The 140,920-nt window shown below is 52.5% G+C and overlaps 7 protein-coding genes and 2 pseudogenes across 7 annotated transcripts; 5 read left to right on the top strand and 4 right to left on the bottom strand.

Moving 5' to 3' along the window:
* The first annotated feature begins 971 nt into the window (after positions 1-971).
* Positions 972-1,904, top strand: LOC135999686 (olfactory receptor 14J1-like). The gene has a single exon (XM_065653246.1). The coding sequence runs from the start codon at positions 972-974 to the stop codon at positions 1,902-1,904; it is 933 nt and encodes a 310-aa protein (XP_065509318.1).
* Positions 1,905-10,114: 8,210 nt separating this feature from the next.
* LOC135999685 (scavenger receptor cysteine-rich type 1 protein M130-like) lies at positions 10,115-27,556 on the bottom strand (annotated as a pseudogene).
* A 2,288-nt stretch (positions 27,557-29,844) lies between these two features.
* LOC135999684 (olfactory receptor 14C36-like) lies at positions 29,845-35,344 on the bottom strand. The gene is made up of 2 exons (XM_065653244.1): positions 34,449-35,344; positions 29,845-29,890 (listed from the first exon to the last, which is right to left on the bottom strand). Exons 1-2 carry the CDS (start codon positions 35,342-35,344, stop codon positions 29,845-29,847), a joined length of 942 nt encoding a protein of 313 aa, XP_065509316.1.
* A 10,968-nt stretch (positions 35,345-46,312) lies between these two features.
* On the top strand, positions 46,313-47,239 carry LOC135999604 (olfactory receptor 14A16-like). Its single transcript, XM_065653168.1, has one exon. The coding sequence runs from the start codon at positions 46,313-46,315 to the stop codon at positions 47,237-47,239; it is 927 nt and encodes a 308-aa protein (XP_065509240.1).
* A 15,439-nt stretch (positions 47,240-62,678) lies between these two features.
* LOC135999683 (olfactory receptor 14A16-like) lies at positions 62,679-63,605 on the top strand. The gene has a single exon (XM_065653243.1). It carries the CDS (start codon positions 62,679-62,681, stop codon positions 63,603-63,605), a length of 927 nt encoding a protein of 308 aa, XP_065509315.1.
* Positions 63,606-72,206: 8,601 nt separating this feature from the next.
* On the bottom strand, positions 72,207-86,244 carry LOC135999566 (scavenger receptor cysteine-rich type 1 protein M130-like). The gene is made up of 14 exons (XM_065653131.1): positions 86,178-86,244; positions 79,861-80,175; positions 78,579-78,887; positions 78,046-78,360; positions 77,203-77,529; positions 76,804-77,118; positions 76,142-76,456; positions 75,698-75,748; positions 75,299-75,613; positions 74,850-74,885; positions 74,427-74,564; positions 73,517-73,612; positions 72,690-72,842; positions 72,207-72,460 (listed from the first exon to the last, which is right to left on the bottom strand). The coding sequence occupies exons 1-14, from the start codon at positions 86,242-86,244 to the stop codon at positions 72,207-72,209; spliced, it is 3,006 nt and encodes a 1,001-aa protein (XP_065509203.1).
* Positions 86,245-94,019: 7,775 nt separating this feature from the next.
* Positions 94,020-94,946, bottom strand: LOC135999681 (olfactory receptor 14A16-like). The gene has a single exon (XM_065653242.1). It carries the CDS (start codon positions 94,944-94,946, stop codon positions 94,020-94,022), a length of 927 nt encoding a protein of 308 aa, XP_065509314.1.
* A 10,425-nt stretch (positions 94,947-105,371) lies between these two features.
* LOC135999589 (olfactory receptor 14J1-like) lies at positions 105,372-106,398 on the top strand (annotated as a pseudogene).
* A 15,510-nt stretch (positions 106,399-121,908) lies between these two features.
* Positions 121,909-122,835, top strand: LOC135999680 (olfactory receptor 14J1-like). Its single transcript, XM_065653241.1, has one exon. The coding sequence runs from the start codon at positions 121,909-121,911 to the stop codon at positions 122,833-122,835; it is 927 nt and encodes a 308-aa protein (XP_065509313.1).
* Positions 122,836-140,920: the final 18,085 nt, after the last annotated feature.

Genomic DNA, 140,920 nt, shown 5'->3' with positions numbered 1-140,920 from the left:
GGGCTGGTCAGGAGCTCTTTTGCTCCTGCTCTGCAGGTGGCTGCTGGGGGTTGTCTGCTGGGCAATGATCGGACTGTCCCTTTAGCACATCCCATCTCCAGGAGCCCTGACTCTGCTCTGCCTGTCCTGCTGGGCTCACCAGCTGCCCCCAGAAAGGCCCAGCTCTGCTGTAGGATGCCAGGAGTGCTGAGCCTTTCCTTGGGGTCCGCACTCTCCTGCCAGAGTCCTTTGCTTCTCTGGGTGACGGGTCGTGTCCTGCTCTCTCCATCACATCTTCACCGCTGGGCTGGGATAGAGAAGAGTTTGCAGATCTGCCCTTTCTAAAAGGCTCTCCTGCTCCAGTGTGAGTACAGTTGTTTGGATTACTTAGATTAATTTGTGTCTGAAGTCATTTTCATGGCAGCACAAGGTGGAGCACAGGACAGATGAGTGCAATCCTGATGGACACTTCTGCTGTCTGAGTCTGCTCTGAGCCAAAGAAAGCTGAGGTTTTTGCCTGTCCTGTCTCAAGCCTCTTCACATTTTCAGTCACAGAAATGAGTATTTCTACCCCTAAAAAAACCCCACTCACCTGATGTGGTGGTGGAAAATAAAAAAACACACAAAAAAAATTTATAAGGACAAGCTAATTGTCTCCTCTGCAGCCAAAGCCCTTGACAGTCATGAGCACAGATATTAAACTTTTTCGTTGAAGGTGAATTACATCTGCCATTCCTTGTGAATGTCAGAGCTGTCACAAACCAGCTCCCATGTCCCCACTGCAGCAGAGCAAAGCTGGCTGCTTGGCAGCACACGGGCAGAGGTCCTGCTCCTCACAGCACACTCAGCCAGCACAGACCATCTATTGGGATATCATCTATTGGGATGATATCTTAAAAAAATGATGTGGCTTTGCTAAGAGCAGTCTGTCCTAATTTTAAGTTGCTTTTTTTTTTTTTTTTGAACGGAGCCCACATGCCAACAAACAGCAAATGTCCAACAGCAGCTCCGTCACCCAGTTCCTCCTCCTGCCATTCGCAGACACACGGGAGCTGCAGCTCTTGCACTTCTGGCTCTTCCTGGGCATCTACCTGGCTGCCCTCCTGGGCAACGGCCTCATCATCACCACCATAGCCTGTGACCAGCACCTCCACACCCCCATGTACTTCTTCCTCCTCAGCCTCTCCCTCCTCGACCTGGGCTACATCTCCACCACTCTCCCCAAATCCATGGCCAACTCCCTCTGGAACACCAGGGCCATCTCCTTTTTGGGATGTGCTGCACAAGTCTTTATGTTTCTCTTTTTCATTTCAGCAGAGTATTCTCTGCTCACCATCATGTCCTATAACCGCTACATTGCCATCTGCAAACCCCTGCACTACGGGACCCTCCTGGGCAGCAGAGCTTGTGTCCACATGGCAGCAGCTGCCTGGGCCACTGGGTTTCTCAATGCTCTGCTGCACACGGCCAATACATTTTCACTGCCACTGTGCAAGGGCAATGCTGTGGGTCAGTTCTTCTGTGAAATCCCACAGATCCTCAAGCTCTCCTGCTCACACTCCTACCTCAGAGAAGTCAGGCTTTTTGTCATTACTGTATTAGTAGCATTTGGCTGTTTTGTTTTCATTGTGGTGTCCTATGTGCAGATCTTCAGGGCTGTGCTGAGGATCCCCTCTGAGCAGGGACGGCACAAAGCCTTTTCCACATGCCTCCCTCACCTGGCCGTGGTCTCCCTGTTTGTCAGCACTGCCATGTTTGCCTACCTGAAACCCCCCTCCATCTCTTCCCCATTTGTGGACCTGGTGATGGCCGTTCTGTACTCAGTGGTGCCTCCAGCAGTGAACCCCCTCATCTACAGCATGAGGAACCAGGAGCTCAAGGATGCCCTGTGGAAATTGATGACTAGATTTCTTCTGAAGGTATAAACTGTCTCTATCTTCTTCTACATAAGAGTTATAGTCTACCTCGTTGCAGGTTCATCCTGTCTGCAGTATTTTTTTCTCTAGTTGTGTTTTTTTCTTATGATAATCTTGTAATTCCATTTTTAATTCACTGCTGCTTTTCTTTTCTCATTGAGTGTCTGTATCAATGAGGAATCATGCTCTGTGTGTTTAAGCAAAATAAAGGGCCCTTCAGCAAATTGTTTTCTGCTGACATCCTAACTCCAAGGCCTTTTTGGAGCTGCAGGGAGAGTTCCTGTGTGCATGGTTGGAAGGGAAAAGAGGTCTCGCATGGCAGCACTGCCAGGAAGCAGCAGAACTTGGTCTTCCGGAGATGTTCTCGTTCCACTCCCACACTCTCCTTCTCATCCCTTGTGTTGGTGCAAGGCCTGAGTGCTCTGGCAGCTTGGTCACCGTCCTGCTGTGTGTCAGTCCTGTGAGCGCAGGCAGGGACAGGCAATGGGCACTGCTGTGACAGAGCTGGCCACAGAACAGCCTTTCCAGAAAGAACGGTCATCTCCTGAGGGCAGTGCATGATGGTTTATATCTTCTTGCAAAGTTTCTCTCAAGCATATGGCTTCAAAAGTGGCCCACAGATGAAACACCACTGTGCAGCTGCACAGTGTGTGTGTGCAGGGCTGGGCACACAGCAGTGTCCTCTCACAGCCAGGCCTCCTGCCAGAGACCTGCAGGACCAGCAGAGCAGGGTCTGGGCTGTGCCCGTGTGCACTGGACACCCCTTTGGAAGGAGCCTCAGGTCAATCATCATGCACTGGCCCCTCACAACCACCATTTCCTGCACTGGCCTCTCACCCCACCTCAGAGTTCTTTGTCCCTCTATGGAATTACTCTGAATGAGTAGGTCAGAGGTTCATGTTTGCATTGTACAGATGACATGTAAGTACACACATCATGTACGTGAGGTGACATGAACCCGAGTCAGCACAAACACCATCAACTATTCCTTGGGTTTCCACGAAGGCCTGTGAGACAGACAGTTTATTGAGGTCACATCAAGTTGGGACTAATATCCCATAGGTAACCACCAGAATGCAGCACTGGGATGTGCTTCCTTGAGCCAATGCCCATTCCTAATGATGAGGGACGTCAAAGAAGAACGCAGAACATGATCACACACCATGGGGCTGAGGTGCCTCCCATCCTTTGGGAATAGGAACAGGAGGCCAGAGAGACACTGTGACTCCTGTATCTGCCTGTAAAAGGGAAAGTGTCTGACCCTGAATATCTCAATGTGTTTTAAGAGTCCACGAGGCCAGCTCAGATGTGGGTGCCTGACAGAACCCTGATATTTCTGTGTGTGACTCCAGGGACTCCCAGTGGCCCAGTGAGATTCATCTCAGCTCCCTTGGGCAGGCTCATCGCGAGTGTCCCTATTTGCTACATCACCTTTGCCATCTCCATCACATGCTGTTCTACACAGTCCTACACCTGCCCCTCTTTCCCTGTGGCAAATTCTGAATTGTGGTGTCAAAAGTGCCAGAGTAATCAGAGAGGTTCAGAGGTCTCTTAGAAAGGCAGACATCAAACCCATCTTCAAGAATGGCAGGAAGGAGAACTGGGAGAATTACAGGCTGGTCAGCCTACGTCTGTCCCTGGGAAGGGGATGGGCCACATCCTCCTGCAGCCATTTCCAGGCAGTCGAAGGACAAGGAAGGGATTGCTGGACCCAAATGGCCAGGGGAAAGAAAGGCATGTTGTGTACATGGAGTTTTGCAAGGCCCCAGACATGGTCTCCTGTGGTGGCCTTAGAGCAGATTGGTGAGGTCTGGGATGAAGATGTGGATGTTTTGATGGGTGGGAAGTTGGCTGGATGACCAAGCCCAAATATCATCAGTGGTACAAAGTCCTCTGTTTAGCCAGTTTCTAGTGGCATCCCTCAGTGATGAGTACTTGGGGCAACACTGGTGAATGTGTTTATTCTCCCCCTGCATCGTGTCACGGAGCACATTTTCAGCTCCTTTGTGGATGATGGAAAGCTGGGCAGAGGCCTAGAACAACCTCACCTGGTGGACCCTGCCCTGAGCAGGAGAGTGAGACAAGATGATGTTCAGAGCCTTCATCAAACCTGAGGTATTATATGATTCAATGAATTTTTACCTTGGAGAAGTGTTTGAAGACAGAATATGTAGTCCTTATCAGTTAGAAGAATGAATCCTGCCTGCAATTGCTAACCTAAAATATGTAAATCCTCTCAGTTTTGGTCACTCTGCTCCTCTAACAAAGATTAAAGTGACTTTTAAAACACCTGATCAGAACGTGCAAAGAATACTGTCCTTGCAGTGCAGACACTCTGGAGCCCGCACAAGTAGTTGAGTCTTGTTTTAACATCTATCTCAAGACTGTTACATAAAGTGTCCTTTAGCAGAACTTTTCTCCTTATACGCTCACTATAATACTAAAATATGCATCCCTAGGATGGGAAACCCAGGCTCAGCCCGGGACCCTTCCTCAACGAGCATGCATGGTGATAAAATAACTATTTCTCACCATCAGAGCTGAAGAAAAGACTAAAAGGAGTTGGCCTGTGCAGGGACAGGAGTTGGATGCGATGATCCTTATGGGTCCCTTCCAACTCTGGACATTCTAGGATTCTATGAAACACTAGGTCAAAAGTCCATGTTTTCATTGTACAGATGAGTTGTAACCATACACATCACGTGCATGTCCATTGTGTGCATGTGGTGAAATGAACCCAAGTGAGCACAAATGCTATCAGCTATTCCTTGGGGTGCCATAAAGGTCAGTGGAACAGAGATGTTGTTCAGGGGTCTCTTGCAAGATGTGTTTTTGTAGGATTCCATGAATCTTTTCCTTGGAGAGCTCTTTCAAGAGAGAATTGACAGAGGAAGAAGAAAAAGAAAACAACAAAAAAAAAAGACAGAAGCAGAGATATAAAATACACCAGTGTAAATACAGCAGCTCCTCTGGGGAACGTTTCTCCACTCAAACCCTTGATCGGAAATCTATTAGATAAATTTGATGAAAGCAGCTTAGTTTTATCTGCTCACACACTGGACCACAAGGAGGGTGATGGCTGGGTACGATGTCATGTGCTCAGCTGTGTCTCAGGAACTCATAGTCCAGTAGGAAGCCAATGGCTGTGGAGGGGACTGTGAGGTCACTTGTGCCTCTGCAGGGGATACATCAATAGCAGGAACATGGCTGGGAAAGGGACCGGGAGGTCACACATACGAGACAAGCAATCGGGCCCAATCAGCATGATTTATGAAAGGCAAGTCCCACTTGACCAACCTGATCTCCTTCTATGTCAAGGTGACCGGCTTAGCAGATGAGGGAAAGTCTGTCGTGGGGGAGTGAATCCGCCACACAGGCTGTGGATGTTGTGTACTTAGACTTGAGTAAAGCCTTTGACACTGTATCCCACAGCATCTCCTGGAGAAGCTGCAGCTCATGGCCTGGATGGTGTATCTGCGATGGATAAAGAACTGGCTGGAGGGCTGGGCCCATAGAGTTGTGGTGAGTGGAGCCAAATCCAGTTGGTGGCCGGTCATGAGTGGTGTTCCCCAGGGCTCAGTATTGGGGCCAGTTCTGTTTAATCTCTTTGTCAACGATCTTGAAGAGGGGATCGAGTGCACCCTCAGTAAGCTAGCAGATGACACCAAATTGAGTGGGAGTCTTGGCCTGCTAGAGGGTAGGAAGGCTCTACAGCTGGATCTAGACCAGATGAAATGATGGGCTGAGTCTAGTTGTTTGAGGTTTAACAAGACCAAGTGCCAGGTCCTGCACTTGGGTCTCAAGAACCCCAGGCAGCACTACAGGCTGAAGGGAAGCGTGGCTGGAAAGCTGCCTGGCAGAGAGGGATCTGGGGGTGTTGATTCACAGCAGCTGAACATGAGCCAGCGTGTGCCCAGGTGGACAAAATGCCACCAGCATCCTGGCATGCATCAAGAGAAGCGCAGCCAGCAGGACCAGGGTAGCTATCATCCACTTGTAGTTGGCGCTTGTGAGGCCCCCACCTTGAATCCTGAGGTCAGATTTGGGTCCCTCACTATAGGAAACACCTTGAGGTGCTGGAGCAAGTTCAGAGAAGGGCAATGGAGCTGGTGAAGAGGCTGGAGCAAAAGTCTGATGAGGAGCAGCTGAGGGAACTGGGGCTGTTTAGTCTGAAGAAAAGAAAGCGGAGGGGAGGCCTTCTCACTCTCTACAACTGCCTGAAAGGAGATTGGAGTACGGAGGGTGTTGGTCTCTCCATGTCTGTCCTGTACTGAGGACCCCAGAGCTGGATGCAGGACTCCAACTGGGGCCTCACCGGAGTGGGGCAGAATCCCCTCCCTTAACTTGCTCGTCATGCTCCTTTGGATGCAGCCCAAGATGTTTGGCCATCTGGGCTGCAAGCGCACATTCCCAGCTCCTGTCCAGTCTTTCACCCACCAGTATCCCCAAGTCCTTCTCATCAGGGCTGCTCTCCATCCCTTCATCCCCCAGCCTGTAATGATAGCGAGGGGGTTGCCCCAGCCCAGGTGCAGGACCTTGCGTATGGCCTTGTTGAACCTCAGGAGATTCAAATGGGCCCACTTCTCGAGCTTATCCAGGTCCCTCTGGATGGTCTTCTGTCCCACAGTCATATCAGCAACACCACTCTGGTGTTATCCGCAGACTTGCTGAGGGTGCACTTGATCCTACTATGTCATTGATGAAGATATTAAACAGTACTGATCCCAGTATGGACCCCTGAGGGACACCACTTGTCAGCAGTGGTCATCGTTGCATTGACCACCACTGTCTTGGTGCAACCATTGAGACAGTTCCTCACCCACCAAACAGTCCAGCCATCAAATCCATATCTCTCCAATGTAGAGAGAAGGATGTTGTGAGGGACCGTGTCCAAGGCTTTACAGAAGTCCAGAGAGATGACATCCATAGCCCTTCCTTTGTCCACTGATGTAGTTACTCCATTGTAGAACACCACTGCGTTAGTCAGGCAGGACTTGCCCTTGGTGAAGCCATGCTGGCTGTCTCAAATCACCTCCCTGTCCTCCTTGTGCCTTAGCACAGCTTCTAGGAGGATCTGTTCCATGATCTTCCCAGGCACAGGTAAGAGGCTGACAGGTCAGTAGTTTTCAGGGTCCTCCTTTCTACAGCAGAGGAGAGAAACACTGCCACACAGTGCAGCTTGGAATGTGGAAACTGGACATGAGAAGGAACAAATGTCACTCAAAGGGTAGTGCTGTGGTACAAGAAATCATTCAGAAGGAGCATGAGTTCAGTCCACCACCTTGTGTTTCACGGAACAGAGCATGGGAGTGGAGACACATCAGTCAATGTACGGAAATACCAGGGTGAGAGCAAGGGGAGGAAGCGAGATGGGTGTCTGCAGCCTGCAGGGAAACAGAAGCAGCTGTGGGACAGTGTAGGACAACCTGTGGTGGAGATGGCAAAGGGCACTGGCAAGGCTGGATGTCACCAAGAGAACCCAAGTCTTTGTCCCCTTGGCTATGGCAATCATCATGTTGTCCTCAGGCACTGGGGGCACCTCATGGCCTCCTTGCACACCCCCAGGAAGGCTGGGAACTGTCACACCATTGTCCTTCACTCAGCATCACACAGCCCACATCCCCCTGCCCCAGGAAGAGCCCTGAGCAATGGGTGAGGGACAGGATCTGCCTTCCCAGGGGCTGGGGGTCAGGCCTTGGCCTCTCTGCTTCATCCAACAAAACCAGGCTTTTCTCAGCACCTCAGCTGCCTGCACATGACCCTTTGTTTATCTGCCATCATGGCCTCCAATTCTCTGCTCTAACGAGTCCCTGGGGAGGCTTTGCTGGTACTTGTCCTCGGTGGAACTCATTAATACTTCAAGGTACTTAGTACTTATTTCTTCTGACTTTGACTTCTGGAAAGGTTTCTGCAATCTTTTCTCAGCACCTGAGGTTCAAGGACTCAGCACCAAATGCACCATGGGGTTCATTACATTGAAGAAAGCTCTAAGAAACCATGTCTCTTATTGTAATTGTCTTCTAGTATTGTACAGTTAATTGGAGGGGTTGCCTATTGTAGTTTCGGAGAGTGATTTCAAAAACCTTCTAATAAAAATTACTATTTTTTTTTTGTCAAAGGGTATAACTTATTTTTTTTCAGTGTGGAGAAGAGGTGATTGCAGCATTATCTGATATTGATCCAGGGTCTCTGCTAAGGAGGTCTGGACTGGTTGGAGAAGCTGTCCCTTGAGGTCTGACACTGTGTGGACAACCTTGCTCCTCACCTCCCCAACCCCATCATTTCTCTCATTGGCCACCTGGGACTTGCATCCCTTTTCCTTACACCAGACTTCTCCACTGCAGGCTGCAGCTGGATGTTCGGGGCAGAGCTGAAGTAGCTCAGCTGGGAGAGCATCAGACTGAAGATCTAAAGGCCCCTGGTTCATCCCTGGGCTTCACAATGATTTTCTCCCTTTGACATTTGCGGAGCCCATCTGCCTTCTTCCATCCTGCCCTGGCCCTCCTTGCACCTCCAGCTCTTGCCACAGCACTGCCCATGCCCTGTACCTGCAGATCTGTGGGTCAGAAGGAGCCTTCTTCTTGCACCACAAGTTCCCACCTCTCCCTGGGCAGGAATCTCTATTCAGTGCTTTTTTGGGGTGATCTCCAGCTGTTCCTCCTTCTAATCAGCAATCAGGATCTCTCTTCTGTGAGGCCTCTGCAAAGACCCTGTCTCTCTCCTCTTCGTCATTCTCGATGGTGCACAGACTGCTCCCCTCATACACCTCCTTCCCTGGACCTCAGTTCCCAGACTGGAGCATCCTGACCACCGTCCCACCCAGTCCCAGGGCTGGGCACTCTCCTGAGCTGAGGTGTGAGTGGCAGCATCCTCTGTCTGGAGGTTTGTCACAGCTGGGCCTCTGATGTGCCAAGGGCAGCTGGCAAAGCCGTGCTGAGCTTCGTCCCCTGGGGAGCGTGGGCACCGGTGTTGTTCAGTCACAGGCTGTCCTGAGCAGAGTTTTGTGCCTCCCCGCTTTGCCCTCCTGCTGCAATGTTTGATGAATCACAGACACGCTCCTCTCTGGGCATCAGCAGAGAGATACAAGCACAGGGGAATCTGTCTGAGGCCCCACATGAACATCCCTCTGCATCAGTTCCTCCCTGCTGCCAGGGCACAGGTCAGGACAGAAATACCAGCAGTGGCTCCCCTGGGGTCTAGCTTGGAAGTCACCAGCCATCACACTGGGACTCCCAAACAGCCCCAGCTCTACCACTGAATGTCATTTTTACTTTTACTTGCATTTCCTGAGCACTGCACAAGCTGCTGTGCTCTCCATCCTCTCAGCCCAGAGCCAGGGCTCACAGCACAAGTGTCTCAACTGTCCCCCGTTTCCATACCCAAATATTCCAGGGAAGTTGGGTTTTGTTGTGACTGAGAACAACTGAGAGGAGAGGGACAGACTTTATGTCCAAGCAAAGTTACTGTCTTTTCAGCTTTGAGAATGAGCTTGAAAATGTTTGGCTGCAGGGGTAGTGCCTGCATGACTGTTACTGCTCCAAAAGAGTCCTTCTAGGTTCTTGCTGAGCAAGAACAGGAGAGTCATTGATGAAGATGGGCTTCGGGGACCCATGTGCCTCCTGACCATTGCAGGAGGAGATCTGTGGGCCATCATCACCTCTGTGGCCATCTGGAGTTTAAAGGGCACCTTGACCACCTTAGGGTTCACTTCTGCGGGGTCACAGCCCAGGACTTACCCTGATTGGCAGCTCTGTCATGGCCTCTGCGCTGTGGGACCAGCCTGGCCCAGGCAGGGCCTGGGGGAAAGAGCAGCTGGGAGATCTTGGAGTGAAGAAATGGGCACTGGGGTGCATCATGGCACCTATTAGAGAGCCATTTTGACTAGAAACTGCCTGTGGCAAAGCAGGATGGGAACGTCTCTGTCAGCAGGATTATTCCACAGGGACCACGGGCTCTACCAGCCCCACAGCCTGACCCCAAACCTGCTGTCCCTGAGACAAACCCCTTCCCCACCGCCATGTCTTTGTTCTCTGCTGCCCCTGAACAAACTCAGGAAGATTTCTTGATGCCTAGGCAGACACAAACCAGATCCCGGCTAAAGTCCACTGAGACTTTTAATGAGAACAAATATGATGCACAGTGTAAAAATAGGAAAAAAATGGAGGAAACTCTGGGCCGTTTTTGCTGCCCATGGGCAAAGGGAGACAGTTCCCCGGTGCTCACGGCTCTCCCAGCTGCACAGACCTCTCCTCCCTCCCGGCTGCACCCACCTGCACAGCAGGGATGGGCTCTCCTGGCCGGGGGCTCAGGGATTGCTGTGCACCCAGCTCTGTCACAGCCTTTGTGTCCTCACAAGGATGTGCCAGAGAGATCTCTTCAGCATCATCATAGCCCATGCTCCCCGGGGACAGGGACGAGGTGTCTCCTTCAGCTCCAGGGACCCCGGCACTTCTCTGGGAGCACAGGCTGCCCCCTGCAAGCAGCAATGCAGGACATTGCAGTTCACTCCATGGGGTCTGTGCATCACCTTCCTCCCTGCTCCTCACCACATTCAGCTCCTTCTCCCACCCTTCAGTCCCTCCATGGGAAACTCGTGGGGCAGGATTCCCCTTCCCAGGAGGTTTATGTCTCAGTATAGCAGCAACTAGGGTGTGAGCAGGGATGGCATCCCAGGAACCAGCAGCGCTGAACTTCCCTCTCACCTCTGGGTGCATCCCTGGGTCCTGCTCCCTCCTCTGGCACCCTGGGCACTTCCCAAGCTCCCTGTCCAGGGCCATCGTCCTCCTCAGGGTGAGAAACCTCCCTGGCATCATCATAGCCCTCTGCTGGGTCATCCCCATGCGGAACAAGAACATCTGAAAAGAGAGGGGAGCTGGTGACAGTGAGAAGATACATCCTGCAGAGCAGAGGATGGGAGGCACTGGTGTTGGCAGCAGCACAGGAGACCCTCATGTCCTCCCCATCTGACAGTGACACTCAGTGACACCTCTGTCCATCACTTGTCTGCAGGCAGATCAGCCCCTTCCTGCTTCATTACCTGGTGCTGATCCCAGACCATCCTCCTCCTCACGGTACCCAGGGTAGGGCTGCAGCTGGGTCAGGGACTGCTCTGAAGAGGAGCCTGGAGAGATGCGCAGCGGGTGTTATGGAGCGAGCCCACTGACCTGGTTCGTGGCCAGCACTGCTGGGGAAGGGGGACCCACAGAGCTGGGGCTGCATGGGGAGGAGGGCTGGGAATTCACCCTGCTCCCCTGGGACAAGCTCTGTCTCAAAGGTGCTCCCAGAGCTGCCCCAGGACAGCTCATCCCTCACTGGTCAAGTGGGGTGCAGGGGCAGGAAGAGAGGGGCTGTCCAGCTGCGATCAGCAAAGCTGGTTGGGAGGCAGCTCCTCTCCCGGGCCCAGGACCTGGGTGCTCTCCCCACAGACCACAGAGCCCCAGCACTGCAGGGACCACGGGCTGGGGGCTTCAGAGGATCAGCCCTGGGGTGGGGCCAGGGGAAAGGGTCCTGCAGATGTGCCCACACCCACCTGAGCGACCAAACCTCGCCTGCTTCTCCTGCACTGGGCTGTAACCGATCTCCTCATACACGGCCTCAGGGAAGAGCTCCTGGGCTGTCCTGGAGCCTGGGGACAGAGGCAGGGCTGGCACAGGGACAGGCAGAGAGGCGATGGGACCCCACTGTGCTCCCCCAGACCTGTTCCTTGGCCCAGCCCAGGACTGTTCCAACAGCACAGCCCCACTGTGCCGTCCAGGAACAGCTGCCACATCCCCAGTGAGGGCCACATCACTGTGGAGATGATCTGGGGCAGCATCACACCCTTGGAGACAGCGCCCAAGCCCCTCTGGCCCCTGGGTCATCCCCCCTTGTCTGACCCCAGAGCAGCTCACATGTTTCCTCTCCACCTGGAGCTGACCCCTGTCTGCCCCATGAGTCCATAGTAGGGCCCCAGCCTTACCAAGGGCAGGCAGGGCTGGGCAGAGGGTCAGCCTGGGGCCTGACACCGTGGAGATGGGCCCTGCTGCTCTGTGTTCCTCCTGTCTTGTTGTTTGCCCCAGGGCACCCTCCAGCACTACCCAGAGCACTGCTAGCCTTGGCCATCTCCACCAGGATAACATCTCCTCCAGGATAACATCTCCCCAGGACAACATCTCCCACAGGATAACATCTCCCAAAGGATAGCATTTCCCCAGGATAACATGTTCCCTGGTCCTGCTCTGCCATTTCTCTCCTTGCCCCATCTCTTGCTCCCACCACCTCTGGGCTCTCTCCACCCCTTGCTGCTGGTGCCCTATGGCTAGACAGTCAATGAGGTGCGTGGAACAGGTGGCAGCACACAGTCTCATCCCCTCAGCTCTGCTTGTGCCCCTTACTGACCCCCCACAGCACCCACAGCCCTTCCAGGAGGCATCACTGGGACCTCTGTGGAAGGACCCACCTCTGCGCCCAGCCCTGGCTCTGAGCACTTGCCCGGCCAGCAGGGCCAGGAGCAGGCAGAGAAGGGCCCCCAGGATGATGCAGATGATGACGGGCACTGAGATCCTCCCATTGACAGCCGGACGGCCCCGGGTGGGATCTGCATGGGCAAGAACATGGAAGAACAGCACCAGCCTTGGGAGAGGTGGAGGCAGCACCAGTCCTGACCCCCATCACACAAGGCAGCAGGGAGTGGAGGGCCCAGGGGGAGAGTGATGGAGAAGCTTCCACCCTGCTGAGTGCATTACAGCCCTCCTCAACCCCCACACAAACACCCCAGTGCCTCCTCCTGGGAGTTTCACACTCCAACAAGGAGCCCCTTCCACCCAACTGTGGGTCAGAGTCTGGCCCTAGGATACCCTGCCCTGGGGGGAGGACAAGTTACCTGCTTGGGGTGGGGATACTGCTGTCCTGGGTGCAGCTGCAGAGGAGGAAAAGGAGATCCGGGCTGAGAGGGTGGGAGTGCTCCCCTCCAACACACCCGTGTCTGTCTGTAGGTGTCCCTGACACATCCTGCCCAAAATGCCCCTCCTGTAGTGCTAGAAAGGGACCCAGGACAGGGCCCGTGGCCTCTGCTCTGGGTGGCAGGCAGGGTGGCACAGGCAGCCCAGGGGATGGCCCTGGAGCTGCAGGGCCCCACAGGCAGTGGCCCAAGGACATCCAGTTCCACCGAGGCTGCTCCCTGCTTGGCACCAGCCTGCTGCACCCCACAGGAACATTCCTGCTCTCGGGAGCTCAGGGGCTGTGCCAGGACCAAGCGGGTGAAAGGCCTTCCCCAGCTCCCTGCCAATACCCGAGCAAGGGGTCCCAGCCCCAGCTCACCCGAGCAGCGCACGGCAGCATCTTCCTTATGCCAGCAAGCACGTCCGTCCCCAGGCCGGGCCCAGCAGTCCTGCAGAGACGACTCCGTCCCCCGGCACTCCACCCGCTCCAGCCAGATGGGGCCTTGCCCCACCCCAAAAGCAGCCTCACGCAGGGCAGACACCGCGGGGCCACAGCCCAGCTGCCTGCACGCCACCTGGGCATCCTGCATGTCCCAGGAGTCATCGCACACTGTCCCCCAGGAGCCGTGATGCCAGAGCTCCACTCTGCCCGAGCACCCGTCCTCGCCTCCCACGGCACGGATCTTCTCCCTGTCTGGAGAAGGCAAAGAGCTGCCATGGCACTCAGACAGCAGAGCCCTGCCAGGCAAGAGGAGCACACAGAGGAGCAGCTCCCTACCTGTGCAGCTGGTGGAGTTGGGGCACGGGGCCAAAGGCTCTGGGGGCATTTCTGGGCGTCTCCCTGAAGAAGGAAACACTGTGGTGAAGGGGCTGGCTCGGGGATTGTGCAGAAGAGAGCGGGGCTGAGCTCTGCTCGTGCCTGTGTGTGCCATCTTGGTCACAGAGCAGCAGGGGGTGTCCATGGAGGGGAGGCTCCTCTGAACCCCATCTGGTCTCTGCTGAGACCTCACTTGGAGATGTCACTGCCTCCCCCAGGCACTGCTGGGTGGCAAGTGCTGCTGGACGTGTGGGGCTCTGAGAGCTGTGGTCACGTTTGTGCCACCAGCAGCAGAAGAGTCTGACATGGAAATGAAAACTCCTCCAAGCTCTTTCTCTGCATTTGGCTGTGCCCAGAGGGGAGCAGAAGCTGGGGTGACACCGGACCCGAGTCGCTCAGAATTACCATTGCAGGTGATGTAGGTCTCATCTCGCAGGTCATCGCATGACTGTGGGTCCCAGGGAGCAGAGGGACACTGCCAAAAAGAGATGTTTTTCTCCCCACACTGCACGTAATCCAGCCAGGCAGGGCCAGACACCCTGCCATAGGGCAGGCCTGTTTCCAGGGATCCTCCGTCCCCACAGCCCAGCTCCTTGCATGCCAGTGACACCGTGTCAGGAGTCATCGAGTTGGAGCAAACACTCCCCCACGTCCCGTTGTAGAAAACCTGCAGGCGCCCGGAGCAGCCGTCACTGTTCTCCAGCCTCAGGGCCATGAACTCTGGGAGGAAAGGCAGCAAGAGGAACAGGCTGGTCTGGGGCTGTGGGAGCCAGGACACCTCTGCGCTCCCCAGGCCGCCAGCCAGGCAGGGCAGGGCCAGCAAGTCCCCCTTGCAGCCAGGGCAGAGAGAAGTCCCTGATGGACACACAGCCCTGCTCTCCCCACTCACCCTGGGGGACAGCTGAGCTCCCCAGGGACCCCAGTGGGACTGAGGGCACCCGTGCATGGGTGTCCATAGGCCGGGCTCAGGCAGGGGCTCAGCCAGGGACAGCCTTGGACATGCCCGGCTTTCCCTGCATCCCAGCCTCTCCAAGAGCCAGGATCCCAGCACATCTCCCAGCACAGACCTGAGCAGATGACGCCCGCGTCCTCTTTGTGCCCGCAGTCGTGCTGCCCCCAGGGCCCGGCAGCGCAGTCCCAGAGAGCAGCTTCGGACCCAGAGCAGTTCACACCGTCCAGCCAGATCTGCCCGGAGCCTTCCCCGAACTGAGCGGAGCCGGCCGCCTCCACCGCCCCTCCGCAGCCCAGCTGGTGGCAAACGACGGCAGCATCAGACAGGTCCCAGCCATCGTCACAGACGGTCCCCCAGCTGTCCTGGTAGTAGATCTCCACTCTCCCTGCGCAGCGCCCGGACCCGTTCACCAGCCGGACCCGCCGGCTCCCTGCAGTGGGGAGAAACCCCAGGTGCTGTCAGGGGGTGGCTGCCCCCCACCCCATCATCTGGGGGCTCGTGCAGCACCGCTCACCCCAGCAAATGACTCCCACGTCCTCCACAACCCCTCCCAACAGCACACTCCCGGGCAGGGAGGTGTTGCAGAGGGTCAGGCTGGCCTCGTGCCCTGCGCACCGGACCCCTCGCAGCCCCACGGGGCCCGTCCCTCGCTCAGGCTTTGGGGGGTTGTAGGCTTTTTCTGCCTCTCCACACCGCAGCTGCCGGCACACCACGCTGGCCTCCTGCACGTCCCACTGGTCGTCCAGGACTCTGCCCCACGTCCCGCGCTGGAAGATCTCCACTCGCCCGTCGCACCGGCTCCCTCCGCCCACCAGCCGCAGGGACGCAGAGTCGGCTGGGCCTGGGGACAGCAGAGGAGCCACAGCCATCAGCGGCACCGGGCAGCACGGCAGCCTCCAGGGAGGAGGGCAAGGGGGGATTGTCCGACCAGACAGGACAAGATTGAGCCCTGTGCTGATGAGAAACCAGGGCAAAGCCCAGGCCCTGTCTGCAGCTCACAGCCAGGTCTGCTGCTGCTGGGTGGTGGGATGGGGCTCTGCAGGGCTCTCTGTGGGGATGGGATATGGCTGTCTGCAGCCACAGGGATGGAGCAGAGCCCCACTGACCTGTCCTGGGCTCATCCTATGGAGCACAGGCCTGGCAGTGGTGCTGGGGCCCGAGGCGCTGCCCTGGGGACAGGTGTCTGCCTCTGTTCAGACCTCAGCTCTCCCAGAGCAGAGCGGTCAGTCTGAGCAGGGAAAGCCCCCCAGGGATCCTCCAGGGAGAAATTCAGCCTGGTGCTGCCATGGGACCCAGCTTTGGGTGGCCATGTCTCCCACAAAGGGAAATGGAGCTAATGCACCATTTTCCCAGCACTCACCTGAGCAAATGACAGCAGCGTTGTTCCCGTGGGAGCATGGGGAGGCCCCCAGGGTGGTCACTGGGCACTGTCCCAGGTGGGCTTCAGTCCCGTCACAGTGGAATGAGTCTCTCCAGACAGGGCCAGTTTCTCTCCCAAAATACTCTCCTCCAGGAATGGACTCAGCAAACCCACAGTGGAGTTGACGACACAGAACGTGGGCATCAGAGAGATCCCAGCGGGAGGCACAGAGGGTCCCCCAGGTCCCCAGCACCTGGACCTCCACCCTCCCTGCACAGGCTGTGCTGCCGTTCACCAGCCTGAACGCTGTGTACTCTGGGGACAGAGGAGGAGAGAGGGTGGGTTGGTGCTTTTGTAGCCTCGGTAGTCAGCGGAGAGTCCAAAGGGACAGATGCCTTTCTTCTCCTTGTGCATGGTTTTTGTGCTGGAGACGGTGCAATGATCCCTCCTGTCCTACACCCACCCAGCCTGGTCCTTCCTCTGTTCCCAGACCCCTGGCACAGCCCCAGTGTTCAACACCCCACCCTGAGTCCTTACGTGTGCAGCTGACAGCAGCGCTGTTCATCTGGGTGCAGGCCTGGTCCCGGGAGGACCCCGTGGGGCAGGAGGACAGGAGGGACTCATTCCCCACACACTGCAGCTCTCCATCCCACATGGGACCAATCCCTTCTCCAAAGTGACCTCCTCCAGACACAGGCAGGGCCACGCCGCACTGCAGCTCCCTGCAGACCACCTCAGCAGCTTTGGGGCCAAAGTGGGAATCACAAACAATTTTCCACTGGTCCCCATCATGGATCTCCACACGTCCTGAGCAGCGGCTCTTCCCTTCCACCAGATGGAAAAATCCTGGAAAAAAAAACACCAAAACACCTGGGAGTTCCCAGAGCCCTCTGGCAGTTAAATGCCCATGTCCCATATCGCCTCCGGGCAAGCCGTGGCCAAACTGCCTATTGCACATGCCAGAGGAAGCTGTTGGGGAAGGGCTGGTGCCAGAAACTGATCCAAGACTCCTCCTCCCCTTGTCTACACCACCAGAGCACCCGAGGTGTGTGTCTGCCACACACTCACAGCCACAGGTGCTGCTCACACAAAGGGCTCCCACACAAGCTCCTCTGTGCTGCCTGGCACGGTCCCCCCAGCACCGCAGCCATATGAGCAGTTGGGGTCCAGGAGAACTGGCCCAGATGATGACAAAGATGCAGCTGCTCAGCCCCTGCAGAGCTTGGGCCAGGCAGGACCATCATCACCTGGGTGCAACCAGAAACGCACTCTGCTCCCAGGGGTGTTTCTGAGTGTTGGAAGGTTCCTTTTAGGTGGGAGATATCCCAGAGCACAGATATGGAGCAACTGTTATCATGGCTGGCGCTCTCCAGAGCCCTCCGCTGCCTGCTCGAGGGGGATGTTCTCATCCAGGGACACCGTGCTCAGCCCAGGGGTGCACAGGTCCCAGGCCAATGGCCACGCAGGGCACAGGAGACCCGCATGTCCCCCTGGCCTCACGCTGCCTCAGAGGGTGACAGCAGCACGGATGAGAGTCATTAAGTGCTGGCAAAGACCCTGTTTCATGGGTCAGTGTGGGGAGCTGTGGGCAGGCAGGAGGGGTTGGGCAGCTGGTCAGCGCTGCCTGCATGGGGTCCTGTCCCCACAGGTATGTCACAGCTTTCCCCAGGGACCAGTTACACCAGCAATGACAGTCCCAGCTCAGCAGCATGACTGGCCACACTAGGCCCAGATCTACCGTGTTTGTTTTTTGCTGAGAGCACCGACATGTCACTTCTTGCATCCCAGCCCCAAAGTTAGGTATTAGGCTGACCCCTTACCTGAACACGTCACTCCAGCATCGAGATGGTGACCACAGTTATGTTCACCCCATCCTGCATGTTTGCAGTCAGACAGGGCAGATTCGGTGCCATTACAGCCGACGTCATCCATCCAAATGGGGCCAGACCCTGCCCCAAAGTGTCCGTACTGAGGAGCTCCAACAGCAGACCCACAGCCCAGCTGCTTACAAACCACTGCTGCATCGTTCATGTCCCAGTAGTGACCACACACAGTCCCCCACTGTTCATGCTGTTTCACCTCCACTCTCCCAGCACAGCGCCTGCCGCCATCCGCCAGCCTCACCTCCGCAGCACCTTGAAACACTGACACAGGACCAGTCAGATCAGCATCACACCCCAGCACTGTGGGTGTCAGGATGGGATCCCCCTCCTGTCCAGACTGTCCCCAATATGGTTCAGAGGTCCTTTGCATCCCCACGGGCTGTGCAAGGCCGGGGTGACCAGCTCCAGCCCTCCGGGGACATTTGTGACCCCAGAGCTTTCAGCACGTCCTTCTACCATTACAGACCCTTCAAGCTGCCCCTGGCTCAGACCCACCTAGAGCACCCACTCCTCCCAGGCCAGCACCCTAGGAAGAGACCTGTCCCTAGGGATTCCCAAGCACACTCTGCTGTTTCTCCCAGGGTCCCCAGCTCCCCTGGACCACAGTCCGCCCTGGGCACCTCCCACATCATCATCTCAGGCCTTTGTGTATCCCCTGTAGAGCAACATGTTGATCCCAGGGAGCCCTCCCAGCCCATGGCCCCTCTTTGTCCTTGGGCGTCAGCCCAGCCCTGCCCTTCTCTATGATCCCAGGAACGTCACATCTCTGCCAGCCTGTGGGAACAGATGCCCTAGTTCCCTTGTCTCCACAATCACAAACTGTCCCATCCTCAGGCAGAAGCTCTCCCCGGTGTTCAACACCCCACCCCGAGTCCTTACGTGTGCAGCTGACAGCAGCGCTGTTCATCTGGGTGCAGGCCTGGTCCCGGGAGGACCCCGTGGGGCAGGAGGACAGGAGGGACTCATTCCCCACACACTGCAGCTCTCCATCCCACATGGGACCAACCCCTTCTCCAAAGTGACCTCCTCCAGACACAGGCAGGGCCACGCCGCACTGCAGCTCCCTGCAGACCACCTCAGCAGCTTTGGGGCCAAAGTGGGAATCACAAACAGTTTTCCACTGGTCCCCATCACGGATCTCCACACGTCCTGAGCAGCGGCTCTTCCTTCCCATCAGACGGAAAAATCCTGGAAAAAAACACCAAACAACATGGGAGTTCCCAGAGCCCTCTGTCAGTTACATGCCCACGTCCCACATCACCTCCAAGCAAGCCATTACCAAAGTGCCCATTGCACATCCCAGAGGAAGCTGTTGGGGAAGGGCTGGTGCCAGAAACACATCCAAGACTCCTCCTCCCCTTGTCTACACCACCAGAGCACCCGAGGTGTGTGTCTGCCACACACTCACAGCCACAGGTGCTGCTCACACAAAGGGATCCCACACAAGCTCCTCTGTGCTGCCCGGCACGGTCCCCCCAGCACCGCAGCCGTGTGAGCAGTTGGGGTCCAGGAGAACTGGCCCAGATGATGATGATGACGCCGCAGCTGCTCAGCCCCTGCAGAGCTTGGGCCAGGCAGGACCATCATCACCTGGGTGCAACCAGAAGCTCACTCTGATCCCAGGAGTGTTCCTGGGGTGTTGGGAGGTTCCTTTTAGGTGGGAGATGTCCCAGAGCACAGAAATGGAGCAGCTGTTATCATGGCTGGCGCTCTCCAGAGCCCTCCCCTGCCTGCTCGAGGGGGATGTTCTCATCCAGGGACACCGTGCTCTGCCCAGGGGTGCGCAGGTCCCAGGTCAATGGCCAGGCAGGGGGCAGGAGACCCGCATGTCCCCCTGGCCTCACGCTGCCTCAGAGGGTGACAGCAGAAGAGACGAGAGTCAGTAAGTGCTGGCAAAGACCCTCTTTCATGGGTCAGTGTGGGGAGCTGTGGGCAGGCAGGAGGGGTTGGGCAGCTGGTCAGTGCTGCCTGCATGGGACCCTGTCCCCACAGGGCTGTTACAGTCCTGTGCGATGTCTCAGGACCAGCCCGTGCATGCAGTGATGCAGAAGAAGCAGCCAGAGTCAAGCAGTTGCCGAGCTCCTTAAGCCTCACAGATCGGGACCACACAGCCAAGCCCTGGGGTTGGGTCGCGAGGGGCCGTGTGCCGCCTGCTCCTCTGCCCAGGGCCCAGCGCTCGTGCTCTCCATCAAGAAAATTCCTGAAAAGTGCCCTCATCAAGATTCGCATGTCCCTGAGGAAGAACATCCCAGCGTGACCAGCCATCTCATGCTCTTCCTCCAAGGTGTGGGGTGCCGGCATGTTCCCTCTTGGTGTTTCCAGCTCAGGGATCCTCAGCCTTGTTGGCTGGGATCTGGCAGAATGAGTGGGAACCGACAGACACCAGCAGACACCCCAGGGCAGGATGGAGGATTCATGTGCAGCCCAAGACACCAGCTGAGGTCGGGCAGAGACACTGTTGCAGGGTTAGTTCACTCTGGGGTAGGTTCCTTCTGGGCTTTCCCAGGGACTGGGAACATGAACAATGACAGTCCCAGCTCAGCAGTTGGACCAGCATCACTGGCACGTTCTCTGGCTCATGCTTTTTGTTCCCTGAGGGCACAGCCAGGTCCCTTCCCCCATCCCAGCCCCAAAGGTGGGAACAGGTTGACTTCTTACCTGAACACGTCACTCCAGCATCAAGACGGTGATCACAGTCATGTTCACCCCATCCTGCATGTTTGCAGTCAGACAGGGCAGATTCGGTTCCATTACAGCCGACATCATCCATCCAAATGGGGCCAGATCCTGCCCCAAAGTGTCCGTACTGAGGAGCTCCAACAGCAGACCCACAGCCCAGCTGCTTACAAACCACTGCTGCATCATTCATGCTCCAGTAGTGACCACACACAGTCCCCCACTGTTCATGGGGTTTCACCTCCACTCTCCCAGCACAGCGCCTGCCGCCATCCGCCAGCCTCACCTCCGCAGCACCTTGAAACACTGACACAGGACCAGTCAGATCAGCGTCAAGCCCCAGCACTGTGGGTGTCAGGGTGGGAGTCCCCTCCCCTCCAGACTGTCCCCAATATGGTGCAGACGTCCCTTGTAGCCCCATGGGTTGTGCAAGGCTGGAGTGAAGAGCTCTGCTGGGTCATTTGTGACCCCAGAGCTTTCAGCACTTCCTTCTACCCTGATAGACCCTTCAACCTGCCCCTGGCTCACACCCACCAAGAGCACCCACTCCTCCCCAACCAGCACCCTGACAAGAGACCTGTCCCCAAGGATCCCCAAGCACAGGCTGCTGCTTCTCCCAGGGCCCCCAGCTCCAATGGACCACAGTCCGCCCTGGGCACCTCCCACATCATCATCTCAGGCCCTTGTGTATCCGCTGTGGAGCAACATGTTGATCCCAGGGAGCCCTCCCAGCCCATGGCCCCTCTTTGTCCTTGGGCATTAGCCCAGCCCTGCCCTTCTCTGTGATCCCCAGGAATGTCACATCTCTGCCAGCCTGTGGGAACAGATGCCCCAGTTCCCTTGTCTCCACAAGCACCAACTGTCCCCTCCTCAGGCTGGAGCTCACCCCGGTCTTCAACACCCCACCCCGAGTCCTTACGTGTGCAGCTGACAGCAGCACTGTTCATCTGGGTGCAGGCCTGGTCCTGGGAGGACCCCGTGGGGCAGGAGGACAGGAGGGACTCATTCCCCACACACTGCAGCTCTCCATCCCACATGGGACCAACCCCTTCTCCAAAGTGACCTCCTCCAGACACAGGCAAGGCCAGACCGCACTGCAGCTCCCTGCAGAGCACCTCAGCAGCTTTGGGGCCAAAGTGGGAATCACAAACAGTTTTCCACTGGTCCCCATCATGGATCTCCACACGTCCTGAGCAGCGGCTCTTCCCTTCCACCAGACGGACAAATCCTGGAAAAAAAACCACCAAAACACCTGGGAGTTCCCAGAGCCCTCTGGCAGTTAAATGCCCATGTCCCATATCGCCTCCGGGCAAGCCGTGGCCAAACTGCCTATTGCACATGCCAGAGGAAGCTGTTGGGGAAGGGCTGGTGCCAGAAACACATGCAAGACTCCTCCTCCCCTTGTCTACACCACCAGAGCACCCGAGGTGTGTGTCTGCCACACACTCACAGCCGCAGGTGCTGCTCACACAAAGGGATCCCACACAAGGTCCTCTGTGCTGCCTGGCACGGTCTCCCCAGCACCGCAGCCGTGTGAGCAGTTGGGGTCCAGGAGAACTGGCCCGGGTGATGATGAAGCTGCAGCTGCTCAGCCCCTGCAGAGCTTGGGCCAGGCAGGACCATCATCACCTGCGTGCAACCAGAAGAGCACTCTGATCCCAGGGTGTTCCTGGGGTGTTGGAATCTTCCTTTTAGGTGGGAGATATCCCAGAGCACACATATGGAGCAACTGCTATCATGGCTGGTGCCTGTCCAGAGCCCTCCGCTCCCTGCTCAAGGGGGATGTTCTCATCCAGGGACACCGTGCTCTGCCCAGGGGTGCACAGGTCCCAGGCCAATGGCCAGGCAGGGGACAGGAGACCCGCATGTCCCCCTGGCCTCACGCTGCCTCAGAGGGTGACAGCAGCACGGACGAGAGTCATTAAGTGCTGGCAAAGACCCTGTTTCATGGGTCAGTGTGGGGAGCTGTGGGCAGGCAGGAGGGGTTGGGCAGCTGGTCAGTGCTGTCTACAGGGGATCCTGTCCCCACAGGGCTGTTACAGCTTTCTCCAGCGACCAGTTACACCAGCAATGACAGTCCCCGTTCAACAGCATGATTGGCCACACTCGGCCCAGTTCCAGCATGTTTGTTGCTCCTTATGGCACAGCCAGGTCCCTTCCTGCATCGCAGCCCCAAAGTTAGGTATTAGGCTGACCCCTTACCTGAACACATCACTCCAGCATCCTCAGCATGATCACAGTTATGTTCACCCCATCCTGTGTGTTTGCAATCAGCCAGGGCAGATTCAGTGCCGTTACAGCCGACATTATCCATCCAAATGGGGCCAGATCCTGCCCCAAAGTGTCCGTACCAGTGAGCTCCAACAGCAGACCCACAGCCCAGCTGCTTACAAACCACTGCTGCATCGTTCATGCTCCAGTAGTCATCACACACAGTCCCCCACTGTCCCTGGTGTTTCACCTCCACTCTCCCAGCACAGCGCCTGCCGCCATCCGCCAGCCTCACCTCCGCAGCACCTTCAAACACCAACACGGGATGAGTCAGGAGAGCGCCGAGCCCCAGTGCTGCAGGTCTGGGGGAACCTCCTGCCTGCACTGAATCAGAGGTACCAGGGTGGGAGCCCCCTCCCCTCCAGGCTGTCCCCAGAGCAGCGCGAGGGTCCCTTCTGTCCCCACAGCTGCGCAAGCCTGGGCGTGCCCACGTTCAGCACTGCTGGTTCATTATCCATCCCACCACACAAGGCACCTCTTCCCACCCCAAAGGCCACCTGACCCCCACCCATACCCACCCACACACTGCCCAACCCTGCACTGGGCACCCGCTGCCCCCAGACCAGCACCCCTTGAAGAGTCCCGTGTACCCAGGGCTGCAGCTTCCCCTGCAAACCACCTGCCCCAGCACCATCCAAACCCGGCCCAGCCCCAGGGCTTTCCCTGTTCCCACTGAGACCATCCACAGGACCACACATCCCCTCCTCTCCTGGTGTCAGCCCAGCCCCTGCACTGGGCCAGGCCCCCCAGGAAGGACGTCTCCCTACTGCAGATGTCCCCATCCTCTTCTCTCTGCAGGGCACAAACTGCCCCCGTGGGGTCAGGGCTACCCTGGAACAAGGGGTGCTGAGCAGCACACAAACCCTCTGGGGCACCCCAGAGGTTGGCAGTGGCCTGGGGATCTCTGGGTGCTGCCATCACCAGTGAGGCCACCACTGGCTCCAGAGGCAGAGTGCTGGGAATAAGGGGGCCCAAAATGGTACCCCAGGACAGGGTGTCTGTGAATCCAGCCAGGCACAGGCTGCCCTGAACACTGGAGCCATGGAAAAGGAGATTCTCCCACCAAGACAGGCACAGGGAAGGGCACAGGCTCCATGGATCTGAGCACCTTCTGCCCCTTGTCTCAGCAGCACCTGCAAAGAAACCCCATTCCCAGACAGATCCCCATGACCACACTGGTACCCGCTGGCCCTGGGCGGTGGGACAAGGGAGTCAGCACTTACCCCTGCACAGCTGTACCCAGAGGAGCAGCCACAGCGTCTGAGGGGACAGGAGTCCCTCTGTGCCCATCCTGAGCCTCCTGCCCTGATGGCGCATCCCTCTGTGCCGCACTCCCTGCCACAGCTCCAGGGACTCGTGGGAACAATGATGACGGGAGGGCAATATATCTCTGCAGATGTCCCCCAGCTACAGGAGGAGCCAATCGAAGCAGCAGCACCTTTTTAGACATTATCGGGAGCTATCTCCCCTCCGACACAGCCCAGTCCTCCAATGAACTTCTCCAGTGCCATTCATGACCATATATGAGGGACGGCTCCGCTGCAGGTGTCACATCACTGTGCTGGTGGAACGTCACAGGACAGGGCTGGTTGTAGTGGGGCAAACAATTTTTTACTCCTTGAGCCCTGTGGTGGGGACCAGGAGCACCGAGCATGTCCTGTGACAGACTATCCAAGAGCTCGAGGTAGGGAGCGTCCAAACACTCCTGTGCTATAAGACCCATGGGGCTGCGACTGCACCGGGGCTGTGTCAGGAAGGGAAGGAAACGGCCCCTGTGACAGACCCCACAGTGCTGGGAGCAGCAGCTGGGAAAGGGCCTTAGCCCAGGGCAGAGCCCCATCCCAGGAGCGCTGGCTCACCCACCGCTCCCTGGAGAGCCCACGGAAGGTCCCTCGCAGGCGCTGGAGCTGGGACACGTCCCTGTCCTGGCAGCAGACGTGCAGCCCAGGGGCTCAGACGCGTCCCTGCCTGTCAGTGTGTCACCGAGGGGCCGTTATTCCCCACGGGTGGATCAGAGCTGCAGCCTGCAGGTGCACAAACCACAGCCCCCGCGCTCCCCCCGCGGCGCCCGGGCAGGAAGTCTGTGGTTTCCTCCGGGCGCCGTGCCCGGGCACATCCCTGCGGTGCCCCCGAGCCACCCCCACCCCGACGGCTGCAGCCAGGGCTGCAGGGGCTGCTCCTTCGGCCTCGCAGACACGGGGCCGGGCAGCTCCGGTACCTCGTGGGGACCCTGTGACAGCACATGGACGGTCTGCACCGAGCTCCATGGCCATGGGGTGTCACCGGTGACGTGAGCACTGCACCCTCCTACTGCCAGTGCTGGGTGTGCATGGGTTATACTGACAGTGACCTCACACCTCTACTGCCACCGCTGTGTGCTCATTGGTTATACTGACAGTGACCTCACACCTCTACTGCCACTGCTGTGTGCTCATTGGTTATACTGACAGTGACCTCACACCTCTACTGCCACTGCTGTGTGCTCATTGGTTATACTGACAGTGACCTCACAGCTCCTACTGCCACCGCTGTGTGCTCATTGGTTATACTGACAGTGACCTCACACCTCTACTGCCACCGTTGTGTGCTCATTGGTTATACTGACAGTGACCTCACACCTCTACTGCCACCGCTGTGTGCTCATTGGTTATACTGACAGTGACCTCACACCTCTACTGCCACCGCTGTGTGCTCATTGGTTATACTGACAGTGACCTCACACCTCTACTGCCACCGCTGTGTGCTCATTGGTTATACTGACAGTGACCTCACACCTCTACTGCCACCGCTGTGTGCTCATTGGTTACACTGACAGTGACCTCACACCTCTACCGCCACCGCTGTGTGCTCATTGGTTACACTGTCACACGTGTGTGTGCCCTCTATGGACTTCTGCTGACAATGGCTCCAAAAAGCTGAATTTGGGTGGGGTATAAATATGTTTTTGTGACATCAGGAGCACCCACACGAGCCATGTGTCTGTTCCTGGCCCATCTACTACTCAGCCACTGGTGATGTCATAACATCTATGTCTGATATGGGCCTGCTCCTGGCCTGTTGGCTATTCAGACACCAATGACCACAAAACCACCTACATGAACTATGGGCCTGCTCCTGGCCTGTTGGCTCTTCAGACACCAATGACCGCAAAACCACCTACACAAACTATGGGCCTGCTCCTGGCCTATTGGCTCTTCAGACACCATTGAGTGCAAAACCACATACACGAACTATGGGACTGCTCCTGGCCTGTTGGCTATTCAGACACCATTGACCGCAGAACCACCTACACAAACTGTGGGCCTGCTCCTTCCCTATCACTGCTCAGGCAGCAGTGACATTACAAGCACCTACACATGCCATGGGCCTACTCCAGGCCTGTGAGCTACTCAGGGCTGACTGACTCAGACACCTGGTGACCTCCCCAGCACCTGTAAGGACGTGCACCTGGTCCTGGCCCATCAGCCATTCAGCCAGGACTGACATCACAAGTACATCCCAAGCCACGTTTCTCCCTCTTGCCTTCAGCTCCTCAGGCACCAGTGACCTGACCACGTCACATCCACCCACTTGCTGTCTGCTCGCCTGCGAGACACAAAGGCACAAGTGACCTCACAAGCTGTGACACAAACTGTGTGCCTGCGCTGGGCCTGTCAGCTGCTTGGGTGTCAGTGACCTGCAACCACTTACACAATCGCTGAGTCAGCTCCTGGCCTGTGATCTACTGAGACACCAGGGACCTCACCCGCACAACCTATTTGCTCTGTGCACATGTTGGGGGTGACCCCATCTGGCAGCGCCCACCCAATCACTTGCTCAATCCCCAGCAGCGGGATGGGGGAGGGAACTGGAAGGGCAAAAGCAAGAAAGAATATCTCATGGGTCAAGATAAAGACAATTTAATAAGTGGAGAAGTAATCACTCAGAGCAGGAGATATATATGCTCAACCTGTCTCTGAGCAAAGGATGTTCTGAAGAACACACCTGCCTCCTCAGTTCTATTGCTGACCATGAGGTCATATGGTGTGGAATATCCCTCTGGTCAGTTGGGGTCAGCTCTCCTTGCTTCGTCCCCTCCAGCCTCTTGCCACCTGCAGCCTCCACACTGTTAGGGCAGAGGGAGAAACAGCGAAGGCCTTGAGGCTGTGCCAGTGCTGCCTAGCAACCGCTACAACATGAGTGTTGTCAAAGCTGTTCTGGGCACCATCAGCAGGGGCTGTGAACAAGAAAATTAGCTCCATCCCAGGCAGTACAATCTCCACCCGTTATTCCATACCATGTGCACTCTGCTCAGGTCCTACAGTGTTCAAGACATTGACATCCACCACCACCCCCTTCCCCACCCCAGACATGACACACACAGCACACTGGGTTTGGCTGGTGTGGCTCAGGTGGACCTGGGCAAGTCCCATCACTTCTCCCCTCACTCAGAGCAGTCTGGAACATTCAATCAGGTTATGAACCTAAGGACAAGGAAACCTATTTATCACCAGCCTGCACCCCACAGTGGCCTTACAGGCAGCTGGGTGACCCCCACAACCAGGGAGGTGCCTCTGTTTGGCACCTCAACATCCGATTTGTGGTTCATGGGTTCATTGGCAACATCTTCTGCTTCACGTTGTCTATTTTGAGATCCTCTTCGGGTCTTTTCCATATTGTCCCCATGCACATGTTCTTCTGAAGCTGGCATTTTGTCCTGGGTTTCCATGTTCACAGACAGTTTGCCTGTGTTTTGCAGCACCCAGAAGAGCTCAGAGTCTGACCCAGTAATCCCGCACGGCATGTCCTCCTGGTCTGGGCTGGGATGTGGGGGCCGTCCAGTCCAGCCCACAGGACTGGGCTTTTCCTTGTATGTGAAAGGATCTGTGCTGAGGGCCCCTCAGTGGCCTCCTGGGGGAGGACATAGCCCTTGGGCATGATCCAGCTTGTCTGTGTCCTCCCCACCTGATTGAAGTTCCTCCCCAGACATCTGTGGGCGGGTTCTGGACCAGGTAAAATGGGGGATGTCGACCCATCCTTATACTTTTCTTTCTACTCTCATTTAAAATCTACTTCTTCATTCCATTAGATCTTATTAAAGAAGGCATTATCCATTTTATATGTACGTTATAATGGCTATGTATATTTAATTTCTCTGGTTTTATACATACGTATATATCTATATATAATGTGTATACTCTTATACACATGTACAGAGGCATATATACATTTTAAATACCATATTTATTCATAAATAAAACAAAATAAAATAAAATAGAACAAAAAAGTAAAAATACTGGCTGCTCATGACTTGGACAGGCATACTCCTTGCTGGGTAAAGAACTGGCTGGAGGGCTGGGCCCAAAGAGTTGTGAACAGAGTCAGATCCAGTTGGTGGCTGGTCATGAGTGGTGTTCCTCAGGGCTCAGTATTGGGGCCAGTTCTGTTTAATCTCTTTATCAATGATCTGGACAATGGGATCAAGTGCACCCTTAGTAAGTTTGCAGATGACACCAAGTTGGGTGGGAGTGTTGATCTGCTGGAGGCTGGGAAGGCTCTACAGAGGGATATGGACTGGATGAAATGATGGGCTGAGCCCAGTTGCCTGAGGTTCAACAAAGCCAAGTGCCAGGTCCTGCACTAAAGTCATAACACCAGCAGGTAACGCTACAGGCTCGGAGAGGAGCAGCTGGAAAGCTGCCTGGTGGAAAAGGACCTGGAGCTGTTGGTCAACAGCGGCTGAACCTGAGCCAGCAGTGTGCTCAGGTGGCCAAAAAAGGCCAATGGTATCCTGGCTGGTATCAGCACTAGTGTGACCAGCAGGACTAGAGAAGAGATTGTTCCCCTGTCCTGGCCACTGGTGAGGCTGCAGCTCAAATCCTGGGGTCAGTTTTGGGCACCCTACAGCAAGAAAGACTTTGAGGTGGTGGAGTCAGTTAAGAGAGGGACAACAAAGTTGATGAAGGGTCTGGAGCACAAGTCAGATGGGGAGCGGCTGAGGGAGCTGAAGCTGTTTAGCCTGGAGAAAAGGAGGCTGAGGGGAGACCTTATTGGTCTCTGCAACTACCTGAAAGGAGGTTGTAGTGAGGTGTGGGTCAGTCTCTTTTATCCAGGTAACAAGTGATAGAACAAGAGGAAATGGCCTCAAGTTGTGCCAGGGAATGACTGGGTAATAGAAAAAATTTCTTCATGAAAAGGATTTTTGGGCATTTGAACTGGCTGCTCAGGGAAGTAGTTGAGTCACCATCCCTGGAGGGTTTTAAAAGACATGTAGAAATGGGGCTTAGGGACATGCTTTAGTGGTGGACTTGGCAGTGTTGGGTTTATGCCTGGACTCTATCATCTTAAAGGTCTTTTCTGACCTACATGATTCTATGATTCCATTATTCTATTATTTTATGATTCTTCTGTGCTTGTACCTACACACAAATACAGATTTTCTCATATAAAAAGACAGATGACAGATATCTGATAAGATCAGTGCAAATTTGGCCATCCCAAATGGGCACATTACACTGAAGCTTTTTACCCTGCTTTTCTCCATCAGGCAAGTGTCGCCAAAACCTCAGAGTGGGATTCACTCTGTGCCAAGAGTAAGAAGTGGCATGGACAGTTATTGGCAGGGAGCTTTTGGGGCCCTGGGCTGTGTAAGACAAAAATAAAGTGTTTCGAATGCTGTAGGTTTCCATATGATGGAAATGTTGAGAACATTTTTTTTTGTTTTAAGCAATAAAAAATAGAATGAAAGATGTAGAGTGAAAGACAAGTCTTATTGCAGATTTAGGCTTCAAATATATCTGGTGTTGTTAACCTCCTTCCTTTGTTTTGCCTTGTTTTACTATACTGATCTCTGGGGGATTTTATGTTCTGCCTTTGTTTGCAAAGGCAAGTGTTCATAACGTTGGGCTGGGATGCAGTTACAGGGACAGGGGTGGGTGGTGCCAGTGTAGGTGCCCTGGGACCCTCTGCCCAGGCTCCAGCTGCAGCTTCCGAGGGGCTCTGGTCTCCAGCAGGTTCTCTGTGACAACGACCAGTCCAGACCTGGACTGCAGAGACACTGGCTCCTCTGGAGGTGGCCCTGGATACTTGTGGTCAGGAAATGGAGCTCGCCCTGAAAATGTGAGACATTTGCACACGTCTTTAAAAGCAGGAGCAGGAAATCATCAGCTGAAACAATTAAATACCTTAAATAAAATATCAGTGTTTTCCCATGAGATCAAAATGAGGCTTTTCAGCATGTGCATTAAGAGCAAGAGGAGAACTTCTCATCTTCCACTAGATTTGCCTTGCCAGCACTCTCTCTGTTAGGCTGTGCATCTGATCTCCCTCATCTTTCATGTATTTCCACCCATCCTAACTAAACTGACCATGTCTGAAGTCACATTTCCAGCAACTAATCTACACACAAGCACTTGCGATTGCTCTCTGGATTTCCCTTCCCCTTACTCTTTGATCACTCAGACATCTCTCAACAATCCAGTTGCTGCTTTCAGCTTCAAGGAGGTAAAAGCTTCCTTGTCTTTTGGTAGTCTGTCTAATTCTGTCTTTAGCCAACTCTTTTATTGTGTTTATTTTGTAATTCATTTCTGCCTAAAATATTTTCTCATGGTTATGCCTTGTGAATGGTGAATCTCATTGGTGGCAGTTTGTCCTTGGCATACAGTTGAGGAGTGTGTTTTCTTTTAATCATGAATCTTATCAGTTTTATTTTGTTTGTTCAAAAGGAAAGAAAAGTCCCTCTTTGCCTGTGTGCAGCCAGGTCTCCAAGGAGAGCAGGTGGGAGCTGGTGCAAAGGAGCTGGAACATCCAGCTGCAGACTGCAGTGGAGAAGTCTGGTGTAAGGAAAAGGGATGCAAGTCCTAGGTGGCCAATGAGAGAAATGATGGGGTTGGGGAGGTGAGGAGCAAGGTTGTCCACACAGTGTCAGGCCTCAAGTGTCAGACCTTCTCCAACCAGTCCAGACCTCCACAGGAGAGACCCTGGATCGATATAATACTGATAGAATATTTTCTTTAAACGGAAAAATTAATGAAATACACCCTTTAAAATAGAAAGACGCTTTTATTAGAAGCTTTTTGAAATCTTTCTACATAGTTACACCAAGAAAACTCTCTAATTCACTGTACAAGAGTAGAAGGAAATTACAAGAAGAGACATGGTTTCTTAGAGCTTTCTTCAGTGTAATGAGCCCCATGGTGCATTTGGTGCTGAGTCCTTGAAACTCACTGAGGTGCTGAGAGGAGATTGCACAAACCTTGCCAGAAGTCAAAGTCAGAAGAAATAAGTACTAAGTACCTTGAAGTATTAATGAGTTCCACCGAGGACAAGTACCAGCAAAGCCTCCCCAGGGACTCGTTAGAGCAGAGAATTGGAGGCCATGATGGCAGATAAACAAAGGGTCATGTGCAGGCAGCTGAGGTGCTGAGAAAAGCCTGGTTTTGTTGGATGAAGCAGAGAGGCCAAGGCCTGACCCCCAGCCCCTGGGAAGGCAGATCCTGTCCCTCACCCATTGCTCAGGGCTCTTCCTGGGGCAGGGGGATGTGGGCTGTGTGATGCTGAGTGAAGGACAATGGTGTGACAGTTCCCAGCCTTCCTGGGGATGTGCAAGGAGGCCATGAGGTGCCCCCAGTGCCTGAGGACAACATGATGATTGCCATAGCCAAGGGGACAAAGATTTGGGTTCTCTTGGTTACATCCAGCCTTGCCAGTGCCCTTTGCCATCTCCACCACAGGTTGTCCTACACTGCCCCACAGCTGCTTCTGTTTCCCTGCAGGCTGCAGACACCCATCTTGCTTCCTCCCCTCGCTCTCACCCAGGTATTTCCATACATTGACTGATGTGTCTCCACTCTCATGGTCTGTTCCTTGAAACACAAGGTGGTGGACTGAACTCATGCTCCTTCTGAATGATTTCTTGTACCACAGCACTACCCTTTGAGTGACATTTCTTCCTTCTCATGTCCAGTTTCCACATTCCAAGCTGCGCTGTGTGGCAGTGTTTCTCTCCTCTGCTGTAGAAAGGAGGACCCTGAAAACTACTGACCTGTCAATCTGTTACCTGTGCCTGGGAAGATCATGGAACAGATCCTCCCAGAAGCTGTGCTAAAGCACAAGGAGGACAAGGAGGACAGGGAGGTGATTTCAGACAGCCAGAAGCAGAAAGGAGAAGCCATGACCTCCAGGCAATGGGAAGGGGAATCCTGTCACTCATACACGGTTCAGGGCTCTTCCTGGGACCGTGGGATGTGGGTGTGCAAGGCCGAGGGAAGGACAACACTGGTACAACAACTTCCAGCTTCTTCATTGGGCCTCCAAGGAGGCAACGAGGCCCCAGTGCCATGAGGACAACATGTCTTCTCCTAGGCCTCAGTGGCACAGACAACTGCCATGGCCAAGGGGACAGAGACCTGGGTTCTGTTGGTCCCTTCCAGCCTTGCCAGCGCCCTTTGCCATCTCCATCACAGGCTGTTCTACACGGTCCTACACCTGCCCCTCCTTCCCTGCAGGCTGTAGACACCCATCTCGCTTCCCCACCTGCTCTCACCCCAGCATTTCTGTCCCTTCACTGATGTGTCTGCACCCTCACTGGCTGTTCTTTGGAACACAAAGCCATGGGCTGATCCAGCTCCCTCTGGGTGACCTCTTGCATCACAGCACTGCCCTTCTAGTGACATTTCTTCCTCCTGATATCCAGTTCTCACCTTCCAAACTGCACTTCATGACTTTTTTTTCCCTCTTCTTTTTTTTTCCCATTACCAAGGAACGCTCAGCCACCTGAGTAACTGCCCATCAAACAGAGAACCCAACCTGTTAGTCTTCTTGTCATCTTGCACTCGAACAGAGAGAAGTAATCTCACAATGATCTTCTAAATCTCAGGACTGCTGCTGGCCTTTCAGCTTCTCTGATAGACATGACCATGTCCCTGCTGCTGTCCCATCATGTACTCAGATGAGATGAACATGACAATCCGTCTCCAAGGCCTCTTCCTGGGTGGGACCTGTAGGTACTTAGGCAGAGGTTCTTTCCCAGCCGTGTCCCTGCTGCTGGCCTGTCACCTCCAGAGACAGAACTGACCTCACAGTCCCCTTCACAGCCACACGCTTCTGACTGGATTAGGAGACACTGACACACAGCTGATGTCATAACACACCATGCCCATCCATCAACCTCCTATGGCCCAGGACCTGACCAGATGAATGTATGCTTGTATTAGGGAAGTTATCAAATGTATATCCTACTAACGATTTGAGCACATAAACATCCCAGTCCTGCATCCAGGCAGATTCCTCTGGTATGTAACATCCAACATGAAGTGACATCTAGACACCGTCTGCCCCACAGGCCTTCATGGAAGCTCAAGGAATGTCTGGTTATTTTTCACTTGGGCTCATCTCACCTCGGGTTCCTGTCACCTCACACACATGATGTGCATGCTCACAGCTCATCTGTTCAATGAAAACCTCCTGTTGCCACTCTCAAGGGATGGGAGGTACCTCAGCCTTAAGGTGTGTGTCCCTGCTCTGTCTTCATCTGAGATGTCCCACATCATGTGGAATGGGCACAGTTCAAGGAAGGACAACCCAGTGCTGCATTCACGTGTTTTCCCATGGGATGTTCCTCCCAACATGAAGTGACCTTGAGACACTGTCTGTCCCCCAGTCCTTCACGGAAAACCCTGGAATAGCTGATGGTGTTTTTGCTCACTAGGGTTCATGTCAACTCATGTACATGATGTGCGTGCTCATATCTCATCTGTACAATACAAACATGGACTGCTGAACTACTCATTCAGTGTCCATCCATGGAGATAAGAACAACCTCTGTGGGTGAGAGGCCAGTGCTGGAAATGGTGGTTGTGAGAGGCTGGTCCATGATGATTGACCTGAGGCTCCTTCCCAAGGGGTGTCCAGTGCACAGGGGCACAGCCCAGCCCCTGCTCTGCTTGTCCTGCAGGTCTCTGGCAGGAGGCCTGGCTGTGAGAGGACACTGCTGTGTGCCCAGCCCTGCACACACACACTGTGCAGCTGCACAATGGTGTTTCATCTGTGGGCCACTTTCTTGGGCATGTTCTTGAGAAAAGCTATGAAAGAAGACCTAAAACTTCCAGGACTGCACTCAGCAGATCACCATTCTTCATGGAACGCTGTTCTGAGGCCAGCTCTGTCACAGCAGTGCCCATTGCCTGTCCCTGCCTGCGCTCACAGGACTGACACACAGCAGGACGGTGACCAAGCTGCCAGAGCACTCAGGCCTTGCACCAACACAAGGGATGAGAAGGAGAGTGTGGGAGTGGAACGAGAACAGCTCTGGAAGACCAAGGGCTGCTGCTCCCTGGCAGCGCTGCCAGGCTGGGACTCTGCTCCCCTCCACTAATGCAGACAGAAACTGTCGCTGCAGCTCCAAAAAGGCCTTAAAAGAAGATCTCAGGGGAAAAATAAAACAAAATGAAACACTGCAGGGCCTTTTATACATTTTTTTAAAAAAGTAGAGAAAAGGGCTCCTCATTTCCATAGACACTTGGTCAGAAAAAAAGGCAGACAGTGAATTAGGAAAGGAATGACAACTTTATGACAAAACACAACCACAACAACAACAAGAAACGCTGAGAATGTAATGAGTTACACTATAACTGCTCTGCAGAGGGTGAGAGTTTGTTGCTGTTTATAATTGTAAAAGTGCAGTTATCAATTTCCACACTGAATCCTGCAGCTCCTGGTTCCTCATGCTGTAGATGAGGGGGTTCACTGCTGGAGGAACCACCGAGTACAGAACAGACAGCACCAGGTCCAGTGAAGGGGATGAGATGGAGGGGGGTTTCAGGTAGGCAAAAATGCCAGTGCTGATGAAAAGAGAGACCACAGCCAGGTGAGGGAGGCAGGTGGAAAAGGCTTTGTGCCGTCCCTGCTCAGAGGGGATCCTCAGCACAGCCCTGATGATCTGCACATAGGAGAAAAAAATGAAAATAAAACATCCCTCAAAAAAAAAAGCACTAAACATGAGAAGCCCAACTTCCCTGTAGTGGGCATCTGAGCAGGAGAGCGTGAGGATCTGGGGGATTTCACAGAAGAACTGGTCAACAGTACTGCCCTTGCACAGTGGCAGTGAAAATGTATTGGCCGTGTGCAGCAGAGCATAGAGAAACCCAGTAGCCCAGGCGGCTGCTGCCATGTGGACACAAGCTCTGCTGCCCAGGAGGGTCCCGTAGTGCAGGGGTTTGCAAATGGCAACGTAGCGGTCATAGGACATGATGGTGAGGAGATAATACTCTGCTGAAATGAAAAAGAGAAACATAAAGACTTGTGCAGCACATCCCAAAAAGGAGATGGCCCTGGTGTTCCAGAGGGAGTTGGCCATGGATTTGGGGAGAGTGGTGGAGATGGAGCCCAGGTCGAGGAGGGAGAGGTTGAGCAGGAAGAAGTACATGGGGGTGTGGAGGTGCTGGTCACAGGCTATGGTGGTGATGATGAGGCCGTTGCCCAGGAGGGCAGCCAGGTAGATGCCCAGGAAGAGCCAGAAGTGCAAGAGCTGCAGCTCCCATGTGTCTGTGAACGGCAGGAGGAGGAACTGGGTGATGGAGCTGCTGTTGGACATTTGCTGTTTCTTGGAATATGGACTCTGTTCAAAAAAAGAAAACCCAACGTAAAATTAGGACAAACTCCTCTTAACAAAGCCACATCATTTTTTATAGATATCACCCCAATAGAAATGCATTTCGTTTCTCTGTTGTGTGCTGGCTGAGTGTGCTGTGAGGAGCAGGACCTCTGCCCGTGTGCTGCCCAGCAGCCAGCTTTGCTCTGCTGCAGTGAGGACATAGGAGCTGGTTTGTGACAGCTCTGACATTCACAAGGAATGGCAGATGTAATCCACCTGCAATGAAAAAGTTTAATATCTGTCCTCATGGCTGTCAAGGGCTTGGGCTGCTAAGGAGACAATTAGCATATTTTTATAAATATTTTATCTGGGTTTTTTTATTTTCCATCACCACATCAGGTGAGTGCTGTTTTTTCAGGGGTAGAAATCCTAATTTCTATGATTGAAAATGTGATGAATCGAGAGACAGGAGAGGCAAAAAGGCTCAGCTTTCTCTGGTGCTTAATTGAATCAGACAGCAGAAGTCTCCATCAGGATTGTACTCATCTGTCTGTGCTTCAGTTTGTGCTGCCATTAAAATGACTTCAGACACATATTATTCTAATTAATCCAAACAACTGGACTCACACAGCAGCAGGAGAGCCCTGTTTGAAAGGGCAGATCTGCAAACTCTTCTCTGTCCCAGCCCAGAGGTGGAGATGTGATGGAGAGAGCAGGACACGGCCCCTCACAGAGACAAGCAAAGGACTCTGGCAGGAGAGTGCGGACCCCAAGGAAAGGCTCAGCACTCCTGGCATCCTACAGCAGAGCTGGGCCTTTCTGGGGGCAGCTGGTGAGCCCAGCAGGACAGGCAGAGCAGAGTCAGGGCTCCTGGAGATGGGATGTGCTAAAGGGACAGTCCGATCATTGCCCAGCAGACAACCCCCAGCAGCCACCTGCAGAGCAGGAGCAAAAGAGCTCCTGACCAGCCCCTGCTCTGCTGCCTGGAGCTGTCCCTGCCTGCAGCTGTGTCTCTGTGCCCAGGTCTCCTCCTGTCAGTGTCACAGACCCCATCCCAGCCGCTGTGTGCTCAGCTCTGCCCTGCAGACCCCTCCCAGCAGCCGGCACTGCCCAGGGGCAGCTCTGTGTGGGCCGGCTCTGATGGGAACATCAGACCAACAACAATGAGCCTGGAAAAGTCATCCTGATGCTGTCTGGAAGCCAGGGTGTGTTGATTTCTGATACTCACAGGTTTATTCACTACTAAGAGTCACAGATTTGGAATTTCAGTTCATCCTCCTGAACTGAGACATTAATTTCTGTGTCCCCTTGGGCTCATAGACAATCTAGAGTACAAGACTGATAGAACAGGATCCTTCATTTCCACAAAGCCCCTATCTTGCTGTGCCTTTCCAAACGTCTCCAAGGAATGTCCTAAAGTAATATGGAGCTACGAGCACCCCCATTCCAAGCAGAACCTATAGCATGACCCTGCCCAGCCAGAGGTGGATCCTTCCCCCCACAGCTTCTCCCCTCAGTGTTGTTGGGATCTCCCCGGGCAGGCTGAGCGCTGACCCTGGCAGGCGGCAGAGTCCCTGCCCCGGCACAGCCCTGGGGTGCAGGGACCCTGCTCTGCAGGACAGCCCTGGGCACCTTTGGCTGCAAACTCGTCTGCTTTGATTTTCAAAATTGCTGAACAAGAGTCCTCTCCATAGGGATCCCATAAGCTGTGGCTGTTCCAGCTTTAGGAGATGCCTCCAGGAGCTACAGCTGCATTGCCCTGGACCCAGAGACTTACCATGTCAAGGGGCTGCAAAGAGTTCTCCTCCAGTGAGCTGTCAGTCATCCTCCCCATCCTGACCACCTTTAATCTCTCTCTGCCTTGCTCGTCTCCCTGAGATCCCCAGGCAGAGCCCTCAGCCCTGCTGCGCTTTGCAGAGGAGCTGCTCCTGGGCAGAGCTGTCTCTCTGCAGCGCTGCTGCTTGCCATGAGCTCCCTCTGTCCCAGGAGCCCAGCCCAGCTCAGCAGCACAGGAGCAGCCCCAGGCACTTTAAGGACCCCTCTGGTGGCTTTGGTGCTGAGTCCATGAGCCTCACAGCCTGAGAGGAATTGAAGAAACTTCTCAAGAAGTCAAAGTCAGATTCAAACTCCAAAGTTTCTTGTAATGTTAATGGGTCCCACTGAGGGACACTACTGAGAAACCATCCCCAGGGTTGGTTAGAGCAGAAAACTGGAGGCGGAGATGACAAGTCACTAAAAGCAAAGTACAGGTGGCTCTGAAGCTGAGTACACCTGGATGTGTTTCATTAACCGAAGGGCCAATCCCTGACCCCCAAACCCTGGGAAATCAGATCCTGTCCCTCTCACATTGCCCAGGGCTCTTCCTGGGACACTGTGATGTGGGGCTGTGCAAGGCCAAGGGCAGGACTATGGTCCCACACCTCCCAGGTTCCTGGCTGGGGACAAGCAGGCCATGAGGCCCCTGTGCTGTAAGGACAAGGTGTCTCCTCACAGACACTAGAGGTGGAGACAACAGCCATTGCTAAGGGGAGAAGGAGCTCATGTCTGTTGGGGGCTTTCAGCCTTTTTACATCCCTTGACCATCTCCACGACAGCCTGTCCTATGCTGTGGCATCACCTGCACCTCTTTCCCTGCAGGCTGGAGACATCCCCCCTGCTGCCCCACCTTGCTCTTGTCTGAACATCTTCCTTCCTTTGCTGATATCTCTCCATCCTCCCCAGCTGTTCCTTGAAGCACAAAGCCTTGGGCTGATGCAGACTCCCTCTGGGTGACCTGCTCCACCACAGCACTGCCCTTCCACTCACATTCCTTTCTCTGCATGTCCAGCCTGGACCTCCCCAGCTGCACTTTGTGCCTTGATTTCATCCCTATTCTGTTTCCCACTATGAAGAAAACCTCCACCATCTCTGAAACCACCCTTCAAGCACTCTCAGGCTTCTCTCCTATTACTGCAGCCTCCCCAGCACTGCTCACTTCTCCTTGTTCAGTTTCAGAACTTTGTGATGGGCAAATCCCAGATTTTCTCAAGATCTGGACTCTCCCTGGATGGAAGCTCCATTTGCTCAGCTGTTAATGTTTGCATGCGGATGGCTTATCCTGACGAGGGTGTCTCTCCTAAGACGACAGCATGAGGAGTTACAGGACACAGAGAGTGGAATTTTGCCTTCATGTGGGAGAGCATTTGGAATGCATGGAGACAGTGTCAGCTGAACGTTGAGGAGTCAGCATGAGAGGGCAGAACAACATGAGCAATGTTGTGGTGACTGGACAGCAGCTACAGGCTCCCTGATCGGGAAGAGGAATTAGATGAGGCCTCCTTCAGATAAATGAAAAAAGCCTCATGTTTCCAGGCTTCAGGTTTCCTTGTTGCAGACCTAAGATATTCCAATATCTGCAAGGTACCTGGCGTCCAGGAGGGTTTTGGAGCTCATTGACAACATCTTCCTGACACGGGTGACTGAGGGGTCAGTGAGGTGAGGTGCCCTGTGGGACTTCACACTTACAAAGCAGAAAGAGTTGGTCAGGGATGTAACAGTCAGGGATGAGAAAGTAGAGCTGAGGCTCCTGGAAGATGATAACAAGGCAAAGAGCAGGATTTCAGGAGAGCAGGCTTTGGCCTGCTGAGGGACCTACTTGGGTCCTATGGGATATGACCTTGGTGTCTGCAGTGTTTTTTCTCTCACATTTCCTCCCTTCTCTCTCCCACCTGCTGTTGTGTAGCATTTTTTACCCTTTCTCAAATACAATATCACAGAGGTTCTATCAACATCACTGAGTGGCTCAGGTGTGTCAAGGAGTGGGTCCATCTTGGAACCAGCTGAAATTCGCTCTGGCTGACGTCGGTCAAACTTCTGTTGTCTTCTCAGAGAGGTGACAACTGTAGCACACCCACACTCACCCCCAGTTCCAAGACTTTGCCATGTAAACCAAATACGGGGTGACAATGCCTTAGGTGTTACAAACTACTTGATCATGGAGAAGAAATGGAAAAGGTCTTCTGTCAGCAACCTGAGGAAGTCTCCAGTCAATGAGCAGGTTCCTATGGGGAGCTGTAGTTGCCCTCACAGTCACTGGCCGGGCAAATCTGCAGGTGCCAGCAGTCCAGAGGATCTTGGGACAACTGCTTAACACGGCTGCCTGATGGGCCAGCATGGTGATTTAGGCACCACTTTTCTGACATATTCAGTCTTTATCAGGAGATGCTCCGCATCAATATGAACTGGAGGCTGCTGATACCACCTGTTCTGGAAAGGGAGGGAAGGGTGAGCAGGGAAGGAAACAGAAGAAATTTGGCTTTATTGCTATTTATTATGGAAATGCTCTCCGTTTGGCTATTCCCGAAATCTCCTGATCATCCACACCAGATGAAGTCTTTAGGAAAATGCTGCACAAAGCCTTCGCTTGAAAGAGCATTTTAGATGTTAATGAGCCCTCTGCTGCCATGATCCTGAACTGCAGCTACTGAAAGAATGAACAAACCTCTGATGAAGTGAAAGGCCGAAGCAAAACCCAAGTTTCTGAGGGTGTTTGGGACCTCACGAAGGGCCATCACTGACACGGCTGTGAAGGAAACAACCAGTTGAGGTCCCTGTCCCTGGAGGTTGGTGAAGGAAAGACTTGGAGACACCGGTTACAGGTGGTGAAGGTGATGCGGAGGTGGCTCTGGTGCCATGTCAGCCCTTGATGTTTGTTTTTTTATCATCAGAATGGCTGAGCCCTGACCCCTGGGGCTTGGTAAATTTTTCTCAAATGTTTTTCAAGGCTTTTCCTTTGGACAGTGTGACTGCTTTGTGTTTTGGGGGTGGGTTTTATGTCAAGTGCTGTTGCTTTAACTGCAAGGCTCTGGTTTTCTGTGGAGTTGGAAATGCCTGGGAGTTCCTCACAACTCCTCCAGCTTCTTTCATACACTTGGCAATGGTCACCAATCACCTCAGTGTCTCAGTCCCAAACCTGCTTGAATCCTCTCTTTGGATCCATACCCATCACTCCAGGAGGTTATGCATCCACCAGGTTCATGGATATTTCCTGAGGTCCGTGCAAGTGTGGGCAGTGTAAGAGAGGAGCAGAGCAGGGTCACCTCATGGGCCATGACTGAGCACAGCCAGCCCCAGCAGCAGCCATTCCCCATCTCCCAGGCACAGCCATGCCCACAAGATGGCAATGTCACTACCATATACAATTAGCCCAAGAGAGGCCTTTCTTCCTTCCATATTCCCAGGAAAATCTTCCTCCTATTCCTCCTCCACCCACAGACATCAACTGCTTTCCATTTCTGGGCTCAGACATGGCTGTAAGGGTTCACTAAACCATCAGCCATCTCATTGCTTCTCCCTGACGTGCCCTGACCCTCTCCCACGCCTACACATGGCCAATCTCTGCTGCTCAGGGCCTCCCGCTCTCCAGAAGAGACCTTGAGCTTCTTGGTTCTTCCTGCTGCTTATTATAAACTTCCTCGCTCTCTCCAGAGTTCATGGTGAGCTTTCTTGTCCTAACAGCCCCTTTATGACCATGTCTTAGTAAACGGCTGTCTTTTATGATCATTTGTGCAGAAAGGGTACTCACAGAAAAGCACCCAATACGTCAAAACTGATGCTGAGTGAAATGCCATGAAGACCTGATGAGTTACCTCCATTGCTGTGTCTCTCCTGGAAGGAGTGTGTCCCGAGAAGGGGATCCAGCTTCTGCCCCTCTCTGCAGAGGCACATGAGCAGTGTCCGTGCACCTGGGGACACAAAGGGTGACTTTTGCCAGACCACCCTTCATCTGAACCACTTAGATGTGTACTTATAGATGGGGTATCATGCTTTATACTGCAAACAGCTATTTAATTTGCACTGCCAGTGGGGCTACCACTGATGCAGAGTGAAATGTGGGAGATAATTATATTGAGGCAGATTAATATTTCTTCAAATTTTTTTTTGTACTGACACTCTTAGAGAAATTACACAAACACTTGAAGGATTATTCACGCCTTTTAACATGATTATCCACAGAAGGCCCACCAGATTTGCATCTCAAGAAATTGGATGGGAGAGTTGACAGGAAGGATGGCTTGGGCTCTGTCCTGGGATCTAGGAAACTGAAACGTGCTCCCATCTCCCCAACACCCTGCCCTCCTCACTGAGGGGTTCTGAGACATTCTGCCAATGAGGTCTGAACTCACAGGCATGACAAGTATCTTATGTCTAACTGCACTTAATGGTGTCCTGCCAGCTCAGGATTTTATCTTCCATCCCTGGCAGTATTTAAAAGATGTGGAGAGGTGTTGCTTAGGGATATGGTTTAGTGGTGGCCTTGGCAGTGTTTGATTTATGGTTGGACTCCATGTTCTTAAGGGTGTTTTCCAGCCTAAATGATTCTATGATCCTATGATTCTATGATTCTATGATTTGGGTTGAAACCATTTCAATTCCCATCACGTGCATCTTCCCTCAGAGGCTGCTGTTGTGTGACACAACTGTCCTGGCTCTCCAGGCAGGTTGGGCACTGGTTTGGTGCCTGCATTGGAAGTTTTCCCCTTCCTGGGGTAAAAGACTCTTGATGGTGACTTTGATGTCTGGCTGATGTGCAGACTCCGTACATGGATGCTGACACCTCTTGAGCAACCTGCTCTAAAAGGATTAAGGAGTTGGACATGAGGAGAGCAAAAAAGAGGAGACCCTGGGTTGGGGCAAATGAAAAGGGATGCAAAAGTTGTGGTCCGGCATGCTTCGGGTACTTGTAAAGCAGCCCTGCACCTCATGTGAATTAGTTCTGTGGTCAGGGAGAACTTGAGAGCTCTCCCTAAATGGAAAATACAAAGGGGAAGGAAGGACAGCATCATCCAGGCTCAAAGGGAGCTTGGGAGGTGTCTTGACCAACCTCCTGCGCAAAGGAGGGTCAGACCAGATTACTCAGGGCTTTATCCAAACACATCTTGGACACTTTCTGGGACAGAGTGAGTGCACATGCCTGGGAAACAGCTTCCAGTGCTTGACTGTCCTCATGACTGCAAAGTTTCTCCCTTCCTATAGCACCTTTCCAAGCCCAACCAAACAGATTGCTTTTTACTCATCGACTTACACACTGACACAGACCATAATATCCTAACTTGGACACTCTAATATTGCAGGGGATGATGATGAATGTCTTCCTGACTTCCAGGTAACAGACCATCAGTGTTCTCCCCGCAACCAACAATCCTGTCCTTTCCTCACAGAAAGCAAAGAGGGCGGACAGGCACAACCTACCCTGGGTAAACCCCTTCACCTTCTCTTTCAGACACCCAGAAATGGGGTCCCAGTGGACATGCTCTGGGGCACAGCCTTGAGTTCCCCTGCACACCCATTGGCCATTTCTGTAAAGTGCACACAATGTGTGAGAGGTGCCAGTGGTCAGGGAGTCCCCCCATGTCCATGAGCTTTCAGAGATGGTGGAGAGTGGCCTCCCTGTGACATCGTCCTGCTGTCTCAGCTCCTGGGGTGCTGCCCCTCCTGCCCCATGGACTGGTCAGGATTGTGTTAGTTCCAGTGACCCCTGACTTGATCCCCATCCACTGCTGGTTGTTCTCCTCCAGATTCCTACCTTGAGGCAGAGTGGCCTGGGAGAACATGCTGGTGAAGATGGAGGACAAGAGGACACAGAGACTCTCACCTCTTTCTCTTATTAAATTCATCAGTGGCCACACGGTGTCTTTGTTTCTCCTTTAACTATTCCTGAAGTAGGAACAGCTCATTATGTGGCTCTTGAATATCCTTACAGGTCTAGACTGAGTTTTGTTCTGGACTGTTGCTGTGCTTGGAGGCTGCTGTCCTTGAAGACCAGATGAACTAACTTCTGCCACCCTGCCTTGGCAGTTTATTCCATCTGTGTCACAGCTCTGTCTGCAACACTGACAGCTCCAGCTCCACCAGTCAGGTCCCTGGCTGAGGACATTGCCTCACATCTGGGCTGAACCATCTCAGCTGTGGCACCAGGAAACCTCTGACCTGCCACAAGGAAACCTGGTACCAAGTGTGCAAGACTCCATGTGTGCAAAGGCTTTGCTTCAGAACAGAGACATGACATGGCCAGAAGATTGCTGAATGTCTTTCTAACCCAAGGGCTACAAACACAAAATAAAATACCGAAACTCATTCAACTGGAGATATTCTTCTCTCTAGCTTGGAGAGTTTAGATCTTTGCTGTAATCTTCCTGGTGTCCTGTCTAATGATGGGACAAGGGAAGATGATTCTCATGCCCAGATTCTAATATGAAAAATACTACTGCAGGAAGGAACTGTCTCTGTAGAGGTGAGAAAAGAAACAGCACTGATTACTTCACACTGTTTCATAGGACGTTCCCCTGGAGCCCCAGGAATACCAGAAGGGAGCCCAGAGGGGACAGAGAAAGGGACATCATGGGCTGCTCCTGTGCTGCTGAGCTGGGCTGGGCCCCTGGGACAGAGGGAGCTCATGGCAAGCGGCAGCGCTGCAGAGAGACAGCTCTGCCCAGGAGCAGCTCCTCTGCAAAGCGCAGCAGGGCTGAGGGCTCTGCCTGCAGCACCGAGGGGATGGAGCCAGGCAGAGAAAGTTTATAGACAGTCTGGGGTGGGAGGACAAAGCTCTCGCTCACTTGGAGAAGAATCTTCACAGCCCTTAGCACAGTAAGTCTCTGGCTCCAGGGCAATGCAGCTGCAGTTCCTGGAAAGATCTCCTAAAGCTGGTACCTCTTAGAGTTTATGACACTTTTCAGGAGGACTCTCTCAGTATCTCTAATATTGAGAAGAACGTGCTTAAGAGAAGGGCTTCCCTGCTGCATCATCAGCGGGACAGGATATGATGACTGCCTTCTCTCAGGGATGGTTGTAGAGATGGTGAGCACCCAGGGGTGCCCAGGGCTGTCCTGCAGAGCAGGGTCCCTGCACCCCAGGGCTGTGCCGGGGCAGGGACTCTGTTGCTTGCCAAGGTCAGCACTCAGCCTGCCCGGGGAGATCCCCACGGTGCTGTAGGGAGAAGCTGTTGGGGGAATGAGCAATATCTGATAGGGCAGGGTCCTGCTGTGGAGAGGGTGCTGTGTGGGTCAGGGATGCTCACAGCTCTAGATCACCCCCAGCATTTTGGCAAGCAGATGCCTCAAGGACAAGATCAATGCAAGGAATGCAAGGATTACCAGAAAGATGAGGAGCTTTCCTGCACCTGTCTTTTTAGTTTCCTATCCCAAGGGGTAGGGGGGGGTGCAGGAAAGGATAAAATGAAAGTGAGCCCTCATGCTTATAAAAGTCACTGAGACTCCTGAACTGCAGCTTCGAGTGATCAGTACATCTGCCAGAATGTTCATAACATCCCTTCACCACCCCTCTGCCTGTGGGCACCATCTGCAACACCTTTGCTGGACCCATCAGCCTTAATCTGACTTGTCCTGTTTTCCAACCTGCAAACAGGAAGATGCCCCCAGGCAGTGCCCTGCAAACAGGCAGGTTTCTGTAGGGCCAGGGTGAGGGCACAGAGGGTGGAATGGGGTCCGTGAGCACTGAAAGGGAAAAGACATCAATAGGGAAACACTTCTCAGCAGGAGAATCTCCAGACAGCAGGGAAATGACCAGAAATGAGGGGAAACTAAACCTGGAATTGTTATGGGAGGGAGAACAGAGAAAACTCAGTATGATCCCCTGCAGTGCAGATCCCTCCTGTGAGCAGCCCCCTCGCCTCCTCTCCCACCCAGCAAAGCCTCTGCCCTCAGGGCCGGGGGCTCCAAGGCATGAAGCAGCTCCTGTGCAGCCAGAGCTCCAGTTCCCTCTGCAGAGCACAGGGGCTGAGAGCAGCTGCCCGGCAATGCTGGTGTGTGGGAGGTGGCTGCACAGCTGGGGAAGGGTGACACTGTCTGAGTGCCCGGCTGCCTCTGCCCTGGCCTCTCTCACACCCACCCTCACCGCAGTTTCCTTCTTGCTCCACTGCTCTGGGTCACTGCTGTTGTGATCTTGTTCTTGCTGTCAGGCTCTCTGGGGATGGGAGTTTCAGCTGCAGAGTCACAGCCTGATCTTGTGGGTCCTTTCCTGCAGGTGTGTCCATGGGAACACCTGTCCCAGCTTTCCTCTGACATGTGGGGTGTGGGCAATGCAGTCTGTGGGGCTGGGAAATGAGCTGAGTCTCCCTTAATCAAATGCCATCATTAGGACATTTGCTATCTCCTTGAGGTTTCCATCCAAGCTGTGAGCTCCCGACCAGGACGCAAACCTGTGCTCCAGTATCTTAGTGTTATCTTAAGCCCCATGGAGAGACACAGAGATGCTACAACAGCGAAAATGCTGTTGGGTTTGTGAAATGAGCCATGTGTGTCCTGGGCTAAACGTGGGGTGCTGAGACCTTAGGAAAGGATGAGACATGTCGTGGTCTGATGTGGATCCCTCTGCTCTCAGCAGTGCCTGGTGGCTTTTCAGGGTAACATGGCAGTGTGATCAGCCTCCATCTCAGGAAGGTGCCAGCCCAGGGCAGCTGGAGCAAGACAGAGGGACAGAGCAGGTCCCCTTAATCTGCACTGACCCACAGACATGGAGCAGAAATGCTGAGGGTTTCTGAGACAGAAGAACATTCTCCAGGGCAATTGCAGGAAGCTGTAAAAACCCCAAAATCTCAAACTGCCTTGTGTAATCCTGGTTCCTTATCACTGGGAGAGCAGATGCTGACTGGCCCTCCTGCAGCAGGAATGGTTCCATCTGACACAGCTGAACCCCAGGTCTGGCCCCTGCCCCCGTTCCCATGACCCCTGCTGCAGAGCAGGGCTGACTCCTGGGCAGCCAGTGGGCACAGGTCCTGCTCCTCACGGCACCTCCAGCCAGCACCACCCAGGGCTCAGCCACGGACCCGAAGGAAGGTCTGGAAAAGGACAAGGGGGTGTGGAGCAGGGGGAGGGTGCATAAGCAATGGCTTTGATTTTGCTCAGAGAAGTCTCCCCTAACTTGCCACTGTGTTTTGCTCCTGTGACAGTGCCCCATGCTCATCATCAACAAATGTCCAACAGCAGCTCCATCACCCAGTTCCTCCTCCTGCCCTTCGCAGACACGCAGGAGCTGCAGCTCTTGCACTTCTGGCTCTTCCTGGGCATCTACCTGGCTGCCCTCCTGGGCAACGGCCTCATCATCACCACCATAGCCTGTGACCAGCACCTCCACACCCCCATGTACTTCTTCCTGCTCAACCTCTCCCTCCTCGACCTGGGCTGCATCTCCACCACTCTCCCCAAATCCATGGGCAACTCCCTCTGGAACACCAGGGCCATCTCCTTTTTGGGATGTGCTGCACAGCTCTTTATGTTTCCATTTTTCATTTCAGCAGAGTATTATCTCCTCACCATCATGTCCTATGACCGCTTTGTTGCCATCTGCAAACCCCTGCACTACGGGACCCTCCTGGGCAGCAGAGCTTGTGTCCACATGGCAGCAGCTGCCTGGGCCACTGGGTTTCTCAATGCTCTGCTGCACACGGCCAATACATTTTCACTGCCACTGTGCAAGGGCAATGCTGTGGGTCAGTTCTTCTGTGAAATTCCCCAGATCCTCAAGCTCTCCTGCTCAAACTCCTATCTCAGGAAACTTGGCCTTATGGTGGTCAGTGCCTGTTTAGCTTTTATGTGTTTTATTTTCATTGTGGTGTCCTATGTGCAGATCTTCAGGGCTGTGCTGAGGATCCCCTCTGAGCAGGGTCGGCACAAAGCCTTTTCCACGTGCCTCCCTCACCTGGCCGTGGTCTCTCTGTTCATCAGCACTGGTTCATTTGCCTACCTGAAACCCCCCTCCATCTCATCCCCTTCACTGGACCTGGTGGTGTCTGTTCTGTACTCGGTGGTTCCTCCAGCAGTGAACCCCCTCATCTACAGCATGAGGAACCAGGAGCTCCAGGATTCAGTGTGGAAATTGATAACTGCACTTTTTCAATAAGAAACAGCAACAAACTCTCACCCTCTGCATAGCAGTTATAGTGTAACTCATTACATTCTCAGGGTTTCTTGTTTTTGTTGTGGTTGCGTTTTGTGATAATGTTGTCATTTGTTTCCTAATTCACTGTCTGCCTTTTTTTCTGACCAAGTGTCTATGGAAATGAGGAGCCCTTTTCTCTACTTTTTTAAAAAAAGAATAAAAGGCCCTGCAGTGTTTCGTTTTGTTTTATTTTTCCCCTGAGATCTTCTTTTAAGGCCTTTTTGGAGCTGCAGGGACAGTTTCTGTCTGTATTGGTGGAGGGGAACAGAGTCCCAGCCTGGCAGCACTGCCAGGGAGCAGCAGAACTTGGTCTTCCAGAGCTGTTCTCGTTCCACTCCCACGCTCTCCTTCTCATCCCTTGAGTTGGTGCAAGGCCTGAGTGCTCTGGCAGCTTGGTCACCGTCCTGCTGTGTGTGAGTCCTGTGAGCGCAAGCAGGGACAGGCAATGGGCACTGCTGTGACAGAGCTGGCCTCAGAACAGCCTTTCCAGAAAGAACGGTCATCTCCTCAGGGCAGTGCATGATGGTTTATATCTTCTTGCAAAGTTTCTCTGAAGCATATGCCTACAAAAGTGGCCCACAGATGAAACACCACTGTGCAGCTGAACAGTGTGTGTGTGCAGGGCTGGGCACACAGCAGTGTCCTCTCACAGCCAGGCCTCCTGCCAGAGACCTGCAGGACCAGCAGAGCAGGGGCTGGGCTGTGCCCCTGTGCACTGGACACCCCTTGGGAAGGAGCCTCAGGTCAATCATCATGCACTGGCCCCTCACAACCACCTTTTTCAGCACTGGCCTCTCACACACAGAGGTTGTTCTTCCCTCCATGGATGGACACTGAATGAGTAGTTCAGCAGTTCGTGTTTGCTTTGTACAGATGAGATGTGAGCATGCACGTCATGTACTTGAGGTGACATGAACCCGAATGATCACAAACACCATCAACTATTCCTTAGTGTTCCATGAAGGCCTGTGGGACAGACAAGATCTTGAGGTCACTTGGTGTTGGAAGCAACATCCCATTGTTAACTGCCTCAATGCAGCACTGGGATGTGCTTCCTTCAAGCGAGCTCCTTGTGTCCATTCTTCCTGCCACGGCACAAGTCAGATGAGTGCAGAGCAGGGTGACACACCACAGGGCTCAGGTGTCTTCTGCCCTTTGGGAGTGGCAACAGGAGGCCAGAGGGACACCGTGACTCCTGCCTCTGTGTGTAAAAGGGACAGACTCTGTCTCTGAGCATCCCTGGGTGCATAAGGAGTCCATGAGGCCAGCTCAGATGTTGACACCTGACAGAACCCTGACATTTCTGTGTTTGACTACAGGAACAAACCCCATTTGACCAGTGAGATTCATCTCAGCTGCCTTGGACAGACTCATTGCACGTGTTCTTGTCTGCTACGTCACCCTTCCCATGATTGTGGATTGTGCTCTCAAAATTGCCATAGAAACCAGAATGGTTCTGGGGTCCTTAGAAAACGCAGACCTCAAACCCATCTTCAAGAAGAGCAGGAATAGGAACTGGGACAGTTACAGGCTGGACACCCTACCTCCCTCCCTGGGAAGGGAATGGGACATGTCCTCCTACACCCATTTCCTGGAATGTGAAGGCAAAGGAAGGGATTGCGGAACCCAAATGGACAGGGGAAAGAAAGGCATGTTGTGTACAGGGTGCTTGCAAGGCCTCAGCCATGGTGTCCTTCTGGGCAGAGTGGTGCTGATGGGGCTCAAGAAGTGGATGCTGGGTGGGATGCTGAACCATTAAGCCCAAATATCATGAGTGGTAGAAAGTCCTCCATGCAACCAGTTGTGAGTGTCATCTCTCAGTGACCAGCACTTGGGCCAACACTGTTGAACATCTTTATTCTCCCCCTCTAAGATGTAACAGAGTGCACTTTCATTGCGTTTGAGGATGGTACAAACCTGGGTGGAGGCCTTGAGCAACCTCACTTGGTTGACCCTGCCCTGAGCAGGAGGGTGAGACAAGATGAGTGAGAGAAGGGCTCTCTTCAAACCTGAGTTATTCTCTGATTTGAAAGAATTTTTGCCTTGGAGAGGTTTCTGGAGAGAGAACAGGTAGAAGAAGAATAGTAGAAAAAAAAGAAAGTCAAAAGAGGAGATACAGAAGGTGTTAACAGAAATACAGCAGTTCCAGAGAAGAGTGCTTTTCATGCACATTGTTAGTAGGAAATATATTTGAGGAATTTGAACAAAGTGAGGAAGCCAGATGGGTGTCTACAGCCTGCAGGGAAAGAGGGGCAGGTGTAGGACTGCGTAGAACATGCTTCAGTCTTGGTCAGGTCCTGGCGGCTAAGGAGGGAGATGGATGGGTGCTGGTATTATGAGGTCAGTTGTGTCTCAGAATCTCATAATCCACTCAGAAGCGTGTGGCTGTGAAGGGGAATGTGAGATCAGTTCTGTCTCTGGAGGTGACAGGCCAGCAGCAGGGACATGGCTGGGAAAGAATCTCTGCCAAGGTACCCACAGGCCCTACCCAGGAAGAGGCCTTGGAGACAGGTTGTCACATCCATCCCACCTGAGAACACGACGGGACAGCAGCAGGAACATGGTTGTGCCTGTCAGAGAAGCTGAAAGGCCAACAGCAGTCACGGGATTTAGAAGATCGTGGTGAAGTTACTTCTCTCTGGTCATGTAAAAAACCACAAGAAGCCTAACAGGTTGGGTTCCCTGCATGAAGGGCAGTTTCTTAGATGGTCGTGCTCTCCTTGGAAGTGGGAAGAAGCAGGGAAGAGTCAGAAAGTGCAACTTGGGAGGTGAGGAGTGGATATCAGGAGGAAGAAATGTGACTGGAAGGGCAGGGCTGTGGTGCAAGAGGTCACGCAGAGGGAGCTGGATCAGCCCATGGCTTTGTGTTCCAAAGAACAGCCAGTGAGGGTGCAGACACATCAGTGAAGGGACAGAAATGCTGGGGTGAGAGCAGGTGGGGAAGCGAGATGGGTGTCTACAGCCTGCAGGTAAAGAGGAGCAGGGATAGGACGGTGTAGAACAGCCTGTGATGGAGATGGCAAAGGGCGCTGGCAAGGCTGGAAGGCACCCACAGAACCCAGGTCTCTGTCCCCTTGGCCATGGCAGTTGTCTGTGCCACTGAGGCCTAGGAGAAGACATGTTGTCCTCTTGGCACTGAGGCCTCGTTCCCTCCTTGCAGCCCCATGGGGAAGCTGGAAGTTGTTGTACCAGTGTTGTCCTTCCCTCGGCCTTGCACACCCACATCCCACGGTCCCAGGAAGAGCCCTGAGCCGTGTGTGAGGGGCAGGATCCCCCTTCCCATTGCCTGGAGGTCATGGCTTCTCCTTTCTGCTTTAGAAAGCAAAGCAAGGTGTTTGTCACCATCAGAGCTGAAGAAAAGACTAAAAGGAGACCTCATGGTGGTGACAGCTTCCTCATGAGGGGAGAAGGAAGGGAAGGTACTGATCTCTTCCCTCTGGTGACCAATGACAAAATGGAAGGAATGGAAGAAAGATGTGCCAGGGGAAGTTTAGGTTGGACATGAGGGAAAGGTTCTTCACCCACAGGGGCGTTGATCGACAGCACCTGAACATGAGCCAGCGTGTGCCCAGGTGGCCAAAAAGGCCAATGGCCTCCTGGCGTGCTTCAAGAATAGCGTAGTGGGCAGAACCAGGGCAACGATCATCCCCTTGTACTCCGTGCTGGTGAGGCCACAACTTGAATCCTCAGTTCAGTTTCGGGCCTCAGCTTCTGCCAGAGAAGGTTCATAATTGATATTAGGAAACATTTCTTCATGGAAAAGGTTGTGAAGCAGTGGAACAGGCTGCCCACAGAAGTGGTTGAGTCACCATTCCTGGAGGTGTCTAAAAAATGCATAGATAAGGTTCTCTGGGAAATGGTTTAGTGCTAGTTAGATTATGGTTGGACTTGATGACCTTAATGGTCTCTTCCAACTCAAATGATTCTATGATTGTGTGCTTGAAGTGTTATTTCCTAGAGCTTTCCTTGGAGTTATGAATCATAGATTCATAGAGAGAGTTGGAAGGGAGCTTCAAAAGTCATCTAGTCCAACGCCCCTGCCAGGAGCAGGGACATCTTCACCCAGCTCACGTTGCTCAGAGTCCCATCCAGCCTGGCCTTGAATGTCTTCAGGGATGGGGCACCCACCACCTCTCTGAGCAACAAGTACTCATGTTTCATCACCCTCATTGTAAAAAATATCCTCCTCATGTCTGACCTGAATTACTCCTCTTCTAATTCAAAACCACCACCCCTTGTCCTATCACAACATGCCCTGCTAAAAAGTCTGTCCACATCATTATTATTGGCCTCTCTTCAGTAAAGAAAGGCGTTGATAAGGTCTCCCCGGAGCCTTCTCTTCTGAAGGCTTAACTACACCAACTCTCTCAGCCTATCCTCGCAGCAGAGCTCTTCCATCCCTCTGATCATCTTGGTGACCTTGCTCTGGACCCTCTCCAACAGATCCATGTCTTTCCTGTACTGAGGATCCAGAACTGCATGCAGGACTCCAGGTGGGGTCTCACCACGGTGGGACAGAATCCCCTCCCTTGATCTACTGGTCATGCGCCTTTAGATGCAGCCCAAGATATGTTTGACCTTCTGGGCTGCAAGCGTGCATTGCGGGCTCCTGTCCAGTCTTTCACCCACCAGTATCCCCAAGTCCTTCTCATCGGGGCTACTCTCAATCCCTCCATCCCCAGCCAGTACTGATAGTGGGGATTGCCTCAACCCAGGTGCAGGACCTTGCATTTGGCCTTGTTGCATGTCAGGAGACTCACATGGGTCCAACTCTTGAGTTTATCCAGGTCCCTCTAGATGGCCTTCTGTCCCTCAGGCATATAAGCGACAGCACTCAGTTTGGTGTCATCCGCAAACTCGCTGAGGGTGCACTTGATCCCATTATGTCATTGATGAAGATATTAAACAGTACTGATCCCAGTATGGACCTCTGAGGGACACCACTTGTCACCAGTGGCCATCCAGACATTGTGCTATTGACCACCACTCTCTGGGTGCAACCATTGAGAAAGGTCCTCAGTCCAGCCATCAAATCCATATCTCTCCAATTCACAGAGAAGGATGTTGTGAGAGACCATGTGAAATCTTTACAGAAGTCCAGAGAGGTGACATCCATAGCCCTTCCTTTGTCCACTGATGTAGTTACTCCATCAGAGAAGGCCACTAGGTTAGTCAGGCAGGACTTGACCTTGGTGAAGCCGTGCTGGCTGTAGCTCCCTGTCCTCCTTGTGCTTAGCACAGCTTCTACGAGGATCTGTTCCATGTGCTTCCCAAGCACATGCCAAAGGCTGTCAGGTCAGTAGTTTTCAAGGGCCTCCTGTCCACAGCAGAAGAGACAGCCACTGCTACACAGTGCAGGTTGGAAGGTGGAGACTGGACATGAGGAGGAAGAAATGTCATTCAAGAGCAGCGCCGTGGTACGAGAAATCATCCAGAAAGAGCATGAGATCAGTCCACCTCCTTGTGTTTAGAGGAACAGAGCATGAGAGTGGAGACACATCAGGGAATGTATGGAAGTACCTGGGTGAGAGCAAGGGGAGGAAGCGAGATGGGTGTCTGCAGCCTGCAGGGAAACAGAAGCAGCTGTGGGACAGTGTAGGACAACCTGTGGTGGAGATGGCAAAGGGCACTGGCAAGGCTGGATGTCACCAAGAGAACCCAAGTCTTTGTCCCCTTGGCTATGGCAATCATCATGTTGTCCTCAGGCACTGGGGCACCTCATGGCCTCCTTGCACACCCCAGGAAGGCTGGGAACTGTCACACCATTGTCCTTCACTCAGCATCACACAGCCCACATCCCCCTGCCCCAGGAAGAGCCCTGAGCAATGGGTGAGGGACAGGATCTGCCTTCCCAGGGGCTGGGGGTCAGGCCTTGGCCCCTCTGCTTCATCCAACAAAACCAGGCTTTTCTCAGCACCTCAGCTGCCTGCACATGACCCTTTGTTTATCTGCCATCATGGCCTCCAATTCTCTGCTCTAACGAGTCCCTGGGGAGGCTTTGCTGGTACTTGCCCTCAGTGGAACTCATTAATACTTCAAGGTACTTAGTACATTTTTCTTCTGACTTTGACTTCTGGCAAGGTTTGTGCAATCTCCTCTCAGCACCTGAGGTTCAAGGACTCAGCACCAAATGCACCATGGGGCTCATTACACTGAAGAAAGCTCTAAGAAACCATGTCTCTTCTTGTAATTGTCTTCTACTCTTGTACAGTGAATTAGAGAGTTTTCTTGGTGTAACTATGTAGAAAGATTTCAAAAAGCTTCTAATAAAAGCGTCTTTCTATTTTAAAGGGTGTATTTCATTAATTTTTCCGTTTAAAGAAAATATTCTATCAGTATTATATCGATCCAGGGTCTCTCCTGTGGAGGTCTGGACTGGTTGGAGAAGGTCTGACACTTGAGGCCTGACACTGTGTGGACAGCCTTGCTCCTCACCTCCCCAACCCCATCATTTCTCTCATTGGCCACCTGGCACTTGCATCCCTTTTCCTTACCCCAGTCTTCTCCACTGCAGTCTGCAGCTGGATGTTCCAGCTCCTTTGCAGCAGCTCCCACCTGCTCTCCTTGGAGACCTGGCTGCACACAGGCAAAGAGGGACTTTTCTTTCCTTTTGAACAAACAAAATAAAACTGATAAGATTCGTAATTAAAAGAAAACCCACTCCTCAACTGTGTGCCAAGGACAAACTGCCACCAATGAGATTCACCATTCACAAGGCATAACCATGAGAAAATATTTTAGGCAGAAATGAATTACAAAATAAACACAATAAAAGAGTTGGCTAAAGACAGAATTAGACAGACTACCGAAAGACAAGGAAGCTTTTACGTCCTTGAAGCTGAAAGCAGCAACTGGATTGTTGAGAGATGTCTGAGTGATCAAAGAGTAAGAGGAAGGGAAATCCAGAGAGCAATCGCAAGTGCTTGTGTGTAGATCAGCTGCTGGAAATGGATCTTCAGACATGGTCAGTTTAGTTAGGGCAGGAAAAAATACATAAAAGATGAGGGAGATCAAATGCACAGCCTAAGACAGAGAGTGCTGAGAAGGGAAATCTTGTGCAAGATCAGAAATTCTCCTCTAGCTATTAATGCACATCCCGAAAAGTCTCATTTTGATGTCATGGGAAAACACTGACATTTAAAGTATTCAAAACAAAGAAAAATAATTATAACACCAACAATGTTTGATGCTTAAAGTTGCAAGAAGACGTTTCCTTCACTCTACGTCTTTCATTTGGTTTCTTTTTCCCTCCATTTTTAAAAAATGTTCTCTAGATTTCTATCCTACCAAAGCCTACAGCATTAAGAGAGATAATCCTTGTATCTTGCACAGAGTGAAAGGCACCAAAAGCTCCACTGCCCTGGACTGTCAATGCCCCTTTTTACCCTTGGCACAGAGTGAGTCAAGCTCAAAGCTCTTGGCCACTCTTGCCTGATGCAGGAAAGAAGGAGAAAAAGGTTAATTGAACTGTTCTTTTTTAAGATGGCCATGTTGGCAGTGATCTCAACAGACCTGTGTTATTTGTCTTTCTATGTGATCATAAGGAAAAATATATATTTATGTGTTGGTAAATATATAGTAAAATATATAAGTGTTGCCAGTTACTCAGCAAAATACATTTCCTACCAGCATTCTCAAAGGAAGAGTCTTTCTTCTGAGGAATTGCTGTCTCCCAAGCCTCTGTGACTCGAGGCAGGAATCTGGAGGAAAACAACCAGCAGTGGGTGGGGATCAAGTCAGGGGTCACTGGAACTAACACAATCCTGACCAGTCTATGGGACAGGAGGGGCAGCATCCCAGGAGCTGAGACAGCAGGACGGTGTCACAGGGAGGCCACTCTCCACCATCTCTGAAAGCTCATGGACATGGGGGGACTCCTTGACCACTGGCAGCTCTCACACAGTGTGTGCGCTTTTCAAAAGTGGCCAATGGGTGAGCAGGGGAACTCAAGGCTGTACCCCGGAGCATGTGCACCCTGACTCCATTTCTGAGTGTCTGAAAGAGAAGGTGAAGGGGTTTACCCAGGGTATATTGTGCCTGTTCCTCCTCTTTGCTTTCTGTGAGGAAAGGACAGGGTTGCTGGATGTGGGGAAAACATTGATGGTCTGTTACCTGGAAGTCAGCAGGGCATTCAGCATCATCCCCTGCAACATTCTTGTGTCCAAGGTAGTGTATTATGGGCTGCATCGGTGTGCAAGTCGATGGGTAAAAAGCAATCTGGATGGTTGGGCTTAGAAGGAAACGAGATAAAAGGAGAAACTTTTTGATCATGAGCATAGTCAAGCACTGGAAGCTGTTTCCCAGGCATGTGCACTCACTCTGTCCCAGAAAGCGACCGAACTGTGTTTGGATAAATCTCGGAGTAATCTGGTCTGATCCTGCTTTGAGCAGGAGGTTGGACAAGACACCTTCTGAGGACCTATCCAGTCTGGATGACGCTGTCCTTCCTTTCCCTTCAGGTTTTCTATTAAGAGAGCACTCTCAGTTTCTCTCTGATCACAGAAATCATTCACATGAGGCACAGGGCTGCTTTACAAGTAACCATAAACAGTCCTGACCACAACTTTTGCATCCCTTTTCATTTGCCCCAACCCAGGTTCTCCTTTTTTTCTGTGCTAATACCCTTCCAGAAAGAACAGGCCACCTTGTTAATCCTTTCAGAGCAGGTTGTTCAACAGCTGTCAACGTCCATGTACAGATTCTGCACATCAGCCAGGCATAAAAGGCACCATTACAGAAATGGAGACGAGGAACTCGACCAGCTCCTTGAACCCAGGAATCAACACACCTTGTCTCTTGAGATTCCTGGGAACACCTAAAGTTTAAGAACACAGAAGCGTGAGTCCTCGCTGAGTATCTCGGCTCATCTCCTGACCCATGTGGTGCTTCAGACTGTGAAGAGAATCAAAAGCAACTTTTTGACTGGGGTAGTTGATTTTAAACGCTGTCACACAGGGCAGATGAAGGGAGATCGGAACTGCAATCTCTGCTGCACTAAGAGGCTTGATACCCCATCCATACGTACATATCTCTGTGGTTCAGATGAAGGGTGGTCTTGCAAAAGTCACCCTTTGCATCCCCAGGTGCACGGACACTGCTCATGTTCCTCTCCAGAGAGTGGCAGAGGCTGGATCACTTTCTCAGGAGAAACTCCTTGCTGGAAAGGCACAGCTATGGAGGTGGCTCAACAAGGTTTTATTGCATTTCACTCAGCATCAGATTTGATATATTTGGTACTTTTCTGGGATAACACCTGCACAGATGATCACATAAAGACAAGCATTCCATAAGAGCTGGTTATGAAGACCCTGACATGAACAAGGAAACTCACCATGAGGTCTGCAGGGAGCAAGAAAGATTATAACAAGCACCAGGAGGAACCAACAAGTTCAAGTCATCTTCTGAAGAGCGAGAGGCCCTGAGCAGCAGTGACCGCCCATGTGTGGTGTGGGAGAGGGTCAGGGGATGTGAGGTAGAAAAGGGTGATGGCTGACGATGTTAGTAGATCCTTACAACCATGTCTGAGCCTGCAAGTGGAACTCGGTTGATGTCTGTGGGTGGAGGGGGAACAGGAGGAAGGTTTTTAGGGGGTTATGGAAAGAAGGCAGGCTTCTCTTGGACTAATCATATAAGGCAGTGACATTTGCATGCTGTGGGCATGGCTGTGCCTGGGAGATGGGAATGGCTGCTGCTGGGGCTGGCTGTGCTCAGTCATGGCCCATGAGCTGACCTCGCTCTGCTCCTCTCTTACACTCCCCACACTTGGATGGTCCTCAGGAATCATCCATGAGCCTGGAGGAAGCACCAACCTCCTGGAGTGTTGGCCTGTTGCTGGATGACAAGAGCGAAAGGTTTGTGAGACACATGGGAGTGCAGGATGAGAGTGGTCTATGCGTAGCAGTGAGTGTGTTAAAGGCAAGAAGAAGACCTGAAGAGCAAGGGCTGGTCATGCTACTGTGGAATAGGCTGACTTTTTTTTTTAAATTTTAGGGCATCAGAAGAAGAAACATGTGCATTTCAGTGCTGGGGCATGGATCCAAATTGAGGATTCAAGCAAGTTTGGGACTGGGACAGCTTAGGTGATTGAGAACCATTGCCAGGTCTATGAAAGAAGCTGAATGGGTTTTGAGGACCTCACAGGCATTGCCAAATCCTCAGAAAACCAGAGCCTTGTGGTTAAAGGAACAGCACCTGGCACCAAACCCACACCCAAAACACAAATACCTTCACAATGACCACAGGCAGAGCCTGAGAAATATCAGAGAAATGATCTCCTTTGTCTGGTCCTGGGGTCAGGGCTCAGCCATTCTGTCCTGGTTGAGACAGACAAACGACATAGACCAAGTTCTTCCAGGATGAAAGTAGTAGATGCCATTTATTGCCACAAGTGCATTTTTATACAGTTTTACCAATTCATGTGTCTCTTCACTGTTGGTTACAAGTTACAGCAGTAACATCTCATTGGCTAATTTTGCTATCATAAATGTTACTCTTCTACTCCCTTCTCTCTCACGGGTACATCCCTCCTCTCTCATGGGTACACATTAATATGTCCGGATACTCCTTTACTCCCATCTTTCTCATGGGTAGGCCTTAATATCTTCAAGGCTGATCTCTGTTCCCATGCCCTCCGTCAGGGAATCCACGGACCCACCGTAGTCCCCCACACCATTCTGATGATGAACAGCCATGAAGGGCTCACATGGCATCAGAGCGACCTGCACATCACCTTTACCACCTGTAGCCAGTGTCTCAAGGCTTTTGCTTCACCACCCTCCAGGGACAGGGACCTCGACTGCTTGTTTCCTTCAGCGCTGGGTCAGTGATGGCCCTTCGTAGGGTCCCAAACACCCTCACAAACTTCAGTTTGTTTCTGCCTTTCACTTCATTAGAGGTTTGTTCATTCTTTCAGCATCTGCAGTTCAGGATCATGGCAGCAGAGGGCTCATTAACATCCAAAATGCTCTTACAAGCCAAGGCTCTGTGCAGCATTTTCCTGAAGGCTTCGAGTCTGGTGTGGATGATTAGGGAGATTTCAGGAATAGCCAAACAGAGAGCATTTCCATAATAAATAGCAATAAAGCCACATTTCTTCTATTTCCTTCCATGCTCGCCCTTCCCTCCCTTTCTAGAACAGGTGGTATCAGCAGACTCCAGTTCATATGGATGTGGAGCATCTCCTGATAAAGACTGAATATGTCAGAAAAGTGGGTGCCTAAATCACCACGTGAGTGAGGAGATAGTCCAGGCCACCTCAAGAGGAGTCACATACTCTGGACCAAAAGGTGGGTGTTCCTGGGAATCTCAGATGCCACAGCACAGCTATACCTGTGTTCAGGGAGCTGGTCAAATGACCCATCTCCTTTTCTGTAATCGTGTTTGAGTTTACTCAGGTAACCCCTGACTTGAGCCCCATCCACTCCTGGGTGTTCTCCAGACTCCTGCCTTCAGGAACAAAGTCCTGGGAGACCTTGCTGGTGAAGATGGAGACAAAGAAGCCATGAAGTACCTCAGTCCTGTCTGATTCTACTCTTAGGAAGGTCAGCAGCAGGCTCATGATCGCCCTGTGTCTTCTTTTCCTGTAAGGAAGCTGTGTCAGCTCATCTTGCTGCCCTCAGCCTCCCCTGCAGGTATGAAATCCAGGGCAGCTTTGGCATCACTCCCTACATCTATAGACAAGGTTTCTAAATTCCCCCTTTGCAGCTTCCCCTGCTTCCACCTCCTGTGTGCTGCCTTTTAGCCCTGGAGCTCCATCAGTTCAGACAAGCAGCCTCACGAGATAAATGCTTCTTTTCATGAGTACTTGGAGACATCATTCTTGTGCTTGGAGCAGGCTGTTCTGTAAGGCCGATCAGATTTCCTGAGGTCCTTCACCCTTCACACCTACTTCGATGTCACCACCTCACCCACCATCCTCCAGTTATCATCTTCCAGGGGCCTCAGCTCCACTTTCTCATCCCTGACTGTTATATCCCTGACCAAATCTTTCTGGTTTGTAGTTGTGAAGTCCCACAGGGCACCTCACCTCACTGACCCCTCAGTCACCCGTGTCAGGAAGATGTTGTCAATGAGCTCCAAAACCCTCCTGGACGCCTGGTACCTTGCAGATATTGGGATATCTTAGGTCTGCAACAAGGAAACATGAGGCCTGTAAACATGATGCTTCTTTCATTTATCTGAAAGAGGCCTCATCTAATTCCTCTTCCCGATCAGGGAGCCTGTAGCTGATGTCCAGTCACTACAGCATTGCCCATGTTGTTCTGCCCTCTCATGCTGACACCTCAACGTTCAGCTGACATTGACTCCATGCATTCCAAATGCTCTCCCACATGAAGGCAAAATTCCACTCTCTGTGTCCTGTAACTCCTCATGCTCTTGTCTTAGGAGAAACACCCTCATCAGGATAAGCCATCCGCATGCAAACATTAACAGCTGAGCAAATGGACCTTCAGTCAAGGGAGAGTCCAGACCTTAAGAAAATCTGGAATTCGCCCATCAGAAAGTTCTGAAACTGAACAAGGAGAAGTGAGCAGTGCTGGGGAGGCTGCAGTAATAGGAGAGAAGCCTGAGAGTGCTTGAAGGGTGGTTTCAGAGATGATGGAGGTTTTCTTCATAGTGAGAAGCAGCATGAGAAAGAAATCAAGGCACAAAGTGCAGCCAGGGAGGTCCAGGCTGGACATGCAGAGAAAGGAATGTGAGTGGAAGGGCAGTGCTGTGGTGGAGCAGGTCACCCAGAGGCAGTCTGCATCAGCCCAAGGCTTTGTGCTTCAAGGAACAGCTGGGGAGGATGGAGAGAGATCAGCAAAGGAAGGAAGATGCTCAGACAAGAGCAAGGTGGGGCAGCAGGGGGGATGTCTCCAGCCTGCAGGGAAAGAGGTGCAGGTGATGCCACAGCATAGGACAGGCTGTTGTGGAGATGATCAAGGGATGTTAAAAGGCTGAAAGCCGCCATCAGACATGAGCTCCTTCTCCCCTTAGCTATGGCCGTTGTCTCCACCTCTGATGCCTGTGAGGAGACACCTTGTCCTTACAGCACAGGGGCCTCATGGCCTCCTTGTCCCCAGCCAGGAACCTGGGAGGTGTCGGACCATAGTCCTGCCCTTGGCCTTGCACAGCCCCACATCACAGTGTCCCAGGAAGAGCCCTGGGCAACGTGGGAGGGACAGGATCTGATTTCCCAGGGCATGGGGGTCAGGGCTTGGCCCTTTGGTTAATGAAACACATCCAGGTGTACTCAGCTTCAGAGCCACCTGTACTTTGCTTTTAGTGACTTGTCATCTCTGCCTCCAGTTTTCTGTGTTAACTGGCCCTGGGGATGGTTCCTCAGGAGTGTCCCTCAGTGGGACCCATTAACATCACAAGAAACTTTGGAGTTTGAATCTGACTTTGACTTCTTGAGAAGTTTCTTCAGTTCCTCTCAGGCTGTGAGGCTCATGGACTCAGCACCAAAGCCACCAGAGGGGTCATTAAAGTGCCTGGGGCTGCTCCTGTGCTGCTGAGCTGGGCTGGGCTCCTGGGACAGAGGGAGCTCATGGCAAGCGGCAGCGCTGCAGAGAGACAGCTCTGCCCAGGAGCAGCTCCTCTGCAAAGCGCAGCAGGGCTGAGGGCTCTGCCTGGGGATCTCAGGGAGACGAGCAAGGCAGAGAGAGATTAAAGGTGGTCAGGATGGGGAGGATGACTGAGAGCTCACTGGAGGAGAAATCTTTGCAGCCCTTGACATGGTAAGTTGCTGGATGAAGGCAATACAGCTGTAGCTCCTGGAGGCATCCTCTAAATCTGGCAAAACGCGGCTTGTGGTATCTGAAAGAGCGGGCTCTTGTGCAGAAATTTCAAATAGGGGTGCCCAGAGCTGTGGTTCAGAGCAGGGTCCCTGCACCCCGTGGGCTGTGTATCAGCTCAAGGACTCCACTGCTGGTCAGGGTCAGCACTAAGCCTGCCCATGGAGATCCCTGTGATTGTGTGGGGAGAAGTTCTGCGTGGAAGGAACAATCTCTGACAGGTCAGTGCAGGGTCCTTCTGTTCTTGAGAGAGCGCTTCGTGGGTCAGGGCTCCTCACAGCTCCAGACCACTAAAGGACATCTGCCAGGCTACTTTTAAAAAAGCACAGCAAGGCAGGGGCTACCTGAAAAAGAAGGATCTTGTACCATCAATCACGTACTCTGAGTTGTCTGCGTGGGCAATAGGACGCAGAAATTATTTTCTCAGTTCAGGAGGAGGAACTGAAATTCCAGAAATCTTACTCCGAGAGGGGAATAAAGCTGTGAGTATCAGAACTAAATACACCCTGGCTTACAGACAGCATCAGGATGACTTTTCCAGCCTCATCAGGGCAGGGAGGAGACCTGGGGACAGAGACACAGCTGCAGGCAGGGACAGCTCCAGGCAGCAGAGCAGGGGCTGGTCAGGAGCTCTTTTGCTCCTGCTCTGCAGGTGGCTGCTGGGGGTTGTCTGCTGGGCAATGATCGGACTGTCTCTTTAGCACATCCCATCTCCAGGAGCCCTGACTCTGCTCTGCCTGTCCTGCTGGGCTCACCAGCTGCCGCCAGAAAGGCCCAGCTCTGCTGTAGGATGCCAGGAGTGCTGAGCCTTTCCTTGGGGTCCGCACACTCCTGCCAGAGTCCTTTGCTTCTCTGGGTGAGGGGTCGTGTCCTCCTCTCTCCATCAAGTCTCCACCTCTGGGCTGGGACAGAGAAGAGTTTGCAGATCTGCCCTTTCAAACAGGGCTCCCCTGCTCCAGTATGAGTCCAGTTTTGGGTTTTCTTTTAAAGAGAGACTTCTTTATGAAGTTGTTTTCTAGGCAGCACAAGTGAAAGCGCAGGGCAAATGGGTAAAAGCTGCTCTCTTAACTCTGCACTGAGCCACAGAGAGACAAGCCCTTTTGCCTGTCCTGTCTCAAGACTCTTCACATTTTCAGTCAAAAAAATGAGAATTTCTACTCCTCAACAGGTGTGACATTAGAAAACAAAATAAAAATGCCTGAAACCTCTACAAAAATCCATTCACAAGATATGATGGTGGAAAATTAAAAACACAGACAAAATCATTATTATGACATGCTAAGCCTCTGCTCTAAAGCCCATGCTCTTAAGTGTCACAAGTGCAGATATTGAAGTTTTCCATTAATGGTGCATAAAATCCGACATCGCTTGTGAATGTCAGAGCTGTCACAAACCAGCTCCCATGTCCCCACTGCAGCAGAGCAAAGCTGGCTGCTTGGCCACACACGGGCAGAGGTCCTGTCTTCACAGCACACTCAGACAGCACACACCAGAAAATTGAAATGCATTCCAGTTGGGGTTATTTCTATGAAAACTGGAGTGGCTCTGCTCAGAGGGGTATGTCCTGATTTCAAGTTGTCATTTCCTTTTTAGAAGAAAGCCCCCACGGCAAGAAACAACAAATGTCCAACAGCAGCTCCATCACCCAGTTCCTCTTCCTGCCATTTGCAGACACATGGGAGCTGCAGCTCTTGCACTTCTGGCTCTTCCTGGGCATCTACCTGGCTGCCCTCCTGGGCAACGGCCTCATCATCACCACCATAGCCTGTGACCAGCACCTCCACACCCCCATGTACTTCTTCCTCCTCAACCTCTCCCTCCTCGACCTGGGCTCCATCTCTACCACTCTCCCCAAATCCATGGCAAATTCACTCTGGGACACCAGGGTTATTTCCTACACAGGATGTGCTACACAGGTCTTTTTTTCCTTTTTCTGTGGTACAGCAGAATATTGTCTCCTCACAGTCATGGCCTATGATCGCTACGTTGCCATCTGCAAACCCCTGCACTACGGGACCCTCCTGGGCAGCAGAGCTTGTGTCCACATGGCAGCAGCTGCCTGGGCCACTGGGTTTCTCAATGCTCTGCTGCACACGGCCAACACATTTTCACTGCCACTGTGCAAGGGCAATGCTGTGGATCAGTTCTTCTGTGAAATCCCCCAGATCCTCAAGCTCTCATGCTCACATGCCTACCTCAGGGAACTTGGGCTTCTCATGTTTAGTGCAGTTTTTTTTGAGGGATGTTTTGTTTTCATTGTGGTGTCCTATGTGCAGATCTTCAGGGCTGTGTTGAGGATCCCCTCTGAGCAGGGACGGCACAAAGCCTTTTCCGCCTGCCTCCCTCACCTGGCTGTGGTCTCCCTCTTTGTCATCACTGGCATGTTGGCTTACCTGAAACCCCCTCCCATCTCATCCCCACGGCTGGACCTGGTGGTGGCAGTTCTGTACTCAGTGGTGCCTCCAGCAGTGAACCCCTTCATCTACAGCATGAGGAACCAGGAGCTCCAGGATTCAGTGTGGAAACTGATAACTGGATGTTTTCAGTAACAAACAGCAACAAACTGTCATCCTCTGTATAGCAGTTATAGTGTAACTTATTGCAGGCTCAGCCATAGCTGTTTTGTTGTTGTTGTGGTGGTGGTGTTTTGTGATAATGTTGTCATCCCTTTCCTAATTCACTGTCTGCCTTTTTTTCTGACCAAGTGTCTATGGAAATGAGGATCCACTTTCTCTGCATTTTTAAACAAAATAAAGGGCCCTATAGTGTTTTGTTTTCTTTTGTTTTTCCCCTCAGATCTTCTTTTAGGGCCTTTTTAGAGCTGCAGGGACAGTTTCCGTCTGCATTAGTGGAGGGGAGCAGAGTCTCCGCCTGGCAGCACTAACAGAGAGCAGCAGCCCTTGGTCTTCCAGAGCTGTTCTCGTTCCACTCCCACACTCTCCTTCTCATCCCTTGTGTTGGTGCAAGGCCTGAGTGCTCTGGCAGCTTGGTCACCGTCCTGCTGTGTGTCAGTCCTGTGAGCGCAGGCAGGGACAGGCAATGGGCACTGCTGTGACAGAGCTGGCCTCCGTAACAGTGCTTCTATGAAGAAAAGTGATCTTTTTAAGGCAGTTCCTGGAGGCTTAGGTCTTTTTAAAAGTTTCAAAAGAATGTGGCCCACAGATGAAACAGCATTGTGCAGCTGCACAGTGTGTGTGTGCAGGGCTGGGCACACAGCAGTGTCCTCTCACAGCCAGGCCTCCTGCCAGAGACCTGCAGGACCAGCAGAGCAGGGGCTGGGCTGTGCCCCTGTGCACTGGACACCCCTTCGGAAGGAGCCTCAGGTCAATCATCATGCACTGGCCCCTCACAACCACCATTTCCTGCACTGGCCTCTCACCCACAGAGGTTGTTCCTCCCTCCATGGATGGACACTGAATGAGTAGTTCAGCAGTCCATGTTTGCTTTGTACAGATGAATTGTGAGCATGCACGTCATGTACTTGTGGTGACATGAACCTGAGTGATCACAAACACCATCAACTATTCTTTAGGGTGCCACGAAGGCCTGTGGGACAGACAAGATCTTAAGGTCACTTGGTGTTGGAAGTAACATCCCATTGTTAACTGCCTGAATGCAGCACTGGGATGTGCTTCCTTCAAGCGAGCTCCTTGTGTCCATTCTTCCTGCCATGGGACAAGTCTGATGAGTGCAGAGCAGGGTGACACACCATGGGGCTGAGGTGTCTCCCATCCTTTGGGAGTGGCAACAGGAGGTCGAGAGGGACTCTGTGACACCTGCCTCTTTGTGTAAAAGGGACAGACTCTGTCTCTGAGCAGCCCTGGGTGCATAAGGAGTCCATGAGGCCAGCTCAGATGTTGACACCTGACAGAACCCTGACATTTCTGTGTTTGACTACAGGAACAAACCCCATTTGACCAGTGAGATTCATCTCAGCTGCCTTGGACAGGCTCATTGCAAGTGCTCCTTTCTGCTACGTCACCCTTCCCATGATTCCGGACTGTGCTCTCAAAAGTGCCATAGAAACCAGAATGGTTCTGGGGTCCTTCGAATACGCAGACCTCAAACCCATCTTCAAGAAGAGCAGGAATAGGAACTGGGAGAGTTACAGGCTAGGTCACCTTACCTCCCTCCCTGGGAAAGGGATGGGACATGTCCTCCTACACCCATTTCCTGGAATGTGAAGGCGAAGGAAGGGATTGCGGAACCCAAATGGACAGGGGAAAGAAAGGCATGTTGTGTACAGGGTGCTTGCAAGGCCTCAGCCATGGTGTCCTTCTGGGCAGAGTGGTGCCGATGGGGCTCAAGAAGTGGATGCTGGGTGGGATGCTGAACCATTAAGCCCAAATATCATGAGTGGTACAAAGTCCTCCATGCAGCCAGTTACTAGTGTCATCTCTCAGTGACCAGTAACTGGGCCAACACTGTTGAACATCTTTATTCTCCCCTTCTAGGATGTAACAGAGTGCACTTTCAGCACCTTTGAGGATGATGCAAACCTGGGTGGAGGCCTTGAGCAACCTCACCTGGTTGACCCTGCCTTGAGCAGGAGAGTGAGATAAGATGACTGAGACAAGGGCTGTCTTCAAACCTGAGTTATTCTGTGATTTGAAAGATTTTTTGCCTTGGAGAGGTTTCTGGAGAGAGAATAGCTAGAAGAATAGTAGAAAAAAAAAAGGCAGAAGGGGAGATATAGAAGGTGTTTACGGAAATACAGGAGTTCCAGTGAGGAGTGATTTTCACTTACATTGTTAGTAGGAAATATATTTGACAAATTTGAACAAGGTGAGGAAGCGAGGTGGGTGTCTACAGCCTGCAGGGAAAGAGGGGCAGGTGTAGGACTGTGTAGAACACGCTTCAGTCTTGGTCAGGTCCTGGGTGCTAAGGAGGGGGATGGATGGGTGCTGGTATTATGAGGTCAGTTGTGTCTCAGAAACTCATAATCCAGTCAGAAGCGTGTGGCTGTGAAGGGGACAGTGAGATCAGTTCTGTCTCTGGAGGTGACAGGCCAGCAGCAGGGACATGGCTGGGAAAGAACCTCTGCCTAAGTACCCACAGGCCCTTCCCAAGAAGAGGCCTTGGAGACGGGTTGTCACGTCCATCCCACCTGAGAACATGATGGGACAGCAGCAGGAACATGGTCTTGTCTGTCAGAGAAGCTGAAAGGCCAACAGCAGTCACGGGATTTAGAAGATCGTGGTGAAGTTACTTCTCTCTGGTCAGGTAAAAAACCACAAGAAGCCTAACAGGTTGGGTTCCCTGCATGAAGGGCAGTTTCTTAGATGGTCGTGCTCTCCTTGGAAGTGGGAAGAAGCAGGGAAGAGTCAGAAAGTGCACCTTGGAAGGTGAGGACTGGATATCAGGAAGAAGAAATGTTACTGGAAGGGCAGGGCTGTGGTGCAAGAGGTCACGCAGAGGGAGCTGGATCAGCCCATGGCTTTGTGTTCCAAAGAACAGCCAGTGAGGGTGCAGACACATCAGTGAAGGGACAGAAATGCTGGGCTGAGAGCAGGTGGGGAAGCGAGATGGGTGTCTACAGGCTGCAGAGAAAGAGGGGCAGGGATAGGACGGTGTAGGACAGCCTGTGACGGAGATGGCAAAGGGCGCTGGCAAGGCTGGAAGGCACCCACAGAACCCAGGTCTCTGTCCCCTTGGCCATGGCAGTTGTCTCTGCCACTGAGGTCTACGAGAAGACGTGTTGTCCTCTTGGCACTGGGGCCTCGTTGCTTCCTTGCAGCCCCATGGAGAAGCTGGAAGTTGTTGTACCAGTGTTGTCCTTCCCTCAGCCTTGCATACCCACATCCCACGGTCCCAGGAAGAGCCCTGAGCCGTGTGTGAGGGACAGGATCCCCCTTCCCATTGCCTGGAGGTCATGGCTTCTCCTTTCTGCTTCAGAAAGCAAGCCAAGGGGTTTCTCAGCATCAGAGCTGAGGAAAAGACTAAAAGGAGACCTCATGGTGGCTACAGCTTCCTCACAAGGGGAGAAGGGAAGGTACTGATGTCTTCTCTTTAGTGACCAATGAGAGAACCCAAGGGAATGGAAGATAGACGTGCCAGGGAAAGTTTAGGTTGGAGATGAGGAAAAGGTTCTTCACGTAGAGGGTGCTGGACACTGGAACAGGCTCCCCAGGGAGGTGTCATGGCCCCAAGCCTGGCATTGTTGAAGAAGAGACTGGACAACGTCCTCAGATACATGGTGTGAACTGTGGGGTTGTCCTGTGCAGGGACAGGAGTTTGATACAATGATACTTGTGGGTCCCTTCCAACTCAGGACATTCTATGATTCTATGAAATACTGGGTCAAAATTCCATATTTTCGTTGTACAGATGAGTTGTAAACATATATTTTATGTGCATGTCCATTGTGTGCACGTGATGAGATGAACCCAAGAGAGCACAAATGCTATCAGCCATTCCTTGGGGTGCCATATATATCATTGGGATAGAGATAGTGTTCAGGGGTCAATTCCAACCTGCGTTATTGTATGATTCCATGAATCTTTGCCTTGGAGAGCTCTTTTGAGACAGAATACACAGAGGAAGAAGAAAAAAAAAAAGGCAGAAACAGAGATATAAGTGTACCAGTGTAAACAGAGCACCTCCTCTGAGGAAAGCTTCTCCACTCAAACCCTTGATAAGAAATCTATTAGATAAATTTGATGAAAGCAGCTTAGTTTTACCTGCTCACACACTGGACCACAAGGAGGGTGATGGCTGGGTACGATGCCATGTGCTCAGCTGTGTCTCAGGAACTCATAGGCCAATAGGAAGCCAATGGCTGTGGAGGGGACTGTGAGGTGACTTGTGCCTCTGCAGGGGATAGGCCAACAGCAGGAACATAGCTGGGAAAGGGACTGCGAGGTCACACATACGAGACAAGTAATTGGGCCCAATCAGCATGATTTATGAAAGGTAGGTCCTGCCTGACCCACCTGATCTCCTTCTATGTCAAGGTGACCGCCTTAGCAGATGAGGGAAAGTCTGTCGTGGGGGAGTGAATCCGCCACACAGGCTGTGGATGTTGTGTACTTAGACTTGAGTAAAGCCTTTGACACCGTATCCCACAGCATTCTCCTGGAGAAGCTGCAGCTCATGGCCTGGATGGTGTATCTGCGATGGATAAAGAACTGGCTGGAGGGCTGGGCCCACAGAGTTGTGGTGAACGGAGCCAAATCCAGTTGCGGCCGGTCATGAGTGGTGTTCCCCAGGGCTCAGTATTGGGGCCAGTTTAATCTCTTTATCAATGGTCTGGATGAGGGCATCGAGCGCACCCTCAGTATGTTTGCAGATGACACCAGGTTGGGTGGGAGTGTTGATCTGCTGGAGGGTAGGAAGGCTCTACAGACCGATATGGAGCTGCTGGTTCATTGGGCTGAGGTCAATTGTCTGAGGTGTAACAAGGCCAAGTGCCAGGGCCTGCCCTTGGGTCATAACAACCCCATGCAAGAATACAGGCTTGAGGAAGTGTGGCTGGAAAGCTGCCTGGTGGAAAAAGACCTGGGGGTGTTGATCGACAGTGACTGAACATGAGCCAGCATGTGCCCAGGTGGCCAAAAAGGCCAATGGACTCTTGGCTTGTATCAGGAATAGTGTAATAGGCACAACCGGGGCAGTGATCATCCCCTTGTACTCAGTGCTGGTGAGGCCAGAAGTCGAATCCTTGGTTCAGTTTTGGGCCCCTCACTTTAGAAAAGACCCTGAGGTGCTGGAGTGAGTGCAGAGGAGGGGACAAGGCTGTTGAGAGCCTGGAGCACAAGTCTTCTGAGGAGCAGCTGAGGGACCTGGGGGTGTTTAGCCTGGAGAACAGGAGGCTGAGGGGAGACCTTTCCCTCTCTACAACTATCTGAAAAGAGGTTGTAGCATGAAGAGTGTTGGTGTTCTTCTGAGCAGCAAGTGATAGGATGAGAGGAAATGGCCTCAGGTTGTGCCAGAGAAGGTTCAGAATTGGTATTAGGAAGCATTTTTTCATGGAAAAGGTTGTGAAGCAGTGGAACAGGCTGCCCAGGGAGTGCTTGAGTCACCATTCTCTGTTCCATAGCAGAGCTTCTAGGAGGATCTGTTTCATGTTCTTCCCAGGCACAGGTAAGAGGCTGACAGGTCAGTAGTTTTCAGGGTCCTCCTTTCTACAGTAGAGGAGAGAAACACTGCCACCCTCAAAGGGTAGTGCTGTGGTACAAGAAATCATCCAGAAGGAGCGTGAGATCAATCCACTTCCTTGTGTTTCAAGGAACAGAACATGAGAGTGGAGACGCATCAGTCAATGTCTGGATATAGCAGGGTGAGAAGAAAGGGAGGAAGTGAGATGGGTGTCTGCAGCCTGCAGGGAAACAGAAGCAGCTGTGGGACAGTGTAGGACAACCTGTGGTGGAGATGGCAAAGGGCACTGGCAAGGCTGGATGTAACCAAGAGAACCCAAATCTTTGTCCCCTTGGCTATGGCAATCATCATGTTGTCCTCAGGCACTGGGGGCACCTCATGGCCTCCTTGCACATCCCCAGGAAGGCTGGGAACTGTCACACCATTGTCCTTCACTCAGCATCACACAGCCCACATCCCCCTGCCCCAGGAAGAGCCCTGAGCAATGGGTGAGGGACAGGATCTGCCTTCCCAGGGGCTGGGGGTCAGGCCTTGGCCTCTCTGCTTCATCCAACAAAACCAGGCTTTTCTCAGCACCTCAGCTGCCTGCACATGACCCTTTGTTTATCTGCCATCATGGCCTCCAATTCTCTGCTCTAACGAGTCCCTGGGGAGGCATTGCTGGTACTTGCCCTCAGTGGAACTCATTAATACTTCAAGGTACTTAGTACTTTTTTCTTCTGACTTTGACTTCTGGAAAGGTTTCTGCAATCTTTTCTCAGCACCTGAGGTTCAAGGACTCAGCACCAAATGCACCATGGGGTTCATTACATTGAAGAAAGCTCTAAGAAACCATGTCTCTTATTGTAATTGTCTTCTAGTATTGTACAGTTAATTGGAGGGGTTGCCTATTGTAGTTTCGGAGAGTGATTTCAAAAACCTTCTAATACAAATTACTATTTTTTTTTGTCAAAGGGTATAGCTTATTTTTTTTCAGTGTGGAGAAGAGGTGATTGCAGCATTATCTGATATTGTTCCAGGGTCTCTGCTAAGGAGGTCTGGACTGGTTGGAGAAGCTGTCCCTTGAGGTCTGACACTGTGTGGACAACTTGCTCCTCACCTCCCCAACCCCATCATTTCTCTCATTGGCCACCTGGCACTTGCATCCCTTTTCCTTACACCAGACTTCTCCACTGCAGTCTGCAGCTGGATGTTCGGGGCAGAGCTGAAGTAGCTCAGCTGGGAGAGCATCAGACTGAAGATCTAAAGGCCCCTGGTTCATCCCTGGGCTTTGCAATGATTTTCTCCCTTTGACATTTGCGGAGCCCATCTGCCTTCTTCCGTCCTGCCCTGGCCCTCCTTGCACCTCCAGCTCTTGCCACAGCACTGCCCATGCCCTGTAGCTGCAGATCTGTGGGTCAGAAGGAGCCTTCTTCTTGCACCACAAGTTCCCGCCTCTCCCTGGGCAGGAATCTCTATTCAGTGCTTTTTGGGGGTGATCTCCAGCTGTCCCTCCTTCTAATCAGCAATCAGGATCTCTGGTTTGTGAGGCCTCTGCAAAGACCCTGTCTCTCTCCTCTTTGTCATTCTCGATGGTGCACAGACTGCTCCCCTCATACACCTCCTTGCCTAGACCTCAGTTCCCAGACCGGAGCATCCTGACCACCATCCCACCCAGTCCCAGGGCCGGGCACTCTCCTGAGCTGAGGTGTGAGTGGCAGCATCCTCTGTCTGGAGGTTTGTCACAGCTGGGCCTCTGATGTGCCAAGAACAGCTGGCAAAGCCGTGCTGAGCTTCGTCCCCTGGGGAGCGTGGGCACCAGTGTTGTTCAGTCACAGGCTGTCCTGAGCAGAGTTTTGTGCCTCCCCGCTTTGCCCTCCTGCTGCAATGTTTGATGAATCACAGACACACTCCTCTCTGGGCATCAGCAGAGAGATACAAGCACAGGGGAATCTGTCTGAGGCCCCACATGAACATCCCTCTGCATCAGTTCCTCCCTGCTGCCAGGGCACAGGTCAGGACAGAAATACCAGCAGTGGCTCCCCTGGGGTCTAGCTTGGAAGTCACCAGCCATCACACTGGGACTCCCAAATAGCCCCAGCTCAACCACTGAATGTCATTTTTACTTTTACTTGCATTTCCTGAGCACTGCACAAGTTGTTGTGCTCTCCATCCTCTCAGCCCAGAGCCAGGGCTCACAGCACAAGTGTCTCAACTGTCCCCCGTTTTCATACCCAAATATTCCAGGGAAGTTGGGTTTTGTTGTGACTGAGAACAACTGAGAGGAGAGGGACAGACTTTATGTCCAAGCAAAGTTACTGTCTTTTCAGCTTTGAGAATGAGCTTGAAAATGTTTGGCTGCAGGGGTAGTGCCTGCATGACTGTTACTGCTCCAAAAGAGTCCTTCTAGGTTCTTGCTGAGCAAGAACAGAAGAGTCATTGATGAAGATGGGCTTCGGGGACCCATGTGCCTCCTGACCATTGCAGGAGGAGATCTGTGGGCCATCATCACCTCTGGGGCCATCTGGAGTTTAAAGGGCACCTTGACCACCTTAGGGTTCACTTCTGCGGGGTCACAGCCCAGGACTTACCCTGATTGGCAGCTCTGTCATGGCCTCTGCGCTGTGGGACCAGCCTGGCCCAGGCAGGGCCTGGGGGAAAGAGCAGCTGGGAGATCTTGGGGTGAAGAAATGGGCACTGGGGTGCATCATGGCACCTATTAGAGAGCCATTTTGACTAGAAACTGCCTGTGACAAAGTGGGATGGGAACGTCTCTGTCAGCAGGATTATTCCACAGGGACCACGGGCTCTGGCAGCCCCACAGCCTGACCTCAAACCTGTTGTCCCTGAGACAAACCCCTTCCCCACCGCCATGTCTTTGTTCTCTGCTGCCCCTGATCAAACTCAGGAAGATTTCCTGATGCCTGGGCAGACACAAACCAGATCCCGGCTAAAGTCCACTGAGATTTTTAGTAGGAACAAATATGATGCACTGTGTAAAAACAGGGAAAAAATGGAGGAAACTCTGGGCTGTTTCTGCTGCCCATGGGCAAAGGGAGACCGTTCCCCGGTGCTCACGGCTCTCCCAGCTGCACAGACCTCTCCTCCCTCCCAGCTGCACCCACCTGCACAGCAGGGATGGGCTCTCCTGGCCGGGGGCTCAGGGATTGCTGTGCACCCAGCTCTGTCACAGCCTTTGTGTCCTCACAAGGATGTGCCAGAGAGATCTCTTCAGCATCATCATAGCCCATGCTCCCCGGGGACAGGGATGAGGTGTCTCCTTCAGCTCCAGGGACCCCGGCACTTCTCTGGGAGCACAGGCTGCCCCCTGCAAGCAGCAATGCAGGACATTGCAGTTCACCCCATGGGGTCTGTGCACCACCTTCCTCCCTGCTCCTCACCACATTCAGCTCCTTCCTCCACCCTCCAGTCCCTCCATGGGAAACTCGTGGGGCAGGATTCCCCTTCCCAAGAGGTTTAGGTCTCAGTACAGCAGCAACTAGGGTGTGAGCAGGGATGGCATCCCAGGAACCAGCAGCGCTGAACTTCCCTCTTACCTCTGGGTGCATCCCTGGGTCCTGTTCCCTCCTCTGGCACCCTGGGCGTTTCCCAAGCTCCCTGTCCAGGGCCATCGTCCACCTCAGGGTGAGAAACCTCCCTGGCATCATCATAGCCCTCTGCTGGGTCATCCCCATGTGGAACAAGAACATCTGAAAAGAGAGGGGAGCTGGTGACAGTGAGAAGATACATCCTGCAGAGCAGAGCATGGGAGGCACTGGTGTTGGCAGCAACACAGGAGACCCTCATGTCCTCCCCATCTGACAGTGACACTCAGTGACACCTCTGTCCATCACTTGTCTGCAGGCAGATCAGCCCCTTCCTGCTTCATTACCTGGTGCTGATCCCAGACCATCCTCCTCCTCACGGTACCCAGGGTAGGGCTGCAGCCGGGTCAGGGACTGCTCTGAAGAGGAGCCTGGAGAGATGCGCAGCGGGTGTTATGGAGCGAGCCCACTGACCTGGTTCGTGGTCAGCACTGCTGGGGAAGGGGGACCCACAGAGCTGGGGCTGCATGGGGAGGAGGGCTGGGAATTCACCCTGCTCCCCTGGGACAAGCTCTGTCTCAGGGGTGCTCCCAGAGCTGCCCCAGGACAGCTCATCCCTCACTGGTCAAGTGGGGTGCAGGGGCAGGAAGAGAGGGGCTGTCCAGCTGCGATCAGCAAAGCTGGTTGGGAGGCAGCTCCTCTCCTGGGCCCAGGACCTGGGTGCTCTCCCCACAGACAACACAGCCGCAGCACTGCAGGGACCACGGGCTGGGGGCTTCAGAGGGTCAGCCCTGGGGTGGGGCCAGGGGAAAGGGTCCTGCAGATGTGCCCACACCCACCTGAGCGACCAAACCTCGCCTGCTTCTCCTGCACTGGGCTGTAACCGATCTCCTCATACACGGCCTCGGGGAAGAGCTCCTGGGCTGTCCTGGAGCCTGGGGACAGAGGCAGGGCTGGCACAGGGACAGGCAGAGAGGCGATGGGACCCCACTGTGCCCCCCCAGACCTGTTCCTTGGCCCAGCCCAGGACTGCTCCAACAGCACAGCCCCACTGTGCTGTCCAGGAACAGCTGCCACATCCCCAGTGAGGGCCACATCACTGTGGAGATGATCTGGGGCAGCATCACACCCTTGGAGACAGCGCCCAAGCCCCTCTGGCCCCTGGGTCATCCCCCCTTGTCTGACCCCAGAGCAGCTCACATGTTTCCTCTCCACCTGGAGCTGACGCCTGTCTGCCCCATGAGTCCATAGTAGGGTCCCAGCCTTACCAAGGGCAGGCAGGGCTGGGCAGAGGGTCAGCCTGGAGCCTGACACCGTGGAGATGGGCCCTGCTGCTCTGTGTTCCTCCTGTCTTGTTGTTTGCCCCAGGGCACCCTCCAGCACTACCCAGAGCACTGCCAGCCTTGGCCATCTCCACCAGGATAACATCTACTCCAGGATAACATCTCCCCAGGACAACATCTCCCACAGGATAACATCTCCCAAAGGATAGCATTTCCCCCAGGATAACATGTTCCCTGGTCTTGCTCTGCCATTTCTCTCCTTGCCCCATCTCTTGCTCCCACCACCTCTGGGCTCTCTCCACCCCTTGCTGCTGGTGCCCGATGGCCAGACAGTCAATGAGGTGCGTGGAACAGGTGGCAGCACACAGTCTCATCCCCTCAGCTCTGCTTGTGCCCCTTACTGTCCCCCCGCAGCACCCACAGCCCTTCCAGGAGGCATCACTGGGACCTCTGTGGAAGGACCCACCTCTGCGCCCAGCCCTGGCTCTGAGCACTTGCCCGGCCAGCAGGGCCAGGAGCAGGCAGAGAAGGGCCCCCAGGATGATGCAGATGATGACGGGCACTGAGATCCTCCCATTGACAGCCGGATGGCCCCGGGTGGGATCTGCATGGGCAAGAACATGGAAGAACAGCACCAGCCTTGGGAGAGGTGGAGGCAGCACCAGTCCTGACCCCCATCACACAAGGCAGCAGGGAGTGGAGGGCCCAGGGGGAGAGTGATGGAGAAGCTTCCACCCTGCTGAGTGAATTACAGCCCTCCTCAACCCCCACACAAACACCCCAGTGCCTCCTCCTGGGAGTTTCACACTCCAGCAAGGAGCCCCTTCCACCCAACTGTGGGTCAGAGTCTGGCCCTGGGATACCCAGCCCTGGGGGGAGGACAAGTTACCTGCTTGGGGTGGGGATGCTGCTGTCCTGGGTGCAGCTGCAGAGGAGGAAAAGGAGATCCGGGCTGAGAGGGTGGGAGTGCACGTACCAGGGAGCCTCCCCTCCACACACCCATGTGTCTGTAGGTGTTCCTGACACATCCCAGCCAAATTGCCCCTCCTGTAGTGCTAGAAAGGGACCCAGGACAAGGCCCGTGGCCTCTGCTCTGGGTGGCAGGCAGGGTGGCACAGGCAGCCCAGGGGATGGCCCTGGAGCTGCAGGGCCCCACGGGCAGTGGCCCAAGGACATCCAGTTCCACCGAGGCTGCTCCCTGCTTGGCACCAGCCTGCTGCACCCCACAGGAACATTCCTGCTCTCGGGAGCTCAGGGGCTGTGCCAGGACCAAGCGGGTGAAAGGCCTTCCCCAGCTCCCTGCCAATACCCGAGCAAGGGGTCCCAGCCCCAGCTCACCCGAGCAGCGCACGGCAGCATCTTCCTTATGCCGGCAAGCACGTCCGTCCCCAGGCCGGGCCCAGCAGTCCTGCAGAGACGACTCCGTCCCCCGGCACTCCACCCGCTCCAGCCAGATGGGGCCTTGCCCCACCCCAAAAGCAGCCTCACGCAGGGCAGACACCGCGGGGCCACAGCCCAGCTGCCTGCACGCCACCTGGGCATCCCGCATGTCCCAGGAGTCATCGCACACTGTCCCCCAGGAGCCGTGATGCCAGAGCTCCACTCTGCCCGAGCACCCGTCCTCGCCTCCCACGGCACGGATCTTCTCCCTGTCTGGAGAAGGCAAAGAGCTCCCATGGCACTCAGACAGCAGAGCCCTGCCAGGCAAGAGGAGCACACAGAGGAGCAGCTCCCTACCTGTGCAGCTGGTGGAGTTGGGGCACGGGGCCAAAGGCTCTGGGGGCATTTCTGGGCGTCTCCCTGAAGAAGGAAACACTGCGGTGAAGGGGCTGGCTCGGGGATTGTGCAGAAGAGAGCGGGGCTGAGCTCTGCTCGTGCCTGTGTGTGCCATCTTGGTCACAGAGCAGCAGGGGGTGTCCATGGAGGGGAGGCTCCTCTGAACCCCATCTGGTCTCTGCTGAGACCTCACTTGGAGATGTCACTGCCTCCCCCAGGCACTGCTGGGTGGCAACTGCTGCTGGATGTGTGGAGCTCTGAGAACTGTGGTCACGTTTGTGCCACCAGCAGCAGAAGAGTCTGACATGGAAATGAAAACTCCTCCAAGCTCTTTCTCTGCATTTGGCTGTGCCCAGAGGGGAGCAGAAGCTGGGGTGACACCGGACCCGAGTGGCTCAGAATTACCATTGCAGGTGATGTGGGTCTCATCTCGCAGGTCATCGCATGACTGTGGGTCCCAGGGAGCAGAGGGACACTGCCAAAAAGAGATGTTTTTCTCCCCACACTGCACATAACCCAGCCAGGCAGGGCCAGACACCCTGCCATAGGGCAGGCCTGTTTCCAGGGATCCTCCGTCCCCACAGCCCAGCTCCTTGCACGCCAGCGACACCGTGTCAGGAGTCATCAAGTTGGAGCAAACACTCCCCCACGTCCCGTTGTAGAAGACCTGCAGGCGCCCGGAGCAGCCGTCACTGTTCTCCAGCCTCAGGGCCACGAACTCTGGGAGGAAAGGCAGCAAGAGGAACAGGCTGGTCTGGGGCTGTGGGAGCCAGGACACCTCTGCGCTCCCCAGGCCGCCAGGCAGGCAGGGCAGGGCCAGCAAGTCCCCCTTGCAGCCAGGGCAGAGAGAAGTCCCTGATGGACACACTCCCCTGCTCTCCCCACTCACCCTGGGGGACAGCTGAGCTCCCCAGGGACCCCAGTGGGACTGAGGGCACCCGTGCATGGGTGTCCATAGGCCGGGCTCAGGCAGGGGCTCAGCCAGGGACAGCCTTGGCCATGCCCGGCTTTCCCTGCATCCCAGCCTCTCCAAGAGCCAGGATCCCAGCACATCTCCCAGCACAGACCTGAGCAGGTGACGCCCGCGTCCTCTTTGTGCCCGCAGTCGTGCTGCCCCCAGGGCCCGGCAGCGCAGTCCCAGAGAGCAGCTTCGGACCCAGAGCAGTTCACACCATCCAGCCAGATGTGCCCGGAGCCTTCCCCGAACCGAGCGGAGCCAGCCGCCTCCACCGGCCCTCCACAGCCCAGCTGGTGGCAAACAACGGCAGCATCAGACAGGTCCCAGCCATCGTCACAGACGGTCCCCCAGCTGCCCTGGTAGTAGATCTCCACTCTCCCTGCGCAGCGCCCGGACCCGTTCACCAGCCGGACCCGCCGGCTCCCTGCAGTGGGGAGAAACCCCAGGTGCTGTCAGGGGGTGGCTGCCCCCCACCCCATCATCTGGGGGCTCGTGCAGCACCGCTCACCCCAGCAAATGACTCCCACGTCCTCCACAACCCCTCCCAACAGCACACTCCCGGGCAGGGAGGTGTTGCAGAGGGTCAGGCTGGCCTCGTGCCCTGCGCACCGGACCCCTCGCAGCCCCACGGGGCCCGTCCCTCGCTCAGGCTTTGGGGGGTTGTAGGCTTTTTCTGCCTCTCCACACCGCAGCTGCCGGCACACCACGCTGGCCTCCTGCACGTCCCACTGGTCGTCCAGGACTCTGCCCCACGTCCCGCGCTGGAAGATCTCCGCTCGCCCGTCGCACCGGCTCCCTCCGCCCACCAGCCGCAGGGACGCAGAGTCGGCTGGGCCTGGGGACAGCAGAGGAGCCACAGCCATCAGCGGCACCGGGCAGCACGGCAGCCTCCAGGGAGGAGGGCAAGGGGGGATTGTCCGACCAGACAGGACAAGATTGAGCTGTGCTGACGAGAAGCCAGGGCAAAGCCCAGGCCCTGTCTGCAGCTCACAGCCAGGTCTGCTGCTGCTGGGTGGTGGGATGAGGCTCTGCAGGGCTCTCTGTGGGGATGGGATGTGGCTGTCTGCAGCCACAGGGATGGAGCAGAGCCCCACCGACCTGTCCTGGGCTCATCCTATGGAACACAGGCCTGCAGTGGTGCTGGGGCCTGAGGCGCTGCCCTGGGGACAGGTGTCTGCCTCTGTTCAGACCTCAGCTCTCCCAGAGCAGAGCGGTCAGTCTGAGCAGGGAAAGCCCCCCAGGGATCCTCCAGGGAGAAATTCAGCCTGGCGCTGCCATGGGACCCAGCTTTGGGTGGCCATGTCTCCCACAAAGGGAAATGGAGCTAATGCATCATTTTCCCAGCACTCACCTGAGCAAATGACAGCAGCGTTGTTCCCGTGGGAGCACGGGGAGGCCCCCAGGGTGGTCACTGGGCACTGTCCCAGGTGGGCTTCAGTCCCGTCACAGTGGAACGAGTCTCTCCAGACAGGGCCAGTCTCTCTCCCAAAATACTCTCCTCCAGGAACGGACTCAGCAAACCCACAGTGGAGTTGACGACACAGAACGTGGGCATCTGAGAGATCCCAGCGGGAGGCACAGAGGGTCCCCCAGGTCCCCAGCACCTGGACCTCCACCCTCCCTGCACAGGCTGTGCTGCCGTTCACCAGCCTGAACGCTGTGTACTCTGGGGACAGAGGAGGAGACAGGGTGGGTTGGTGCTTTTGTAGCCTCGGTAGCCAGTGGAGAGTCCAAAGGGACAGATGCCTTTCTTCTTGTGCATGGTTTTCATGCTGCAGACAGTACAATGATCCCTCCTGTCCTACACCCACCCAGCCTGGTTCTTGCTCTGTTCCCAAGCCCTGGCACAGCCCCAGTGTTCACCACCCCACCCTTTGTCCTTACGTGTGCAGCTGACAGCAGCGCTGTTCATCTGGGTGCAGGCCTGGTCCCGAGAGGGCCCTGTGGGGCAGGAGGACAGGAGGGACTCATTCCCCACACACTGCAGCTCTCCATCCCACATGGGACCAACCCCTTCTCCAAAGTGACCTCCTCCAGACACAGGCAGGGCCACACCGCACTGCAGCTCCCTGCAGAGCACCTCAGCAGCTTTGGGGCCAAAGTGGGAATCACAAACAGTTTTCCACTGGTCCCCATCACGGATCTCCACACGTCCTGAGCAGCGGCTCTTCCCTCCCACCAGACGGACAAATCCTGGAAAAAAAACACCAAAGAAACTGAGAGTTCCCAGACCCTCTGGCAGTTACATGCCCACATCCCTCATCACCTCCGAACGAGCCGTGGCCAAAGTGCCCATTGCACATCCCAGAGGAAGCTGTTGGGGAAGGGCTGGTGCCAGAAACACATCCAAGACTCCTCCTCCCCTTGTCTACACCACCAGAGCACCCGAGGTGTGTGTCTGCCACACACTCACAGCTACAGGTGCTGCTCACACAAAGGGATCCCACACAAGCTCCTCTGTGCTGCCCGGCACGGTCCGCCCAGCTCCGCAGCCGTGTGAGCAGTTGGAGTCCAGGAGAACTGGCCCAGATGATGATGAAACTGCAGCTGCTCAGCCCCTGCAGAGCTTGGGCCAGGCAGAACCATCATCACCTGGGTGCAACCAGAAGCTCACTCTGATCCCAGGAGTGTTGCTGGGCTGTTGGGAGGTTCCTTTTAGGTGGGAGATGTCCCAGAGCACAGAAATGGAGCAGCTGTTATCATGGCTGGCACTTTCCAGAGCCCTCCCCTGCCTGCTCCAGGGGGATGTTCTCATCCAGGGACACTGTGCTCTGCCCAGGGGTGCACAGGTTCCAGGCCAATGGCCAGGCACGGGACAGGAGACCCGCATGTCCCCCTGGCCTCACGCTGCCTCAGAGGATGACAGCAGCACGGACGAGAGTCAGTAAGTGCTGGCAAAGACTCTCTTTCATGGGTCAGGGTGGGGAGCTGTGGGCAGGCAGGAGGGGTTGGGCAGCTGGTCAGTGCTGCCTGCATGGGGTCCTGTCCGCACAGGGATGTCACAGCTTTCCCTAGGGACCAGTTACCCCAGCAATGACAGTCCCAGCTCAGCAGCATGACTGGCCACACTAGGCCCAGATCTACCATGTTTGTTTTTTGCTGAGAGCACCGACATGTCACTTCTTGCATCCCAGGCCCTAAGTTAGGTATTAGGCTGACCCCTTACCTGAACACGTCACTCCAGCATCAAGAACGTGAACACAGTCATGTTCACCCCATCCTGCATGTTTGCAGTCAGACAGGGAAGATTCGGTGCCTTTACAGCCGACGTCATCCATCCAAATGGGGCCAGATCCTGCCCCAAAGTGTCCATACTGAGGAGCTCCAACAGCAGACCCACAGCCCAGCTGCTTACAAACCACTGCTGCATCGTTCATGTCCCAGTAGTTACCACACACAGTCCCCCACTGTTCATGCTGTTTCACCTCCACTCTCCCAGCACAGCGCCTGCCGCCATCCGCCAGCCTCACCTCCACAGCACCTTCAAACACTGACACAGGACCAGTCAGATCAGCGTCAAGCCCCAGCACTGTGGGTGTCAGGGTGGGAGCCCCCTCCCCTCCAGACTGTCCCCAATATGGTGCAGAGGTCCTTTGTATCCCCACGGGCTGAGCAAGGCCGGGGTGACCAGCTCCAGCCCTCCTGGGACATTTGTGACCCCAGAGCTTTCAGCACGTCCTTCTACCATTACAGACCCTTCAACCTGACCCTGGCCCAGACCCACCTAGAGCACTCACTCCTCTCAGGCCAGCACCCTAGGAAGAGACCTGTCCCCAGGGATTCCCAAGCACTCGCCGCTGTTTCTCCCAGGGTCCTTAGCTGCAATGGACCACAGTCCGCCCTGGGCACCTCCCACATCATCGTCTCAGGCCTTTGTGTATCCACTGTGGAGAAACATGTTGATCCCAGGGAGCCCTCCCAGCCCATGGCCCCTCTTTGTCCTTGGGCATCAGCCCATCCCTGCCCTTCTCTATGATCCCAGGAACGTCACATCTCAGACAGCCTGTGGGAACAGATGCCCCAGTTCCCTTGTCTCCACAATCACAAACTGTCCCCTCCTCAGGCTGGAGCTCACCCCAGTGTTCAAAACCCCACCCCGAGTCCTTACGTGTGCAGCTGACAGCAGCGCTGTTCATCAGGGTGCAGGCCTGGTCCCGGGAGGACCCCGTGGGGCAGGAGGACAGGAGGGACTCATTCCCCACACACTGCAGCTCTCCATCCCACATGGGACCAACCCCTTCTCCAAAGTGACCTCCTCCAGACACAGGCAGGGCCACGCCGCACTGCAGCTCCCTGCAGAGCACCTCAGCAGCTTTGGGGCCAAAGTGGGAATCACAAACAGTTTTCCACTGGTCCCCATCACGGATCTCCACACGTCCTGAGCAGCGGCTCTTCCCTCCCACCAGACGAACAAATCCTGGAAAAATACACCAAACAACATAGGAGTTCCCAGAGCCCTCTGTCAGTTACATGCCCACGTCCCACATCACCTCTGAGCAAGCCGTGGCCAAAGTGCCCATTGCACATCCCAGAGGAAGCTGTTGGGGAAGGGCTGGTGCCAGAAACACATCCAAGACTCCTCCTCCCCTTGTCTACACCACCAGAGCACCCGAGGTGTGTGTCTGCCACACACTCACAGCCACAGGTGCTGCTCACACAAAGGGCTCCCACACAAGCTCCTCTGTGCTGCCCGGCACGGTCCCCCCAGCACCGCAGCCGTGTGAGCAGTTGGGGTCCAGGAGAACTGGCCCAGATGATGACGAAGCTGCAGCTGCTAAGCCCCTGCAGAGCTTGGGCCAGGCAGGACCATCATCACCTGGGTGCAACCAGAAGCTCACTCTGCTCCCAGGGGTGTTCCTGGGGTGTTGGGAGGTTCCTTTTAGGTGGGAGATGTCCCAGAGCACACATATGGAACAACTGCTATCATGGCTGGTGCCTGTCCAGAGCCTTCCCCTGCCTGCTCGAGGGGGATGTTCTCATCCAGGGACACCGTGCTCTGCCCAGGGGTGCACAGGTCCCAGGCCAATGGCCAGGCAGGGGACAGGAGACCCGCATGTCCCCCTGGCCTCACGCTGCCTCAGAGGATGACAGCAGCACGGACGAGAGTCACTAAGTGCTGGCAAAGACCCTGTTTCATGGGTCAGTGTGGGGAGCTGTGGGCAGGCAGGAGGGGTTGGGCAGCTGGTCAGCACTGCCTGCATGGGGTCCTGTCCCCACAGGGCTGTCACAGCCCCAGGGATGTCTCAGGACCAGCCCGTGCATGCAGTGATGCAGAAGAAGCAGCCAGAGTCAAGCAGCTGCCAAGACCCTAAAGCCTCTACAGATCGGGACTACACAGCCGAGCCCTGGGGTTGGGTAGCGAGAGGCCGTGTGCCGCCTGCTCCTCTTCCCAGAGTCCAGCAAAGAAAGAAAAGTTCCTGAAAAGTGCCCCCATCAAGATTCGCATGTCCCTGAGCGGGAACAACCCAGCGTGACCAGCCATCTTATGCTCTTCCTCCAAGGTGTGGGGTGCCGGCATGTTCCCTCTTGGTGTTTCCAGCTCAGGGATTCTCAGCCTTGTTGGCTGTGATCTGGCAGAATGAGTGGGGACTGACAGAGACCAGCAGACACTCCAGGGCAGGATGGAGGATTCGTGTGCAGCCTAAGACACCGAGATGGGGCTGAGAGACTGTGGCAGGGTTAGTTCACCCTGGGGTAGGTTCCTTCTGGACTTTCCCAGGGACTGGGAACATGAGCAATGACAGTCCCAGCTCAGCAGTTGGACCAGCATCACTGGCACTTTCTCTGGCTCATGCTTTTTGTTCCCTGAGAGTACAGCCAGGTGCCTTCCCCCATCACAGCCCCAAAGGTGAAGAACAGGCTGACCCCTTACCTGAACACGTCACTCCAGCATCAAGAATGTGAATACAGTAATGTTCACCCCATCTGGCATGTGTGCAGTCAGACAGGGCAGATTCGGTGCCATTACAGTTCAACATCACTCATCCAAATTGGGCCAGATCCTGCCCCAAAGTGTCCGTACCAGTGAGCTCCAACAGCAGACCCACAGCCCAGCTGCTTACAAACCACTGCTGCGTCCTTCATGCTCCAGTAGTGACCACACACAGTCCCCCACTGTTCATGCTGTTTCACCTCCACTCTCCCAGCACAGCGCCTGCCGCCATCCGCCAGCCTCACCTCCGCAGAACCTTCAAACACTGACACAGGACCAGTCAGATCAGCGTCACACCCCAGCACTGTGGGTGTCAGGGTGGGAGTCCCCTCCCGTCCAGACTGTCATCAATATGGTGCAGAGGTCCCTTGTATCCCCATGGGCTGTGCTAGGCTGGAGTGAAGAGCTCCAGCCCTGATGGGTAATTTTGGCCCCAAAGTTTTCAGCACTTCCTTCTACCCCAACAGACCCTTCAACCTGACCCTGGCCCAGACCCAACTAGTGCACCCACTCCTCCCCAGCCAGCACCCTGAAAAGAGACCTGTCTCCAGGGATTCCCAAGCACCTGCTGCTGTTTCTCCCAGGGTCCCCAGCTGCCCTGGACCACAGTCCGCCCTGGGCACCTCCCACATCATAATCTCAGGCCTTTGTGTATCCACTGTGGAGCAACATGTTGATCCCAGGGAGCCCTTCCAGCCCATGGCCCCTCTTTGTCCTTGGGCATCAGCCCAGCCCTGCCCTTGTCTATGATCCCAGGAAGGTTATGCCTCTGCCAGCCTGTGGGAACAGATGCCCCAGTTCCCTTGTCTCCACAATCACAAACTGTCCCCTCCTCAGACCGGAACTCACCCCAGGGTTCAACACCCCACCCCGAGTCCTTACGTGTGCAGCTGACAGCAGCGCTGTTCATCTGGGTGCAGGCCTGGTCCCGGGAGGACCCCGTGGGGCAGGAGGACAGGAGGGACTCATTTCCCACACACTGCAGCTCTCCATCCCACATGGGACCAACCCCTTCTCCAAAGTGACCTCCTCCAGACACAGGCAGGGCCAGACCGCACTGCAGCTCCCTGCAGACCACCTCAGCAGCTTTGGGGCCAAAGTGGGAATCACAAACAGTTTTCCACTGGTCCCCATCATGGATCTCCACACGTCCTGAGCAGCGGCTCTTCCCTCCCACCAGACGGAAAAATCCTGGAAAAATACACCAAAGAAACTGGGAGTTCCCAGAGCTCTCTGTCAGTTACATGCCCACGTCCCACATCACCTCCAAGCAAGCCGTGTCCAAAGTGCCCATTGCACATCCCAGAGGAAGCTGTTGGGGAAGGGCTGGTGCCAGAAACACATCCAAGACTCCTCCTCCCCTTGTCTACACCACCAGAGCACCCGAGGTGTGTGTCTGCCACACACTCACAGCCACAGGTGCTGCTCACACAAAGGGCTCCCACACAAGCTCCTCTGTGCTGCCCGGCACGGTCCCCCCAGCACCGCAGCCGTGTGAGCAGTTGGGGTCCAGGAGAACTGGCCCAGATAATGATGAAACTGCAGCTGCTCAGCCCCTGCAGAGCCAGCACTGCCTGCATGGGGTCCTGTCCCCACAGGGCTGTCACAGCCTCAGGGATGTCCCAGGACCAGCCTGTGTATGCAGTGACGCAGAAGAAGCAGCCAGAGTCAAGCAGTTGCTAATCTCCTAAAGCCTGGCAGTGCGGGACCACACAGCCGAGCCCTGGGGTTGGTCAGTGAGGGGCCATGTGCCGCCTGCTCCTCTGCCCATGGCCCAACGCTCGTGCTCTCTGAATAGTCCCTCCAAGGCCATCGATGTACACATGTCCCTGAGGGGGAACAACCCAGCGTGATCAGCCCTCTCATGCTCTTCCTCCAAGGTGTGGGGTGCTGGCATGTCCTCCCATGGTGTTTCCAGTTCAGGGATTCTCAGCCTTGTTGGCTGGGATCTTGCGGAATGAGTGGGGACCGACAGAGACCAGCAGACACTCCAGGGCAGGATGGAGGATTCATGTGCAGCCCAAGACACCAACTGAGGTGGGGCTGAGAGACTGTGGCAGGGTTAATTCACCCTGCGATAGGTTCCTTCTGGACTTTCCCAGGGACTGGGAACATGAGCAATGACAGTCCCAGCTGAACAGCTGGACCAGCATCACTGGCACGTTCTCTGGCTCATGCTTTTTGTTCCCTGAGAGTACAGCCAGGTGCCTTCCCCCATCACAGCCCCAACGGTGAACAACAGGCTGACCCCTTACCTGAACACGTCACTCCAGCATCAAAACTGTGCTCACAGTGATGTTCACCCCTCCCTGCATGTTTGCAGTCAGACAGGGCAAATTCGGTGCCATTACAGCTGACATCATCCATCCAAATGGGGCCAGATCCTGCCCTAAAGTGTCCGTACCGGTGAGCTCCAACAGCAGACCCACAGCCCAGCTGCTTACAAACCACTGCAGCGTCATTCATACTCCAGTGGTAACCACAAACAGTCCCCCACTGTTCATGCTGTTTCACCTCCACTCTCCCAGCACAGCGCCTGCCGCCATCCGCCAGCCTCACCTCCGCAGCACCTTCAAACACCAACACGGGATGAGTCAGGAGAGCGCCGAGCCCCAGTGCTGCAGGTCTGGGGGAACCTCCTGCCCGCACTGAATCAGAGGTACCAGGGTGGGAGCCCCCTCCCCTCCAGGCTGTCCCCAGAGCAGTGCGAGGGTCCCTTCTGTCCCCACAGCTGCGCAAGCCTGGGCGTGCCCACGTCCAGCACTGCTGGGTCATTCTCCATCCCACCACACAAGGCACCTCTTCCCTCCCCAACAGCCACCTGCCCCCCACCCATGCCCACCCACACACTGCCCAGCCCTGCACTGGGCAGCAGCTGTCCCCAGCCCAGCACACCCTGAACAGTCCCGTGTACCCAGGGCTGCAGCTTCCCCTGCAAACCACCTGCCCCAGCACCATCCAAACCCGGCCCAGCCCCAGGGCTTTCCCTGTTCACACTGAGACCATCCATATAATCTCACATCCCCTCCTCTCCTGGTGTCAGCCCAGCCCCTGCACTGGGCCAGGCCCCCGAGGAAGGACATCTCCCCACTGCAGATGTCCCCGTCCTCCTCTCTCTGCAGGGCACAAACTGCTCTCGTGGGGTGAGGGCTCCCCTGGAACAAGGGGCGCTGAGCAGCACACAAACCCTCTGGGGCACCCCAGAGGTTGGCAGTGCCCTGGGGATCTCTGGGTGCTGCCATCACCAGTGAGGCCACCACTGGCTCCAGAGGCAGAGTGCTGGGAACAAGGGGGCCCAAAATGGTACCCCAGGACAGGGTGTCTGTGAATCCAGCCAGGCACGGGCTGCCCTGAACACTGGAGCCCTGGAAAAGGAGATACTCTTTCCCATCCAGATAGGCACAGGGAAGGGCACAGGCTCCATGGATCTGAGCACCTTCTGCCCCTTGTCTCAGCAGCACCTGCAAAGAAACCCCATTCCCAGACAGATCCCCATGACCACACTGGTACCCGCTGGCCCTGGGCGGTGGGACAAGGGAGTCAGCACTTACCCCTGCACAGCTGTACCCAGAGGAGCAGCCACAGCGTCTGAGGGGACAGGAGTCCCTCTGTGCCCATCCTGAGCCTCCTGCCCTGATGGCGCATCCCTCTGTGCCACACTCCCTGCCACAGCTCCAGGGACTCGTGGGAACAATGATGACGGGAGGGCAATATATCTCTGCAGATGTTCCCCAGCTACAGGAGGAGCCAATCGAAGCAGCAGCACCTTTTTAGACATTATCGGGAGCTATCTCCCCTCCGACACAGCCCAGTCCTCCAATGAACTTCTCCAGCGCCATTCATGACCATATATGAGGGACGGCTCCGCTGCAGGTGTCACATCACTGTGCTGGTGGAACGTCACAGGACAGGGCTGGTTGTAGTGGGGCAAACAATTTTTTACTCCTTGAGCCCTGTGGTGGGGACCAGGAGCACCGAGCATGTCCTGTGACAGACTATCCAAGAGCTCGAGGTAGAGAGCGTCCAAACACTCCTGTGCTATAAGACCCATGGGGCTGCGACTGCACCGGGGCTGTGTCAGGAAGGGAAGGAAACGGCCCCTGTGACAGACCCCACTGTGCTGGGAGCAGCAGCTGGGAAAGGGCCTTAGCCCAGGGCAGAGCCCCATCCCAGGAGCGCTGGCTCACCCACCGCTCCCTGGAGAGCCCACGGAAGGTCCCTCGCAGGAGCTGGAGCTGGGACACGTCCCTGTCCTGGCAGCAGACGTGCAGCCCAGGGGCTCAGACGCGTCCCTGCCTGTCAGTGTGTCACCGAGGGGCCGTTATTCCCCACGGGTGGATCAGAGCTGCAGCCTGCAGGTGCACAAACCACAGCCCCCGCGCTCCCCCCGCGGCGCCCGGGCAGGAAGTCTGTGGTTTCCTCCGGGCGCCGTGCCCGGGCACATCCCTGCGGTGCCCCCGAGCCACCCCCACCCCGACGGCTGCAGCCAGGGCTGCAGGGGCTGCTCCTTCGGCCTCGCAGACACGGGGCTGGGCAGCTCCGGTACCTCGTGGGGACCCTGTGACAGCACATGGACGGTCTGCACCGAGCTCCATGGCCATGGGGTGTCACCGGTAACGTGAGCACTGCACCCTCCTACTGCCAGTGCTGGGTGTGCATGGGTTATACTGACAGTGACCTCACACCTCTACTGCCACCGCTGTGTGCTCATTGGTTATACTGACAGTGACCTCACACCTCTACTGCCACCGCTGTGTGCTCATTGGTTATACTGACGGTGACCTCACACCTCTACTGCCACCGCTGTGTGCTCATTGGTTATACTGACAGTGACCTCACACCTCTACTGCCACGACTGTGTGCTCATTGGTTATACTGACGGTGACCTCACAGCTCCCACTGCCACCGCTGTGTGCTCATTGGTTACACTGACAGTGACCTCACAGCTCCTACTGCCACCGCTGTGTGCTCATTGGTTATACTGACAGTGACCTCACAGCTCCTACTGCCACCGCTGTGTGCTCATTGGTTACACTGACAGTGACCTCACACCTCTACTGCCACCACTGTGTGCTCATTGGTTACACTGTCACACGTGTGTGTGCAATCTGTGGACTTCTGCTGACAATGGTTCCAAAAAGCTGAATTTGGGTGGGGTATAAATATGGTTTTGTGACATCAGGAGCACCCACATGAGCCATGTGTCTGTTCCTGGCCCATCTACTACTCAGCCACTGGTGATGTCATAATATCTATGTCTGATATGGGCCTGCTCCTGGCCTGTTGGCTATTCAGACACCATTGACCACAAAACCACCTACACAAACTATGGGCCTGCTCTTGGCCTATTGGCTATTCAGACACCATTGACCGCAAAACCACCTACACAAACTATGGGTCTGCTCCTGGCCTATTGGCTATTCAGACACCATTGACTGCAAAACCACCTACATGAACTATGGGCCTGCTCCTAGCCTATTGGCTATTCAGACACCAATGACCACAAAACCACCTACATGAACTATGGGCCTGCTCCTGGCCTGTTGGCTATTCAGACACCACTGACCGCAAAACCACCTACACAAACTATGGGCCTGCTCCTGCCCTATCACTGCTCAGGCAGCAGTGACATTACAAGCACCTACACATGCCATGGGCCTACTCCAGGCCTGTGAGCTACTCAGGGGTGGCTGACTCAGACACCTGGTGACCTCCCCAGCACCTGTAAGGACGTGCACCTGGTCCTGGCCCATCAGCCATTCAGCCAGGACTGACATCACAAGTACATCCCAAGCCACGTTTCTCCCTCTTGCCTTCGGCTCCTCAGGCACCAGTGACCTGACCACGTCACATCCACCCACTTGCTGTCTGCTCGCCTGCGAGACACAAAGGCACAAGTGACCTCACAAGCTGTGACACAAACTGTGTGCCTGCGCTGGGCCTGTCAGCTGCTCGGGTGTCAGTGACCTGCAACCACTTACACAATCGCTGAGTCAGCTCCTGGCCTGTGATCTACTGAGACACCAGGGACCTCACCCGCACAACCTGTTTGCTCTGTGCACATGTTGGGGGTGACCCCATCTGGCAGCGCCCACCCAATCACTTGCTCAATCCCCAGCAGCGGGATGGGGGAGGGAACTGGAAGGGCAAAAGCAAGAAAGAATATCTCATGGGTCAAGATAAAGACAATTTAATAAGTGGAAAAGTAATCACTCAGACCAGGAGATACATATGCTCGGCCTGTCTCTGAGCAAAGGATGTTTTGAAGAACACACCTGCCTCCTCAGTTCTATTGCTGACCATGAGGTCATATGGTGTGGAATATCCCTCTGGTCAGTTGGGGTCAGCTCTCCTGGCTTTGTCCCCTCCAGCCTCTTGCCACCTGCAGCCTCCACACTGTTAGGGCAGAGGGAGAAACAGCAAAGGCCTTGAGGCTGTGCCAGTGCTGCTCAGCAACTGCTGCCACATGAGTGTTGTCAAAGCTGTTCTGGGCACCATCAGCAGGGACTGTGAACAAGAAAATTAGCTCCATCCCAGGGAGTACAATCTCCATCCCTTATTCCACACCACATGCACCCTGCTCAGGTCCTACAGTGTTCAAGACATTTACAGCCACCACCACCTCCTTCCCCACTCCTTGACATGACACACGCAGCACACTGGGTTTGGCTGGTGTGGCTCAGGCGGACCTGGGCAAGTCCCATCACACTCCTGACTTCTCCCCTCACTCAGTCAGAGCAGTTTGGAACATTCAATCAGGTTATGAACCTAAGGACAAGGAAACCTATTTATCACCATCCTGCACCCCACAGTGGCCTTACAGGCAGCTGGGAGACTCCCCCCAACCAGGGGAGTGCCTCTGTTTGGCACCTCAACATCCAATTTGTGGTTCCTGGGTTCGTTGGCGAGTTCTTCTGCGCTCGGCCTTGTTACACCTCAGACAATTGGCCTCAGCCCGATTGAACAAGCAGCTCCAGATCGTTCTGAAGAGCCTTCCTACCCTCCAGCAGATCAACATTCCCACCCAATTTGGTGTCATCTGCAAACTTACTGAGGGTGCACTTGATCCCCTTGCCCAGATCATTGATAAAGAGAATAAACTGGCCCCAATACTGAGCCGTGGGGAACACCACTCATGACCGGCTGCAACTGGATTTGGCTCCGTTCACCACAACTCTGTGGGCGAGGCCCTCCAGCCAGTTCTTTATCCATTGCAGATACACCCATCCAGGCCATGGGCTGCAGCTTCTCCAGGAGAATGCTGTGGGATACAGTGTCAAAGGCTTTACTCGAGCCTAAGTACACAACATCCACAGCCTGTGTGGCGGATTCACTCCCCCATGACAGACTTTCCCTCATCTGCTAAGCCGGTCACCTTGACATAGAAGGAGATCAGGCTGGTCAAGTGGGACTTGCCTTTCATAAATCATGCTGATTGGGCCCGATTACTTGTCTCGTATGTGCGACCTCCGGGTCCCTTTCCCAGCCGTGTTCCTGCTATTGGCCTATCCCCTGCAGAGGCACAAGTGACCTCACAGTCCCCTCCACAGCCATTGGCTTCCTACTGGCCTATGAGTTCCTGAGACACAGCTGAGCACATGGCATCGTACCCAGCCATCACCCTCCTTGTGGTGCAGTGTGTGAGCAGATAAAACTAAGCTGCTTTCATCAAAGTTATCTAATAGATTTCTTATCAAGGGTTTGAGTGAAGAAATGTTTCTCAGAGGAGCTGCTGTATTTACACTGGTGCATTTTATATCTCTGCTTCTGCCTCTTTTTTTCTTTTTCTTTTTCCTCCGTCCATTCTGTCTTGAAAGAGCTCTCCAAGGAAAAGATTCATGGAATCCTAGAATAACATAGGTTGCAAGAGACCCCTGAACACCATCTCTGTTCCATTGACCTTTATGGCACCCCAAGGAATAGCTGGTAGTGTTTGTGCTCACTTGGGTTCATCTCACTGCATGCACACAATGGACATGCACATGATGTGTATGTTTACAACTCATCTGGACAATGAAAACATGGACTTTTGATCTAGTGTTTCATAGAATTCTGGAACCTTCTGAGTTGGAAGGGGTGCACAAGGATCATCGAGTCCAACTCCTGTCCCTGCACAGCACAACCTCACAATTCACACCATGTGTCTGAGGACGTTGTCCAGTATCTTCTTGAACGCCGTCAGGCTTGGGGCCGTGACACCTCCCTGGGGAGCCTGTTCCAGTGTCCAGCACCCTCTGGGTGAAGAACCTTTCCCTCATGTCCAACCTAAACCTCCCTTGGTGCATCTTTCTTCCATTCCCTTGGGTTGTGTCATTGGTCACCAGACAGAAGAGATCAGTAGCTACCCTTCCTTCTCCCCTTGTGAGGAAGCTGTAGCCACCATGAGGTCTCCTTTTAGTCCTTTCTTCAGCTCTGATGCTGAGAAACCCCTTGGTTTGCTTTCTAAAGCAGAAAGGAGAAGCCATGACCTCCAGGCAATGGGAAGGGGGATCCTGTCCCTCACACACGGCTCAGGGCTCTTCCTGGGACCGTGGGATGTGGGTGTGCAAGGCCGAGGGAAGGACAGCACTGGTACAACAACTTCCAGCTTCCCCATGGGGCTGCAAGGAGGGAACGAGGCCCCAGTGCCATGAGGACAACACGTCTTCTCGTAGACCTCAGTGGCACAGACAACTGCCATGGCCAAGGGGACAGAGACCTGGGTTCTGTGGGTGCCTTCCAGCCTTGCCAGCGCCCTTTGCCATCTCCATCACAGGCTGTTCTACACCGTCCTATCCCTGCCCCTCTTTCCCTGCAGGCTGTAGACATCCATCTCACTTCCCCACCTGCTCTCACCCCAGCATTTCTGTCCCTTCACTGATGTGTCTGCACCCTCACTGGCTGTTCTTAGGCAGAGGTTCTTTCCCAGCCATGTTCCTGCTGCTGGCCTGTTACCTCCAGAGACAGAACTGACTTCACTATCCCTGTACAGCCACATGCTTCTGAGTGGATTATGAGTGTTTGAGACACAACTGACCTCATAATACCACACCCATCCATCCCCCTCCTTAGCCCCCAGGACCTGACCAAGGCTGAAGCATGTTCTACACAATCCTACACCTGCCCCTCTTTCCTTGCAGGCTGTAAACCCCCACCTCGCTTCCACACCGTGTTCAAATTTGTCAAATATATTTCCTACTAACAATGTGAGTGAAAAGCACTCCTCACTGGAGCAGCTGTATTTATGTTAACACCTTCTATATCTCCCCTTTTGCCTTTCTTTTTTTTTAATTCTTCTTCTACCTATTGTCTCTCCAGAAACCTCTCCAAGGCAGAAATTCTTTCAAAACAGAGAATACCTCGGGTTCGAAGAGAGCCCTTGTCTCACTCATCTTGTCTCACCCTCCTACTTAGGGCAGGGTCAACCAGGTGAGGTTGCTCAGGGCCTCCACCCAGGTTTGCATCATCCTCAAAGGTGCTGAAAGTGCACTCTCTTACATCTTAGAGGGGGAGAATAAAGATGTTCAACAGTGTTGGCCCAAGTGCTGGTCACTGAGAGATGACACTCACAACTGGTTGCATGGAGGACTTTGTACCACTCATGATATTTGGGCTTGATGGTTCAGCCAACTTCCCACCCAGCATCCACTTCTTGAGCCCCATCAGCACCACTCTGCCCAGAAGGACACCATGGCTGAGGCCTTGCAAGCACCCTGTACACAACATGCCTTTCTTTCCCCTGTCCATTTGGGTCAAGCAATCCCTTCCTTGTCCTTCACATTCCAGGAAATGGGTGTAGGAGGACATGTCCCATCCCCTTCCCAGGGAGGGAGGTAGGGTGTCCAGCCTGTAACTCTCCCAGTTCCTATTCCTGCTCTTCTTGAAGATGGATTTGAGGTCTGCGTTTTCTAAGGACCCCAGAACCATTCTGGTTTCTATGGCACTTTTGAGAGCACAATCCGGAATCACGGGCAAGGATGACATAGCAGAAAGGAGCACTTGCAATGAGCTGGTCCAAGGCAGCTGAGATGAATCTCACTGATCCAGTAGGGTTTGTTCCTGGAGTCACACACAGAAATGTCAGGGTTCTATCAGGTGTCCATATCAGAGCTGGCCTCACGGACTCCTTATGCACCCAGGGATGCTCAGAGACAGAGTCTGTCCCTTTTACACACAGAGGCAGGAGTCACAGTGTCTCTCTGGCCTCTCGTTGCCACTTCTAATGGACAGGAGACACCTCATCCCTGTGATGCGTCACCCTGCTCTGCACTAATCTGACTTGTGCCGTGGCAGGAAGAATGGACACAAGGAGCTGGCTTGAAGGAAGCACATCCCAGTGCTGCATTCAGGCAGTTAACAATGGGATGTTACTTCCAACATGAAGTGACCTCAAGATCTTGTCTGTCCCACAGGCCTTCATGGAACCCTAAGGAATAGTTGATGGTGTTTGTGATCACTCAGGTTCATGTCACCTCAAGTACATGATGTGCATGCTCACAATTCATCTGTACAAAGCAAAAACGAACTGCTGAACTACTCATTCAGTGTCCATCCATGGAGGGAAGAACAACCTCTGTGGGTGAGAGGCCAGTGCTGGAAATGGTGGTTGTGAGGGGCCAGTGCATGATGATTGACCTGAGGCTCCTTCCCAAGGGGTGTCCAGTGCACAGGGGCACAGCCCAGCCCCTGCTCTGCTGGTCCTGCAGGTCTCTGGCAGGAGGCCTGGCTGTGAGAGGACACTGCTGTGTGCCCAGCCCTGCACACACACACTGTGCAGCTGCACAATGCTGTTTCATCTGTGGGCCACTTTCTTGTACATGTTCTTGACAGAAACTTTGCAAGAAGACCTAAGCCTCCAGGCACTGCCTTAAGAAGATCACTTTTCTTCATAGAAGCACTGTTACGGAGGCCAGCTCTGTCACAGCAGTGCCCATTGCCTGTCCCTGCCTGCGCTCACAGGACTGACACACAGCAGGACGGTGACCAAGCTGCCAGAGCACTCAGGCCTTGCACCAACACAAGGGATGAGAAGGAGAGTGTGGGAGTGGAACGAGAACAGCTCTGGAAGACCAAGGGCTGCTGCTCCCTGGCAGCGCTGCCAGGCTGGGACTCTGCTCCCCTCCACTAATGCAGACAGAAACTGTCCCTGCACCTCCAAAAAGGCCTTAAAAGGAGATCTCAGGGGGAAAACAAAACAAAACAAAACAGTGCAGGGCCCTTTATTTTTTTTTTAAACAGAGAGAAAATGGCTCCTCATTTCCATAGACAGTCAGAAAAAAGAGGCAGACAGTGAATAAGGGATGAGAACATTATCACAACACCACCACCACAACAGCAAGAAAATAAGAATGGCTGAGCCTGCAATGAGTTACACTATAACTTCTATGCAGACAATGACAATTTGTTGTTGTTTGTTATTGAAAACGTCCAGTTATCAGTTTCCACACTGAATCCTGGAGCTCCTGGTTCCTCATGCTGCAAATGAGGGGATTCACTGCTGGAGGCACCAGTGAGTAGACAACTGCCATCAGCAGGTCCAGCCATAGGGAAGAGATGGAGGGGGGTTTCAGGTAGGCGAATATGCCAGTGATGACAAACAGAGAGACCACAGCCAGGTGAGGCAGGCAGGTGGAAAAGGCTTTGTGCTGTCCCTGCTCAGAGGGGATCCTCATCACGGCCCTGAAGATCTGCACATAGGAGAAAAGAATGAAAATAAAACATCCCTCAAAAAAAAAAGCACTAAACATGAGAAGCCCAACTTCCCTGAGGTGGGCATCTGAGCAGGAGAGCTTGAGGATCTGGGGGATTTCACAGAAGAACTGGTCTACAGCATTGCCCTTGCACAGTGGCAGTGAAAACGTATTGGCCGTGTGCAGCAGAGCATAGAGAAACCCAGTGGCCCAGGCAGCTGCTGCCATGTGGACACAAGCTCTGCTGCCCAGGAGGGTCCCGTAGTGCAGGGGTTTGCAGATGGCGACGTAGCGGTCATAGGACATGATGGTGAGGAGATAATACTCTGCTGAAATGAAAAAGAGAAACATAAAGACTTGTGCAGCACATCCCAAAAAGGAGATGGCCCTGGTGTTCCAGAGGGAGTTGGCCATGGATTTGGGGAGAGTGGTGGAGATGTAGCCCAGGTCGAGGAGGGAGAGGTTGAGGAGGAAGAAGTACATGGGGGCGTGGAGGTGCTGGTCACAGGCTATGGTGGTGATGATGAGGCCGTTGCCCAGGAGGGCAGCCAGGTAGATGCCCAGGAAGAGCCAGAAGTGCAAGAGCTGCAGCTCCTGTGTGTCTGTGAAGGGCAGGAGGAGGAACTGGGTGATGGAGGTGCTGTTGGACATTTGCTGGTTTTGGGCATATGCGCTCTGTTCAAAAAAAGTAAAAGCAACATGAAATTAGGACAGAGTTCTCTGAGCTAAGCCACACGATTTTTCATAGGCATCACCCCAATTTAAATGCATTTCCTTTCTCTGATGTGTTATGGCTGAGCGTGCGGTGAGGAGCAGGACCTTTGCCCGTGTGCTGCCAAGCAGCCAGCTTTGCTCTGCTGCAGTGGGGACATGGGGGGAGCTGGTTTGTGACACCTCTGACGTTCTCAAAGAATGGCAGATACAATCTACCTTCAGTCAAAAACCTCAATATCTGTGCTCATGACTCTCAAAGTCTTGGGCTGCAGAGGAGACAATTAGCATGTTTTTATAAATATTTGATCTGTGTTTTTTCATTTTCCACCACCACATCAGGTGAGTGGGGTTTTTTTAGGGGTAGAAAGCCTCATTTCTGTGATTGAAAATGTGAAGAGTCTTGAGGTTGGACAGGCAAAAAGGCTCAGCTTTCTCTGGCTCAGTGCAGTCAGACAGAAGAAGTGTCCATCAGGATTTTACTCATCTGTCCAGCTTTAATGGAAATGTGCAATATCTGCACTCATGATTCTGTAGAGAGTGGGCTGCAGAATAGAGACATAGCATGTCTTTATAAATATTTCATCGATATAATTTATTTTTCCGCCACCATATCTGGTAAGGGGGAGAAATCCTAATTTTTATGAGGGAAAATGTGAAAAGTCTTGAGAGAGGGCAGGCAAAACGGCTCAGTTTTCTGTGGCTCAATGCTTAGTCCGGAGAGCAGCAGTGTCCATCAGTCTTTCACTCATCTGTCCTGTGCTTTTGCTTGTGCTACCTTGAAAACGACATCAGACACAAATTAATCTAATTAATACAAAAAACTGGACTCATACTGGAGCAGGACAGCCCTTTTAGAAAGGGCAGATCTGCAAACTCTTCTCTATCCCAGCCCAGAGATGGAGATGTGATGGAGAGAGCAGGACACGACCCCTCACCCAGAGAAGCAAAGGACTCTGGCAGGAGAGTGCGGACCCCAAGGAAAGGCTCAGCACTCCTGGCATCCTACAGCAGAGCTGGGCCTTTCTGGGGGCAGCTGGTGAGCCCAGCAGGACAGGCAGAGCAGAGTCAGGGCTCCTGGAGATGGGATGTGCTAAAGGGACAGTCCGATCATTGCCCAGCAGACAACCCCCAGCAGCCACCTGCAGAGCAGGAGCTGAAGAGCTCCTGACCAGCCCCTGCTCTGCTGCCTGGAGCTGTCCCTGCCTGCAGCTGTGTCTCTGTGCCCAGGTCTCCTCCTGTCAGTGTCACAGACCCCATCCCAGCCGCTGTGTGCTCAGCTCTGCCCTGCAGACCCCTCCCAGCAGCCGGGCACTGCCCAGGGGCAGCTCTGTGTGGGCCGGCTCTGATGGGAACATCAGACCAACAATAATGAGCATGGAAAAGTCATCCTGATGCTGTCTGCAAGTGATTGTGTGTTGATTTCTGACACTCACAGGTTTATTCACTGCTAAGAGTAACAGATTTGGAATTTCAGTGCCTCCTCCTGAACTGAGACATTAATTTCTGTGTCCCATTGTGCTCATAGACAACCCAGAGTATGATAGAATAGGATCCTTCCCTTCCACAGAGCCCTTCTCTTGCTGTGCTTCTTGAAAATCCTCCTGAGCATGTTATAAAGTGATCTGGAGCTGTAAGCAGCCCTGACACATGCAGCACCCACTCCATAGCAGGACCCTGACCAGCCAGAGGTTGCTCCTTCCCCCCACAGCTTCTCCCCACAGCACCGTGGGGATCTCCCCGGGCAGGCTGAGCGCTGACCCTGGCAGGCGGCAGAGTCCCTGCCCCGGCACAGCCCTGGGGTGCAGGGACCCTGCTCTGCAGGACAGCCCTGGGCACCCTTGGCTGCACAATCGACTTCTCAGATTTCCCAAACTGCTGAACAAGAGTCCTCTCCATAGGGATCCCACAAGCTGTGGCTGTTCCAGCTTTAGGAGATGCCTCCAGGAGCTACAGCTGCATTGCCCTGGACCCAGAGACTTACCATATCAAGGGGCTGCAAAGAGTTCTCCTCCAGTGAGCTCTCAGTCATCCTCCCCATCCTGACCACCTTTAATCTCTCTCTGCCTTGCTCGTCTCCCTGAGATCCCCAGGCAGAGCCCTCAGCCCTGCTGTGCTTTGCAGAGGAGCTGCTCCTGGGCAGAGCTGTCTCTCTGCAGCGCTGCTGCTTGCCATGAGCTCCCTCTGTCCCAGGAGCCCAGCCCAGCTCAGCAGCACAGGAGCAGCCCAAGGCGCTTTAATGACCCTTCTGGTGGGTTTTGTGCTGAGTCCATGAACCTGAGACCCTGAGAGGAAGTTGAAGAAACCTCTCAAGAAGTCAAACTCAGATTCAAACACCAATCTTTCTTGTAATGTTAATGGGTCGCACTGAGAAACACTGCTGAGGAACCATCCCCAGGGTCAGTTAAGACAGAAAACTGAAAGCAGTGGTGACAGGTCAGGAAAAGCAAAGTAAAGGTGGCTCTGCTACTGTGTAAACCTGGATGTGTTTCATTAACCAAAGGCTCAAGCCCTGACCCCCATGCCCTGGGAAATCAGATCCCATCCCTCCCACGTTGCCCAGGGCTCTTCCTGGGACACTGTGATGTGGGGCTGTGCAAGGCCAAGGGCAGGACTATGGTCCGACACATCCCAGGTTCCTGGCTGGGGACAAGGAGGCCATGAGGCCCCTGTGCTGTAAGGACAAGGTGTCTCCTCACAGGCATCAGAGGTGGAGACAACAGCCATCGCTAAGGGGAGAAGGAGCTCATGTCTGATGGCGGCTTTCAGCCTTTTAACATCCCTTGGTCATCTCCATGACAGCCTGTCCTATGCTGTGGCATCACCTGCACCTCTTTCCCTGCAGGCTGGAGACATCCCCCCTGCTGCCCCACCTTGCTCTTGTCTGAGCATCTTCCTTCCTTTGCTGATCTCTCTCCATCCTCCCCAGCTGTTCCTTGAAGCACAAAGCCTTGGGCTGATGCAGACTCCCTCTGGGTGACCTGCTCCACCACAGCACTGCCTTCCACTCACATTCCTTGCTGCTTATGTCCGGCCTGGACCTCCCCAGCTGCATTGTGTGCCATTATTTCTTTCTCGTGCTGTTTCCCACCATCTCTGAAACCACCCTTCAAGCACTCTTAGGCTTCTCTCCTATTACTGCAGCCTCCCCAGCACTGCTCACTTCTCCTTGTTCAGTTTCAGAACTTTGTGATGGGCGAATCCCAGATTTTCTCAAGGTCTGGACTCTCCCTTGACTGAAGGTCCATTTGCTCAGCTGTTAATGTTTCCATGCGGATGGCTTATCCTGACGAGGGTGTCTCTCCTAAGACAAGAGCATGAGGAGTTACAGGACAGAGAGAGTGGAATTTTGCCTTCATGTGGGAGAGCATTTGGAATGCATGGAGACAATGTCAGCTGAACGTTGAGGAGTCAGCATGAGAGGGCAGAACAACATGGGCAATGTTGTGGTGACTGGACATCAGCTACAGGCTCCCTCATCGGGAAGAGGAATTAGATGAGGCCTCCTTCAGATAAATGAAAGAAGCGTCATGTTTCCAGGCCTCATGTTTCCTTGTTGCAGACCTAAGATATTCCAATATCTGCAAGGTACCAGGCGTCCAGGAGGGTTTTGGAGCTCATTGACAACATCTTCCTGACACGGGTGACTGAGGGGTCAGTGAGGTGAGGTGCCCTGTGGGACTTCACACCTACAAACCAGAAAGAGTTGGTCAGGGATGTAACAGTCAGGGATGAGAAAGTGGAGCTGAGGCCCCTGGAAGATGATAACTGGAGGATGGTGGGTGAGATGGTGACATCGAAGTAGGTGTGAAGGGTGAAGGAGCTCAGGAAATCTGATCGGCCTTACAGGACAGCCTGCTCCAAGCACAAGAATGATCTCTCCAAGTACCCATGAAAAGAAGCATTTATCTCATGAGGCTGCTTGTCTGAACTGATGGAGCTCCAGGGCAAAAAGGCAGCACACAGGAGGTGGAAGCAGGGGAAGCTGCAAAGGGGGAATTTAGAAACCTTGTCTATAGATGTAGGGAGTGATGCCAAAGCTGCCCTGGATTTCATACCTGCAGGGGAGGCTGAGGGCAGCAAGATGAGCTGACACAGCTTCCTTACAGGAAAAGAACAGACAGGGAGATCATGGGCCTGCTGCTGAACTTCCTAAGAGTAGAATCAGACAGGACTGAGGTACTTCATGGCTTCTTTGCCTCCATCTTCACCATCAAGGTCTCCCAGGACTTTGTTCCTGAAGGCAGGAGTCTGGAGAACACCCAGGAGTGGATGGGGCTCAAGTCAGGGGTTACCTGAGTAAACTCAAACACGATTACAGAAAAGGAGATGGGTCATTGGACCAGCTCCCTGAACACAGGTATAGCTGTGCCGTGGCATCTGAGATTCCCAGGAACACCCAGCTTTTGGTCCAGAGGATGTGACTCCTCTTGAGGTGGCCTGGACTATCTCCTCACTCACGTGGTGATTTAGGCACCCACTTTTCTGACATATTCAGTCTTTATCAGGAGATGCTCCACATCCATATGAACTGGAGGCTGCTGATACCACCTGTTCTGGAAAGGGAGGGAAGGGCGAGCAGGGAAGGAAACAGAAGAAATGTGGCTTTATTGCTATTTATTATGGAAATGCTCTCTGTTTGGCTATTCCTGAAATCTCCCTAATCATCCACACCAGACTTGAAGCCTTTCAGAAAATGCTGCACAGAGCCTTGGCTTGTAAGAGCATTTTGGATGTTAATGAGCCCTCTGCTGCCATGATCCTGAACTGCAGCTACTGAAAGAATGAACAAACCTCTAATGAAGTGAAAGGCAGAAACAAACTGAAGTTTGTGAGGGTGTTTGGGACCCCACGAAGGGCCATCACTGACCCAGCGCTGAAGGAAACAAGCAGTCGATGTCCCTGTCCCTGGAGGGTGGTGAAGCAAAAGCCTTGAGACACTGGCTACAGGTGGTAAAGGTGATGTGCAGGTCGCTCTGATGCCATGTGAGCCCTTCATGTCTGTTCATCATCAGAATGGTGTGGGGGACTACAGTGAGTCCATGGATTCCCTGACAGAGGGCATGGGAACAAAGATCAGCCTTGAAGATATTAAGGCCTACCCATGAGAAAGATGGGAGTAAAGGAGTATCCAGACATATTAATGTGTACCCATGAGAGAGGAGGGATGTACCCGTGAGAGAGAAGGGAGTAGAAGAGTAACATTGATGACAGCAAAATTAGCCAATGAGATGTTACTGCTGTAACTTGTAACCAACAGTGAAGAGACACATGAATTGGTAAAACTGTATAAAAATGCACTTGTGGCAATAAATGGCATCTACTACTTTCATCCTGGAAGAACTTGGTCTATGTCGTTTGTCTGTCTCAAGCAGGACAGAAAGGCTGAGCCCTGACCACAGGACCAGACAAACGAGATCATTTCTCTCTGATATTTCTCAGGCTCTGCCTGTGGTCATTGTGAAGGTATTTGTGTTTTGGGTGTGGGTTTGGTGCCAGGTGCTGTTCCTTTAAGCACAAGGCTTTGGTTTTCTGAGGATTTGGCAATGCCTGTGAGGTCCTCAAAACCCATTCAGCTTCTTTCATAGACCTGGCGATGGTTCTCAATCACCTAAGCTGTCCCAGCCCCAAACTCGCTTGAATCCTCAATTTGGATCCATGCCCCAGCACTGAAATGCATATGTTTCTTCTTCTGATGCCCTAAAATTTAAAAAAAAAAGTCAGCCTATTCCACAGTAGCATGACCAGCCCTTGCTCTTCAGGTCTTCTTCTTGCCTTTAACACACTCACTGCTACGCATAGACCACTCTCATCCTGCACTCCCATGTGTCTCACAAACCTTTCGCTCTTGTCATCCAGCAACAGGCCAACACTCCAGGAGGTTGGTGCTTCCTCCAGGCTCATGGATGATTCCTGAGGACCATACAAGTGTGGGGAGTGTAAGAGAGGAGCAGAGCAAGGACGTTTCATTGGCCATGACTGAGCACAGCCACCCCAGCAGCAGCCATTCCCCATCTCCCAGGCACAGCCATGCCCACAGCATGCAAATGTCACTGCCTTATATGATTAGTCCAAGAGAGGCCCGTCTTCTTTCCATAACCCCCCAAAAATCTTCCTCCTATTCCCCCTCCACCCACAGACATCAACCGCATTCCACTTGCAGGCTCAGACATGGTTGTAAGGATCTACTAACATCGTCAGCCATCACCCTTTTCTACCTCACATCCCCTGACCCTCTCCCACACCACACATGGGCGGTCACTGCTGCTCAGGGCCTCTCGCTCTTCAGAAGATGACTTGAACTTCTTGGTTCCTCCTGGTGCTTGTTATAATCTTTCTTGCTCCCTGCAGACCTCATGGTGAGTTTCCTTGTTCATGTCAGGGCCTTCATAACCAGCTCTTATGGAATGCTTGTCTTTATGTGATCATCCGTGCAGGTGTTATCCCAGAAAAGTACCAAATATATCAAATCTGATGCTGAGTGAAATGCAATAAAACCTTGTTGAGCCACCTCCATAGCTGTGCCTTTCCAGCAAGGAGTTTCTCCTGAGAAAGGGATCCAGCCTCTGCCACTCTCTGGAGAGGAACATGAGCAGTGTCCGTGCACCTGGGGATGCAAAGGGTGACTTTTGCAAGACCACCCTTTATCTGAAGCACAGAGATATGTACGTATGGATGGGGTATCAAGCCTCTTAGTGCAGCAGAGATTGGAGTTCTGATCTCCCTTCATCTGCCCTGTGTGACAGTGTTTAAAATCAACTACCCCAGTCAAAAAGTTGCTTTTGATTCTCTTCACAGTCTGAAGCACCACATGGGTCAGGAGATGAGCCGAGATACTCAGCGAGGACTCACGCTTCTGTGTTCTTAAACTTTAGGTGTTCCCGGGAATCTCAGGAGACAAGGCATGTTGATTCCTGGGTTCAAGGAGCTGGTCGAGTTCCTCGTCTCCATTTCTGTAATGGTGCCTTTTATGCCTGGCTGATGTGCAGAATCTGTACATGGACGTTGACAGCTGTTGAACAACCTGTTCTGAAAGGATTGACAAGGTGGCCTGTTCTTTCTGGAAGGGTATTAGCACAGAAAAAAAGAAGAACCTGGGTTGGAGCAAATGAAAAGGGATGCAAAAGTTGTGGTCAGGACTGTTTATGGCTACTTGTAAAGCAGCTCTGTGCCTCATGTGAATGATTTCTGTGATCAGAGAGAAACTGAGAGTGTTCTCTTAATAGAAACCCTGAAGGGAAAAGAAGGACAGCGTCATCCAGACTGGATAGGTCCTCAGAAGGTGTCTTGTCCAACCTCCTGCTCAAAGCAGGATCAGACCAGATTACTCAGAGATTTATCCAAACACATCTTGGTCGCTTTCTGGGACAGAGTGAGTGCACATGCCTGGGAAACAGCTTCCAGTGCTTGACAATGCTCATGATCAAAAAGTTTCTCCTTTTATCTCGTGTCCTTCTAAGCCCAACCATCCAGATTGCTTTTTACCCATCGACTTGCACACCAATGCAGACCATAATACACTACCTTGGACACAAGAATGTTGCAGGGGATGATGCTGAATGCCCTGCTGACTTCCAGGTAACAGACCATCAATGTTCTCCCCATGTCCAGCAACCCTGTCCTTTCCTCACAAAAAGCAAAGAGGAGGAACAGGCACAATGTACCCTGGGTAAACTCCGTCACCTTCTCTTTCAGACACCCAGAAATGGGGTCCCAGTGGACATGCTCTGGGGCACAGCCTTGACTTCCCCTGCTCACCCATTGGCCATTTTTGAGAAGTGCACACAATGTGTAAGAGCTGCCGGTGGTCAGGGAGTCCCCTCAGTGTCCATGAGCTTTCAGAGATGGTGGAGAGTGGCCTCCCTGTGACATGGTCCTGCTGTCTCAGCTCCTGGGATGCTGCCCCTCCTGTCCCATGGACTGGTCAGGATTGTGTTAGTTCCAGTGACCCCTGACTTGACCCCCATCCACTGCTGGTTGTTTTCCTCCAGATTCCTGCCTCCAGACACAGAAGCCTGGGAGAACATGCTGGTGAAGATGGAGGACAAGAAGACACAGAGATTCTCACCTCTTTCTCTTATTGAATTCATCAGTGGCCACACTGTGTCTTTGTTTCTCCTTTAACTGTTCCTGAAGTAGGAACAGCTCATTATGGGGCCCTTGAATGTCCTTACAGTTCTAGACTGAGATTTGATCTGGACTGTTGCTGTGCTTGCAGGCTGCTGTCCTTGAAGACCAGATGAACTAACTTCTGCCACCCTGCCTTGGCAGTTTATTCCCTCCGTGTCACAGCTCTGTCTGCAACACTGACAGCTCCAGCTCCCCCAGTCAGGTCCCTGGCTGAGGACATTGCCTCACATCTGGGCTGAACCACCCCAGCTGTGGCACCAGCCCAGCTCTGACCGCCACAAGGAAACCTGGTACCAAGGGTCCAAGAGCCTATGTGAGCAAAGGATTTGCTTCAGAACAGAGACATGACATGGCCAAAAGATTGCTGAATGTCTTTCTAGACCTAGGAGTATAAAACCAGAATGAAATGCCTAACTTCATTCAACTGAAGATATTTCTCCCCTAGCTTGGAGAGATTAGATCCTTTGCTGTAACATTCCTGGTGTCCTGTCTAATGATGGAACAAGTAAAGATGATTCTCATACCGATTTATTTTTTAATATGAAGAATACAATGCTGGTAAGAAGTGTCTCTGCAGTAGACAGATAATCAACATCTCTGATTACTTCAGGTTGTTTCAAAGGATGTGCCCCTGGAGCCCCAGGGACACCTGGAGGGAGCCCAGAGGGGACAAGAAAGGGACATCATGGGCTGCTCCTGTGCTGCTGAGCTGGGCTGGGCTCCTGGGACAGAGGGAGCTCATGGCAAGCGGCAGCGCTGCAGAGAGACAGCTCTGCCCAGGAGCAGCTCCTCTGCAAAGCGCAGCGGGGCTGAGTGCTCTGCCTGCAGCACCCAGGGCAGAGGAGCCAGGCAGAGAGTGAGACGGCAATTTGGAGTGGGAGGACAGCTTAATGTTCACTAGGAGAGAAATCACCACAGCTCTTACTACAGTGAGTCCCTCAGTGCAGTGCAGCGCAGCTGTAGTTCCTGGAAAGATCTCCTAAAGCTGGCACATGCTGCAGCTTACAGAACATGTCAGGAAACTCTGAGGTCCAGAGCAGGGACTCCCCACTGCACCATCAGCTGGCTGGCTGTGACGGGGATGGGTGCAGGGGAGCACCCAGGGGTGCCCAGGGCTGTCCTGCAGAGCAGGGTCCCTGCACCCCAGGGCTGTGCCGGGGCAGGGACTCTGCCGCCTGCCAGGGTCAGCGCTCAGCCTGCCCGGGGAGATCCCATGGCAGCAGCTGTGGGTGGAAGGAGTGACCCCCGGCAGGGCACGCAGGGAGCTTGTGGGGCTGAAGGGTGCTGTGTGGGTCAGGGCTGCTCAGAGCTCCAGATCACCCCCACAGACATTGCAGAGGGTCCTTCTGAACAACGACATCAAGACAGCAACAGCTGCAAGGGAAGGAGTCTGTGCTTTCAGCTTTCCACTCTTGGTTGTCTGGGTGGGCAGTGGGAGATGGGGATTTGTTTCTTGTCTTTGGAGAAGACGCTGAGACCCCAATTCTTGTTAGGACTTGTCTGAGGTGCTCCTGAGCCCCTGCACACACAGAGCTGCCCCTGGACAGTGCCAGGAGGTGTGAGCAGGACAGAGCTGAGCACACAGCGGGTGGGACGGGGTCTGTGATACTGACAGGGAGCAGACCCAGGGACAGAGACACAGCTGCAGCAGCAGAGACATGGCAGAGAGAGGGAGCTGCAACCAGAAATGCTGGGGATGGGTATTAGGAACCCCCCTGCCATCCCCTGCAGTGCAAACACATTTCCCAGTGCAACCCCCTGGTCTCCCCTTCTCCCCAGCAGAACCTCTGCCCCAAAGCCATGGGGTCCAAGTCATGAGTCTCCACCTCAGCAGCTGCACCTCCAGGTGAAGCGTTCCTGGAACGTGGTACTCAGAAAAGGTGCTAAAAGTACTTGCTCTACAGTGTCATTCTGTGAGTGGCAGCAGCACAGCCAGGTAAGGAGAAGGTTTCACAGCATGCCCGTCTGCCTTTCTGTCCTTGCTTTATTTTTCAGGAGCACTGCAGTGTTCTTCCCTGTTCCTCTACCTGTCCCAGGTGCTCTTGCTTTCTGGGGTTGGGGTGAGCATGTGGGTCAGTTTTTGTTCTGACTCCAAGACAGGGGGTCTTGCCCCAGAGGTGTGTTCATGGAAACTAGATGCCCAAGCTGCATTTTAAGCTGTGATGAACTGTTTTTCTCACTTGGTAGAAAGAGAGAATGAGCTGAAACATCCCTCCATCAGGGAGGGGGTTTTCCATGAGAAACAGCATGTTTATTTTCCTCAGAGAAGTCTCCCCTAATGTGTCATTGTCTTCCTCCTTGCACAGGTCCTCATGCTCACAGGCAGCAAATGTCCAACAGCAGCTCCATCACCCAGTTCCTTCTCCTTCCATTCACAGACACACGGGAGCTGCAGCTCTTGCACTTCTGGCTCTTCCTGGGCATCTACCTGGCTGCCCTCCTGGGCAACGGCCTCATCATCACCACCATAGCCTGTGACCAGCACCTCCACACCCCCATGTACTTCTTCCTCCTCAACCTCTCCCTCCTCGACCTGGGCTCCATCTCTACCATTCTTCCCAAATCCATGGCAAATTCTTCGTGGGATACCAGGTCCATCTTGTACACAGGATGTGCTGCACAGCTGTTCTCATTTGCCTTCTTGGCGGTAGCAGAGTATTGTCTCCTCACAGTCATGTCGTACGACCGCTATGTTGCCATCTGCAAACCCCTGCACTACGGGACCCTCCTGGGCAGCAGAGCTTGTGTCCACATGGTAGCAGCTGCCTGGGCCACTGGGTTTCTCTATGCTCTGCTGCACACGGCCAATACATTTTCACTGCCACTGTGCAAGGGCAATGCTGTGGACCAGTTCTTCTGTGAAATCCCCCAGATCCTCAAGCTCTCCTGCTCAAAATCCTACCTCAGGGAACTTGGGCTTATGGTGGTCACTGTTTCTTTAGCTTTTATGTGTTTTGTTTTCATTGTGCTGTCCTATGTGCAGATCTTCAGGGCCGTGCTGAGGATCCCCTCTGAGCAGGGACGGCACAAAGCCTTTTCCATGTGCCTCCCTCATCTTGCTGTGGCCTCCCTGTTCATCAGCACTGGTTCATTTGCCTACCTGAAGCCCCCCTCCATTTCCTCCTCATCCATGGACCTGGTGGTGTCTGTTCTGTACTCAGTGGTGCCTCCAGCAGTGAACCCCCTCATCTACAGCATGAGGAACCAGGAGCTCAAGGATGCCCTGTGGAAACTCATATCTTTGTGTTTTCTGAAGCAATAAACTGTTGATCTGCCTGTACAAAGGAGTTTTAATGGAGCTAATAACAGGCCCAGCCTGTCATCTGGATTTTCTTTTGTTATTGGTTGGTTTTTTATTGTGATAATTTTGTCATCCCCTTTCTAATCCACTGTCGGCTTTTCTTTTATAACCATTGGTTGTGTAAATGTGGCACAGTACTCTCCTTCTCTCCAAACAAAATAAAGGTTCCTGCAGTGATTTGGTTTTTGCTATGTCCTTCCTGCAAGGCCTTTTTGGAGCTGCAGCGATTGTTCCTTTGTGCATGGGAGGACGGGAAAAGAGTCCAGCATTGCAGCACTGCCAGGGAACACCAGCACTTCATTTTCCAGAGCTGTTCTCGTTCCACTCCCACACTCTCCTTCTCATCCCTTGTGTTGGTGCAAGGCCTGAGTGCTCTGGCAGCTTGGTCACCGTCCTGCTGTGTGTCAGTCCTGTGAGCGCAGGCAGGGACAGGCAATGGGCACTGCTGTGACAGAGCTGGCCTCGGAACAGCATTCCGTGAAGAACGCTGATCTCCTGAGGGCAGTGCTGGAAGGTTTAGGTCTTCTTTCAAAGCTTTTCTCAAGAACATGCCCAAGGAAGCAGCCCACAGATGAAACACCATTGTGCAGCTGCACAGTGTGTGTGTGCAGGGCTGGGCACACAGCAGTGTCCTCTCACAGCCAGGCCTCCTGCCAGAGACCTGCAGGACCAGCAGAGCAGGGTCCATTCTGTGCCCATGTTCATTGGACACCCCACAGAAGATGCCCCAGGGCATCATCATGCGCTGGCCCTTCACAACCACTATTTCCAACCCTGGCCTCTCACCCCAGCTCACAGAGGCTCTTCTTCCCTCCATGGATGGACACTCAATGTTTACGTTGTATTGATGAGATGTGAACATGCACATCATTCACGTGAGTTGACGTGAACCCGAGTGAGCACAAACACTATCAGGTGTTCCAGGGGTTTCCTGAAAGCCCGTGGGACAGTGTCCTGACGGCACTTCATGTTGGGAGTAACATCCCATGGGAAAACACGTGAACGCAGCATTGGGATGTGCTTTCTTGAACCGAAATCCCTGTGTCCGTTCCACATGACGTGGGACATTTCAGATGAAGACAGAGCAGGGGGACACACTTTAGGGCTGAGGTACCTCCCATCCCTTGGGAGTGGCAACAGGAGGTTTTCATTGAACCGATGAGCCGTTAGCATGCACATCATGTGTGTGAGGTGACAGGAACCCCAGGTGAGATGAGCCCAAGTGAAAAATTACCAGACATTCCTTGAGCTTCCATGAAGGCCTGTGGGGCAGACAGTGTCTAGAGGTCACTTCATGTTGGATGTTACATACCAGAGGAATCTGCCTGGATGCAGCACTGGGATGTTTATGTGCTCAAATCGTTAGTAGGATATACATTTGATAACTTCCATAATACAAGCATACATTCATCTGGTCAGGTCCTGGGCCATAGGAGGTTGATGGATGGGCATGGTGTGTTATGACATCAGCTGTGTGTCAGTGTCTCCTAATCCAGTCAGAAGCGTGTGGCTGTGAAGGGGACTGTGAGGTCAGTTCTGTCTCTGGAGGTGACAGGCCAGCAGCAGGGACACGGCTGGGAAAGAACCTCTGCCTAAGTACCTACAGGTCCCACCCAGGAAGAGGCCTTGGAGACGGATTGTCATGTTCATCTCATCTGAGTACATGATGGGACAGCAGCAGGGACATGGTCGTGTCTATCAGAGAAGCTGAAAGGCCAGCAGCGGTCCTGGGATTTAGAAGATCATTGTGAGATTACTTCTCTCTGTTCGAGTGCAAGATGACAAGAAGACTAACAGGTTGGGTTCTCTGTTTGATGGGCAGTTACTCAGGTGGCTGAGCTTTCCTTGGTAATGGGAAAAAAAAAGAAGAGGGAAAAAAAAGTCATGAAGTGCAGTTTGGAAGGTGAGAACTGGATATCAGGAGGAAGAAATGTCACTGGAAGGGCAGGGCTGTGGTGCAAGAGGTCACGCAGAGGGAGCTGGATCAGCCCATGGTTTGTGTTCCAAAGAACAGCCAGTGAGGGTGCAGACACATCAGTGAAGGGACAGACATGCTGGGGTGAGAGCAGGTGGGGAAGCGAGATGGATGTCTACAGCCTGCAGGGAAAGAGGGGCAGGGATAGGACGGTGTAGAACAGCCTGTGATGGAGATGGCAAAGGGAGCTGGCAAGGCTGGAAGGGACCCACAGAACCCAGGTCTCTGTCCCCTTGGCCATGGCAGCTGTCTGTGCCACTGAGGCCTAGGAGAAGACATGTTGTCCTCATGGCACTGGGGCCTCGTTGCCTCCTTGGAGGCCCAATGAGGAAGCTGGAAGTTGCTGTACCAGTGCTGTCCTTCCCTCGGCCTAGCATACCCACATCCCACGGTCCCAGGTAGACCCCTGAGCCGTGTGTGAGGGACAGGATCCCCCTTCCCATTGCCTGGAGGTCATGGCTTCTCCTTTCTGCTTCAGAAAGAAAAGCAAGGGGTTTCTCAGCATCAGAGCATAAGAAAGGACTAAAAGGAGACCTCATGGTGGCTAGAGCTTCTTCACAATCGGAGAAGGACGGGCAGGGTAGAGCTCTTCTCTTTAGTGACTAATGACAGAACCCCAGGAATGGCGGAAGATGTGCCAGGGGAGGGTCAGGTTGGACATGAGGAAAAGGTTCTTCACCCAGAGGTTGCTGGACACTGGAACAGGCTCCCCAGGGAGGTGTCATGGCCTCAAACCTGACAATGTTCAAGAAGAGACTAGACAACGTCCTCAGATACATGGTGTGAACTGTGGAGTTGTCCTGTGCAGGGACAGGAGTTGGATTCAATGTTCCTTGCGGGTTCCTTCCAACTTAGGACATTCTACGATTCTATGAAATACTAGGTAAAAAGTCCAAATATTCATTGTACAGATGAGTTCTAAACATACATATCTTGTGCATGTCCATTGTGTGCATGTGGTGAGATGAACCCAAGTGAGCACAAATGCTTTCAGCTCTTCCTTGGGGTGCCATAAATATCAGTTGAATAGAGATGGTGTTCAGGGGTCTCTTCCAACCTGCATTATTGTATGATTTCATTAATCTTTTCCTTGGAGAACTCTTTTGAGACAGAATACACAGAGGAAGAAGAAAAAAAAATTGAGGCAGAAGCAGAGATATAAAATGCAACAGCGTAAATAGAGCAGCTCCTCTGAGGAACGTTTCTCTGCTCAAACCCGTGATAGGAAATCTATTAGATGAATTCGATGAAAGCAGCTTAGTTTTATCTGCTCACACACTGCACCACAAGGAGGGTGATGGCTGGGTACGATGTCGTGTGCTCAGCTGTGTCTCAGGAACTCCTAATCCAGTAGGAAGCCAATGGCTGTGGAGGGGACTGTGAGGTCCTTTCTGCCTCTGCATGGGATAGGAAAACAGCAGAAACATGGCTGGGAAAAGGACTGTGAGGTCACACATAGGAGACAAGCAATCAGGCCCAATCAGCATGGCTTTATGAAAGGCAGATCCTGCTTGACCAGTCTGATCTCCTTCTATAACAAGGTGACCGGCTTAGCAGATGAGGGAAAGTCTGTCGTGGGGGAGTGAATCCACCACACAGGCTGTGGATGTTGTGTGCTTAGAGTTGAGCAAAGTCTTTGACACTGTATCCCACAGCATCTCCTGGAGAAGCTGCAGCTCATGGCCTGGATGGTGTATCTGTGATGGATAAAGAACTGGCTGGAGGACCGGGCCAAAGAGTTGTGGTGAACGGAGCCAATCCAGTTGGTGACCAGTCACGAGTGGTGTTCCCCAGGGCTCAGTATTGGGGCCAGTTCTGTTTAATCTCTTTATCAACGATCTTGACGAGGGGATCGAGTGCACCCTCAGTAAGCTAGCAGATGACACCAAATTGGGAGGGAGTGTTGATCTGCTGGAGGGTAGGAAGGCTCTACAGCAGGATCTGGACCAGATAAAATGATGGGCTGAGTGTAGTTGTTTGAGGTTTAACAAGCCCAAGTGCCAGGTCCTGCACTTGGGTCTCAAGAACCCCAGGCAGCACTACAGGCCGAAGGGAAGCATGGCTGGAAAGCTGCCTGGCAGAGAGGGATCTGGGGGTGTTGATTCACAGCAGCTGAACATGAGCCAGCGTGTGCCCAGGTGGACAAAATGCCACCAGCATCCTGGCATGCACCAAGAGTAGCGCAGCCAGCAGGACCAGGGTAGTTATCATCCACTTGTAGTTGGTGCTTGTGAGGCCCCCACCTTGAATCCTGAGGTCAGATTTGGGTCCCTCACTATAGGAAACACCTTGAGGTGCTGGAGCAAGTTCAGAGAAGGGCAATGGAGCTGGTGAAGGGGCTGGAGGAAAAGTCTGATGAGGAGCAGCTGAGGGAACTGGGGCTGTTTAAGTCTGAAGAAAAGAAAGCTGAGGGGAGGCCTTCTCACTCTCTACAACTGCCTGAAAGGAGATTGGAGTATGGAGAGTGTTGGTCTCTCCATGTCTGTCCTGTACTGAGGACCCCAGAGCTGGATGCAGGACTCCAAGTGGGGCCTCACCGGAGTGGGGCAGAATCCCCTCCCTTAACTTGCTCGTCATGCTCCTTTGGATGCAGCCCAAGATATGTTTGGCCATCTGGGCTGCAAGAGCACATTCCCAGCTCCTGTCCAGTCTTTCACCCACCAGGATCCCCAAGTCCTTCTCGTCAGGGCTGCTCTCCATCCCTTCATCCTCCAGCCTGTAATGATAGCAAGGGGGTTGCCCCAACCCAGGTGCAGGACCTTGTGTACGGCCTTGTTGAACCTCAGGAGATTCAAATGGGTCCACTTCTCGAGCTTATCCAGGTCCCTCTGGGTGGCCTTCTCTCCCAGAGGCGTATCAGCAACACCACTCAGTTTGGTGTCATCCGCAAACTTGCTGAGGGTGCACTTGATCCCACTATGTCATTGATGAAGATATTAAACAGTACTGATCCCGGTATGGACCCCTGAGGGACGTCACTTGTCACCAGTGTCCATCGTGCCATTGATCACTGCTTTTTGGGTGTGAACATTGAGACAGTACCTCACCCACGGAACAGTCCAGCCATCAAATCCATATCTCTCCAGTGTAGAGAGAAGGATGTTGTGAGGGACCATGTCCAAGGCTTTACAGAAGTCCAGAGAGATGACATCCATAGCCCTTCCTTTGTCCGCTGATGTAGTTACTCCATTGTAGAACACCACTGCGTTAGTCAGGCAGGACTTGCCCTTGGTGAAGCCATGCTGGCTGTCTCAAATCACCTCCCTGTCCTCCTTGTGCCTTAGCACAGCTTCTGGGAGGATCTGTTCCATGATCTTCCCAGGCACAGGTAACAGATTGACAGGTCAGTACTTTTCAGGGTCCTCCTTTCTACAGCAGAGGAGAGAAACACTGCCACACAGCGCAGCTTGGAATGTGGAAACTGGACATGAGAAGGAAGAAATGTCACTCAAAGGGTAGTGCTGTGGTAGAATAAATCATTCAGAAGGAGCATGAGTTCAGTCAACGACCTTGTGTTCCAAGGAACAGACCATGAGAGTGGAGACACATCGGTCAATGTATCGAAATACCTGGGTGAGAGCAAGGGGAGGAAGCGAGATGGGTGTCTGCAGCCTGCAGGGAAAGAGAAGCAGCTGTGGGACAGTGTAGGACAACCTGTGGTGGAGATGGCAAAGGGCACTGGCAAGGCTGGATGTAACCAAGAGAACCCAAGTCTTTGTCCCCTTGGCTATGGCAATCATCATGTTGTCCTCAGGCACTGGGGCACCTCATGGCCTCCTTGCACACCCCCAGGAAGGCTGGGAACTGTCACACCATTGTCCTTCACTCAGCATCACACAGCCCACATCCCCCTGCCCCAGGAAGAGCCCTGAGCAATGGGTGAGGGACAGGATCTGCCTTCCCAGGGGCTGGGGGTCAGGCCTTGGCCTCTCTGCTTCATCCAACAAAACCAGGCTTTTCTCAGCACCTCAGCTGCCTGCACATGACCCTTTGTTTATCTGCCATCATGGCCTCCAATTCTCTGCTCTAACGAGTCCCTGGGGAGGCTTTGCTGGTACTTGTCCTCGGTGGAACTCATTAATACTTCAAGGTACTCAGTACTTTTTTCTTCTGACTTTGACTTCTGGCAAGGTTTGTGCAATCTCCTCTCAGCACCTCAGTGAGTTTCAAGGACTCAGCACCAAATGCACCATGGGGCTCATTACACTGAAGAAAGCTCTAAGAAACCATGTCTCTTCTTGTAATTGTCTTCTACTCTTGTACAGTGAATTAGAGAGTTATCTTGGTGTAACTATGTAGAAAGATTTCAAAAAGCTTCTAATAAAAGCGTCTTTCTATTTTAAAGGGTGTACTTCATTAATTTTTCCGTTTAAAGAAAATATTCTATCAGTATTATATCGATCCAGGGTCTCTCCTGTGGAGGTCTGGACTGGTTGGAGAAGGTCTGACACTTGAGGTCTGACACTGTGTGGACAACTTGCTCCTCACCTCCCCAACCCCATCATTTCTCTCATTGGCCACCTGGCACTTGCATCCCTTTTCCTTACCCCAGACTTCTCCACTGCAGGCTGCAGCTGGATGTTCCACCTCCTTTGCACGAGATCCCACCTGCTCTCCTTGGAGACCTGGCTGCACACAGGCAAAGAGGGACTTTTCTTTCCTTTTGAACAAACAAAATAAAACTGATAAGATTCATGATTAAAAGAAAACACACTCCTCAACTGTATGCCAAGGACAAACTGCCACCAATGAGATTCACCATTCACAAGGCATAACCATGAGAAAATATTTTAGGCAGAAATGAATTACAAAATAAACACAATAGAAGAGTTGGCTAAAGACAGAATTAGACAGACTACCGAAAGACAAGGAAGCTTTTACCTCCTTGAAGCTGAAAGCAGCAACTGGATTGTTGAGAGATGTCTGAGTGATCAAAGAGTAAGGGGAAGGGAAATCCAGAGAGCAATCGCAAGTGCTTGTGTGCAGATCAGCTGCTGGAAATGGGACTTCAGACATGGTCAGTTTAGTTAGGGCAGGAAAAAATACATAAAAGATGAGGGAGATCAAATGCACAGCCTAAGACAGAGAGTGCTGAGAAGGGAAATCTTGTGGAAGATCACAAGTTCTCCTCTAGCTATTAACGTACACCCCGAAAAGTCTCATTTTGATGTCATGGGAAAACACTGATATTTAAAGTATTCAAAACAAAGAAAAATAATTATAACACCAACAATGTTTGATGCTTAAAGTTGCAAGAAGACATTTCCTTCACTCTACGTCTTTCATTTGGTTTCTTTTTCCCTCCATTTTTAAAAAATGTTCTCTAGATTTCTATCCTACCAAAGCCTACAGCATTAAGAGAGATAATCCTTGTATCTTGCACAGAGTGAAAGGCACCAAAAACTCCACTGCCCTGGACTGTCAATGCCCCTTTTTACCCTTGGCACAGAGTGAGTCGTGCTCAAAGCTCTTGGCCACTCTTGCCTGATGCAGGAAAGAAGGAGAAAAAGGTTAATTGAACTGTTCTTTTTTAAGATGGCCATGTTGGCAGTGATCTCAACAGACCTGTGTTATCTGTCTTTCTATGTGATCATAAGGAAAAATATATATTTATGTGTTGGTAAATATATAGTAAAATATATAAGTGTTGCTACTTTCTCAGCAAAATACATTTCCTACCAGCATTCTCAAAGGAAGAGTCTTTCTTCTGAGGAATTGCTGTCTCCCAAGCCTCTGTGACTCGAGGCAGGAATCTGGAGGAGAACAACCAGCAGTGGATGGGGATGAAGTCAGGGATCACTGGAACTAACACTCACTCTGTCCCAGAAAGTGACCAAAATGTGTTTGGATAAAGCTCTGAGTAATCTGGTCTGATCCTGCTTTGAGCAGGAGGTTGGACAAGACACCTTCTGAGGACCTATCCAGTCTGGATGACGCTGTCCTTCCTTTCCCTTCAGGTTTTCTATTAAGAGAGCACTCTCAGTTTCTCTCTGATCACAGAAATCATTCACATGAGGCACAGGGCTGCTTTACAAGTAGCCATAAACTGTCCTGACCACAACTTTTGCATCCCTTTTCATGTGCCCCAACCCAGCTGCTTCTTTTTTTCTGTGCTAATACCCTTCCAGAAAGAACAGGCCACCTTGTCAATCCTTTCAGAGCAGGTTGTTCAACAGCTGTCAACGTCCATGTACAGATTCTGCACATCAGCCAGGCATAAAGGCACCATTACAGAAATGGAGACGAGGAACTCGACCAGCTCCTTGAACCCAGGAATCAACACGCCTTGTCTCCTGAGATTCCCGGGAACACCTAAAGTTTAAGAACACAGAAGCGTGAGTCCTCGCTGAGTATCTCGGCTCATCTCCTGACCCATGTGGTGCTTCAGACTGTGAAGAGAATCAAAAGCAACTTTTTGACTGGGGTAGTTGATTTTAAACGCTGTCACACAGGGCAGATGAAGGGAGATCAGAACTCCAATCTCTGCTGCACTAAGAGGCTTGATACCCCATCCATACGTACATATCTCTGTGCTTCAGATAAAGGGTGGTCTTGCAAAAGTCACCCTTTGCGTCCCCAGGTGCACGGACACTGCTCATGTTCCTCTCCAGAGAGTGGCAGAGGCTGGATCACTTTCTCAGGAGAAACTCCTTGCTGGAAAGGCACAGCTATGGAGGTGGCTCAACAAGGTTTTATTGCATTTCACCCAGCATCAGATTTGATATATTTGGTACTTTTCTGGGATAACACCTGCACGGATGATCACATAAAGACAAGCATTCCATAAGAGCTGGTTATGAAGGCCCTGACATGAACAAGGAAACTCACCATGAGGTCTGCAGGGAGCAAGGAAGATTATAACAAGCACCAGGAGGAACCAAGAAGTTCAAGTCATCTTCTGAAGAGCGAGAGGCCCTGAGCAGCAGTGACCGCCCATGTGTGGTGTGGGAGAGGGTCAGGGGATGTGAGGTAGAAAAGGGTGATGGCTGACGATGTTAATAGATCCTTACAACCATGTCTGAGCCTGCAAGTGGAATGCGGTTGATGATTGTGGGTGGTGGGGGAATAGGAGGAAGGTTTTTAGGGGGTTATGGAAAGAAGGCAGGCTTCTCTTGGACTAATCATATAAGGCAGTGACATTTGCATGCTGTGGGCATGGCTGTGCCTGGGAGATGGGAATGGCTGCTGCTGGGGCTGGCTGTGCTCCATCATGGCCCATGAGCTGACCTCGCTCTGCTCCTCTCTTACACTGCCCACACTTGGATGGTCCTCAGGAATCATCCATGAGCCTGGAGGAAGCACCAACCTCCTGGAGTGTTGGCCTGTTGCTGGATGACAAGAGCGAAAGGTTTGTGAGACACATGGGAGTGCAGGATGAGAGTGGTCTATGCGTAGCAGTGAGTGTGTTAAAGGCAAGAAGAAGACCTGAAGAGCATGGGCTGGTCATGTTAATGTGGAATCGACTGCCTTTGGTTTTAATTTTAGGGCAGCAGAAGAAGGAACACGTGCATTTCAGTGCTGGGGCATGGATCCAAATTGAGGATTCAAGCAAGATTGGGACTGGTACAGCTTAGGTGATTGAGAACCATCGCCAGGTCTATGAAAGAAGCTGAATGGGTTTTGAGGACCTCACAGGCATTGCCAAATCCTCAGAAAACCAGAGCCTTGTGGTTAAAGGAACAGCACCTGGCACCAAACCCACACCCAAAACACAAATACCTTCACAATGACCACAGGCTGAGCCTGAGAAATATCAGAGAGAAATGATCTCCTTTGGCTGGTCCTGGGGTCAGGGCTCAGCCTTTCTGTCCTGGTTGAGACAGACAAACGACATAGACCAAGTTCTTCCAGGATGAAAGCAGTAGATGCCATTTATTGCCACAAGTGCATTTTTATACAGTTTTACCAATTCATGTGTCTCTTCACTGTTGGTTACAAGTTACAGCAGTAACATCTCATTGGCTAATTTTGCTGTCATCAATGTTACTCTTCTACTCCCTTCTCTCTCACGGGTACATCCCTTCTCTCTCACGGGTACATCCCTTCTCTCTCACGGTTACATCCCTTCTCTCTCACGGGTACACATTAATATGTCCGGATACTCCTTTACTCCCATCTTTCTCATGGGTAAGCCTTAATATCGTCAAGGCTGATCTCTGTTCCCATGCCCTCCGTCAGGGAATCCACGGACCCACCGTAGTCCCCCACACCATTCTGATGATGAACAGCCATGAAGGGCTCACCTGGCATCAGAGCGACCTGCACATCACCTTTTCCACCTGTAGCCAGTGTCTCAAGGCTTTTGCTTCACCAGCCTCCAGGGACAGGGACCTCGATGTGGAGGGATGGTTAGATAGTAGAGGTCATGTAAATCTAATACACTTAGCAGAACAAGAGTTAGATAAGCAGCGAACTCAGCTCATGTGAACTGCAGGCAAGACGCTGACTTGACAAAGTCATAAGAACCTTGGCATTTAGTGTGTAACAAGCAAAGGCCTTGCTGCTAGAAGTTCGTTGGGAAAAGCAGATGTGGTAACGAGAAGAATGCGGATCTAAGGGTGGAGCTGGCAGTTAGGTTGTAACCAATAATGAGCGTGCGCTTTGTAGTATGCATAAGCCAATTACTGATTATACTGAATATCTGTTGCTAGACGAATTAGGTTAATGTAATCCCTAGATTTTAGCCAATCGGGTTATGACTAGTAGGCATAATTATTGGAACATGTATAAAAGTGAACTGCTCTGTAATAAAGTTTGAAGTTTGCCGATACGTATATTAAGTGTTTGCGTCTTCCCTCGCTGTGACAAATGCGACACCTCGACTGCTTGTTTCCTTCAGCGCTGGGTCAGTGATGGCCCTTCGTGGGGTCCCAAACACCCTCACAAACTTCAGTTTGTTTCTGCCTTTCACTTCATTAGAGGTTTGTTCATTCTTTCAGTAGCTGCAGTTCAGGATCATGGCAGCAGAGGGCTCATTAACATCCAAAATGCTCTTACAAGCCAAGGCTCTGGGCAGCATTTTCCTGAAGGCTTCAAGTCTGGTGTGGATGATTAGGGAGATTTCAGGAATAGCCAAACAGAGAGCATTTCCATAATAAATAGCAATAAAGCCACATTTCTTCTATTTCCTTCCCTGCTCACCCTTCCCTCCCTTTCCAGAACAGGTGGTATCAGCAGCCTCCAGTGCATATGGATGTGGAGCATCTCCTGATAGAGACTGAATATGTCAGAAAAGTGGGTGCCTAAATCACCACGTGAGTGAGGAGATAGTCCAGGCCACCTCAAGAGGAGTCACGTCCTCTGGACCAAAGTAGGGTGCTCCTGGGAATCTCAGATGCCACGGCACAGCTATACCTGTGTTCAGGGAGCTGGTCAAATGACCCATCTCCTTTTCTGTAATCGTGTTTGAGTTTACTCAGGTAACCCCTGACTTGAGCCCCATCCACTCCTGGGTGTTCTCCAGACTCCTGACTTCAGGAACAAAGTCCTGGGAGACCTTGCTGGTGAAGATGAAGACAAAGAAGCCATGAAGTACCTCAGTCCTGTCTGATTCTACTCTTAGGAAGTTCAGCAGCAGGCCCATGATCGCCCTGTCTCTTCTTTTACTGTAAGGAAGCTGTGTCAGCTCATCTTGCTGCCCTCAGCCTCCCCTGCAGGTATGAAATCCAGGGCAGCTTTGGCATCACTCCCTACATCTATAGACAAGGTTTCTAAATTCCCCCTTTGCAGCTTCCCCTGCTTCCACCTCCTGTGTGCTGCCTTTTAGCCCTGGAGCTCCATCAGTTCAGACAAGCAGCCTCACGAGATAAATGCTTCTTTTCATGGGTACTTGGAGAGATCATTCTTGTGCTTGGAGCAGGCTGTTCTGTAAGGCCGATCAGATTTCCTGAGCTCCTTCACCCTTCACACCTACTTCGATGTCACCATCTCACCCACCATCCTCCAGTTATCATCTTCCAGGGGCCTCAGCTCCACTTTCTCATCCCTGACTGTTACATCCCTGACCAACTCTTTCTGGTTTGTAGTTGTGAAGTCCCACAGGGCACCTCACCTCACTGACCCCTCAGTCACCCGTGTCAGGAAGATGTTGTCAATGAGCTCCAAAACCCTCCTGGACGCCTGGTACCTTGCAGATATTGGAATATCTTAGGTCTGCAACAAGGAAACATGAGGCCTGGAAACATGACGCTTTTTTCATTTATCTGAAGGAGGCCTCATCTAATTCCTCTTCCCGATCAGGGAGCCTGTAGCTGATGTCCAGTCACTACAACATTGCCCATGTTGTTCTGCCCTCTCACGCTGACTCCTCAAAGTTCAGCTGACATTGTCTCCATGCATTCCAAATGCTCTCCCACATGAAGGCAAAATACCGCTCTCTGTGTCCTGTAACTCCTCATGCTCTTGTCTTAGGAGAGACACCCTCATCAGGATAAGCCATCCGCATGCAAACATTAAGAGCTGAGCAAATGGACCTTCAGTCAAGGGAGAGTCCAGACCTTAAGAAAATCTGGAATTCGCCCATCAGAAAGTTCTGAAACTGAACAAGGAGAAGTGAGAAGTGCTGGGGAGGCTGCAGTAATAGGAGAGAAGCCTGAGAGTGCTTGAAGGGTGGTTTCAGAGATGGTGGAGGTTTTCTTCATAGTGGGAAGCAGCATGAGAAAGAAATCAAGGCACAAAGTGCAGCCAGGGAGGTCCAGGCTGGACATGCAGAGAAAGGAATGCGAGTGGAAGGGCAGTGCTGTGGTGGAGCAGGTCACCCAGAGGCAGTCTGCATCAGCCCAAGGCTTTGTGCTTCAAGGAACAGCTGGGGAGGATGGAGAGAGATCAGCAAAGGAAGGAAGATGCTCAGACAAGAGCAAGGTGGGGCAGCAGGGGGGATGTCTCCAGCCTGCAGGGAAAGAGGTGCAGGTGATGCCACAGCATAGGACAGGCTGTTGTGGAGATGGTCAAGGGATGTAAAGAGGCTGAAAGCCGCCATCAGACATGAGCTCCTTCTCCCCTTAGCAATGGCTGTTGTCTCCACCTCTGATGCCTGTGAGGAGACACCTTGTCCTTACAGCACAGGGGCCTCATGGCCTCCTTGTCCCCAGCCAGGAACCTGGGAGGTGTTGACCATAGTCCTGCCCTTGGCCTTGCACAGCCCCACATCACAGTGTCCCAGGAAGAGCCCTGGGCAACGTGGGAGGGACAGGATCTGATTTCCCAGGGCATGGGGGTCAGGGCTTGGCCCTTTGGTTAATGAAACACATCCAGGTGTACTCAGAATCAGAGCTGCCTTTACTTTGCTTTTCCTGACCTGTCACCAGTGCTTCCAGTTTTCTGAATTAACTGACCCTGGGGATGGTTCCTCAGCAGTGTTTCTCAGTGGGACCCATTAACATTATAAGAAACTTTGGAGTTTGAATCTGACTTTGGCTTCCTGACAGGTTTCTTCAACTGCCTCTCAGTGTCTGAGGTTCATGGACTCAGCACCAAAGCCACCAGAGGGGTCATTAAAGTGCCTGGGGCTGCTCCTGTGCTGCTGAGCTGGGCTGGGCTCCTGGGACAGAGGGAGCTCATGGCAAGCGGCAGCGCTGCAGAGAGACAGCTCTGCCCAGGAGCAGCTCCTCTGCAAAGCGCAGCAGGGCTGAGGGCTCTGCCTGGGGATCTCAGCGAGACGAGCAAGGCAGAGAGAGATGAAAGGTGGTCAGGATGGGGAGGATGACTGAGAGCTCACTGGAGGAGAACTCTTTGCAGCCCTTGACATGGTAAGTCTCTGGGTGCTGCAATGCAGCTGTAGCTCCTGGAGGCATCTCCTAAAACTAGAACAACCACAGCTTTTCGTATCTGTCTGGAGGGGGCTCTTGTCAGGCAATGTTGGACAGCCGTGAAGCCGGGGGAGCACCCAGGGGTGCCCAGGGCTGTCCTGCAGAGCAGGGTCCCTGCACCCCAGGGCTGTGCCGGGGCAGGGACTCTGCCACCTGCCAGGGTCAGCGCTCAGCCTGCCCGGGAGATCCCCACGGTGCCGTGAGGAGAAGCTGTGGGGGGAAGGAGCAACCTCTGGCTGGGCAGGGTCGTGCTATAGAGTGGGTGCTGCGTGTGTCGGGGCTGCTTACAGCTCCAGATCACTTTATAACATGCTCAGGAGGCTTTGAAAGAAGCACAGCAAGAGAAGGGCTCTGTGAAAGGGAAGGATCCTATTCTATCATACTCTGGGTTGTCTATGTGGCCAAGGGGACACAGAAATTAATATCTCAGTTCAGGAGGAGGCACAGAAATTCCTAATCTGTTTCTCTTAGCAGTGAATAAACCTGTGAGTATCAGAACTAAACACACCCTGGCTTCCAGACAGCATCAGGATGACTTTTCCAGGCTCATTGTTGTTGGTCTGATGTTCCCATCAGAGCCGGCCCACACAGAGCTGCCCCTGGGCAGTGCCCGGCTGCTGGGAGGGGTCTGCAGGGCAGAGCTGAGCACACAGCGGCTGGGATGGGGTCTGTGACACTGACAGGAGGAGACCTGGGCACAGAGACACAGCTGCAGGCAGGGACAGCTCCAGGCAGCAGAGCAGGGGCTGGTCAGGAGCTCTTCTGCTCCTGCTCTGCAGGTGGCTGCTGGGGGTTGTCTGCTGGGCAATGATCGGACTGTCCCTTTAGCACATCCCATCTCCAGGAGCCCTGACTCTGCTCTGCCTGTCCTGCTGGGCTCACCAGCTGCCCCCAGAAAGGCCCAGCTCTGCTGTAGGATGCCAGGAGTGCTGAGCCTTTCCTTGGGGTCCGCACTCTCCTGCCAGAGTCCTTTGCTTCTCTGGGTGACGGGTCGTGTCCTGCTCTCTCCAGCACATCTCCACCTCTGGGCTGGGGCAGGGAACAGTTTGCAGATCTGCCCTTTCAAAGAGAGCTCCCCTGCTCCAGTGTGAGTCCAGTTTTGGGTTTTCTTTACAACGAAATCGTTTTCAAGGCAGCACTAGTGAAAGCACAAGGCAAATGGGTAAACGCTGCTCTTCTGACTCTGCACTGAGCCACAGATAGATGAGCCATTTTGCCCGTCCTCTTTCAAGAGTCTTCACATTTTCTGTCACGTAAAAAAGGATTTCAACCCCTGCAAAACTACAGTCATGAGATGTGATGGTGGAAAATTAAAAACACAGACAAAATTATTATAATGACATGCTAAGCCTCTGCTCTGCAGCCCCTGCTATTAAGTGTCATGAGTGCAGATATTGAACTTTTCTATTAACGGTGCATAAAATATGAGATTGCTTGTGAATGTCAGAGCTGTCACAAACCAGCTCCAATGTTCCCACTACAGCAGAGCAAAGTTGACTGCTTGTCAGCACACGGGCAGAGGTCCGGGTCCTCATGATGCACTCAGCCAGCACACAACAGAGAAAGGAAATGCATTACATTTGGGGTTATTTCTGTGAAAAATGGTGTGGCTTTGCTCAGAGGAGTCTCATCTCATGTTAATTTATTGTTTCCTTTTTTTGAACAGAGCCCCATGCTGAGAAACAGCAGATGTCCAACAGCAGCTCCATCACCCAGTTCCTTCTCCTTCCATTCACAGACACACGGGAGCTGCAGCTCTTGCACTTCTGGCTCTTCCTGGGCATCTACCTGGCTGCCCTCCTGGGCAACGGCCTCATCATCACCACCATAGCCTGTGACCAGCACCTCCACACCCCCATGTACTTCTTCCTCCTCAACCTCTCCCTCCTCGACCTGGGCTCCATCTCCACCACTCTCCCCAAATCCATGGCCAACTCCCTCTGGAACACCAGTGCCATCTCCTTTTTGGGATGTGCTGCACAGCTCTTTTTGTTTGTCTTCTTGTTAGCAGCAGAGTATTCTATGCTCACCATCATGTCGTACGACCGCTACGTTGCCATCTGCAAACCCCTGCACTATGGGACCCTCCTGGGCAGCAGAGCTTGTGTCCACATGGCAGCAGCTGCCTGGGCCACTGGGTTTCTCAATGCTCTGCTGCACACGGCCAATACATTTTCACTGCCACTGTGCAAGGGCAATGCTGTGGACCAGTTCTTCTGTGAAATCCCCCAGATCCTCAAGCTCTCCTGCTCAAACTCCTACCTCAGGGAACTTGGGCTTGTGGTGGTCAGTGCCTGTTTAGCTTTTATGTGTTTTATTTTCATTGTGCTGTCCTATGTGCAGATCTTCAGGGCTGTGCTGAGGATCCCATCTGAGCAGGGACGGCACAAAGCCTTTTCCACCTGCATCCCTCACCTGGCTGTGGTCTCCCTGTTCATCATCACTGGTTCATTTGCCTACCTGAAACCCCCCTCCATGTCCTCCTCATCCCTGGACCTGGTGGTGTCTGTTCTGTACTCGGTGGTGCCTCCAGCCGTGAACCCCCTCATCTACAGCATGAGGAACCAGGAGCTCCAGGATTCAGTGTGGAAACTGATAACTGGACTTTTTCAATAACAAACAGCAATAAACTCTCATTCTCTGCAGAGCAGTTATAGTGTAACTCATAGGCTCACCATTCTTGTTTTGTTGTTGTTGTTTTGCTGGTATTTTGTGATAATGTTGTCATCCATTTCCTAATTCATTGTCTGCCTTTTTTTCTGACCAAGTATTTATGGAAATGAGGACCCTTTTCCTCTCCTTAAAAAAAAATTAAAATAAATGGGCCCTGCAGTATTTTGCTTTGTTTTTCTCCTCTGCTTTTCTTTTAAGGCCTTTTTGGAGCTGCAGGGACAGTTTCTGTCTGTATCAGTGGAGAGGAACAGAGTCCAGCATGGTGACACTTACAGGGAGCAGCAGCCCTTGGTCTTCCAGAGCTGTTCTCGTTCCACTCCCACACTCTCCTTCTCATCCCTTGTGTTGGTGCAAGGCCTGAGTGCTCTGGCAGCTTGGTCACCGTCCTGCTGTGTGTCAGTCCTGTGAGCGCAGGCAGGGACAGGCAATGGGCACTGCTGTGACAGAGCTGGCCTCAGAACAGCCTTTCCAGAAAGAACGGTCATCTCCTCAGGGCAGTGCATGATGGTTTATATCTTCTTGCAAAGTTTCTCTCAAGCATATGGCTTCAAAAGTGGCCCACAGATGAAACAGCATTGTGCAGCTGCACAGTGTGTGTGTGCAGGGCTGGGCACACAGCAGTGTCCTCTCACAGCCAGGCCTCCTGCCAGAGACCTGCAGGACCAGCAGAGCAGGGTCTGGGCTGTGCCCGTGTGCACTGGACACCCCTTCGGAAGGAGCCTCAGGTCAATCATCATGCACTGGCCCCTCACAACCACCATTTCCTGCACTGGCCTCTCACCCACAGAGGTTGTTCTTCCCTCCATGGATGGACACTGAATGAGTAGTTCAGCAGTTCGTGTTTGCTTTGTACAGGTGAGATGTGAGCATGCACATTATGTACATGAGGTGACATAAATGCGAGTGAGCATAAACACCATCAACTATTCCTTGGGGTTCCATGAAGGCCTGTGGCACGGAAAAGGTCTTGAGGTCACTTCCTGTTGGGAGGAACAACCCATGGGAAGTCACCTGAATGCAGCACTGGGATGTGCTTTCTTGAACTGAGATCCCCATGTCCATTCCTCATGACATCTCAGATGAGTGCAGAGCAGGGTGACACACTGCAGAGATGAGGTGTCTCCTATCCTTTGGGAGTGGCAACAGGCGGCCAGAGGGACACTGTGACTCCTGCCTCTGTGTGTAAAAAGGACAGACTCTGTCTCTGAACATCCCTGGGTGCATAAGGAGTCCATGAGGCCAGCTCAGATGTGGACACTTGACAGAACCCTGACATTTCTGTGTGTGAGTCCAGGAACAAACCCTAGTGGCCCAGTGAGATTCATCTCAGCTGCCTTGGACAGGCTCATTGCAAGTGCTCCTGTCTGTTCCATCACCCTTGCCCATGATTCTGGATTGTGCTCTCAAAAGCACCAGGGCAACCAGAGAGGTTCCGGGGTCCTTGGAAAACACAGACATCAAAGCCATCTTCAAGAATGGCAGGAACAAGAATTGGGAGAAGTGCAGGTTGGTCAGCCTGCCTCTGTCCCTGGGCAGGGGATTGGACACCTCCTCCTGCAGCCATTTCCCAGCACTTGAAGGACAAGAAAGGGATTGTTGAAACAAAATGCGCAGGGGAAAGGAGAGTATATCGTGTACACGGAGTTATGCAAGGCCTCAGACATGGCGTCATTATAGCCAGATTGGTGCTGTCTGGGCTGAAGAACTGGATGCTGGGTGGGAACTTGGCTGAATGATCAGGCACAAATGTCATAAAAGGTACAAATATTTGTGTGCAACCAGTTACTGGTGACATCCCTCAGTGCCCAGCATTGGGCAAACACTGTTGAATGTCTATTCTCCCCCTATATGACGTGACCACTGCACTTGCAGCTCTTTTGAGGATAATGCAAAGCTGGGCAGATGTGGCAATGTACCTGACCGAACAAGGACATTACAACAGCCTCATGGGCTATCCATCGAGCCTTGCTGATTAGGTCCTGGTCTAAGGACATGATGTAAACAGTGAAAGTTGCTTGAGCAAGCATAAAACCAGGAACTGGCAAGAAGCAGTTAACTTCAAGAATGTAAACAGATACCATAGATGGGGACGCGTGATGTAGTAGCAAGAGCCAATCAGCAATGTAGCTATGCGCCTGAACAGCTCGTGGACAAACTGTTTATCCAATCAAATAACAGCATGTCGCGTGTACAGAAATAAGACAGGTATAAATATAACTCTGTTAGAGCAGTAAAGTGTCTTCAACTATGATCATATTGATCCGTCGTTGAGTCCGTTATTTTGCTCCTGCAATTGGCGCCCGTACAGTCACCCTCAGATCTTTTGCACCATTTGGAACAAATGAAAAGAGAAGAGTGATGGGAGGATCCCGACCAATAGATCAGCTGCTCCGGCTGAAGTGTCCATAAGAGATGGAAAGGCTAGCCTTTGAATTCTCCCAACAAGGAGAGGAGCACCCATTAAGGAGGTGAAGAACTTACCTAAAAGAAGAGGTAAACGGTCGGGGGAGGAGATGTGGCAGATGGTCTCTGAAGAGGAAGAGGTGGTACTAAAGCTCCTCCAACATATACTCTCTACGAGAGGTATAAAATATGACGAAACCTGTCTAAACCAGCTTGTATTATGGAGCAGAGATCAAGGGTTATTGATTGATGTAGGAACTGCTTTTGAGTTATGGACTTGGGAAGCTATCGGAGAGGCCCTATGGGATAGCATTAGCGATGGCTCGAAAGAAGTTAAAGGTCTTGCTACATTATGGAAGTTAATTAAGACCACACTTCAAGAAATGAAAGCCAATCGTAAAGCTGCAGCTTCTGCTTTTGCTGCACTCGCTCCATCTCCTGGTGATAATGAAAAGAAAAGCAAAGAAAAGCATGACCCTGCCCAGAGTACTTTTGGCCTCACCCTACCTGGCGTTCTCCCCTCTGCACCCCCTGTTTCTATGCCCTCAAACAACCGTGCGGAACCTAGGGAGGGGGAGAAAGTCATTCTGACGGAAGTAGCCCCAAGCAGCTTTGTGAAGAGACGTCGCCATCTAGTGACCATTTGGAAGATTTCCCTCCTCTACCAGAACATAAAGCGCAAGAAGTTCCGTTACGAGAAGTGTCGCGTCTCTATCCACTCTTACCCCCTTCTACACCCGGATCCCCAGAAAAGCGAGGAGAACTGCCTCCGGACATGGCCCAACAGCTGCAAAAGTTGCCGAAAGGTTGACTCAGCTGGAAACTGCAGAGAGACAGGGACCAGCAGTGCCTGTATCCTTGGCCGTTTCTCGCCAATCTAACCCCTCTAACCCTTTCCCGTTACCCCATTCTACCTTAATTCCTGAATCACCCCTTAAAGAGAATAGCGACCTTCATGGCATATGGCGAGGAATTATTCACGATGCTTTAATAGAAGGGGAAATTCTACCTTCCCCTATGGCTTTTCCTGTCATAGGAGAGGGAGGGAACGCTCTGGCTCAATGGGTATCGTTTGATTGGAAAGTTGTAAAAGAGGCAAAAACTGCAATAGCTCAGTACGGTTTAAAGTCACAATATACTCAAGCTATTTTGCAGCATATATTTACAGGATATACGCTGGCTCCTTATGACGTACAAATGCTTGTGCGCACTTTGTTATCCCCTTTGCAGCAGTTGTTATTTTTTCAAAAACGGCAGGATCTGTGTGAGCAGGCTGAAGCACAAAATTTTAATTGAAATCCTAATGATCCCCTATACCAGATAACGTCTCAAATGTTAATGGGCAGTGGGCAGTTTTCAAATATTCAAGTGCAGTCACGACTTCTCACTGCAGTGTTACAACAATCACAGGAACAAGCGTATAAAGCTCTGTACACAGTACCGGAAGAGGGAAAACACTCTCCCTCATATGTCTCAGTATGCCAAGGGAACTCAGAGTCATTTCCCAATTTTGTAGATCCGTTGCACTCTGCTTTAGATGCTCATCCAGATCTGGATGCTGAAATGAAAGCTAGGATGCTTGACCAATTGGCTTTTGAGAATGCTAATCCTCAAACAAAGCGTATGCTGTTAACATTACCCAAAGGTGCTCATGTTGGGGAAATGTTAGAGACATATGAGAGGTTGGGAGAACAGAGTAAGGCTGCGATGCTCGCTAGTGCTTTTGCTGCCACAGTACGTCCATTAGTAACAGACAAAAAGGGAGGAAAGGCGAACAAAAAATGTTTTAATTGTGGAAAATGTGGGCATTTTAAATCACAGCGTCTGAGTAGTAAGGAAAAGTCGTGTTCCCGTTGTGGGAAAAGAGGACATGCGGACAGAGAATGTAGATCAAGGTTTGGTATTAATTGTCATATTTTTGGAAACTTCCAGACAAGCGCGAGACCCCAGCGCGCTATGACACAAATGCAGGGTGTCTGGACAGCGTCCCCTCTGCCACAGCAGGAAGTGCCGGAGTGGACGTGGAAACAACAGTAGAAATAACATTGGTGGATTCAAAGGTGCATTGCATTCCATCCAATATGAAAGGTCCTCTCGGTCACGAGTTATGTGCGTTATTATTGGGACGATCATCAACATGAAAACAAGGGATTTTTGTCCTACCTGGTGTGATCGATGCAGATTGCACAGGTGTAATAATGATCATGGTCCAAACCATAGCACCACCAGTAAACATCTCAAAAGAAGTAAAAATAGCACAATTGATTCCGTTTAAATCATGTGTGCCCAAATCTGGGGAACGAATAAGAGGGAATACAGGTTTTGGCTCCAGTGGACCGCCAGAAATAGTACTCGCATTAAACATCCAAAAATCCAAACCTGAGGAGACTGTTAAAATTGTAGGACCAAGCGATGAAACTCTGACATTAAAAATGATTATAGACACTGGAGCTGATGTCACTGTTATACCCCTTTCAAAACGGCCTTCACGTTGGCCCATGATTCAGTCCGCAGACGGAGACTTTGGTATTGGAGGAATGCAATCATCTGATATCAGCAAGTATCACCTAGATTTCTGCTTTATTGATGGATCGAGAATTAAGACACGCCCATACATGTTAAACGTTCCAATTCCTCTGCTAGGCCGCAACATCCTGAGCCAGATGGGAGCTAAATCGGTCACTCTGAATTTTTAGGAACAGCCATTGAAGGACAGCCAGTCCTTAAACTAAAATGGAAAACTGATGCTCCCGTCTGGATTGATCAATGGCCACTTAGTACCGAAAAGCTGTCCAAAATTCAAGAGTTAGTAACAGAACAGTTAACTGCAGAACATATCGTTCCATCGGCTAGTCCTTGGAACACTCCAGTCTTTACCATTCCAAAGAAAAGTGGGAAGTGGCATCTGTTGCATGATTTACAGGCAATCAATGCAGTTATGCATGACATGGGAGCCCGACAACCGGGATTACCTTCACCGGTCATGATCCCTAAAGATTGGAACTTACTGATAATTGGCCTGAAGGATTGCTTTTTTACGATTCCATTACATCCTGAAGATCGTGAAAAATTCGCTTTTACAGTACCCTCTATCAATAAAACAGAGCCAGCAAAATGTTATCATTGGGTAGTTCTACCTCAAGGTATGAAAAATTCACCAACAATGTGTCAGCTATTTGTTGCTTGGGCTTTTGAACCTGTAAGGGAACAGTTCAAACAGTTACTGATATATCATTACGTGGATGATATACTGATAGCTGGAAAGGACATGAATGCTGAAGAAATCTTGAAAACTCTATTACCATGCTTAGAGGCTAAGGGGCTTAAGATTGCACTTGAAAAGAGTCAAAAAGGTGCTCCATGGAATTACCTGGGTTGGGTTATCACTGTGTCTCAAGTAAAACCACAAAAAATTACCCTGAACACAGAAATTAAAACACTGAATGATGCTCAAAAGTTGATAGGAGACATCCAATGGATAAGAAATCTCTGTGGGATTACCAATGAGGACTTAGCTCCATTACTCCCACTCCTCTTAACTAGCAATAATGCAGAGGACAAACGGCAATTAACAGATCGTCAAAATCTAGTGTTGCAACACATATTAGACAAGATTACGATGTCCAAGGCACATTGCTATATTCCAGAACTATATATTCAACTCATAATAATCCAGGGAGAAAGGGATAAGAATCACCCGTTTGCCATAATAGCCCAATGGAATACAAAAGAAAAGGATCCTTTAAAGATACTCGAATGGATATTCCTACCCTTCAGACAAAAGGAATATGTTGTTACCCGACTTGAACTTTATGCTCAGATAATCATGAAAGGTCATTCACGATTGCTAGAGATAGCAGGTCGAGACGCTAGCTCTATCACCCTTCCACTAGTACAATCCTACTTGGAATGGGCAGTAAGGCATTCACAGGTCATATAGGTGGCACTAGCTGAATTTGAAGGACTAATTAACAATGTATATCCAGCACACAAACTATTCTCCTTTTTATGTAATAATGTTTTTGATACCTTTCCAACCAGGTCTGAAACGCCGCTGCCTGGGTTGACGGTTTTTACGGATGCTAGCAGAAACAGCAAGAGGGCTGCTATAACCTGGTGAGAAAATGATAAATGGGTTGACAAAATTATTCCCGGTAATGTAAATGACTCCTTACAAACATTAGAGCTGAAAGCTGTAGTATGGGTATTTGCGAAATGGTCTTCTAGTCCTCTAAATATCGTATCAGATTCCTTGTATGTTGTAGGCATAGTACAACACATAGAAAGTTCAGTCGTAAAGGAAATTAGTAATCCAGTTCTATTTTCACTGTTCCAGGAGTTATTACAGTATTTCAATCTAAGAACAGTTCTGTATTTTATGACTCACATTTGTAGCCACTCAGGATTACCGGGAGGTCTAACGGAAGGTAATGACCGTGCAGATAGGCTTGTTGCACCACTATGGACTGAGCCTCCGATAAATCACTTTGAACAGGCTAAGTCATCTCATGCTTTCTTTCAGGTGAGTTCCAAAGTGCTTTCACGACAATTCACGATTTCCATTACGGATACTCAGGGAATTGTACAATCCTGTCCTGATTGCCAAAAGATAGGATTTGGTATAGGTCTCGGAGTCAATCCCTGAGCTTTATTACCTCTCCAATTATGGCAGATGGATGTCACTCATGTCCCAGAGTTTGGAAGACTAAAATATGTACATGTAACTATTGATACTTATTCTTTAGCCATGTGGGCAACTCCTCTGACAGGAGAAACAGCTAAGCGTATTAAAAAGCACCTCCGAGGCTGCTTTGCAGTCTTGGGTGTACCTCATGTAATAAAAACTGACAATGGACCTGCCTACACTTCCTGTACTTTTGCGGACTTCTGTAAGTTATGGGGTATTAGGCATCACACTGGTATTCCACACTCACCAACTGGTCAGGCAACTGTAGAACGTGCACACTAGACACTTAAGAATCTCTTTATAAAACAAAAAACAGGGGAAATTGGCATATCCCCACAAGAGAGAATATGGAAAGCACTATATGATCTTAATTTTTTGCGATTGGCAGGAAATGCTGATAACCCTCCTATGGTCATTCACAACAGCGCATTAGTTAACGAATTGTCTGTATGAAAAACTGCAGGAATCAAGGTCATGTACAAAAATCTAAATACAGGTCAATGGACTGGACCTGCTGGTGTACAAGTAACTGGCAGAGGATATATGTGTGTCATCACAGAATCTGGCCCTAAGTGGATTCCTGCTCGCTGGGTAAAGCTGTGGAAGCCTCCTGCAGAAGTGAATGGGAAGAACATCGTACGTGACAACTCAGAAGATTGCAGTAAAAACAAGAGCGAGTAGTCAAGTTTGTCCTATCTGTTATCCTTGTAGTCTGTTTTCATAGGTAGTCAACACGTTTATCTAAATCGTTCGATTGTAATAGCTGTAGTGCTTGGTATTGTACTTTGTATTTTTAAGTGGTTTTCCTATATGATAAATAATGTCATCAAAAGAGTGTGGATAGTCCAAGGGAAGAAAGGGGGAATTGTGGCAATGTACTTGTCCAAACAAGGACATTACAACAGCCTCGTGGACTATCCACCGAGCCTTGCTGCTTGAGGAGACATGAAGGCGGGAGCTGGCAGAAGGCAGTTAACTGCTACCATGCAAAGCACTTAACTGCTACAATGCAAAACAGTTAACTGCTACAATGCAAAGCACTTAACTGCTACAATGCAAAGCAGTTACCATAGATGGGGACGCGTGATGTAGTAGCAAGAGCCAATCAGCAATGTAGCTATGAGCCAGAACAGCTCGTGGACAAACTGTTTATCCAAATAACAGCATGTCGCGTGTACAGAAATAAGATAGGTATAAATATAACTCTGTTAGAGCAGTGAAGTGTCTTCAACTGTGATCATATTGATCTGTCGTTGAGTCCGTTATTCTGCTCCCACAAGTCTCCACCTTTCAAGCTGAACTGTGTGGCAGTGTTTCTCTGTGCTGTAGAAAGGAGGACCCTGAAAACTACTGACCTGTCAGCCTCTTACCTGTGCCTGGGAAGAACATGGAACAGATCCTCCTAGAAGCTCTGCTATGGAACAGAGAATGGTGACTCAACCACTGCCCTGGGCACCCTGTTCCACTGCTTCACAACCTTTTCCATGAAGAAATGTTTCCTAATATCAATTCTGAGCCTTCTTTGGCACAAGCTGAGGCCATTTCCTCTCATCCTATCACTTGCTACTCAGAAGAAGACCAACAACCTCCATGTAGCAACCTCTTCTCAGAAAGTTGTAGTGAGCAAAAAAGTCTCCCCTTCAGCCTCCTGTTCTCCAGGCTAAACATCCCCAGGTCCCTCAGCTGCTCCTCAGAAGACTTGTGCTCCAGACCCTCAACAACTTTGTCGCCCTCCTCTGCACTCACTCCAGCACCTCAGAGTCTTTCCTGTCGTGAGGGACCCAATATTGAACTGAGGATTCGAGATGTGGCCTCACCAGCGCTGAGTACAAGGGGATGATCACTGCCCTGGTTCTGCCCACTACACTATTCTTGATGCACGGCAGGAGGCCATTGGCCTTTTTGGCCACCTGGGCACACACTGGCTTATAGTCAGTCATTGTTGATCAACACGCCCAGGTCTTTTTCTGCCAGGCAGCTTTCCAGCCACTCTTCCTCAAGTCTGTAGTGTTACTGGGGGTGGTTACAACCCAAGTGCAGGTCCTGGCACTTGGCCTTGTTAAACCTCAGAAAACTGGCCTCAGCCTAATGAACCAGCAGCTCCATATCCATATGTAGAGCCTTCCTACTCTCCAGCAGATCAACACTCCCACCCAATTTGGTGTCATCTCCAAACTTACTGAGGGTGCACTCGAACCCCTCATCCAGATCATTGATAAAGAGATTAAACAGAACTGATGCTAATATTGACTCCTGGGGAAAACCACTCGTGATCGGCCACCAACTGGATTTGGCTCCATTCACCACAAATCTTCGGGCCTGGCCCAAAGTTCTTTATGCATCGCAGATACACCCATCCAGGCCATGAGCTGCAGCTTCTCCAGGAGAATGCTGTGGGATACGGTGTAAAGGGATTTACTCAAGTCTAAGTACACAACATCCACAGCCTGTGTGGCGGATTCACTCCCCCACAACAGACTTTCCCTCATCTGCTAAGCCGGTCACCTTGACATAGAAGGAGATCAGGTTGGTCAAGCAGGACCTGCCTTTCATAAAGCCATGCTGATTGATCCCGATTGCTCATCTCCTATGTGTGACCTCACAGTCCCTTTCCCAGCCATGTTCCTGCTGTTGGCCTATCCCCTGCAGAGGCACAAGTGACCTCACAGTCCCCTCCACAGCCATTGGCTTCCTACTGGACTATGAGTTCCTGAGACACAGCTGAGCACATGGCATCGTACCCAGCCATCACCCTCCTTGTGGTGCAGTGTGTGAGCAGATAAAACTAAGCTGCTTTCATCAAATTCATCTAATAGATTTCCTATGAAGGGTTTGAGTGGAGAAATGTTCCTCAGCGGAGCTGCTCTGTTTACACTGGTACACTTATATCTCTGCTTCTGCCTTTTTTTTTTCCTTCTTCCTGTGTCTATTCTATCTTGAAAGAGCTCTCCAAGGAAAAGATTCATGGAATTATACAATAACTCAGGTTGGAATTGACCCCCAAACACTATCTCTATCCCACTGACCTTTATGGCACCCCAAGGAATAGCTGATAGCATTTGTGCTCTCTCGGGTTCATCTCACCACATGCACACAATGGACATGCACATGATGTGTATGTTTACAACTCAGCTGTACAATGAAAATATTGAATTTTGAACCACTATTTCATGAATCCTAGAATGTCCTGAGTTGGAAGGGACCCACAAGTATCATTGTATCAAACTCCTGTCCCTGCACAGGACAACCCCACAGTTCACACCATGTATCTGAGGACGTTGTCCAGTCTCTTCTTCAACACTGTCAGGCTTGGGGCTGTGACACCTCCCTGGGGAGCCTGTTCCGGTGTCCAGCACCCTCTGGGTGAAGAACATTTTCCTCATCTCCAACCTAAACTTTACCTAGCACATCTATCTTCCATTCCCTTGGGTTCTCTCATTGGTCACTAAAGAGAAGACATCAGTACCTTCCCTTCTCCCCTTTTGAGGAAGCTGTAGCCACCATGAGGTCTCCTTTTTGTCCTTTCTTCAGCTCTGATGCTGAGAAACCCCTTGGCTTGCTTTCTGAAGCAGAAAGGAGAAGCCATGACCTCCAGGCAATGGGAAGGGGGATCCTGTCCCTCACACACGGCTCAGGGGTCTACCTGGGACCGTGGGATGTGGGTGTGCAAGGCCGAGGGAAGGACAACACTGGTACAACAACTTCCAGCTTCCCCATGGAGCTGCAAGGAGGGAACGAGGCCCCAGTGCCATGAGGACAACATGTCTTCTCCTAGGCCTCAGTGGCACAGACAACTGCCATGGCCAAGGGGACAGAGACCTGGGTTCTGTGGGTCCCTTCCAGTCTTACCAGCACCCTTTGCCATCTCCATCACAGGCTGTTCTACACCATCATATCCCTGCCCCTCTTTCCCTGCAGGCTGTAGACACCCATCTCGCTTCCCCACCTGCTCTCACCCCAGCATTTCTGTCCCTTCACTGATGTGTCTGCACCCTCACTGGCTGTTCTTTGGAACACAAAGCCATGGGCTGATCCAGCTCCCTCTGCGTGACCTCTTGCACCACAGCCCTGCCCTTCCAGTCACATTTCTTCCTCCTGATATCCAGTCCTCACCTCCCAAGTTGCACTTTCTGACTCTTCCCTGCTTCTTCCCACTTCCAAGGAGAGCACGACCATCTAAGAAACTGCCCTTCATGCAGGGAACCCAACCTGTTAGGCTTCTTGTGGTTTTTTACCTGACCAGAAAGAAGTAACTTCACCATGATCTTCTAAATCCCGTGACTGCTGCTGGCCTTTCAGCTTCTCTGACAGGCACAACCATGTTCCTGCTGCTGTCCCGTCATGTTCTCAGGTGGGATGGACGTGACAACGCATCTCCAAGGCCTCTTCCTGGGTAGGGCCTGTGGGTACCTTGGCAGAGGTTCTTTCCCAGCCATGTCCCTACTGCTGGCCTGTCACCTCCAGAGACAGAACTGATCTCCATGTCCCCTTCACAGCCACACGCTTCTGACTGGGTTATGAGATTCTGAGACACAACTGACCTCATAATACCAGCACCCATCCATCTCCCTCCTTAGCCGCCAGGACCTGACCAAGACTGAAGCAAGTTCTACGCAGTCCTACACCTGCCCCTCTTTCCCTGCAGGCTGTAGACACCCATCTGGCTTCCTCACCTTGTTCAAATCCATCAAATATATTTTCTACTAACAATGTGCATGAAAAGCACTCTTCTCTGGAACTGCTGTATTTCTGTTAACACCTTCTATATCTCCCCTTTTGCCTTCCTTTTTTTTCTACTATTCTTCTACCTATTGTCTCTCCAGAAACCTCTCCAAGGCAAAAATTCTTTCAAATTACAGAATAACTCAGGTTTGAAGAGAGCCCTTGTCTCACTCATCTTGTCTCACTCTCCTGCTCAGGGCAGGGTCAACCAGGTGAGGTTGCTCAAGGCCTCCACCCAGCTTTGCATCATCCTCAAAGGCGCTGAAAGTGCACTCTCTTACATCTTAGAGGGGGAGAATAAAGATGTTCAACAGTGTTGGTCCAAGTGCCAGTCACTGAGAGATGACACTCACAACTGGTTGCATGGAGGAATTTGTACCACTCATGATATTTGGGCTTAATGGTTCAGCATCCCACCCAGCATCCACTTCTTGAGCCCCATCAGCACCACTCTGCCCAGAAGGACACTATGGCTGAGGCCTTGCAAGCACCCTGTACACAACATGCCTTTCTTTCCCCTGTCCATTTGGGTCAAGCAATCCCTTCCTTGTCCTTCACATTCCAGGAAATGGGTGTAGGAGGACATGTCCCATCCCTTTCCCAGGGAGGGAGGTAGGGTGACCAGCCTGTAACTCTCCCAGTTCCTATTCCTGCTCTTCTTGAAGATGGGTTTGAGGTGTGTTATTTCTAAGGACCCCAGAACCATTCTGGTTTCTATGGCAATTTTGAGAGCACAATCCGGAATGATGGGAAGGGTGACGAAGCAGACAAGAACACGTGCAATGAGTCTCTCCAAGGCAGCTGAGATGAATCTCACTGGTCAAATGGGGTTTGTTCCCGTAGTCAAACACAGAAATGTCAGGATTCTGTCAGGTGTCAACATCTGAGCTGGCCTCATGGACTCCTTATGCACCCATGGATGCTCAGAGACAGAGTCTGTCCCCTTTACACAAAGAGGCAGGTGTCACAGAGTCCCTCTCGACCTCCTGTTGCCACTCCCAAAGGGCAGGAGACACCTGAGCCCTGTGGTGTGTCACCCTGCTCTGCACTCATCTGACTTGTGCCATGGCAGGAAGAATGGACACAAGGAGCTCGCTTGAAGGAAGCACATCCCAGTGCTGCATTCAGGCAGTTAACAATGGGATGTTACTTCCAACACCAAGTGACCTCAAGATCTTGTCTGTCCCACAGGCCTTCATGGAACCCTAAGGAATAGTTGATGGTGTTTGTGATCACTCGGGTTCATGTCACCTCAAGTACACGATGTGCATGCTCACAATTCATCTGTACAAAGCAAACATGAACTGCTGAACTACTCATTCAGTGTCCATCCATGGAGGGAAGAACAACCTCTGTGGGTGAGAGGCCAGTGCAGGAAATGGTGGTTGTGAGGGGCCAGTGCATGGTGATTGACCTGAGGCTCCTTCCGAAGGGGTGTCCAGTGCACACGGGCACAGCCCAGCCCCTGCTCTGCTGGTCCTGCAGGTCTCTGGCAGGAGGCCTGGCTGTGAGAGGACACTGCTGTGTGCCCAGCCCTGCACACACACACTGTGCAGCTGCACAATGCTGTTTCATCTGTGGGCCACATTCTTGTACATGTTCTTGACAGAAAATTTGCAAGAAGACCTAAGCCTCCAGGCACTGCCCTAAAAAGATCACTTTTCTTCATAGAAGCACTGTTACGGAGGCCAGCTCTGTCACAGCAGTGCCCATTGCCTGTCCCTGCCTGCGCTCACAGGACTCACACACAGCAGGACGGTGACCAAGCTGCCAGAGCACTCAGGCCTTGCACCAACACAAGGGATGAGAAGGAGAGTGTGGGAGTGGAACGAGAACAGCTCTGGAAGGCTAAGGGCTGCTGCTCCCTGGCAGCGCTGCCAGGCTGGGACTCTGCTCCCCTCCACTAATGCAGAAAGAAACTGTCCCTGCAGCTCCAAAAAGGCCTTAAAAGAAGATCTCAGGGGAAAAATAAAACAAAATGAAACACTGCAGGGCCTTTTATATATTTTTTTAAAGAAGTAGAGAAAATGGCTCCTCATTTCCATAGACACTTGGTCAGAAAAAAAGGCAGACAGTGAATTAGGAAAGGAATGACAACTTTATGACAAAACACAACCACAATAACAAGAAACACATTGAATGTAATGAGTTACCCTATAACTGCTATGCAGAGGGTGAGAGTTTGTTGCTGTTTCGTATTGAAAAAGTGCAGTTATCAATTTCCACAATGAATCCTGGAGCTCCTGGTTCCTCATGCTGTAGATGAGGGGGTTCGATGCTGGAGGCAGCACTGAGTACAGAACAGACAGCACCAGGTCCAGTGAAGGGGATGAGATGGAGGGGGGTTTCAGGTAGGCGAAAATGCCAGTGCTGATGAAAAGAGAGACCACGGCCAGGTGAGGGAGGCAGGTGGAAAAGGCTTTGTGCCGTCCCTGCTCAGAGGGGATCCTCAGCACAGCCCTGATGATCTGCACATAGGAGAAAAAAATGAAAATAAAACACATAAAAGCTAAACAGGCACTGACCACCACAAGCCCAAGTTCCCTGAGGTAGGAGTTTGAGCAGGAGAGCTTGAGGATCTGGGGGATTTCACAGAAGAACTGTCCATCAGTCTTTTACTCATCTGCCCTGTGCTTTTTCTTGTGCAACCCAAAAAATGACTACAGACTCACACTGGAGCAGGGGAGCTCGGTCTGAAAGGGCAGATCTGCAAACTGTTCCCTGCCCCAGCCCAGAGGTGGAGATGTGATGGAGAGAGCAGGAGACGACCCCTCACCCAGAGAAGCAAAGGACTCTGGCAGGAGAGTGCGGACCCCAAGGAAAGGCTCAGCACTCCTGGCATCCTACAGCAGAGCTGGGCCTTTCTGGGGGCAGCTGGTGAGCCCAGCAGGACAGGCAGAGCAGAGTCAGGGCTCCTGGAGATGGGATGTGCTAAAGGGACAGTCCGATCATTGCCCAGCAGACAACCCCCAGCAGCCACCTGCAGAGCAGGAGCAGAAGAGCTCCTGACCAGCCCCTGCTCTGCTGCCTGGAGCTGTCCCTGCCTGCAGCTGTGTCTCTGTGCCCAGGTCTCCTCCTGTCAGTGTCACAGACCCCATCCCAGCCGCTGTGTGCTCAGCTCTGCCCTGCAGACCCCTCCCAGCAGCCGGGCACTGCCCAGGGGCAGCTCTGTGTGGGCCGGCTCTGATGGGAACATCAGACCAGCCCTGATGAGGCTGGAAAAGTCATCCTGATGCTTTCTGGAAGCCAGGGTGTGTTTAGTTGTAATACTCACAGCTTTATTCACCTCTCAGAGTAAGATTTCTGGAATTTCCATTCCTCCTCCTGAACTGAGAAAATAATTTCTGTGTCCTATTGCCCACCCAGACAACTCAGAGTAGGTGATTGATGGTACAAGATTCTTCTCTTTCAGGTAGCCCCTGCCTTGCTGTGCTTTCTTAAAAGTAGCCTGGCAGATGTCCTTTAGTGGTCTGGAGCTGTGAGGAGCCCTGACCCACACAGCGCTCTCTCAAGAACAGAAGGACCCTGCACTGACCTGACACAGATTGTTCCTTCTATGCAGAACTTCTCCACACACAACCACGGGGATCTCCATGGGCAGGCTTAGTGCTGACCCTGACCAGCAGTGGAGTCCTTGAGCTGATACACAGCCCACGGGGTGCAGGGAGCCTGCTCTGAAACCCCATTCTGGGCACCGGTATTTGAAATTTCTGAACAAGAGCCCGCTCTTTCAGATACCACAGGCTGCGTTTGTGCCAGATTTAGAGGATGCCTCCAGGAGCTACAGCTGCATTGCCCTGCACCCAGAGACTTACCGTGTCAAGGGCTGCAAAGATTTCTCCCCCAGTGAGCTCTCAGTCATCCTCCCCATCCTGACCACCTTTAATCTCTCTCTGCCTTGCTCGTCTCCCTGAGATCCCCAGGCAGATCTCTCAGCCCTGCTGCGCTTTGCAGAGACGCTGCTCCTGGGCAGAGCTGTCTCTCTGCAGCGCTGCCGCTTGCCATGAGCTCCCTCTGTCCCAGGAGCCCAGCCCAGCTCAGCAGCACAGGAGCAGCCCCAGGCACTTTAATGACCCCTCTGGTGGCTTTGGTGCTGAGTCCATGAGCCTCACAGCCTGAGAGGCAGTTGAAGAAACCTCTCGAGAAGTCTAAGTCAGAAGATTCTTGCAATTTTAATGGGTCCCACTGGTGGACACAACTGACAAACTGTCCCAGGGTCTGGGTAGACCAGAAAACTGGAGGCAGAGATGACAGGTCAGGAAAAGCAAGGTGAAGGTCTCTCTGATGCTGAGTAAACCAGGATGTGTTTCATTAATAAAAGGGCCAAGCCCTGACCCCCAGACCCTGGGAAATCAGATCCTGTCCCTCCCACGTTGCCCAGGGCTCTTCCTGGGACACTGTGATGTGGGGCTGTGCAAGGCCAAGGGCAGGACTATGGTCCCACACCTCCCAGGTTCCTGGCTGGGGACAAGGAAGCCATGAGGCCCCTGTGCTGTAAGGACAAGGTGTCTCCTCACAGGCGTGGAGACAACAGCCATTGCTAAGGGGAGAAGGAGCTCATGTCTGTTGGGGGCTTTCAGCCTTTTTACATGCCTTGGTCATCTCCACGACAGCCTGTCCTATGCTGTGGCATCACCTGCACCTCTTTCCCTGCAGGCTGGAGACATCCCCCCTGCTGCCCCACCTTGCTCTTGTCTGAGCATCTTCCTTCCTTTGCCGATCTCTCTGCATCCTCCCCAGCTTTTCCTTGAAGCACAAAGCCTTGGGCTGATGCAGACTCCCTCTGGGTGACCTGCTCCACCACAGCACTGCCCTTCCAGTCACATTCCTTTCTCCTCATGTCCAGCCTGGACGTCCCCAGCTGCATTCTGTGCCATTATTTCTTTCCTATTCTGTTTCCCACTATGAAGAAAACCTCCACCCTCTCTGAAACCACCCTTCCAGCACTCTCAGGCTACTCCTACACTGCTGCAGCCTCCCCAGCGCTGCTGGGCCAAAGCAGCCCAGGTCCCTCAGCATCCCACACCATGTGCACAAGGTCCTGAACCCTGCCTTGGCAGAGCCCTGCACTCTCTAGTTTCTCCCTGCTTCTCCAAACTGGGGACCCGCACACTGGCACACACCCGTGTGTGTGGGGTCACACCAGTGCTGAAGCAAAGGGGATGAGAACTCCAGGTGTCTGGGTCCCCACGCTCCTCCTCATGCAGCCCCGTGTGCAGCTGCCTTGTTCATGGTGAGCGTGCAGCACGGGCTTGTGTGGCGGCCCTTGTAGTGCCCAGGCCCTTCTCCTCAGGGTCACTGCTCAGCCTGTCAGGTCCTGGTCTGTCCTGATGGATGGGGTTATTCTCCTGCCCCGATACAGATCTGGTCACTTCTCCTTATCCAAATTCAGAGCTTTCTGATCAGTGAATCCCAAAGTTTCTCAAGGTCTGCTTGCCCAGCTCTCAGTGTTTTTATGCAGATCACTTATCCTGATAAGGTTGCCTCTCCCAAGATAAGAACATGAGGTTACTACAAATACCATCTCCTGGAGAAACAGTGGAGTCCTGGGGGTCTCGTGCTCATAATACCAGAGGCCTGGACTCAGAGGGGAAATCTCCCTTCATGTGGGTGAGCTGCAGGAATGCTTGGAGTTCTACCTGAGGACAGACAATGTCATCTGAATATTGAGGAGTCAGCATGAGAGGGCAGAACAACAAGGGCAGTTTTGTGGTGGGTGAACATCAGCTACACGCTCACTGATCCTTCAAACGAGTGAAAGAAGCCTCATGTTTCCAGTTCCTGTCCTTGTTGCAGACCTAAGATATCCCAATATCTGCAAGGTACCAGGCGTCCAGGAGGGTTTTGGAGCTCATTGACAACATCTTCCTGACACGGGTGACTGAGGGGTCAGTGAGGTGAGGTGCCCTGTGGGACTTGACACTTACAAACCAGAAAGAGTTGGTCAGGGATGTAACAGTCAGGGATGAGAAAGTAGAGTTGAGGCTCCTGGAAGATGATAACAAGGCAAAGAGCAGGATTTCAGGAGAGCAGGCTTTGGCCTGCTGAGGGATCTACTTGGGTCCTGTGGGATATGACCTTGGCGCCTGCAATGCTTTTCCCTCACATTTCCTCCCTCCTCTCTCCCACCTGCTGTTGTGCAGCATTTTTTACCCTTTCTCAAATACAATATCACAGATGTGCTGCCAGCATCACTGAGTGAGTGGCTCAGATTTG

The sequence above is a fragment of the Caloenas nicobarica genome, chromosome 29 (assembly GCF_036013445.1).
Source record: "Caloenas nicobarica isolate bCalNic1 chromosome 29, bCalNic1.hap1, whole genome shotgun sequence".
NCBI classification, from domain to species: domain Eukaryota; kingdom Metazoa; phylum Chordata; class Aves; order Columbiformes; family Columbidae; genus Caloenas; species Caloenas nicobarica.
The sequence above is the reverse complement of the archived record's forward strand: the minus strand, read 5'-3'. Positions and strand labels throughout refer to the sequence as shown.

What these genes read in the sequence shown, in the direction of transcription:
- LOC135999686 (XM_065653246.1), top strand. Translation starts at nt 972, where the DNA reads ATGTCCAACAGCAGCTCCGTCACCCAGTTCCTCCTCCTGCCATTCGCA.
- LOC135999566 (XM_065653131.1), bottom strand. Translation starts at nt 86,244, where the DNA reads ATGGGCACAGAGGGACTCCTGTCCCCTCAGACGCTGTGGCTGCTCCTC. An exon ending in CGCTGCTGTCAGCTGCACAC is followed by an intron (nt 78,361 to 78,578) that starts GTAAGGACAAAG and finishes CTCTGTCCCCAG; the next exon opens with AGTACACAGCGTTCAGGCTG. An exon ending in CGTGGGAGTCATTTGCTGGG is followed by an intron (nt 77,119 to 77,202) that starts GTGAGCGGTGCT and finishes TCCCCACTGCAG; the next exon opens with GGAGCCGGCGGGTCCGGCTG.
- LOC135999684 (XM_065653244.1), bottom strand. Translation starts at nt 35,344, where the DNA reads ATGTCCAACAGCAGCTCCATCACCCAGTTCCTCCTCCTGCCGTTCACA. An exon ending in CAGGAGCTGCAGGATTCAGT is followed by an intron (nt 29,891 to 34,448) that starts GTGGAAATTGAT and finishes CTGCTTTTAAAG; the next exon opens with ACGTGTGCAAATGTCTCACA.
- LOC135999680 (XM_065653241.1), top strand. Translation starts at nt 121,909, where the DNA reads ATGTCCAACAGCAGCTCCATCACCCAGTTCCTTCTCCTTCCATTCACA.
- LOC135999681 (XM_065653242.1), bottom strand. Translation starts at nt 94,946, where the DNA reads ATGTCCAACAGCACCTCCATCACCCAGTTCCTCCTCCTGCCCTTCACA.
- LOC135999683 (XM_065653243.1), top strand. Translation starts at nt 62,679, where the DNA reads ATGTCCAACAGCAGCTCCATCACCCAGTTCCTCTTCCTGCCATTTGCA.
- LOC135999604 (XM_065653168.1), top strand. Translation starts at nt 46,313, where the DNA reads ATGTCCAACAGCAGCTCCATCACCCAGTTCCTCCTCCTGCCCTTCGCA.